The following is a 109,852-nucleotide window of genomic DNA, read 5'->3' as shown; positions in this document are numbered from 1 at the left end:
AATGAACAAATGGAGCTGAGAGTTTGCTGCAGTCGCTACCACTAAATATTTTGGCTGCTTAGTGCTATTACAGCACTACCCCTTTGCCACATAAGAGGCAAAGTCTTACGATAGTCCGCCCCCGATCTACTTTTGTTAGAGCAGCACGTTTAAATGAAGAGCTCTTGAATGCTTGGGGAAACTACAACATCCAGAATCTACTAGCGCAGGGGTGGGCAAAACATGTGGCTCCTTGGGCCCTGTGCTGTGGCTCCCTGTCCCATCACTAGTTGGCCCCGTCCCTCACTGCTTTTAATACATTTTTGGGGTGTCATGTGACTGGGTGGAAGTGAGTGACATTGAGTTGGCCCTGCCCACCCAGCTTTTGTGGCTCCAGGTGTTTTATTTTCTCTGGGAAACTGGCCCAAATGGGTCTTTGACCATTTAGGCTTGCTGACCCTTGCACTAGGGCTTACCCAATGATAGAACTAACTTGCTCCTTCCATTTCCTAACAAATCTTTCTCATTACTTATAAAGATTATACAGTGGTACCTCTACTTAAGACCTTTTCTAGATAAGAACCAGGTGTTCAAGATTTTTTTTGCCTCTTCTTAAGAACTATTTTCTACTTAAGAACCTGAGCCCGGAAAAATTTCCCAGAAAATTTGAGAGCGGCTCAAAGGCCCGGCCAGTTTCCTGCCATTGCCCCTTTAATCCCGGCCATCTCAGGCTTTTCTGGGCTGCCAGAAGAGCCTTTTGGTGGTCTTAAGGAGGCTTTCGCAGTCCAGAGCAAACAAAGCATTTTCCTTTCTCTGGGCGCTTGGAGAGGGAATAAATCTCTGCCAGTGCCCAGAGAAAAGAAACACTCCCTCCACTCTCGGCAGTGAATGTCTTCCTCCTCTTCTTCCTCTCACCCAAATTCCAAGCTTTTATTTCTTTCCTAATCGGTTGGCATGCATTATTTCCTTTTACATTGATTCCTATGGGAAAAAATGCTTCTACAGTGATCCCTCGATTATCGCGAGGGTTCCGTTCCAAGACCCCTCGCGATAATCGATTTTTCACGATGTAGGATTGCGGAAGTAAAAACACCATCTGCGCATGCGCGCCCTTTTTCCATGGCCGCGCATGCGCAGATGGTGGAGTTTGCATGGGCGGCGGGGAAACCCGGATCTTCGTCTGCTCGCTGCTGCTGCGGCCGCCCAGCAGCTGATCTGCTCGGCGGCAGCAGCGAGGAGCCGAATCGGGCTTTCCCCTTTGCGTGGGCGGCGGGGAAACCCGGATCTTCGTCTGCTCGCTGCTGCTGCGGCCGCCCAGCAGCTGATCTGCTCGGCGGCAGCAGCGAGGAGCCGAATCGGGCTTTCCCCTTTTGCGTGGGCGGCGGGGAAACCCCGATGTTCGTCTGCTCGCTGCTGCTGCAGCAGCAGCAAGCAGACGAAGATCCGGGTTTCCCCGCCGCCCACGCAAAGGGGAAACCCTAGCTCCTCGCTGATGCCCCCGCTCGCCCGCCCGCCCGCCGCCCGCCAGCAAGAGGGGGAGAGATAGAGAAAGAGAGAGAAGGAAAGAAAGAGATGAGAGAGGGAGGAAGAGAGTGTGAGAGAGGAAGAAGCAAGATAGAGAAAGAGAGAGAAAGAAAGATGAGGAAGGAAGGGAGTGACGTCATCGGGTTGGAAAAATCACGATATAGCGTTTCGCGAAGATCGAGATCGCGAAAATCGAGGGATCACTGTACTTACAAACATTCGTACTTAAGAACCTGGTCACAGAACGAATTAAGTTCTTAAGTAGAGGTACCACTCTATTTATTTTAAGGGAACTATAAAGAGGGTGGTTATTATAGATAGATGAGCCATTGCACTGACTGAGCGTAGCAGAGGCTTGACTTTTTAAACAGGGATCTTTTATTCTGGCATTTTCAGCACCACTCCAGCTCAGCTTAAATAGAACAGCGAACAGACTTCTGAAAGCTCCTTTTATAGTGTGGCTGTCAGACAGCCAACCAATCACAATGCTTTAACTTCCTGCTATTGAAACCTTAGCTTTATTTTCCCAAGGCATAACCCCCCCCCCCAAAAAAAAATATGTCTTTTTTAAAAAAAGACAAGTGAATAGTGTTGTCAAGCCGGTGCAGAAGTTGGTGATAAATCAATAGCTTGCCACACTATCTGTAGAAGGCTTGAAGTTTATGGGAACTTGGGAGGGGTGATTTCATGAGGGAGCAGAAGTTCAAGGCCATCATATGTTCACCACCTGGGGGGAAGCAGAAGAAGGAGTTACCACGCTGGGCCAACCAGAGTGGGCAACGTAACAAGTTTGTGAGTGGGGGGCAAAGCACGTGAACTTTCAACTGGGTGGGAATTAGTGAGATCCGTGTTTTTCGGTGTGGGTGCCAGGATGGCTCCGGCAATAATTTGGAACTTTGAGGAAAGCCTTGACTTGGACTCTGATTTAAATTTGGATGTTACCTGGAGCCTTGACAATTAACCCAAATCTCTAAGCTGAAAATCTCATCCAGCTACCCCGGCTCGGGGCACTGGTTAGACTCCTGAGCTCCAATATCTGACCCGCAGGCGGGGGTTCCAACTTACCGCCGCTATCGGTGCTGATGCGTGCACAACTCTGGGTGACTGGCGGGCGTCAGAGTGAGATTTGGCTTCTGCACATTGCGCAGGAAGCAAATCTTATGAGAATAACGCATGCACAGAAGCAAAAAATCGCCAAAATCTCTTGCACGCGCATCTTTTCACAAGATTTGCCTCCTGCACATGCCAGATCTCGCTCCGACATGCGTGCCCGTCGATCACCCAAGGCTGCACGCACAGATCCATTTTCGCTACCAGTGTGGCATCCCCTACCTTTCCGGTAGCAACTGGCACCGGGCAGTGTGAAAACTCAGGAAAAAGAAAGGGGAAGGAGATGGAAGGTGGTTAGGAGCTAGCATAGGATGACAATGCTAGCTACATTTTTATTTATTTTTGTCAAGTACGCTAGTATATAAAGATATAACAATGTTTGTATTGGCATCCTTCAGCCTCGAAAGACCATGGTATCATGCTCTGGATTTCCCAGACATTGAAGCCTGGGTAGGTTAGCACGGAAGATAGACTGTTTTTCAAGCAGCAAATCCCCCCTTTCCACAGCTCTGAAATATTCCAATGGCATGGCAAAGGCCAACACGATTGATTCCAGGTACGTCGCAGGAGTTATCAAAGCGTGGCTGTACAGTCACAAACTGCTTCCAGAACTCTGGCTCCAGATTTGGCCTCAAGGTTTACTCCTGAAGCCTTTTCCAATGGTGGATATAACCACAAGACAGTGGAAGTTTGCGGTCAGGAATTTTCCTTCTAGTGGGTGACCAGGGCATCTTTCGTGTCTTGCCATACTCTTAGCGTACCGCATTGCTTGCAGAGTCCGCCTTCATGACCGTTGACCTATTCTTGTAAGTTTCATCCGCTCAGTCCGCCGGAATCTGTCTTCAGATGTTGGGGATAGACAAGTCCCTATTGCACCGAAGGTCAGTGACCCATCGGCTACTCTCAGCCTGGTTTGGCCAGCCTGGTGAAGCTGTTACTTGGGGTCTGGCTGCTGTGCATGCTACAGCCACCATAAGCTATAGGTGAGAGGTGAATGATAGGTTGGGACCAAAGGTGAACAAGCTGCCCTAAATGAGCTGCTGTAAAAGGACATGGCATGGTCTACACCAGAGGTGCTACCCCTCTCTCAGCAGCCCATAACAATGTTTATATAAAGATATTGGTACTAAGAATTAGAATTAGAATTCTTTATTGGCCAAGTTTGGTTGGACACATGGAATTTGTCTTTGGTGCATATGCTTTCAGTGTACATAAAAGAAAAGATACATTTGTTAAGAATCATGTGGTACTACACTTAATTATTGCCATACGAGTTAAATAAGCAATGAGGAAACAATATTAATAAAAATCTTAAGGATACAACAACAACAATAATAATAATAATAATTTATTAGATTTGTATGCACCCCTCTCCAAGGACTCGGAGTGGCTCACAACAATACACAATGTACAAATCTAATGTTAAAAGAACAATTTAAAAACCCTTATACTGTAATAAAAAACAATCACACAACCTAACAAACCATACATTAAAAAACCATAGTAGCTAAGGGGTATATTAGTTTCCCCATGCCTGGCAACAGGTGGGTTTTCAGGAGCTTTTGAAAGCAACAAGTTACAGTCATACTGTAGGGGGAGGAAATGGATGATAGGAATGAGAAAAAACTAGTAGTAACAGTAGTGCAGACTTAGTAAATAGATTGACAATGTTGAGGGGATTATTTATTTAGCAGAGTGATGGCGTTCGGGGGGAAACTGTTCTTGTGTCTGGTTGTCTTGGTGTGCAGTGCTCTGTACCGGCATTTTGAGGGTAGGAGTTGAAACAGTTTGTGTCCAGGATGCGAAGGGTCAGTAAATATTTTCCCCGCCCTCTTTTTGACTCGTGCAGTTTACAGGTCCCTCAATGGAAGGCAGGTTGGCAGCAATTGTTTTTTCTGCAGTTCTGATTATCCTCTGCAGTCTGTGTCGGTCTTGTTGAGCTGCAGAACCATAATAATAGACAAACATTAGGACAGGGACGGTAGGCACTTGCCTTTAGATTTAGCAAACCGAATTCCTGTCAGATCCACCTTCGGGTAACAACACGAAAGTCTCCCTCTTTCCAACCCCAGTGTGACTCCCATCAAAGAATGTACAGTACTTCCTCCCCGGCGTACAGGACCCGCAACCACGCCCTCCGCCGGCGAAGGTAAATGAAGCAATGCACGCTGGGAAATGTAGGGCTTTAAGGAAGCACGTGGCAGAAGAGGTGTATAAGGGCAAAAAGATGAAAGAAAAGATCTCTCGAGGGAATGGAGCATGCTGGGAAGTAGAGTTTTGTCACACACAAAAACCCGAGAAAGGAAGCGAAAGGCCGTGAGACGCTGAAAGACGGCCACGTGTTCTTGGTAGTTGCCTCGGAGCATGCTGGGTGTTGTAGTCATTGGGGGGGCGGCGATCCGTGACACAATGCACAAAACTCTTGAAAAGCCGCTAACTGGGAACCACGACATGCGTGGGGCTAGGCGGCGCTATAAATAGCTGCCAAGGCCACGGCTCCTCCTCTTTTCTTTTCTCCCTCTCTCTCTCTCTCCCCGTGTGATGCCGTCACTTCCTTCCCGGCCGGACCTGGCCCCGCTCATTCTCTTTAGTGTTTGCCCTGTGTCTGCTGCCGCTGCGACTCGCTCGCTTTCCCTCCCCTTCCCCGGACCCCCCTTTCCTGGGAGCTACCAATGGACTGAGCCGCCCGATAGCCCGCCGTCAACACGAGCCGGCCCGGGAGCCGCAGTCCAAACCAACATCAGGTGAGGGGGGGAAGAGAGAGAGAAAGAAGGAGAGGGAGGGAAGGAGGGGGCGCGCGGCTGGGGGATGTGGAAGGGAGAGGCCTCGGCCGGGCCTGCGCCCAGGTTGGGGCCTAGCCGGACGGACGGCCAGCCTCGTGCCACCGGTGGGGGAAAAGCTTGGGCTTCTCATGAGGGGGGCGGCAAGTGGTGGCGGCGGCGGCGTTCCTTCACCGCCGGCAGGTGGAAGGCGCGGGGTTGACTGACAGGCGTTCCTTTTTCCCCCCTCCCCTCCCCTCGCTGGAATAGGAGCTCAAAGGGAGAATCCGCGGGAGATGCCTTCGGTATAGCGGCTCGTAGCTTACCGCTTCGGGCTTTTTACCCTGCCTTTTCCTCCGCTCCGCTCCTCTCCACCCCACCCTAGCTGTGGAAACCCGGCCACTGTGGAAAAAACAGAGGCCGTGTGGACGGCGGGAGGGTCCTGAGGTAGCGCAGCTCTCTCCTCGGCATCCTATTTGGGTTTCGCCATCCTGGGCGAAGTAAAAAATGAGGCCTTGTAACTTGAATCAAACATTTGAACTTTTCAATGTTTGTGGAGTTGAGAAGCACAGTAACTCGTCTCTCTCTCTCTCTCTTGCACTCTGTATACACACCTGCGGCCGACGTGTAAGGTGACTTTTCCTAGAGCTGTGCAGCATTTTTTATCTTTTATGTGAAGGGCAAATATATGTAGGCTGGGGTTTGCTTTGGTTTTTTTTTTTGTGATTATCAGATTTCTTGACCTTTTCATATTCGACGCAGGATACTAGAGGCTTTCTCTGCAGGAGAGCTGCTGGGATTCCTTTCTTCACTTGGCACTGCAGCAATTGGGAGTTGGGTGGTGTATAAGTTGGATTAATAAATATAATAAATTGCAAAGTAGAAACTATGTATTGCTTAATCTTAAACAAATGGAAGAAGTCCTTCCTGTCAACAACTACTTCAGCTTCAACCACAACAATACATGGGCACACAGCAGATACAAACTTAAAATAAACCGCTCCAAACTCGACCATAAGAAATAAGACTTTAGTAACTGAGTAGTTGATGCATGGAACTTATTACCTGACTCTAGTATCATCGCCTATCCCCCAAAACTTTAATTTAATTTATTACACTTGTATGCCGCTCCTCTCCACAGACTCTGTGCGGCTCACATCAAAATAGTGACAGTGTAACAAATCTAATATTAAAAACATTCTAAAACCAACATTAGAACCATACAACACAATCATACCATGCATAAACTGAATAAGCCTGGGGGGTATCCCAGTTCCCCCATGCCTGGTGACATAGGTGGGTTTTACCCTTAGACTATCCACTGTTGACCTCACCCGATTCCTAAGAGTAAGAGGTCTGTAAAGGGCGTGCATAAGCGCACCAGCATGCCTTCCGTTCCCTGTCCTAAGGTTTCTCTCTTACTAGTATCATGTATATAAACATTGTTATATCTTTGTATACTACCAATACATATTTGACAAAATAAATAGGTAGGTAGGTAGGTTCCGGTGGAGAGTTAAATTTCTTTCTACTCAAATCACCTTGGGTTCATATCCTGGAGTATATTCTGCAGCATAGAGTCTGAAGTCTGGCAAATTTTATTCCTTTTTTTAAAAAAGTCTTTGTGTGCTTTCATTTGGTATGCTGTGAGGTATTCAAGCTCTTAATGGAAATTTAAACTGCTTAAGGGTTTTTAGATGCTGAAGTTTTCCCCTCACAAAAACTCTTCTGTTGTTTCACTTTACCAGAACTAAACATTTGTTAAATCAGAACCACTTTTAAAAATGAAGTGGGCTTTTTTTTAAAGTGCATCTTTTGCTGTGGTTTTAACAGGGTGGGTTGAGATTTGGCCACAACTTGGAGAAGAATAACAAATGGGCAAGCTTTAGTTAGTTTCAATTCATTGATTTCTGTAGGCTTAGTAAGTATTCCAAATGGTAATTTTCCAAGAGAGTAAGGCCTTCCGAGAGTAAAAATTCTTTTGCAATTTGAAGATAGAAACCAGAAATATTTTAGTTGTTCTAGGGCAGGGATAGGCAAAGTTGGCTCATCTGTGACATGTGGACTTCAATTCCCAGAATTCCTGATCCAGCATGATTGGCTCAGGAATTCTGGGAGTTGAAGTCTGCAAGTCATAGAAGAGCCAACTTTGCCTGTCCCTGTTCTAGGGGAATAATCAATCTATTCAACTAATATCTGCATAATTTGAAGTTTGGTAGGCTAGGGCAGTGTTTCCCAACCTTGCAAACTTGAGCATATCTGGACTTCAACTCCCAGAATTCCCCAGCCAGCATCTGGTTGGGGAATTCTGGGAGTTGAAGTCCAAATACCTTCAAGTTGCCAAGGTTGGGAAACACTGGGCTAGGGAATTAGGGGAGAAAATCTTCAAAACAGCAGAGGCAAGCCTTTTTCACATCACATCAAGAGAACTACACGTGTCTTTGGAAGTCAGGCCCAATTCAAAATATGATTTTACTCTCAGTACTATTTTTAACTTACTGCTTTGCCCTGACATGACAAACTCTCTTCTAATGAAGTGTGTATAACTAAGACAGCACAAATTTGACCAAAACGTAGTGGTCTAAAGACCATAATCCGAGTGTCTTGAATGGCATTGTATTTTGAAAAATTCAGATTTTGAACATCATTAACAATATTTCAATCTTCTGCTAACCTTCCAGATTCCACATTTTTGTGACTGTTAGTTAAATAAAGCAATGCTTTGTCTTTTGCTGCAGTTATTTAATAATTACAATAATTTATTGGTCTAGTTGCTGTTTTGTTATTGTAAGCTGTCCAGAATCCTTGGTTTGGGGTAGCGAATAGAATAGAGAACTGAATTGAATTATTTATTGGCCAAGTGTGATTGGACACACAAGGAATTTGTCTTTTGTGCATATGCTCTCAGTGTACATAAAAGAAAAGATACATTTGTCAAGAATCAGGTACAACACAATGATTGTCATAGGGTACAAATAAGCAATCAGGAAATACATGGAAATATTTCAGTTTTGGATAGGTTTTAACTACATTTGACCTCATGACATCAAATTAACGCATTAATTTAATAACCTGGGAAAATACAAAATTTTAGGCAATTTATAGGGAATAAGTTATATTGAACTTCATTTGTGTAAATTAGGTTGTGCAAATTAATATTAATGAACTTCCCTGAATAAATGTACCTATATTCTGGAATTAAGAAGGCATATTGTTTAGATTTAGCAAAAGCTGACTAAGTGTAGCCTAGATATCTCTTATTTTATTTATTAATTGTATTTGTATGCCACCCCTTGATTAAACCAGATGAATAATTGCTTACACTAGGAAATGTGTTTTTTGGAGAGTGCTGTAATTGATGATAAAAGCTTATCTTAATGCATCCATTATGTTGCTACTTTTGTATTGGCCAGTCAAATTGCTTCGATTTCTAAGTATGTATATGTAATTTCTGTCTAGGCTAGAGAGGATAAAATAAGACAGTTGAAGTTACTTATTACAACCATAGAATGTCATTCATCAACAAATATTTGACCGCACATATCTGCTGCAATGAATGGGAATAGACCAAGCATATGTTTTCATTCATTTCACTTCTTTAAAATGCACCATATTTATTTATGTGCTTCCAACAAAGAAGACTCCCGGAGTATCTTAAAGTATGCTCTTACTTGCAACAAGAACATGGGAAAACCACATGTAATGAAATGGCTGTAGCTCCTATCTGCAGAGGGGAAATGGCCACAGGATCAATTAAAAATAATAGTTGCCTATGAAGAAATAGCTAGTACACCAATCAGGTATTTGGTTGAGCTATGATGATAGCATTGGTGCAGCCAGGAGATGCGCAGCATCATGCCTTTTGGTGTAGTGGCAGATTTATTTATTTATTTAATTGGATTTGTATGCCGCCCCTCTCCGAGGACTCGGAGCAGCTCACAACATATATAAAAAACATAGTAATACATCTGATTCAATTAGATCTTTTCTAAGTTCAACAATCTTTTCTAACGATATTTTGTGGTGGTGAACTTGAGTTTTTAAAAACCACCAATCGGCTGTGTGTTGTTCAGGCTTACTTTAGACAGGTTATTGTTTAAAGAGTTGTTAAATGTTGCAGAACTTCCTAATAGTTTATGTCTTTGTGAAGAAAGTACAGGTTGGGTTCAGAGGTCTACCTGAAAAATAGAGTAGGTGGAAGCTAATTTTCCTGCATTTCTTTTCTCTGCTATTCCCCCAATGCTTGAATCTTTTATGGCATTGGGAACTTCTATGGCATTGGGAAAAGAATAGTAAAAGAAAGCATTGGATATAGGATGGAATCATTTTATGTACAGTCAGGAATTGATTGAAGAAGATAAAATGATATTTTTGTCAAATGATATATGTGTAAATTGAAACAGGGTGTGTTCATCCAATCCCTTTTTTAATGGATTTACTAATTATTTTAGTCCTTTATATCTTTGTTCTATTTTCTAATTATATTTCAATGCAATTCCTCAAGTACAGTATTTTAATTACTCTCTCACTGTCATTATATTTATGTTTTATTGTGACTTGTTGCTGCCACTTCATAAATCTTTTATCAGTTTCAGTCTTATTTTATTTTAGTCAGTAGATCTGAATCCACTTCTTACATCTTACAGAACAATAAATATATCACAGTGAAAGAGTAGTTGTTTAATGTGAGGATATTCATATTTCTGTGATAATCTATTCATGAGCTATATAATGAATATAATATTTTAAATTTAACCCATCATTAGTTTAGAAAACCTAAGACAGTTTACTAAGTCAGACAAATATGAAATTTGTGTGTTGAGAAATTAGCAACATTTGAGCACACTACCATACTCACTAGATAAAATAGTTTAACCTATGCATGGTTAAATATTACAAAAACAAGTTTACTGTGTATTAACTATTAATATATACACTATTAATGTGTTCATGAATTTAAAAAGCAGGGATCTTTATAGAATTTGTATAGAACCGCTGTAAAATAAATTCAGTTTTCATTTAAGTGACAATAAAATGCAAGATTTTTCATAGTTATATATGTACGTGTAACTCATGTTATAAGTCGTGTTATGTATTAATTTTGACACAAAAGGAATCCATACCAGAGATGCATTGGCTAGTCATATGCCTATTCCTACACATGTTGCTGATTACTTACCCTCCTAACATATTTTACCCAGCCTTAGTTAAATAAAAATTAAAACATAAGAAATTAGAACACAATTTTTACATTAGCTAGGAAGCTGTGGAACTTAGAATAAAAATTTTCTACCCTAATTTCAGAAGAAATAAAATCTCTGTATTTTAAAGAATAATATGAACTTTAGAGACCATTGTGTGTCTAAATGCTGACTTATGCAGGATTAGAATGAATTTTATAGTTAATACTAAGAAGATACAATTGATAAGGCAAAGCTGCCAAAAGCAAATCAAATCAAATATATTTGCATGGAATATTTTTGCAGTATAAAAACAAAATACTGTGTTCTATTTTTTAAATTCCTTCCTGATCCTCCAGAATAGGCATCAGATATTGTTAAAGAACTATCTCAAAAAATATGGTATAATGGAATATGTTTTTGGAAGTATAATGGTTTGTTTCAGATAATAATCCTGAAAGAAAATAATATTTTATTAAATTGTACATTTTTCCATGGTTTCAGGTAATGTTGATGGTTAAGGTAATGTAAATACTGTGCAATGTAATTATAAAGTAAAATAATATGAAAATCATATAGAGCATATTTGTAATTGTCTTTTTCCTTTTGATATAGGCAATTTCCATCATATAAATATTTTCCTTGGAACTAACATCAAAAGTAAACTGTCCCAGGAACACCAAAAGGTATGGGAAACTTGTACTTGGCGTATAATCCACTAACCCTGCATATTAAATCCTTGCAAGTTCTAATAATTAAATACTGGTCAAAAGATAGTGTCACAATTTGGTTTGCTTGCTCAGTTGTGAAATTGATTCCCTGCCTGCATAGCCTCCAGTGACACATGAGTCCTTATTTTTCATCTATCATTTTTTTGAAACACCAAGGCATATCTTGTTCTTAGATTTCTTTACAAGCTGCTCTGGTTTGTTATATTTACAGTGGTGCTTAAAAGTTTGTGAACTATTTTTGCATGTTCAGTGTTTCTGTATAAATATGACATAAACTGTAATCTGTTCTCTACATACTGTGAGTCCTAAATATAGATACAGATAGTCCTTTAATTATGACCACAGCTGAGCCTTGAATTTTGGACATAAGTCGTTACACTTGTAAGATAAATCACCATGTCACTGGACTCAATTTTATGATTATTTTTATGGTGGTTATTAATTGAGTACTATGTTTGTTAAGCAAATCATGTGTTTGTTAAGCAAATCGCATAGTCATCAGTTTGAATCCAGTTTAATGATCTGGAAAGGAGCAAAAATATCACAAAACATGACATTGCAGCAGTCATAATTTTAATGGTGAATTTTAAGTAACTTTTTTTAGTCCATTGTAAGTTTAGACGGTTGTGAAGTGGTCAGTTGTAAATTGATGTTAGAAGAGCTTAGTTAAACAATTACTAGTCAAAAACATACAGTACTTGCTTGTTGTATGTTTTTCCCTTCCAACTCTCTGAGTTGCTTTGTTGATGATATGGGCAGTAAATAAATGTACTGCCAAGTATATCACTGCCGTTCATTATGTTCTTGATGGTGCTGTCATGAACACTTGACATTCAGAGACACAAGAGTTTAATTCTTTACATGGGGTTGTTTGGGACTTCCATGAGTATTACATGCCTTGCTCTTGGTGTGATCATGGTTGGTTGGTTGGTTTTACTCTCCTAAGGAGAATAAAATGGCATTAAATTGCCTTCATTTGTACATGATCTGCTTGACCTTTGCTTGATTTGAACTTTTAGAAGCCCAAATTCTTTGGAAATAGTTTTGTAATACTTTCTAGCTTGGTGAGAATCTTTTCCCCCCCCAGAAACCGCCTTTGTCCAAGTCATACATATCTGAGTGGTGAATAATAAACTTTGATGGTGAATACCAGAGTACTGTTCTTTAAATAAGATGGGACACACACACACACAATCTGATTGTCATCCCATTGATTTATTGAAACAACTGGCACTAATTTCCAAATGAACTGGTAATCCTAGAGGTTCACATTCATCTGCTGTTTAAAATACGTAGCTTTGGATCATTTTCCTCAATAAATCAATGAACAAGTGTAACATTTTATTTTATTTAACTGAGTTCTCTATCTAGTTTTAGTACTTGTCTAAAGTAGAGAGTACTTGTCTGTAGAGAATGTTTTAAGTAACGTTTATGCAGATACATTGACAATTCAAAACAATTCACAAATTTCTAAGCACTGTATTTATGTACTCCCTTTTCACATGCTTAACAGCTTAGTTGCATTTTGAATCTTGGACTTTCTGCTTTTTATGGAAATACTGCTTGGGAATAGTTATGGAGAAGGAAGAACACAATTCTATTATATTTTTTGAAATCTAAGCATTACTTTTGATTGCTAGTCACAGTACTTTCATTTAGGAGCTCTATAACTCTCATTCATAGAACATTGAAGTGCCAAACAAAATCTGTATTGTATGTATGTATGTATCTATGTATCTATGTACGTACGTAAGTATGTATGTACAGTGGTCCCCCGAGTTTTGCGATCTCGATCATTGCGAAACGCTATATCGCGATTTTTCAACCCGGAAGTAAAAACACCATCTGCGCATGCGTGCCCTTTTTTCTATGGCCACGCATGCGTAGATGGCGCCGGGCAGATCAGCCGCTGGGCGGCTTCCCTGGGTCTTCCCCCTCTTGCTGGCGGGAGGGCGAGAAGCCCCCCCCAGCACCCGCTCGCCCGCCCTTCGCCGCTCACCCGCCCTTCGCCCGGCCACCCGCCCTTCGCTTGCTGCTCGCCCGGCCACCCGGGTTCGGGGGGTGCTGGCAAGCCCCCCATGCCGGCGGCGACATTTTAAAACAGCCGTGCGGCTTCCCAACTGAGTCCCGAAGCCAAACGTCAAAGGCGAACTTCCGCGTTTGGCTTCGGGACTCAGTTGGGAAACCGCGCGGCTGTTTTAAACCGTCGCCGCCGGCATGGGGGGCTTGCCAGCACCCCCCGGACCCCCAACCCGGGTTTGGGGGGCTGCTAGGAAGCCCCCCATGCCGACGGCGACGTTTTAAAACAGCCGCGCGGCTTCCCAACTGAGTCCCGAAGCCAAACATCAAAGGTGAACTTCCGCATTTGGCTTCGGGACTCAGTTGGGAAGCCGCGCGGCTGTTTTAAAACGTCGCCGCCGGCATGGGGGGCTTGCCAGCACCCCCCGGACCCCCAACCCGGGTTTGGGGGGCTGCTAGGAAGCCCCCCATGCCGGCGGCGACGTTTTAAAACAGCCGCGCGGCTTCCCAACTGAGTCCCGAAGCCAAATGTCAAAGGCGAACTTCCGGAAGTTCGCTTCAGGACTCAGCTGGGAAGCGGCGCGAGCGAACGGCGTGGGCGGGCGAAGGGCGGGCGCGCGGGCAGGCAGGCGGCGGACAAGCGGCGGGCGCGGCAGCAGCGAGGAGTTTGCGTGGGCGGCGGGGAAACCCCAATCTTCGGCTCCTCGCTGCTGCGGTGGAAGTAAAAACACCATCTGCGCATGCGCAGATGGTGTTTTTACTTCCGCACCGCTACTTCGCGAAAAACCGATAATTGCGAGGGGTCCTGGAACGGAACCCTCGCGATAATCGGGGGACCACTGTATGTAGTATTTATATGGGAAGGCCAAATATAGAGGCAATAATACATTGTAAGAATATATTGTTGACAATGATCTCGGAATAGTGAAATTGTTGTGAGCTTTCAGCAGAGAATCTTTTTTTATCTTTTGGTATATCCAGGAGAATCAGTGCTTTTAATGTGCCAGTGAGTCATTCTAAACAGATCGTTTGATAGAAAACACCGACTGTGCATCAAGATAATGGAATGCATATACATTTTATGAAAAGGACGTTATAGGGTATTGTGCTTCCATACTCATTTTATAGAAGATTCAATTAGTGTAATTCTTTCAGTTTAAAAAAAACCTACCATGATTTCCTGAAAATAAGACTCGGAGCGGCTCACAACAAACAATACAATATACAAATCCAATATTAAAAACAATATTTAAAACCCTTATTAAGAACAATCATGCAATTCAAACAAATCATACATAAAGCAGAACAGCCGAGGGGTATATCAATTTCCCCATGCCTGGTGACATAGGTGGGTTTTCAGGAGTTTACGAAAGGCAAGGGGGGTGGGGGCAGTCCTAATCTCCAGGGGGAGTTGATTCCAGAGGGTCGGGGCCACCACAGAGAAGGCCCTTCCCCTGGTCCTGCTAGACGACATTGGTTTGTCAACAGAACCTGGAGAAGACCAACTGTGTGGTACCTAATCGGTCGCTGGATTTCGTGCAGCAGAAGGTGGTCCCGAAGGTATTCTGGTCCGATGCCATGTATAGTGTGTAAATGGTGATTGTACAAATGCAAGATGCTGCAGCAGCGGTAAACCCATGCCAGTTGTAAAGCACCCAAATCTCAATTGCATTGCCTTGGGAAATGCTGCAGTGGTCTTAAGTGTGGGGACTGGTTGTAAAATTATTTGTTCAGTTTTGAACATTAACTTTGAACAATCACTAAAAAAGAAGTCATTAAGCAAAGATGCCTGTATTTTTTAAAGGAAGATTTTAAACCATTCCATATAGCAACTCATTATCCTGTTTGCAACAAATGCAGCAAACAATCATACCAATAATTTGTTCCATTATTATATTTTTGCAATATCGTTCCCCCCCCTCCCTCTCTGTCTCTCTCCTAATATAGAAAAATTGACTAGTCCAATCATTACAAAATAATTTTCCTGTTGTGGAAAAAAATACTAAATACTTTAACCAGTTTTGCACCTAGGACAGTAAGAAAATATATGTTGTGCTTGTCATTGTAATTTTCTTTAACTCAGCATACTTGCTGTTATTTGTCTTATTTTTACTACTGTATAACTTTAATTTGTTACAGCAAAAATGATGCATAAAACAAGAAAATGAAATGAGAAATACAGATAGCTTGCAAATTACTTTGACACATCCATTCTAAATTTGGCATCAGTTGTGAAAACCTGCAGAATACTTGAAAATAAATAAATGTTTTTAGCACTCAATTTCTGAACAGCATTTATATTTCCTAAAGCTGAAAATAGGTTAGCTTTATAATTTTGAAGAAATATAAAATCTTTTCTAGTAAAACGTTTTTAAAAAGTAAATAAACCCAACTATAAATAGACATTAGAAATGTTTAATTGTGACACTGTAAATAGGAACAGCTTATCAAATACCATTATGCATTTCATATTCTAGTGTGTTAAACCTGAGTCACTTGAAATGAGCACTATCTGGTGTTTTTGGAGTAAACTGTATTGGCTATAAAGATTGCCTACTGAAAATTTTTAGCTATTACTTTCAAAAACTCATTAATATATTTTTATGATGACTTTTTAATGTGTTTTTGATCCCTAGCTGTAAATGCATTTAATGATTTATCCAGCAAGAATGGTTAACTTAAAACTATAGGTTTGTTGCAGCTTGCAACCAAAACTTTTATTGTGTTGGCAGAAAAACCACCTGAGTGACATAAAATTTCATTTTTTTTCTTTATTCTTTAAAGGTACAAATTCAAGCACTTATACAGAAGAAAAAAAAACCTTCATTCTAGGCCAACTTTACCTGCACTGATTAGTTTTGAATGGAAATAAACATGTCTCAAGTTCAAATTCAGAATCCAACTGCTACTCTTTCTAGCAGCCAAATACTAAGCAAGAACCAATCTCTCGCACAGCCTTTGAGTATTCCTTCTCCCACTAGTTCTTTGCCCTCTGAAAATGCGGGTAGACCTCTTCAAAATTCTGCTTTACCCTCTGCATCTGTTACATCTACTAGTGTTGCTGCAGGTAAGCTTTAAAATACCTTAGATATATTTCCATATTTTTTGCTATTAATCTTTCGTTTAAAACAGGAGTCGCCACTCCTCAGCCTATGTACTGGGATCAGTCCGCAGCATGCCAGCAACTGGTCCACGCATACAGGCAAAGCCGATTGAGTATGATTGAAATGTGTGAAAGTAACAATTGTTTGCAAAAGAAAAGTAGTTAAATATTTTTCTAATTTCACTTTATAATTTTTTTCTATCTTTCACTATTTATCACTAAGTCTGAGCTTTGTTTTAATGCAGTGTTTTTGGCTCCTCTATATAAAATGTGCAAGAATACTTGTTTAATGACAACTTAATAATAATAATAATAATAATAATAATAATAATAATAATAATAATAATAATAATGTTTTCTTTACTGTAATGTTTTTTAAGCATTTAAACCTAAGCAAAGCTTCTAAGGACAGATTAGTATCTAGAAGTCTGAATTATTTCCTTCTACCCCAACCTGTTCTACTGCTCAGACTTCAACTGCTTGATTTTAGGAGAAAGGAAAGGACCTAATGTATTACTAACTTATTCCTGCAGCTATCTTTAATCACTGTCACAATAAAGGCTGTACCTTCTAAATCATGATTTAGATTGAAAATATTAAGATCCATACTTGTGCTTTATTAATTATTTTCAATTTTTAATCAAAAGTTCAGCTACACTAAGCAGGAATGTAGTTGTTTTCATTTCAATTTGGTACAAACCTGGCCAACATGGTTTGTATAGCATAGTTTTAATCCCTTGTACAAATCCAGCCAATTGTGTTTAACAAGCAAAGGTTTAACCACTTATGATTTAGACAGATGTAAATGATCATGTGCCACTATGAAGAATCCGTCCATATTAAGATTGAAAGTCATGCTTCGGAAGAGCTGAATGCATCCATTGTATGCTAATTTTTGAATTTAATAAAGTTTAATACAATTTAAAACCCCTAGTATTGTTTCCAACTCTGATAATTTTAAAAAGCAAGAAATAAAACCTTGATAAAATCCAGTCCTGCTGTACATTTCCAGCTTTGTTGCAATTAGAGCTGCAAATCAGGAAGCCTGTAACTGTTTCCTGTTATATGATTCTAATCTCAAAATACTGTGGACCGTAGGACAAAAACATGAAGCATTTGTGACTTGGATCACCTTGTTATTATCTGAAATTTATGCTTTGGTTTAAATTCTAATTGGGATGAAATTAAGTGACATAATAATAACGTTCTACATGGAGCCTGGCACTAAGAAGTTGTCTTTTTAAAGGAAGTATTGGGATAGATTGAAAGATGAGAACTGAAATTTTGCTTTTAAAAAAAAAAAAAGTATAAAAAATAATGCAGATAACAGTAGAGACAAATGAATTTTTTGGATGAGAGCAGCTCCAAGGGCAGGTTTTACTATTATGAATATGCCATTGTAATAGTGTTTCAATCAAATATAGACTACACAGCCCCTAATCATCAAAGCAAATGTAAGTCTGTAGATGCATAGCTTATTTTCTTGCCAAACAAATTAGTTGTTATTTCTGTTGCCAGAATTTGTAATAGTAATACTCATTGAGATAGAATAGAATTGAATTGAATTCTTTAATGGCCAAGTGTGACGCAAGGAATTTGTCATTGGTGCATATTCTGTCAGTGCACATAAAGAAAAAATGGAATACATTCATTAATAATCAAAAGAACAACAATTAGTGATAGTCATATAAGCAATCAAATCATACTAAGAAACAAATAAAACAATATAAATTTTAAAGATAAAAGCAACATGTTTATAGTCGTAAGTAGAAAGATAGGTACTAGGAAGGATGAGAAGAATAATACTAATACAGTCTTAGTAAATTATTTGACAGTACTGTATTGTGGAAATAGTTGTTTAGCAGAGTGATGGCATTCGGAAAAAGCTGTCCTTGTGTATAGTTATTCTGATTTGCAGTGCCCCATAGCGTCATTTTGAGGGTAGAAGTTGAAACGATTTATGTCCACAAAATAAGGGATCTATAGATACTTTCACAATCCTCTTTTTGACTCGTGCACTATACGGATCCTCAATGGAAGGCAGATTGGTAGCAGTTGTTTTTCTGCAGTTCTAATTATCTGTTGAAGTCTGTGTCTGTCTTGTTTGGTTGCAGAGCCAAACCAGATACTTATAGAGATGCAGATGACAGACTTAATAATTCCTCTGTAGAACTGAACTAGCAGTCTCCTTGGGCAGTTTGAGCTTTCCGAGTTGGTGCAGAAAGAACATTCTTTGTTGTGCTTTTTTAATTATTGCTTATTCATAATTTAACTTTTTAAATAATTTTTTTGTTATTGCTTTCAAGCTTAATTCTATGTTGACATCGAATTTGTCTAGATTGAATCATCAATTAACTTTTCAGTAGTTAAAGAAATCAAATGCAAATTGGCATGTTGTATAAAATATGTTTTAATCATTGAAGACTCATGCAATATTTGACACATTTCATTTCCTTAAGTTTACATAATATCACTAAGAGGCTAGGCAGTGGTCGGTTTTTTGCTTTGTTTTGTTTTATTGGAGGGATTATTAAGAACTGTAGTAACCCTTTATCTTACTTTTCAGTTTCTTCTAACATGGCAAACCCCAAAGAGAAAACACCCATGTGTCTTGTGAATGAGTTAGCCCGTTTCAACAAGATTCAGCCTGAATATAAGCTTTTGAGTGAACAGGGTCCAGCTCACTCAAAGGTAAAATTGTTTGTATGATGGTCATATATTTAGCAAAAGGGCAAAGAGGCTTTAGGTGTTTATGTGAAAGAGACATACAAAAAGTTTACATATAAACTGTGGTGTAACTATATTAGTTTGAAATCTTAGGGCAGTGATAGCGAACCTATGACACAGGTGGCACACAGAGCCATATTTAAGGGCATGTGGGTCATTGCCCTATGTCAGCTCCAGCCTTCTTTCAGTCTTCTTTTTGGCCGTTTTTGCTCTCCCCAGGCTTCAGGAACCATGGGGAGAAGCAAAAAAATGGCCAACTGGGCCAACCAGAAGTTCGGAAACAAACTTTTGGTTGGTCTGTTAGGCTGTTTTCCAATGTCCCCAGGCTTCAGGAGGCTTCCCTGAACCCTGGGGACAGCGTGAAACAGGCCAACGGGCCAAGTGGAAGTTAATTTCTGAACTTCCGTTTGGCTGTTTATCGCGGTCCCTAGGCTTCAGGAGTCTGAAGGCTTTAGTTAGGCCTGTGTGAATGCACCTGGGGGGGATTGTGTACCTGCACAAGGGGGCAGGGTGGGGATTGTGCGCAGCCATGAGGGAGGGCATGGGTGTGGGCATCCGCGCGCTAGCACTCATGTGCACACCCTCTTGGCACCCAAGCCAAAAAAGGTTTGCCATCACTGTCCTAGGGTTTGTTTTTTTAAAGTGATGGAAAATAGCAACAGTAATTAATTCTACTACAAGCCCAGTTTAGTTTTAAAACACATCTCATTGCAATATATTAAGGAAGATATTCAGAAAAATGGATCCTCTTGGCAACAGTGAAACCTAATTTGAAATTTTGAGCTCCTAGTTAAAAATAGCACTTAGCAATAGCACTTGGACTTATATAGGGCTTCACAGCCCTCTCTTTACAGCAGTTTATAGAGTGAGCATATTGCCCCCCAAAATTTAGGTTCTCATTTTACCCACCTCGGAAAAATAGAAGGCTGAGTCAACCTTCAGCCTGATGAGATTTGAACTCTCAAATTGCAGGTAGCCGGCAGGCAGCAGAAGTAGCCTGCAATACTGCACAGTAACCACTGTACTACCCTGGGTCAAAAATAGAAGGATACTATATACCTTCTGTTTATTTTGTGCTTTTGAGTCATTTTTTAACTCCTGGTAACTAGATATCCCTGCAGGTTTCTTGGCAAAGTTTTTGGAAGTGGTTTGCAATTGCCTGTTTTTTAGAGTGACAGAAACAGACCTAAGGTCTCCAGGTTTCTAGCCTGATACCTTAATCACTATGCTAGACTACCTTTAATGTTCCTTGTGTAGTTACTGATTTATAGTGTTTTACATTTTAATTGTAACTTTATACAGCTTATCAACATAAAAACATTTATAATACAATTCACTGTAAATTTGTTATATGTTTTAGCCAATCTTTATGTTGCTTTCCATTGGTTTATTTTGGTTATGCACAGTAGTAGGAAATTATATACAGGTAAAACTAAAAAAATTAGAATGTTGTGCAAAAATTCATTTATTTCAGTAATGCAACTTGAACGGTAAAGTGTAATATATGAGAGAGACTCATTACATGCAAGGCAAGATAGTTCAAGCCGTGATTTGTCATAATTGTGATGATTATGGGGTACAGCTCATGAAAACCCCAATCCACCATCTCAGAAAATTAGAATATTACATGTGATCAATAAAACAAGGATTGTACACAGAACAATATCAGACCTCTGAAAAGTATAAGCATGATGGATTTGGGGTTTTCATGAGCTGTATGCCATAATGATCACAATTATGACAAATCATTGCTTGAATTATCTTGCTTTGCATTTAATGATTCTCTCATGTATTAGTTTCAAATTTTAAGTTGTATTATTGAAATAAATGAACTTTTGCACGATATTCTAATTTTTTGAGTTTCGCTTGTAAACAAAATACCTACTGAATTATTGTAGCATACCAAATGAGGTTAAATTAAAGATGCAACCCTAGCATACTTTGAAATGTTAGTTACAAAATAGGTACCAGATGATGTGTGTATTTAATTTTTTTTTGCCTTTCAAAAATAAACACATTCTTAGAAAGATATATGTAAAAAGAGTTGGAGAGATGAAACCCATGGAAAGACCCATAAGGCCTTTCTTTATTAAAAAGTAGATGGAAATTGAAGCAGTTCAGTTTTGCTAAGTAACGTGTATATATATTCTATAGAGCAATCCTAAGCTTTAGAGATAAATTATCAGTATGTTATACTAATGATATATGAATTTTACAACTTTTTATATTTGAACACTGTATACATATACAGTGATCCCCCGATCATTGTGAGGGTTCCGTTCCAGGACCCCTAGCAATGATCGGGTTTTCGCAAAGTAGCGCTGCGGAAGTAAAAACACCATCTGCGCATGCGCAGATGGTGTTTTTACTTCCGCCGCAGCAGCGAGGAGCCGAAGATTGGGGTTTCCCCGCCGCCCACGCAAACTCCTCGCTGCTGCCGCGGCCGCCGCTTGTCCGCCGCCTGCCTGCCCGCGCGCCCGCCCTTCGCCCGGCCACCCGCCGTTCGCTCGCTGCTCGCCCGGCCACCCGGGTTCGTTTGGCTTCGGGACATGCCGGCGGCGACATTTTAAAACAGCCGCGCGGCTTCCCAACTGAGTCCCGAAGTCAAAGGCGAACTTCCGCGTTTGGCTTCGGGACTCAGTTGGGAAGCCGCGCGGCTGTTTTAAAACGTCGCCGCCGGCATGTCCCGAAGCCAAATGAACCCGGGTGGCCGGGCGAGCGGCGAGCGAACGGCGGGTGGCCGGGCAAAGGGTGGGCGAGCGGCGAACGGTGGGCGAGCAGCGAGCGAACGGCGGGTGGCCGGGCAAAGGGTGGGCGAGCGGCGAACGGCGGGCGAGCAGCGAGCGAACGGCGGGTGGCCGGGCGAAGGGCGGGCGAAGGGCGGGCGAGCAGCGAGCGAACGGCGGGTGGCCGGGTGAAGGGCGGGCGAGTAGCGAGCGAACGGCGGGTGGCCGGGCGAAGGGTGGGCGAGCGGCGAACGGCGGGCGAGCAGCGAGCGAATGGCGGGTGGCCGGGCAAAGGGCGGGCGAGCGGCGAACGGCGGGCGAGCAGCGAGCGAATGGCGGGTGGCCGGGCGAAGGGCGGGCGAAGGGCGGGCGAGCAGCGAGCGAACAGCGGGTGGCCGGGTGAAGGGCGGGCGAGTAGCGAGCGAACGGCGGGTGGCCGGGCGAAGGGCGGGCGAGCCGGGCGAACGGCGGGCGAGCGGGTGCTGGGGGGGCTTCTCGCTCTCCCGCCAGCAAGAGGAGACCCAGGGAAGCCGCCCAGCAGCTGATCTGCCCGGCGCCATCTACGCATGCGTGCCCATAGAAAAAAAGGGCGCGCATGCGCAGATGGTGTTTGTACTTCCGGGTTTAAAAATTGCCATATAGCCGTTTCGCAATGATCGGGAACGCAATACCCGGGGGATCACTGTATATATATTATGATCAGGTAGCGAAAGTTAAAGTAAGTTAAAGCTCACTTTTCATTTCCAGGTGTTTACAGTGCAGCTGACTCTTGGGGACCAGCATTGGGAAGCTGAAGGAACTAGTATTAAGAAAGCTCAACATGCAGCTGCTGCCAAAGCTTTGGAAGGGACAAGATTTCCTAAACCTACAGCTCGCCCATCTCGCAATGAAGGAAAGAATCCAGGTACAGTATGAGCTGTTGCCATAAGAAAGGTAGACATTTCAGTGACGTATAGATTATTGCCAGTACTTGAGAATTTTGCCCTTTTGCTTTTAATTTAAAGCATAATATTGTGCTATATTAACATCTTTTAAGAAAATAGACAGTATTCTTGCCATTTTTTCTTTTTTCTTGGCATTTTAGGGTGACTTGACTTAAAAGAAGTGAGAGAAATATTTATATGATAAACTAAAGTGTGGTAATTACTAGATAGAACTGAACTCATATTATGTGAAAATGAATTGCCCATTTGACAGATTTAGGTACTCAATTTTGAAATGATCACATTGATTCTTCACTTACAAATGTGAAATTCGATTAACAAGAATTCCTCTATCCATTGATTTATTTAGCATTTAACTCCAGAAATAGATCATACATATTAATATTATCCAATTTATTTTTTAAAAGAAAGACTTTTTTAAAAAACTGATTATGAAAGACTATATTAAAACTGAACATATGGAGTGGTATAAATAGTTATGAAATTGTGAAGTATTCAAATGTATGACTTTCCATTACTGAATGATTCAGTGTCTTATTTGATCCTATTTTGAAACGTAATCAAGGCAATATCTTTTTACAACAAAACAAAACAAGTAGCAAATTCATTCATGACCTTTTAAGATTCACTGATAATTTTCAAGTTTGTTTAAATAGATAGAAACTCTTTCATAGGAAAAAATAATGGCCAGACTTCTATTTAATTTGACTCAGTTCAGGTTTAGAATTGCAAACCATTTCAGTTTTACATGTCACTATATGTGACACTGCATATTTGAATCACAAGCGGCAAATATCAGAAACATAAGAGCAGGGGTGTCAAACATGCTGGCCTCACCTCCGCCCAGTTTAGCAAAGGGGGGGGGGGTCCTGATATGTCCCGTGATGATGACATGAGGATATGAGTTTGACACTCCTGCATGAGAACTTTAAGGGGAACATTTTGCTTGATTGAACAACCTGATATTTTTTTTAAATCTAGCCCACTGCTGCCAGAGTCATTGACATATACTATATAGTGTGATGCGTTCTTTTACGAACTTGAAAATTAGATCATTTATAGTGTGCTTTTGCCTGTTAATGTTGTCATAATGCCAAGTCTGGAAGATGGCTGCAGAATTTGTTTTTCATAAAACAAATTTGTCTTTGCTTTCCTGGAAATCACAAAGCAGTATTTAAGAACATGAAATAGCTGATCTTGAATCCTTATGTTAAGAAACAAAGAGCTCTTTTTGGAATATTGTGGGCTTTTTAGTTTCATGTTAAAGGAATTAAATTGTTATTTTATCCTGTCTTTTTATGTAAGTCATACATATTTAATTCCCTTGTCTCCTATTTTTCCCATAACAACCATATACAAATAGACTTCACTAAATTATTGCACTGTTTAGCAATTGTTCAATTACAGCAGAACTGGAAAAAAAAACTTTATGAACACTTATAGCCATTTTAGCATCCCATGGTCATATGATTATCATTTGTGTACTCCACAGCTCATTTTCCAACAAGCAGAGTAAATGTGACATGACATTGTAAACACATTAAACTCAAGTATGTTTTGTTTAATGAGTGTGTTACTTAACAACAGAGATGCTGGTCTCAACTGTGTAAGCGGGGATCATCTTTATATTCCTTTAACAATTGATTTTCGAAAGCCTCCTTAGATTCATAGGGCTGATTGTATAATTTTTGGATGCTGACCTTAGGATAGCATTGTTTTTTTCCTCTCTGTTTTTCCTCTTTCCCTACACTGCAATTAAATGCCCATTAAGGCCAATCTATCTTCAACTAACCCTGCAGTTGTCCCTTTCCATATCTGGCTCCTTTTCTCTTTTCCTGTTTTGCTTTAAACAGTTTTGGGGCTATAAAGTAAGAAAAAATACTGATTGACATGCCCAGGAGAATGTATTCTGGGTGCACTGAAAGTTTTGTATGTAAACCTACCTCCTGTTCATCCTTACTCTTAATTCTTTATCCTAAAATATTTCATATTGCTTGGTAACTATAGTCTAATGTTTTGCTGTAAAACTATTGAATAGATGGGCTTTTTAATGATCTGTTGGTTTTATCTGTGAATGAGAACTTCAGCTTTGAACTCTTGCTCTTTTTTTGGTAATTCTATAATTCTTTCACAATAAAACATATTTTGTCAGGGGGAAATAATCCAATGAGACTCTTAATGTGAGTTAATTGGCAACCAGAAAACTTCACTTATATGCTCTGTTCTTGCTGCAGTCTCATTCATTCCCAGGTATCACTTTGAGTTTTCAGAGATATGTACCAGGTTGCAGCAAAAGTACATGCCTCGGAAACACTAGTGTCTTGGAAGAAGCCTACTTATTACTCTTTAGGTTTATGTGGAATTCTGATTTGCAAACGTTGTCATAATATGCATACAAGAAATGGTTGGCTATTATGCCAAAGCTAAGTACAAGCTAAAGAACCTATGTGTTTATACTCAGTGAAATGAAAAAAAGCATTTGTGTTTAATCAAGCATATATAATGCAAACCTTGGTAATATATAACTTTCAACAACTGCTGTACTTTCCCCCCCTGCCCATGCAGTTCAAGACTTTCTAATTTAACTCTTGTATTTGAATACTGTTTGCAAATATTAGACAACCTATACGCTATATAGGAAGAATGTCTTCAGATATCACTTCCATTAACACTTTTTGATTAAAACAAGTACCGTATATACTCGAGTATAAGCCGACCCGAGTATAAGCCGAGGCACCAATTTTTGCCACAAAAACTGGGAAAACGTATTGACCCGAGTATAAGCCGAGGTTAGAAAATGCAGTGGCTACTGGTAACTTATAAAAATGGAAAACAATAAAATTACATTAATTGAGACATGTTTTAGAATATTTATTTTAAAGAAAACCAGTAAACTAGCTCTGTAAATTTAAAAGAGGGTAAACAAATTAACAATATTAACAATAAATTAAAAAGTAAAAAAAGTAGCTCGATCAGGAACAAAGCTAAAACCTAAGAGTTAAAATCCTTCAAAACTGGATTCCTTCTCATCATTAATTGGATTTACATTATTGTTCTGTTTTTATATATGCTGTGAGCCACCCTGAGTCCTTGGAGAGGGATTGCATACAAATCCAATTAAATAAATAAATAAACAAACAAACAAATAAGTGTATCCAAAGAAGAGCTTCAGCATTAGCTGCTGTGAGGTTATCAGCATAGAAAACCAGATAGATAGATAGATAGATAGATAGATAGATAGATAGATAGATAGATAGATAGATAGATAGATAGATAGATAGATAGATAGATAGATGATAGATAGATAGATAGATATAGATAGAAAGATAGACAGACAGAAAGATAGATAGATAGATAGATAGATAGATAGATAGATAGATAGATAGATAGATAGAAATAGATAGATAGATATAGATAGAAAGATAGATAGACAGACAGACAGAAAAATAGATAGATAGATAGATAGATATAGATAGATAGATAGATAGAGATAGAAAGATAGATAGACAGACAGACAGACAGATAGAAAAATAGATAGATAGATAGATAGATATAGATAGAAAGATAGATAGACAGACAGACAGACAGACAGATAGAAAAATAGATAGATAGATAGATAGATAGATAGATAGATAGAAATAGATACAGATAGATAGATAGATAGATAGAAAGAAAGAAAAATAGTTAGATAGAAAAATAGATAGATAGAAATAGATACAGATAGATAGATGATAGATAGATAGATAGATAGACAGATAGATATAAAGATAGACATACAGATAGAAAAATAGATAGATAGATAGATAGATAGAAAGAAATAGATACAGATAGATAGATAGATAGAAAAATAGATAGATAGAAAAATAGATAGATAGATAGAAAGATAGACAGATAGAAAAAGAATTCCTGTCTAGCTCTGCCTCATAACACATTATTAGATCCTATCCAAGCAAGGACAGCAACTACCACAAAATACCATTTTTTAAACAGTTTAAATCCTTTCAAAGGAGGGGGAGGAGAATCTGACAGCAGGGGGCCTTTTTAATCCGACTCACCATTGCAAATGGCTGCCTTCTTTGCTTGAGCCAGGGAGAGGAACTACGGCGTGCCAGAGGGGACAAAAGCTGGTGCCTCCTCGCTCTGGCTCAAGCAATGGCGCCCTCGTGTGGTGACTTTGTCAATGACCCGAATATAAGCCGAGGCTGTGTTTTTCAGCCCATTTTTGGGGCTAAAAAACTCGGCTTATACTCGAGTATATACGGTACCTTCCCTTAGCAATTTTACATTAAGACTTGCAATATACTGTCCATCATTTTACATAGAAGTCTTGTTTTTCTATCCCCAAAAGCCCCTCGGGTTAAGTGTTCTCATCATTGAATGAAAGTAAAGAGTTTCACTTTTAACACTTACTCTGTCTTTGTTTTAGATAGTGTAACCCCCACAGTAGAGCTGAATGCGCTTTGTATGAAATTGGGAAAGAAACCTATGTATAAGCCTATAGATGCTTACACAGAGATGAGGTCCACCTACAACTACAATATGAGAGGCGGTGCTTATCCCCCACGGTAGGTTATATCTCAGTACTTTTATATAATGAAATCCCCAAAACAGTTTTGCTTCTGAAGAATATTTTGTTTTTATTTTTCCATTATGAAATTTATTTGCCATCCATCTTGTGCGTATGTTCCAATGGTCTCCCCAGAAACAAGCAAGTTTTATGCATGAATTAACTAAATACTTAATGGAAAGCTATTGAAATGCACTCTGATTCATACAATGAAGTCACTGCTAGAGCCCTGAAATTTACCTTCGTAAATTAATGGTGCAGCATTTCCAAGCATAAATATTATAATAGATGGATGATTGAGTTGACATTACTTTTTTTCCTCATTTTTGGATAGGAAATACAAAAAATAATTTTTTTAAAAAAAAAATCTGAGAGCCAAACTATATTAAGATAGTAAAACATGGGTGGGAAAAACCTGTACTCTTTGTTATTTGTGAACAGTGCTTAGTGGGCAAAGCATGGGTTATATTGTTGAACAGAGCCTCCTGCTTTGCAGTGTTCTGAAAAGAATAATACTGTATACCCTCTTTCCCCAGTATTGAAGCCTGTCTCCTGTTGTCCTGGGTCAATAGACTTGCTCTTTCCAGTGAGAACTGCTTAACACATTTAAAATCCTAAGATTTTTTTAAAAAAATGACCTGACCATCTGTTTACCAATCCAGAATATTGTCTCTTGTCCCTGTTTATTCAGAGAAAGTGGTATTTTCCACCTTGTACCAGCAAAAATGCTAGGATTAAAAATGAATATTAAATAATTCAAATTAACAAGAGTGTGCTGGGCATTTATTAATAAATTTAATGTTAGTAAGTTTACATTAGTAAGTTTGATGTTTATGAAACCACCCAGAGTTGCCTTGAGGCAAGGTAAACAAATCAAACAAAGAAACAAGTAAACAAAGAAAGTGGATGCCCAGGCACTTTAACAGAATCAGGTCTTCAATGCCTTTCAGAAGGCCAGCAGGGTTGAAGCCAATCTAGATTTTGGTGGTGATGATGTTCCAAAGAGTGGTGGTTGTGGTAGAAAAAGATCTACTCCTGGGTCCTATCAGATAGCGCTCTTTGATAGATGGGACCTGTAACCGGGAAAAGGTGATCCCTCAGATCACCCAATCCCATTCCAAGCTTTATATGTTATTATAAAAAACAAATTGTCAACCAGTGAATTGAATCCCAAAACAATCTGGCAACTAATGCAATTTATTTATTTATTTATTGGATTTGTATGCCGCCCCTCTCCGAAGACTCGGGGCGGCTAACAGCAATAATAAGACAGCATATAATAATAATCCAATACTAAAAACAATTAAAAACCCATTATAATAAAAACCATACAGACATACCATGCATAAAATTGTAACAGCCTAGGGGGAAAGAGTATCTCAGTTCCCCCATGCCTGGCAGCAGAGGTGGGTTTTAAGTAGCTTACAAAAGGCAAGTAGGGTGGGGGCAATTCTAATCTCTGGGGGGAGCTGGTTCCAGAGGGCCGGGGCCGCCACAGAGAAGGCTCTTCCCCTGGGTCCCGCCAAGCGGCATTGTTTAGTTGACGGGACCCGGAGAAGACCCACTCTGTGGGACCTAACTGCTCGCTGGGATTCATGCAGCAGAAGGCGGTCCCGGAGATAATCTGGTCCGGTGCCATGAAGGGCTTTATAGGTCATAACCAACACTTTTAATTGTGACCGGAAACTGATCGGCAACCAATGCAGACTGCGGAGTGTTGGTGTAACATGGGCATATTTTAAATTTACAAAGCAAGTTACACTAAATTGGGACTGAGTCATGGGCAAGCCAATAGTTGCCCACTTTTGTGGATGAAACAAGTTTTGAGCAAATGTATTCCCACACGTCTTACTCCTAGATTGGCCTTTCTCTAGCTTTCTTACCTACCGTACATTAAATGTTAGGTGGAATTTCCATGAGTTTTGTAAGTGCTTCTTTTTTATCACATTATGAGCTCTGGAGCCAGGCAGTGCAGATTTTTTTTCAGATTATAATTTTAGATGTATATTTTTCATTCATTTTGAGGATGGCTTGAAGGAGAATGTGAGGACAACAAGTCTTTGAACTCATCCTCTCTTTATGATAGAAAACAAACCTACACACTAAATTCAATATTGCATTCAAGTTTTGAAAGAATTACATGAATGTCATCCATGTTTTTGGGAAATCACTGGTTCTAGTACAAAATCAGATGCGGAATGTTTTAAAGACATGAAAAAATACATTTGGGATGGATTCATGATGCTTTTGCTTGTAACTGGCTTTATATGGAGACAATTCTGTAATAATACAGTATTGAATCAAGAATCCTCTAAAGCAGTGTTTCCCAACCTTGGCAACTTGAAGATATTTGGACTTCAACTCCCAGAATACCCCAGACAGTGAATGCTGGCTGGGGAATTCTGGGAGTTGAAGTCCAGATATCTTCAAGTTGCCAAGGTTGGGAAACACTGCTCAAAAGGGGCAACTCTTAAGAGTTGACTGGAAATTCTATGAGCTACCATTCTTTTATGTTTCTGAAGTGGACCAGTTTGACTAATCTGATAAACAGTGTGTGCTTTATTTTGTCATTCAAACATGGGAGGGCCAACCATTGTGCATTTGGTTCTGTATTGGCTTTTATTGTAAGCTCTTAAACTTTGTTTTCCGGCAGAGTAACTTCACGTGGACTGGAAATTTGAAATGTGAAATCTTTCTGTTTTTAGGTACTTCTATCCATTTCCTGTAGCACCATGGCTCTATCAAGTAGAGCTTTCTATAGGGGGACAGCAGTTTCATGGGAAAGGTAGAACACGACAGGCTGCTAAGCATGATGCAGCTGCTAAAGCACTGAAAATCCTGCAAAACGAGCCCCTGCCTGAGAAACCAGAGGTAGTATGTCTGGAGCATTATCCAAATCCATTCAACGCTTTTGATTATGCTTTGAAGTTCATTGAAAATAACTTGTTCTGTTTAAGTTTGTGCAAATGCTGTAGCATTGATATTTGAAGACTTATATGCACTTTATTTTGGGGACATTTATCCTGTCCTATGGTGGCTTTACCGGTTAAGCTATAAGTGAACCCATCATGTACTTCTAACTAATCAAATATGTTATTTGCTGTCACAGCATCTGAGAGACATGTAAGCTGATTGCAGGATAATCAACATGTTAACAAGTAGAAATTGTTTTTTTATAGGCACAATAAACAAAACTAATATTTTTTGCTTAAAATATCTTTAGGCTGCCTGTTAGGGCTTGGTAATCTTCCAAGGCAGCTTAAAAGGTAAAAGTAGTACATTCAGTACATTCTAATGTGTGGCTAGTTGGGGCGAGTAATCTGGAGAATTGATTATAAATTGGCAGGATAGGAAACACTGCTGGCTTAGCATGAATCTGTTTTTCAGTATTCATAGGCCACTGCCCAGTGTTGAAACATTCTCTCTCTTGTAGCTTTTCTTTCACACTAAGTTTCTTATAGCTTAGTGCCTGGATTTATATACTGTGTTAAGTTGCATTTGTTAATTGTGTATTCAAAAAATTGCAATTTGTTTTGTTTATGAACTACTGTGACTAACATATGATGCATTTTAACAAAACTGAACAACATTGAAGCCAGTGCCTTACCAATTATCCTAATCAGTGGGTAGCTAAATTATTGATGGCAAAAAGATGCATAGTAAACCCATTCAAATACAGTATGTTGGTAAGTCATTAAGCATTGCAGAAATAGAATACTTTCTCCCAGGGAATATATTTAAGTAATACTGCATAGCAGCCAAGAATTCTGTGATTCTATTTCATGCAATGCTGGTCAAAAGTTATTAATAAAGTTGTCGCATGTTTAATTGTCTGGTGTGAATCCTTCTGTAATTATCAATATTTAAGCTGTACCACAAAATTCCATTATTTATTTAAGCTCTATATTTTAGTTTACAGGAAAAAAATGTAATGTTTGCAGCAGAACTGAATTATTGGTACTATCCACATGCATTTGTGAAAGGCAATTGATGTTTAATTGTTTAATTTGGTGTACTTTTAGAAGCTGCCTGTTTAGCCTAGTATTAGTTGTTAGAGAGATATTAGTCTTTTTGCAGCATATTAAAATGTGTTGTGGCACCTTGAAGTTTAACAACATTCATTATTACATTAATTTTGTGCATAACAGTACACTTCATCAGATGCATGAGTACTGTCCTATATGAAAAGTATTGTGCACTTCATGGCCTTCGATCTCTAGAAATTTGCTTTTGTTAAGCTAAAGTACCACAGGACTTCTTACTATAGCTAGTAATGTTGATAGCAGTTCTACAGGTTCTTTGGTAGGGTGCTTGTCTAACATTGCTATCAAACTTCTCTAAACTCAAAAGATCAAAATCTGCGAACACATTTGTCACTTCTGTATTTAAAGCATCCTCTGTATGAAAAGCTATGTGTATACAGACACTTTCTAAATAGCATTAATCCTACCTTTTTTTTTGTCTACCCACTTCATTATTGCCTTGTAGCAGTATAATTCTAAAGAATTGTTGTTTGCTTTGGCTTTCTTGATGATCCCCTTCATCCTGTACGAAGCTATTTTGCATGAAACTAATTTGAAAGAGAAGGGGTTGTGCTTGTGATGTGTACCATTGCATGGCATAGCAATATTGTTTTGCTGCTGGAAGTGGAAGAGCATGTGTAGCATATAGCTGCTTGCTATGAGTAGCCTGAACAATGTGTTCAGGCTTCTGTGTTAGTATGATTTTAATTAGGCTTAAAGTTAAAGTCCTTTTATGTATGAGCAGAAGCTTGCTTGATTTGATTTTAAGTGGACACCATAAAAATAGCTGATATAAAACGTCTATTACCTTTGTCTCATAACTCGACTTTCTCTCATGATCTCCCTTACTCAGAATTGCTTGAGCAAATAATTATTCTCCCAAGCATCTTATTTGCCACCATTACTGAAATATGCATGGATTTGCTTAAATATCAGGTGAATAACCTGCAGTGGAAAATTTGTTCAGGAATTGAGGATAAAGAGAGTCCAAAATTCCTGGCTTTTAAAATGAAATATAAGAGGCTTTGTCTTTCTTGCCTATATATTTCTAATGCTTTCAGATGGCAAAACTATTCTAATATAAAAGCTAGAACAAGAAGGAAAACACATTTCCATCAAAACTGGCCCAACAAGTTTCTATATATAAACAAAAATAAATCCCCATGCTCATGTACATACTCATGTACCATAGTTGGGTAATGAAACATCTGCAAACATATAATCGAGCTCATAAAGCATCAAGAATTCCACAGTTCAACCTTAAGGTAGTAATACAAATTGATCATTTTAAATCCGCATTGGAAAATTAGGTATTGATTTGAACTATCCATTTTTTAGAATTAATTTTGTAATTATATTTTCAAATATAATGTAATATATTGGACTATATTAATGAGATTTAATGTTGCCATCTTGGACAGTAGCAAAGCTTGTACAAATTAGGATGACATATACAGTAAGTTTTTTACTTACATACAAAAATCATTTAATTCTCTTTGAAACTTGGAAAAGGAGTAAAAAAAAATGGAAGCCATATCCTAAATAAGATAGCTTAGCTTTATGCTGATGAAAGAAATCTGTTAAGGTACTAATAAGGAAAGTCTACAGATTTCTACATTAATTTGTTCACTGCCCAATAACTTGTACTATTTAAAACTCTTATGCAAACATTCCCTTTTGGAATTTTGAAACTCTTGGTTTCAAGTTCTTTCCTCTGCTAGAAACACATAATTCCATTTTGTGTAATACTTAAAAATTATTTTTTAATTATTTTTGAATTTTATAAATATTTTAATTATACAAATATTTTTTTAAAAAAATCTAGTACAAAAATACTTTATTTATTTATTGTATTTATTGTATTTATTTATTTATTTATTTTATTTATTTATTTTATTTATATGCTGCTTAATCCAAAGCAGACTCAGATAACCATTTGAAGATGGTTATCAGTTTAAATTCTTGAGATGTATGCAGAATCATTATTTTCCTTTAATTCTGCCAGATTTTCAACATGTTTAATTGTAAATTGTTGTCAAATATAGAAACTTGGAAACTTTATATTGGGCTCAAATTTCAGCATTCTACAAATTGGGGTTTTCCCCCCTGATATTTTTAAAATAAGAGTGAGTGTGTGTTGAGTATGACTCAGCCTTCCATCTTTTTAAAATGGGTGAAATGAAGACCCAGATTGTTGGGGACAATATGCTGACTGCTCAGAGAGTGTTGCAAAGCACTATGAAGCAGTATATAAGCCCAAAGACTATTGCTATAGCATAATTCCAAAAATGAAGTATACATTAAACAGGATATGCAGAATAATTGAACTTTTTGCATATAAACTCAGCTAAAATTGGGAAGGGAAAAAAAACTTGGCATTTTTCCAGATTTCAGAAATTGTATTAATTTCCCCCCAAAATAGGGTTAGTTTTAATATTTTAAGTATAGAATAAACAATTGGAAAAGTCACAATGGCAGTAAAGGAAAGGAGTAGTGTGTTCCTTTCTACATGCTTTAAATGCCCATGCTGCTCTTAGTTTATAATATAATGGTAGGTTAAGGGCAGAGGATTAATGTTAGAACAATCCAGGTTCAGCGCTCCCCTTGGACACACAGCAATAATTGCATGGTTCCTCAGAAAGTAGCTGAGAAAGGGTAAAATTATAGAAAAAATCTTATTCAAAAATGTATAGAAAAATATTATTCAGGCTGAATTGTATTGTGCAACAATACAAATACAAGCAATACCTCTGAAACTTTAAAGTTTCTTGCTGTTTTTTTACATGCTTACCGCAAGCTGTTGCATGTATACATCAAATATCCTTTCCTTGTATGTATTCCTACATCTTTCAGAATATTCACAGATTTTTTCAGACAATAACTTTTGGGCACTTCACTTGCATGTTAGGTAGTCATAGTGAGACATCCCTGAGCCTTCAATTTAATCTGCCTTTAAAAACATGCTTAACATTCCTATACTAACCCTCTACTGTGTGTAGTAGTCTTGTTGTTAGTGAGCTAGTATGACAGCTGTGCCTCTTCAATGTAATTGTTCTTCTCTTAGATAAATGGGAGAGAACCAGATGATGAAAATCTCAATAAATCTGAAATAAGCCAAGTGTTTGAGATTGCACTTAAAAGGAACTTGCCTGTGAATTTTGAGGTAGGTTTAGTTAATTGCTCTAAAAGCGGTTTTATTTTAGCATATTGAAGGCAGTAAAACATTTGACAGGGATAATACATTTGGGTCAGATCTGACTGACCTTTAAAACTGTATTAGGGTATGTTTCTTTCCTGGGTCAAATAGTTAAATTGTTTTCCCTCTTAATAGATTACAGGTATGAAAATTAAAAGAAATAATATGCTGGCAGCAGCTAAATTATTCCATACAGAATAGAATATAATAGAATGAAAGATGCCACAAATATCCTGCTCTAATACTTCACTGTGTTTTAATAAAGCTCATTCAGTTATAGGATATACAAATATATTAGCTTGAATTTAAAATTTAAAGATGAGCCGGAGATAATTTTCACTTGCATGTGGAATTCCTGATTTTTGCTGCAATTCTTAGACCAGGGGTGTCAAACTCACGGTGGTGTCACGTTAGGTATTGGGACTTTTTCCCCCATTTGCTAAACCAGGCGTGGGCGTGGCCAGCACATGACACAATCAGCCCGTGGATTGGGAGTTTGACAGCCCTGCCTTAGAGTGTGTCCCATGTTATTCCAGAAGGGTCTCCAAGTCCTTAGGAATAGCTGAGGAGGGACTGCAGTGTGAATGGGAGGGGGTGTCTAAGTGTGAAAGGGAAAAGTCAGAAATCTCTTGGCAAAGGGATGTCTATGAGTGATTGCTGAATCTATTGGCTGTGTTGACACATAATACCCAAAAGTAGTTTACTGTACTGTGGATCAACCACAACTGGCATTAAAGAAACCACAGTTTGAATGTCTATTTCTGGCAGTGGAGATAGTAGAGGAAAGAAGATGGGAAGTTTTGACTCATTTTGATTTCAGGCACATCAGTAAACTATGTTTTAGTGTGATGTCCAAATGCTGCCATTGGGTTCGATACTTCTTGAACATTAGAATTTAAATATCACAAGTGTTGGATGATATTGGCACGACAGTTTTTAAAAGGTCACATATATTCATGTTTAAGAATGCACAGCACTACGGTATATTTCTGATATTGTTTGCATGAAATATAAAAGTATAAAGGAAAGTCAAATGTATCTCTTAGCAATAGCATATGATTCTTCATTGAGAATTAATATATTGGTTCAATGGTAGTATGAATGCATGCCCAAGTGTAGTTTTATTTTTTAAACCCTTAAAATTTTGTGCTGGTCAAAATATTTACACCATAAGCAACTAAATTTATTACAATGACAATAAGATAGCAAAATCCATGCAATTAAATGTGTAGATATGTTTCAGTGTTTAGACTTTTAATCTGCAGGGATGCTATAATAAACAGGGAGGTTTTGAAAATACAGTTACGTCCTAGTCCTGTTTACCAAGAATGTCGATTGATACTTTAATACTTCCCTCACAAATTTCAGTTTAGTTCATGTGAATGAAATTTGTTACAACCATTGTACTTTACCATTTTTAATAAGTGTTTATCACGCTTTCACTCAGTTTTTACCTCTGAAACAGGTGACCCGGGAGAGCGGTCCCCCGCATATGAAGAGCTTTGTAACAAAAGTATCTGTGGGCGAATTCATGGGTGAAGGTGAAGGCAAGAGCAAGAAGATTTCAAAAAAGAATGCAGCTATTGCAGTCCTAGAGGAGTTGAAGAAACTGCCTCCTCTTCCTACGGTTGAGAAAATGAAGCCACGAATCAAAAAGAAAACGAAAACAATAGTCAAGGTAAGAGAAAAACTACAACTATCCAAAGAAGCAAAGGGACCTCAGCTTGCATTATTGCATATTATAACTCTCAATTGTTGTCGTCATTGTGCCACTCCAATAACACTTGTATTGCCATAAGTGTTTAGTGCCCTCTGTAAGCCCAGGTTCTATAACTCTGTTTCACTGAAGATTTGCTAAGTAGGCATTTCTTGTTTTTGTTTGGCCTGCACGTTTAGCCTTATGCAAAAGTTGGTCATAAATGTGATGTGCTAAGTACATTTGCTTGGCGCTTTCAAATTATCCAGGCCTTTAGAAAATCATGAATTAAAAAGTGCACCCATGATCCTTAAGAGTGTGTAATGAGACTGCGCTGTGTTACAATTTTTCTTGACAGCTGTTAGCTGATGTCAGCTTTTTCTGTCCAAATTGCAGACGAGTCCTGAATACGGCCAAGGTATGAATCCTATTAGCCGACTGGCTCAAATACAACAAGCAAAGAAAGAGAAAGAGCCAGAGTATATGCTCATCACAGAGCGTGGGTTGCCAAGGCGTCGGGAGTTCGTTATGCAGGTTTGAACAGTTTGGCACTCTTCTTTTGTGTATGTGCATAAATTAATTCTAACAGATTCATTTACTGAATTCATAAATGCTGTTAAATATTAATATTTTAGTTCATTTCTCCAGCTGACCTTGTATAGGCTCAGAATTAGGGAAGGTCAGGTCTGGTTAATATTCCAGTAGGAATATCTGTACTTATAGATATAGTATAGAACAGTTGTTTCCCAACCTTGGCAACTTGGAGATATCTGGACTTCAACTCACAGAATTCCCCAACCAGCATTCACTGGCTGGAGAATTCTGGGAGTTGAAGTCCAAATATCTTCAAGTTGCCAAGGTTGGGAAACACTGGTATAGAAACAGTATAGAGCCGTTACCCTAGCTCAGCTCCAATGTATGTGCAGCTGGCTAGCTGATTTTTGGCTCGCTCGGAGGTCTGAGAGGACATTTTCGGCTTCCAGAGATTCTCCAGGGAATGAGGGAGGGCATTTTTGCCTCTGGAGTGTGGGGAGGGCGAAAAACGGGCCTGCTGGGCCCACCAGAGTTTGGAAAATGGGTTGTTTTGGGCCTCCATAGGACCTCTGGGGGGGCAAGGGAGGCCATTTTCACTGTCCCTAGGCATTGAATTATAGGTGTGGGCACTCATGCATGCCCGGTAGCACATACACACGCTTTCAGCACCGAGGAAAAAAAGGTTCGCCATCACTGGTATAGAGATTTTAAGAATCTAGACATGCAGCATTGCAAGAAATTTCTAAGGGAGATCATAAGCTGGATTTATAAGTGTTACTTATCCTGCAGCAGATATAATACATGAGACAAAAGGCAGTGCGTGGACTAATTTATCTTTCCATTTGATATGGCTCTTCTGTCAGATTATATTTACATGAATATGTTGCTAACGATCACCTATGCTTCTGTTTTTTATAAAAAGATACAAGAGCCGGTTGGCATGGTGATTAAGGTGAACTGGGATTGAAGCAACTTGAGTTCTAGTTCTGCCTTAAGCACTGAACCCAACTGGGGAACTTTGGGCCAATCTCTTTTAGACCTAGAAAGAAACCCCTTCTGTTTTGCCAGGAGTCAAGACTAATTCAAAAGTGCAAAAACAAAATGAGAATGAGAAAAATCACTTTTTCCCCTGGAATTCTAGGTGAAAGTTGGCATGCACACAGCTGAAGGAATGGGAACTAACAAGAAAGTAGCCAAACGCAATGCAGCTGAAAACATGCTGGAGCTCTTAGGATTTAAAGTCCCCCAACCACAGCCCCCAAAACCAGCACTAAAGACAGAAGAAAAGGTAAGACAAGATTGATTGATATTGTTATTTATGAAGTACCGTATATACTCGAGTATAAGCCGAGTTTTTTAGCCCCAAAAATGGGCTGAAAAACACAGCCTCGGCTTATATTCGGGTCATTGACAAAGTCACCACACGAGGGCGCCATTGCTTGAGCCAGAGCGAGGAGGCACCAGCTTTTGTCCCCTCTGGCACGCCGTAGTTCCTCTCCCTAGCTCAAGCAAAGAAGGCAGCCATTTGCAATGGTGAGTCGGATTAAAAAGGCCCCCTGCTGTCAGATTCTCCTCCCCCTCCTTTGAAAGGATTTAAACTGTTTAAAAAATGGTATTTTGTGGTAGTTGCTGTCCTTGCTTGGATAGGATCTAATAATGTGTTATGAGGCAGAGCTAGACAGGAATTCTTTTTCTATCTGTCTATCTTTCTATCTATCTATTTTTCTATCTATCTATTTTTCTATCTATCTATCTATCTATCTATCTGTATCTATTTCTATCTATCTATCTATCTATCTATTTTTCTATCTGTCTGTCTGTCTGTCTGTCTATCTATCTTTCTATCTATATCTATCTATCTATCTATCTATTTTTCTATCTGTCTGTCTGTCTGTCTATCTTTCTATCTATATCTATCTATCTATCTATCTATTTCTATCTATCTATCTATCTATTTTTCTGTCTGTCTGTCTATCTATCTTTCTATCTATATCTATCTATCTATCTATTTCTATCTATCTATCTATCTATCTATTTTTCTGTCTGTCTGTCTATCTTTCTATCTATATCTATCTATCTATCTATCTATCTATCTATCTATTTTTCTATCTGTCTGTCTGTCTATCTATCTTTCTATCTATATCTATCTATCTATCTATCTATCTATTTTTCTATCTGTCTGTCTGTCTGTCTATCTATCTTTCTATCTATATCTATCTATCTATCTATTTCTATCTATCTATCTATCTATTTTTCTGTCTGTCTGTCTATCTATCTTTCTATCTATATCTATCTATCTATCTATCTATCTATTTCTATCTATCTATCTATCTATCTATTTTTCTGTCTGTCTGTCTATCTTTCTATCTATATCTATCTATCTATCTATCTATCTATCTATCTATCTATCTATCTATCTATTTGGTTTTCTATGCTGATAACCTCACAGCAGCTAATGCTGAAGCTCTTCTTTGGATACACTTATTTGTTTGTTTGTTTATTTATTTATTTATTTAATTGGATTTGTATGCAATCCCTCTCCAAGGACTCAGGGTGGCTCACAGCATATATAAAAACAGAACAATAATGTAAATCCAATTAATGATGAGAAGGAATCCAGTTTTGAAGGATTTTAACTCTTAGGTTTTAGCTTTGTTCCTGATCGAGCTACTTTTTTTACTTTTTAATTTATTGTTAATATTGTTAACTTGTTTACCCTCTTTTAAATTTACAGAGCTAGTTTACTGGTTTTCTTTAAAATAAATATTCTAAAACATGTCTCAATTAATGTAATTTTATTGTTTTCCATTTTTATAAGTTACCAGTAGCCACTGCATTTTCTAACCTCGGCTTATACTCGGGTCAATACGTTTTCCCAGTTTTTGTGGCAAAAATTGGTGCCTCGGCTTATACTCGGGTCGGCTTATACTCGAGTATATACGGTAATACTTAGATTTAATGAACACTCAGCTCCAGCTAACTATGGGTGCTTTGCTTAAAAAAATCAGACCAATAATACATATCTCCAAACTATGTTTTTGCAGAAAAAGATTGAAATGATAGCTTTCAATTGGTATTCACAGTAGAAGGAAAACATATGCGAAATGACCAGGCTGAGTTGTAAAGGCATATTAAAACAAGACAGGAAGTTCATTGTTTTGACTTAGAGTCTCATCTTTCATTCAGATTACAGTGTAATACAATAATAAATCTAAATATGTTTTCTCTTAGACGCCAGTAAAAAAGCCAGGTGATGGAAGAAAAGTAACATTTTTTGAACCTGGGTCTGAAGAAACATCTAATAGTAAGTGAACTTCAATTTGTTTTACTTCTATAATAATTATTTTAAGTGGATTAATTTAAATGATTAAAATAAAGATATAAAGATGTACAGTATAGTCAGTTGTTGATATAAAACAATTTAAAGCCAAATATAAATACATTATATACTGTAAATACTATAAATTTGAAAACATGAATCTAAGAGGATAAATATGAATGTTATTGTTTTGAAAAATAAGAGATAGTACATTGCCTGTTAAGTAGATGCTTAAGATTAGATGAATATACATTAGGATTACTTGTATGTGTGTTTATACAGTTTGTCATACTATTTGCTCTGCAATAATTAATAAAAAGGTAATCAAATAGAAACAGATTATTGGCAGCAGTGGAAGATAAATGTTCTCAATGAAATAAATGCAGAAATCAGTTTAATCACAAATAGACGGTCTCTCAAATCAACATTTTTTATGGTTTTCCAGTTAATGATTCAGTCTTAAACTACTACAATACATATGCACAAGCTATAAAGGTACATCTCTCCCCCTCCACCCCCAAGTAGGTCAGAAAGCATGATACGTTGCATTCAGGTTCATTTTAAATCAGGTTGGTTTTTTAAGAATATACTGAATTAATAGAGAATCCATTATAAATTTAAAAATTTAATTCTGCCATTCTGATTGAAAAATGGGGGATTGATAGAACACTTGCATTGTATGCTGAAAATACATTCTCCGTAATGGGTGGAGCTAACCTCCAAGCATGGGTTGAAACTGTCCTCTAGCCAATCAGGACTCAATCTGAAATAATAAAAGCCGTCCTTGTGCCTCGATACCCCCTCTTTGTTGGTGTCCAAGCAGGCCAGCCTTGCACCCTTTTATTCGTGTTCTCTAGTCCACTTCCATTACACAAAGCAGCTGTCACACCCATCCTGGCTCCGGCTCTCTCAGAACTGAGCCATTCAGTTCAGGACTCCTCCGTCCTGTAGGTACTGAAGCTTATTCCGCAGGGAGAAGGTGTCTGCATCTCAGGTGTATGCATAGGTCATCATGCACCACTGGGTTGCCCCAGGACCGAGGTCCGACATGATTTCATTCTGCCTTCGTGACAGCTAATGTTCAACTGACCTTTCTGCATTGTTGACCCGCAGTGCCAAAGCCACGGAAGCATGGTCTACCCTGCTGTCATTTGGGGAGGTCTCTTGTGTGACCACCGGGTCCGGTCCGGCACCATTTGTCCGACACTGAATGGATTTGGTGCCATGGTGAACATGGCAGTTTGCCAACGGGTATTGCAATAGGTGGTGTGAAATACTGGGGTCGCCAGCCTGATTTGGTTGCCCGCCCAACGGATAGACTTCTTGGTATGTCCCATCCTTGGAGGTTAGCTCCACTCACTATGGAGAAGAGGTGTTGGTAAATTTACCTGATACGTCCTTTCTTGTAGAATGCAGCTAACCTCCCAAGTCCCTTTCTGGATCATGTGGTGTGGGCTGGTTTGAGGGGCTGTTAGTCATGTATATCTATTGATTGGTTTGGGAGTGGCACATGGATTCTGGCCTTCTTCCTTCATCAAAGAGGGGGTATCGAGGCACAGGAACAGCTTTTATTATTTCAGATTCAGTCCTGATTGGCTAGAGGGCAGTGTCAACCCATCCTTGGAGGTTAGCTCCACCCTATGAGAAAGGACATATCAGGTAAGTTTACCAATGCCCCTTTTCCTTAATTTTATAAGCTTCTTCTAGTCTTTTGAGAAGACCAGCATTGAAAATAATGCAGAATATTAGCCCTGAACTATTCACTCTTGTTTTGAGAGAAATTGATTTGATTTGCAACATCTTTTCAGACTTTATATTCAATGATCTATCAATTTGCAGGTAAGCAAATTTGCCTGTTAAATCTCCACTCTTGTATTCTGTCTCTTCATTAGGTAATAAAGAGGATGAGTTTAGGATGCCTTATCTCAGCCATCAGCAGCTTCCTGCTGGCATTCTTCCCATGGTCCCTGAGGTTGCACAGGCTGTAGGAGTCAATCAAGGACATCACACCAAAGAGTTCAGTAGAGCAGCCCCCAATCCTGCCAAGGCTACAGTAACAGCCATGATTGCAAGAGAGCTGTTATATGGTGGCACGTCTCCTACTGCTGAAACCATTATAAAAAACAGTTCCTTGGGCTATGTTCCGCATGGGCCTCTCACGAGACCCTCTGAACAGTTGGATTACCTTTCTGGTGTTCAGGGAATCCAGGTAAACTAAAAGTTGATTATTTCAATATGTGTCTGTAGGGGTGAGCTTTGTGGTTGAACAACTCACTGTGCAACAAAGTTTTGGAAGAGGGTAAGAGGGTTTGTGAAGGTTATTCTGAGTAATCTCAGGCCTATAGAATAGATGACTGTGGAGGCTCTTCCTGTGCTATTTTATATTTCATTTTGCTTATTTTGTTCTATCTCTACTTTTTTAGCATTGCAGTTGATCAGCCTCCATCTCTATTAGGAGTATTGTAGCTTGGTCTTTCATAAAGGTTTTCCAAGGTGACTTACTAGTTGAGAGATTCTTTTTTCTATTAATATATTGAATTAGTTTTGATTTATATCTAATTACCCAATCAGCTCTTAGTAATATCTAATTACCCAATCAGCTCTTAGTAATCTTGAGAACATTGCAGGGAAAGATTTCACTCTTAGGATGCTCCTAATGTGGTACAAACATTTAGCAGAAAGTTAGAATTATAAAACTCTTATTTTTACCGACATCAAAACAGCTTGTGGACTGGATCCTTATTAATATCACTACCAGTTATTTGAGATTCCCAGCTGTAAGAGAGGCTGGCAATCTAGTACCATGGATGCTATGAAACTCATACAACTTCCATATTAAGGTTTTATTAATGTTTTAAAAAATTTAAACACACTTTTTGCATGGATCAAATTTGTTGAGGTAGCTCACTTTTGACTGGGCTTTTGCATGAGAAGTCACCAGATTTCTTAATGTTTAACATTTTGTGCAGCACTTCTTGTTTCTATGAGTACTGATTATTTTGCTACCACAACACACTCCTACAATATCTTACTAGTTATTATTAATTAAATGTCTCCCCTCCCACTTCTGTATTTGGATAGGAGTTTTTGTTTAAAAGAAAATCCTGCAGTTATTTTTCAGTATGATAGTACAGTGATGCCTCGTCTTATGGACCCCTCGTCATACGAACTTTACGAGATACGAACCTGGGGTTTAAGATTTCTTTGCCTCGTCTTAACCCTTTCCATCTTACGAACCTGAGCACGGGTCTGTGGGCTTTCTTACTGCGCCTGCGCTCTCGTACTGCGCCTGCTCTCTCTGACTGCTGAAGGGATTCCCCTGCCTTGTGACTGTCACTGCTGGGATTTCCCATTTGCTTGCATGGGAATTCCCCGCCCCCTTTTGCTTGCACCTGAGGCGGGGAACACCAGAGCTGCCCCATTTCCCTGCCACTTTCCCCTCTAGTCCTCTGCTTCCTCTGCTCCCCGCAGCCGCCCCATCCTGCTGCCAAAATCCCCCCTAGCCTGCCGCTTCCTTCGCCCCATCTCGCTGCTAAAATCACCCCTCCAAAAGCTTCCTACACCGCTCCAAATTGCCCCCAAAATCGCTCCCCCAAAAGCTTCTTATCTTGCCCCAAATTTCCCCAAAAATCACACCTTCAAAACTTTCCTACGTTGCTCCAAATTCCCCCCAAAATCGCCACTCGAAAACCTTCCTATGTTGCCCCAAATTCCCCCAAAATTGCCCCTTCAAAACTTTCCTACGTTGCCCCAAATTCCCCCAAGAATTGACACTCCAAAACCTTCCTACTTTGCCCCAAATTGCTTCTAAAATCGCCCCTCCAGCCACTTCCTATGCCACCCAAATAGAGGTCTTAACGAAGGCAAATGGAGTGAAGAAAGGCAGCAAGGAAAAACGAGGCATTTTGAAAGGAGAGGTGAGTTTGGAAGACTTTGGAAGGGATTTGGGGTGGCTTAGGAAGCTTTTGGAGTGGGGATTTTTGGGGGAATTTGGGGCAACATAGGAAGGTTTTGGAGGGGCAATTTTTGAGGGAATTTGGGACAACATAGGAAGGTTTTGAAGGGGTGGTTTTGGGGGGAATGTGAGGCAACGTGGGAAGGTTTTGAAGGGGCGATTTTTGGGGGAATTTGGGGCAACGTAGGAACGTTTTGGAGTGGCGATTTTGGGGGGAATTTGGGGCAACATAGGAAGGTTTTGAAGGAGTGATTGGGGAGAGATTTGGGGTGGTGCTAGCCTTCATTAGGACCTCCATTCCTCGCTTCTCCTTGCTGTCCGTCTCCACTCCGTTAGCCTTCACTTTGTCCGCCTGTCGCTTTTTCCTTAAGGCTTAAAGTTTGGATTTTCCTAATGGGTTTGCAAGCATTATTTGCTTTTACATTGATTCCTATGGGAAACAATGTTTTGTCTTACAAACTTTTCACCTTACAAACCTTGTCCAGTAACCAATTAAGTTCCTAAGACAAGGTATCACTGTACTTAATATGCCTGAATTTCTTGAGTTCATTTTTTTTTTCATTTTATTGGATTTGTATGCCGCCCCTCTCCGCAGACTCTAGTTTCTGCTGGTTAAATCGCCGAAAAAAGATCATGGACACAATTGAAAATAATCATTTTTCCTTTGTAGGTGGAGTACAAAGATTTCCCCAAAAACAACAAGAATGAATTTGTCTCTCTTATAAATTGTTCCTCTCAGCCACCACTGATCAGCCATGGAATTGGAAAAGATGTTGACTCTTGCCATGATATGGTAAGAATACCAAGTATTTCCTGTACAATACACCCAGAGTCCATAAGGAGTTGGGTGGCCTACAATTAAGGCCCACCTTAATAAATAAATAAATAAATAAATAATAAATACCTCCCTTTTTCACACTGTGTTAGAAAAGAACAGTTGTCACTTGCATTTATTTATCCTGCTTCTAAGAAAGGAGTCTCCAGAGAAAAATAGTATTGGACAGTTTCAAGTAGAATAGATTTGTCCACAAAAATGTACTTAGTGGGAAAATGTAAGGATGTTCTAATCCTATATCATCAGAGGAACTATTTTTATTTGCATTCCTAGCAAATCTAGTATTATTGTCTAATAAAATTCTAATCAACTATATTGATTAGTTGCTCCCAACTAATGGTTGCTCCTCTTATATAACTTATTTTAATGGGCCATTTTCCCTATTCCAGGCTGCATTAAACATCTTAAAGTTGCTGTCTGAGTTGGACCAACAAAGTACAGAGATGCCAAGAACAGGAAATGGACCAATGTCTGTGTGAGTGAAAATATTTCCCATAATCCTGCAAAACCTAGGCTGTTGGTTTTTATTTACTATTTTAAGAATGTTTTATAGGGATATTTTCCTTAGTATGTTTATGTGAAAAGTCACAAGTAATGGAGGTTGGATATGAGAAATGTGTATCTGTTTAATTTTATAGTTTTAATATAGTTTTACATATTTTTTAATTTTGATTGGAAGCTGCCCTGAGTTAATTGGCAGCTGGGCGGCTATGTAAATATTTTAAATAGATAAATCTAGGTCACAAATTGTACATCAGCATTATTTATTTACTTAAGCAATTGGCATGGCCACCCATCTCATTGAACACAGCGTACAACCCTCCAGTTAAAACAATGTCACTGCTGTTGTCATTTTTCTTTGGATTACAGTGTTCCCTCGATTTTCACGGGTTCGAACTTCGCGAAAAGTCTATACCACGGTTTTTCAAAAATATTAATTAAAAAATACTTCACGGGTTTTTCCCCTATACCACGGTTTTTCCCGCCCAATGATGTCATATGTCATCACCAAACTTTTGTCTGCTTTTAATAAATATTTTTTAATAAACTTTAATAAGTAAACATGGTGAGTAATAATCTAAATGGTTGCTAAGGGAATGGAAAATTGCAATTTAGGGGTTTAAAGTGTTAAGAGAAGGTTTGTGATACTGTTCATAGCCAAAAATGGTGTATTTATTTCTGCATCTCTACTTCGCGGAAATTCGACTTTCGCGGGCGGTCTCGGAACGCATCCCCCGCGAAAAGTGAGGGAACACTGTACAGCAAAATATTCTGCCATTCATTTTTCTCTGAAGGTTTTGCTCATGTCATTTAGCTACCCTCTTTGGATAAAGTAGATTATATTGCTTCATTGGAGTAAGTTTTGCTTATCGAATGTTACTTAATTGTATTGTTGGCAGTGCACTTAAAGCAAATGGACAAACATATAGCAGTAATTTGCTGTCTGAGAGAAAAGGTGGGTCTTACCATGAACTTTTGAAGAAATGAATATTTCATAATTCAAAGTATGGCTCTCTTCTAAAAAAAAAATGTTTTCCCCCTTCCAGATGCGTGAAGCAAGAAATGGAAAGTGACTCTCTCCTCAAACCGGCTAGCTCAAACACTTTGGGACAAACGCTGGACACCACTGCCTAAACAGGCTTGACTGGACCCAAACCTGAAAGCACCAGAGAAAATCAAATGCTTCCTAATAATGTAACCTAACTGTTTTAGAGTGCTACAGTTGTTACAACCCACTGTAGTGTCTAAATCATAACCGTTGCTTTTCAAACAGTGATAAAATTTTTAGTTTCATTGCATTGTTTTGAATGACACTATAAATTTTTCATCTAAAAGTTTCTTAATTGTACCTAGAACTATAGCACAGTTTAGAAACTTGATTATCTGACACACTTATCTATGAACTAACTTGGGAAGATCATATCCACGTATGTGTTAAGGTTTCTTTTTTTTTTAAATGAAATTGTAAAAAAAAATTCACTGGAAAAGGTGTGCCTACCATTTGATTATCAAAAAAGTCAGTAAGGTGAACCTCACCTAACTCTCAGACAGTTGAAGAAATAATTATACATTTTTGAATTTTAAACTTTATTTGATCATTTTGATTTCTAGAATATTTTTGATGGGTAGGGAAGAGGGAGGGAAACTGAATGCAACAGAAGCTTCAATGGTCTCTAATCTTTGTTTTAAAAAATGTGTGTGTGTGCCTGTATATAAAGGCATACCAACTCATTACAGTACAGGATATGATCTCAATGTAGTGCATATAAAGCTGCAGATTGATTTTCCTGAGTGCTTTATACTGTTTAATTACATCTCCATGTAGGGCTGAAAAAAATTACCTATGTTTATATATAAACTGTGTTGCTTTTGATGTTGTGTTTATTGCCCACAGCAATGTGGGCAATAAAGTTTTTGCATATGGTCCAGGTAAAGCACGATAGCATTGCAAGTTAAGTACTGCTTCAGTTCATTGTTTACGCTGGAATTTTTTCTCCCCATGGAATGTAAGTAAAACGTAGTGTTTGTCCAATAAATGGTAAATACTAAAAAAGAGGAGAAAATGTTTTTTTTAATTAAATGTCGATTTCGTAGAACTTTCTTTTTTAACTGCAGCAGGTTTTGAATAATGTAATATAATGAATGAAAATTTAAGACTAATACATTCATAACTGGTTGTGAAGTTATTAAACAATTTATTCAAAATTATATATACCTTTGTAAATACTCAGCATCGCTTATATACGCGCACGTATGCACACACACAAAAGAAATGCATGCATGCATGCATACATATTTTCCTAAATCTAAATTTTAACTCTTAAAGGGGTAAACAGGAATCTCCTTCCAAAATATGAACTGAGTGGAAGCCCAGAGATTATTCCTTACTTGAGGTCATCTAGATTAACACTTTGACTTGGGTACATATCTCCTGAGGATGGACAAGAAGCAGCAGGCCAAACAGTGGCTGAAGCCAGGACAAAAACTAAACTGACATGTTTTTGTTAAAATCAAATATAATTAATAAGATGACTACATTCTGCCTTTTGAAACTGGAATTGTGCAATGTTCCCTTAAGAAAACAACAATCCCTTGAGCCTTTATCTAGACAAGTCCTTCCTGTTCAGACCACCTGCCCCTTCCAAATGAAGTCCGCCGTCTTTAGTCAAATTTTAGCAACAACTGGTCCAGCTGGAAACTGACTAACTGCAATGACCATGTAATCTGTTAATGTAGACTTACTGTAGAGTAAGAGTAGCCCTACCATAAACTATGCTAACAGCACATATTCTCCTTGGAGTATTAAATAGTTCAGATAGAGATCAGTGGGAGCAATACAAGTGAAGTGATAAATTGGTGTACCCTTGTTCAATGTTATCTTTTTATTTACAGAGATAGATGAAAGACTAGATACCACATTTGGGATTACTTTGCTTTTCTCAAAGCAAAATGGATGCAATGGTTGAATTAGGTGATCTGAATCCAGTTTTCTTTCCTCCCACTCTACCATCATTATTTATTTATTTGTTTGTTTGTTTGTTTGTTTATTACATTAATATATAACAATGGAAGAAATCAAAATTAAATAAAACAAAACTATAAAACATCACTATATCTTTTTTAAAAAACCACTTAACTTAAAATATATCACAGACAGCCCACCTCATACAACTCTGTCATATCTCCAATAGTCAGACAATAATAGGGGCTGGCACAAAGCAACCAAATTCAACAGCCCCACGCCTGCCAGCATAGATGTGTTTTTAAGCTCTTCCGGAAGGCCGGGAGAGTGGGAATAGTACAGATCTCCGGGGGGAGTTGATTCCACAGGCACGGGCAACCACAGAGAAGGCCCTTCCCTGTGGGCCCTAACCAGTCAATGGATACATGAGGCAAGAGACAGTCCCGTAGGTAATCAGGTCCTAGGCCATATAGGACTTTAAAAGTCAACACCAACACTTTGAATTGCATTCAGAGACTAGTTGGCAACCAATGCAGCTCGCTTCACAATTGTCCATGTTCCAAATGTTCACAAAAAATAATCCTGGGAAAATAATAAAGGCTCCAAGTCATCCAGTACCTCGTGGAGGGTAGGCATGAATTTGGGTCTCCTTTGAGTTTATCCAATTACATTACAGTAGTCCCTCACCTATTGCTGGTGTTATGTTCCAGACCTGGCCGCGATAGGTGAAATCCGCGATGGGGAATTTATCGACTGATAGTACTTATTTAAGTATTTATATTGTAATTGTTTGGTAGTTTTCATTGTTTTAAGTGTTTATAAACCCTTCCCACACAGTATTTATTTTAGATACAGTATTTAAATACAGTATTTACAATTTTAGATTTTATTTTATTTTTTGAAAAACCTGCTGATCGAGTTCGGCGGGCTGTTTAAATCTGCCGATCGGCTTCCTCAGAAACCTGCGATGAAGTGAAGCACGGTATAGCGAGGGACTACTGTAATGCTTTGGATCTTTGCTACGGATGAGATCTTCAGCTACACCTCCACGTCATTAGTTAACTAAGATACACTTAATCCAGCACATCTGGAAGATGCCCCTATTGCAGGGGTGTCAAACGGGTGGCCACCAGGCCACGCCCAGCCTAGCTCTGAGAAGGGGAAAACCGTAAAACGTCACGTGACTGCAATGTGACACAGAGAATTTGACATCCATGCCCTGTTGGGAGGACAGTACAATCTATTTTGGTTGGGATCTACAAATATGAAAGTGTAGAGTTATTATCTGCTTCTACAACCATGACCCATTCTGCATTTAATGAAACAAAGACATAGTAGGAGAGTCCCAGCAGCACCAATTTTTCTTTCTTTCAGTTCATGATAAAGACTTTCATGAAATTCAATCACAGATGCGCTAACACAATAACCCTAAGGAGCCCAAAACTTTACCTGTCCACTGTTGACCTCACCCAATTCCTAAGAGGTCAGTTAAGGGCGTGCATAAGTGCACCAGTGTACCTACCGTCTCTGTCCTAATGTGTCCTCTTATCAGTACCCATCTTATAGATATAAACAATGTTATATCTATGTATATCTGGAACCCACATCACATTTCGGGCATAAATACTCTAGAAAATGTCAAAGAGATACTTTATTAGAAGAGTCCTCCCCTCACAACACAATATTCTACGCAACTAGACTTACAATCCTAGGTTTAGAAAGCTTAGAACTACGTCACCTTAAACACGACCTAAGCATAGCCCATAAAATCATCTGCTACAATGTCCTTGCTGTCAATGACTACTTCAGCTTCAACCACAACAACGCATGAGCACACAGCAGACACAAAGTAAACCGCTCCAAACTCGACTGTAGGAAATACGACTTTAGTAACCGAGTAGTTGATGCATGGAACTCACTACCTGACTCTGTAGTATCACCTAACTTCGAAAACTTTACCCTTAGACTATCCACTGTTGACTTCACCCGATTCCTAAGAGGTCAATAAGGGGTGTGCATAGGTGCACCAGCATGCTTTCCATCCCGTTCCAATGTTTCTCTCTTACTAGTATGTTTATAAACATTGCTATATCTTTGTATACTTGACAAAACAAACAAAATCTCTCTCTCTCATCTATCTGCCTGCCTGCCTACCTACCTACCTACCTACCTACTATGCCGCCCAATCCTGTGGGACTCAAGGCGGTGTCAAAATAAATAAATACATTTGTCACGCTTTCTCTAAGCGGGTTTACAGGTTTGCCATAGGAAGGAAGGATCCTATAGCCCAGGGATCCTCAAACTTGGCAACTTTAAGACTTGTGGACTTCAACTCCCAGAATTCTCCAGCCAGCTACAGCCCGTCCCCATTCTAACGCTTCACACCACTGCTGTATTCCAGCCTGATTAAACCATCGCGTATTTATTGCGTTCACCGCCTAACAACCCAAAGTTGCAACGCTAAAAGCGGCGCTTCTAAAATTTAAATCCTCAAGGGCGATTCGTCTCCTCCCATAAACACCAGCTACCTCCCCTCTCGAAAGAAAAAACCGCGAAAGTATTAGCATACACCGGGGCCTACATTTCCCAAGATACCTTGGACGGGCATGCGCACCAAGCTGCTGTGGCGTCTATATAAGGACGCGACGCGGACGCACGCGTTCTTTTTGGAGGCTTCCTCGAAGGTGAGTAGATGACCGCGTTTGGCAATCTGCCGCCATCCGCCACGTTCTTGGTCGTTAACGAGCGTTGAGACAAACGATTCCTTATTCTTTTTTTAACCCCCTTAAATTATCCCGGTTTACTTCCTCTTTAAGATGATGCCAAATATATTTAGTCCTCTGCGTTGTTTCTTTCACGGTACTATTTTTTGGTGCTGATGATGACTTAAGACTTTTTTCCCCATCAGAGCGGAAGTGTTGAACTCTTTTGCTGTTAAGCCAGAATTTGTCTGACTGCACCATTGTACCATATTTGGGGGGGGGGGGGGATTGATTGATAACCGCGTGCTTTAGTTAGGATGTGGAATAACGTTTCTATCTTAAGATCTTTTTTGTGTGTTTTCAGGCAATTCAGGAAGAATCCAGTGAAGGATGTATGGTGGAAGCTCTTGCCAAAGTCTCCAAGTTGAAAGACGTGGAATCACCTAAAAGTACCATGATCAGTTCTGGGGCCAACCTTTCGTTTACAAAAAAAAGGGACAGGTAAGTTTCTGGTTATTATTTTTAGTTGGGCATTCATTCAGTGGGTGGATGCCCTGCCAAGCTTTATGCTTTTAAAGCAGCACGACAAAGCATTTTCTATTGAGAACGCACAATGCTGTCTCTGTTATTATTATCTCATTTTGTAAATCCTGATTAAAGCTTGTATATTAGCTTATTTATTCTTGTAACAGTTTTTTTTTAAGTATATAGATGCTATTTTTTACATTTTGGGTTGCTGAAATTTTCATAGGAATTCTTTTCAAAAGCAATCTGGAAAATATAATGCATTGGTGGATAACCATTTTAATTAAATAATTCTACCTATAAATTGTTGCTTACGTGACATTTTTTAGAATAGAATGAGTTGGAAGGGACCTTGGAGAGGTCCTAGTCCAGCCCAAGCAGGGGAACAGATACCATTTCAAATAGATGACTTGATTCTTCTTAAAAACCTCCTGTGATACGAGGTTTTGGAGGCCCACAATTTCTGGAAGCAAGTTATTCCACTGGTTAATTATCCTCAGTGTAAAGAAGTTTCTCCTTTGCTCTGATTAGTTTCCAACCATTGTTACTTGTCCTGACCTCTAGTGCTTTAGAGAATAATTTTGTGAACTAATAGGGGAAAGAAGGAAATTACAATTATGGTTGCAAATACCTTGGGAATACTCCCTTCTCTAATGTACCTTTAGAGCTGATGTATATGATGACTAAAGCTTTTTTCCCCATCAGAGCGATACTGTTGATCTTACTGTATTAGCCAGTCTTTGTCTGATACATCAGCTGAGCTACCTGCTTATTCTTCTCCAGGCAGACCAGCCTATAATGTAACTGATGTAAATGTCTTTGTGCCATTTTAGGATTCAAATGAATCAATGGAGAAATAGCAGAATTCTTGCACCACATTGAAAGAGGAGTCATGTAAACCTCAGAAAATTTGAGCTGGTTGTTTCAAGCACATCTGGCCCAGAATGCAGCTGCACATCCAGATACATCAATTCTTTGCGAGCTGACTGACTTCTTATCAGTCTCCGATCACAATTCAAGGTATTGGTTATTACCTTTAAAGCCCTGGCTCAGGGCCAGAGTATCTTTGAAATGGTCTTCTTCGCATGCCGTCAATTAAACTGTCGGCTGCTGGGTCTGCAGGGGAGAGCCTCCTCTGTGGCTGCCCCAATTCTACCTGGGTTTTCTGACAGGCTTGCGGTCATTGACCTGGGGTGGGGGGAAATGACTAGTCGCTAGGGAATTGGGTGGTATAGAACTATATAAATAAATAAAAAGGGACATGTGAGTTTCTGGTTCTTATTTTTAGTTGGGCTTTACAACAGTGAAGAATGATCCACTTTGGACTTTTGGGTACTTCCATGTCCCTGCAGTTTTCTTTGTGAAGCTGGCTGAGGAATTTGGAGGAATTGAAGTTGCCAGAGTTGTCAAAACACTGGTGTGAAGAGTAGCTGTAAACCAGATGTCTTCCAACTTGGCAACTTCAAAGACTCCTGGACTTCAACTCCCAGAATTCTCCAGCCAACATGGCTGGAGTTGGAGTCCACAAGTCTTAAAGTTGCTGAGTTTGAGGATCCCCTGCTCTAATAAACCATTCATTCAGTGGGTGGATGCCCTGCCAAGCTTTATGCTTTCAAAGCATTTTCTATTGAGGACGCACAATGCTGTCTCTGTTTTTATTATCTCCTTTTGTAAATCCTGATTAAAGCTTGTATATTACCTCATTTATTCTTGTAAGAGTTTTTTTTTAAAGTATATAGATGTCATTTTTTACATTTTTGGTGGCTGAAATTTTCATAGGAATTCTTTTCAAAAGCAATCTGGAAAATATAATGCATTGGTGGATAACCATTTTAATTAAATAATTCGATCTACCTATAAATTGTTGCTTATGTGACATTTTTTAGAATAGAATGAGTTGGAAGGGACCTTGGAGAGGTCCTAGTCCAGCCCAAGCAGGGGAACCAATACCATTTCAAATAGATGACTTGATTCTTCTTAAAAACCTCCTGTGATAGAGTGCCCACAATTTCTGGAAGCAAGTTATTCCACTGGTTAATTATCCTCAGTGTAAAGAAGTTTCTCCTTTGCTCTGATTAGTTTCCAACCATTGTTACTTGTCCTGACCCCTAGTGCTTTAGAGCAGTGATTTTCAACCTTTTTTGAGCCGCGGCACATTTACATTTACGAAACCATGGGGCACATTGAGCGGGGGGAGGGTGGGGGCTAAAAAAAGTTTGGACAAAAAAATTCTCTCTCTCTCTTCCTCCCTTTCGCTCTATTTCTCTTTCTCTCCCTTCTTTCTCTCTCCATCCTTTCTCTCTTCCGTCCTTCCTCTCTTTTTTGCTCTCTTTCTCTCTTCCTCCCTCCCTCTATGTCTTTCTCTCTCCTTCCCTCCCTTTCTTTCTCTCTCTATTGCTCTCTTTCTCTCTTGCTTTCTTTCTCTTGTTCTCTTTCTCTCTCTTGCTTTCTCTCTCTCTCTCTTGCTTTCTTTCTCTTTTGCTTTCTTTCTCTCTGAGCTTCGCGGCACACCTGACCATGTCTCACGGCACACTGGTTGAAAAACACTGCTTTAGAGAATAATTTTGTGAAGGCTAGATTAACTAATAGGGGAAAGAAGGAAATTACAGTTATGGTTGCAAATACCTTGGGAATACAGTGTTCCCTTGCTTTTCGCGAGGGATGCGTTCCGAGACCGCCCGCGAAAGTTGAATTTCCGCAAAGTAGAGATGCGGAAGTAAACACACTATTTTTGGCTATGAACAGTATCACAAGCCTTCCCTTAACACTTTAAACCCCTGAATTGCAATTTTCCATTCCCTTAACAACCATTCAGATTATTACTCACCATGTTTATTTATTAAAGTTTATTAAGAAAAATATTCATTAAAGGCAGATGCAAGTTTGGCAATGACATATGACGTCATCGGATGGGAAAAACTGGTGTAGGGAAAAAACCCTCAAAGTATTTTTTTAATTAATATTTTTGAAAAACCGTGGTATAGACTTTCCGCGAAGTTCGAACCCGCGAAAATCGAGGGAACACTACTCCCTTCTCTAATGTACCTTTAGAGCTGATGTATATGATGACTAAAGCTTTTTTCCCCATCAGAGCGATACTGTTGATCTTACTGTATTAGCCAGTCTTTGTCTGATACATCAGCTGAGCTACCTGCTAATTCTTCTCCAGGCAGACCAGCCTATAATGTAACTGATGTAAATGTCTTTGTGCCATTTTAGGATTCAAATGAATCAATGGAGAAATAGCAGAATTCTTGCACCACATTGAAAGAGGAGTCATGTAAACCTCAGAAAATTTGAGCTGGTTGTTTCAAGCACATCTGGCCCAGAATGCAGCTGCACATCCAGATACATCAATTCTTTGCGAGCTGACTGACTTCTTATCAGTCTCCGATCACAATTCAAGGTATTGGTTATTACCTTTAAAGCCCTACATGGCTCAGGGCCAGAGTATCTTCGAGATGGTCTTCTTCGCGTGCCGTCAATTAAACTGTCGGCTGGTGGGTCTGCAGGGGAGAGCCTTCTCTATGGCTGCCCCAATTCTACCTGGGTTTTCTGACAGGCCTGCGGTCATTGACCTGGGGTGGGGGGAAATGACTAGTCGCTAGGGAATTGGGTGGTATAGAACTATATAAATAAATAAAAAGGGACATGTGAGTTTGGTTCTTGTTTTTAGTTGGGCGCAGAAACATGTTACCAACTTTACAACAGTGGAGGGTGAATGATCTGTATAGGAGTTTTGGACTTCTGGGTACGTCTATGTCCCTGTAGTTTTCTTTGAAGCTGGCTGAGGAATTTTGGGGAGTTGAAGTTGCCAATGTTGTGAAAACACTGATATGAAGAGTGGCTCTAAACCAGATGTCTTCCAACTTGATATAGAACTGATATAGAACTATATAAATAAATGTAGTGGTAATAATGTTTTTATGTTATTAAATTTACTTATTAAAAGTAATCTCGGTATCCTGTTCTCTAAATAGAACATTCAGAAGGACTCCAAAATGTTACATTTCCCTCCTGGGCACTGCCGGTGGTTTTCAAGACAATTTACCGTATTTTTCGCTCTATAAGACGCACCTGCTGATAAGACGCACCTAGATTTTAGAGGAGGAAAATAGAAAAAAAAAAATTTGAGCCAAAAAGGGGAGAGGAAGAGAGGAAGGAGTGAAAGAAGGGAGTGAGGGAGGGAAGAAGGGAGGAAGGGAGGAAGGAAAAGGAAAGCAAGAAATGGAGGGAGGAAAGGAAGGAAGGAAGGAAAGAAAGAAAGAAAGAAAGGGGGAAGGGACAGGAACAGAGGAAGGAAGCAAGGAAACTTATGAAAGGGGAGAGTAAGAGAGGAAGGACTGAAGGGAGGGAGGGAAGAAGGTAGGAAGGAGAAAGAAAAGAAGAAATAGAGGAAGGGAAGGTAAAAGAGAGAAAGAAAAAGAGCAAGAAAGAAAGCAAGAAAGAGAGAAAGAAAGAAAATGAAAGAGAAATAAAAATAGAGAGGGGGAATGAAAGAAATGGAATGAGGGAAGGAAGGAGAGAAAGAAAGCAAGAGAAAGAAAAAAGAATGAAAGAGCAAGAGAGCAAGAGAGAAAAAGAAAGAAGGAAAGAAAGAAAGAAAGAAAGGCAACTTCAAAGAAAGGCTCACTGAGCATCTCTCACTCTCTCTCTCTTTCTATCCCTCTTTCTTTCTTTCTCTTCCTTTCTCTCTCTCCTCTTTCTTTATCTCCTCTCTCTCCCTCCCTCTCTCTTTCTCTCCCCCCTCTCTCCCCCTTTCCCTCTCTCTTTCTCTCTCTCTCTTGCTATCTCTCCCCCCTCTCCCTCTCTCTCCCCCCTCTCCCTCTCTCTTTCTCTCTCTCCCTCTCTTGCTATCTCTCCCCCCTCTCCCACTCTCTTTCTCCCTCTCCCTCTCTTTCTCTCTCTCCCCCTCTCTCTTTCTCTCTCTCCCCCTCTTTCTCTCTCTTCTTCTCACTTTCTCTCTCTTGTTTCCTTTCTGTCTGGGCAGATGGCTGCCTTCTGCCTTGGGGCGCGATTCGCCCCCTCTCCTCCGCCGCCGCCGCCTTCTGCCTTGGGGCGCGATCCGCCCCCTCTCCTCCTCTGCCGCTTCCTGCCTTGGGCGAGCAATCCCGGAGTCCGGGACTGTGTGGCTTTGCGCCACGAAGAGGAAACGGCTCCGGCAGCAGGGAAAAGTCGGCCGTTTTCTCTTCATGGCGTAAAGCCACCCTGTCCCGGACTGCCGGATTGCTCACCCAAGGCAGAAGGCGGCGGCGGAGGAGGAGAGGAGGGGGCGAATCGCGCCCCAAGGCAGAAGGCGGCGGCGGAGGAGGAGAGGGGGCGAATCGCGCCCCAAGGCAGAAGGCAGCGACGTTGGAGAGGGGGCAGATTGCGCCCCAAGGCAGGAGGAGGCAGCAGAGGAGAGGAGGCAGATCGCGCCCAAACGCAGGAGGTGGCAGAGGAGGCGGTTCGGGCGGGCAATAGGGCAGCGTGGAGAAGCCAGGGGCGCATTTGGCCGGAGGCACCGTGGGGAGGCAGGGGCGGCCGCGGCTCCCTTTACTCCTATTGCCACACCTCCCCGCCCCCGCCCACCTCCCCGCGGGCTGGCAGGGGGATGGGGAGCACGCGCCCGTGGAAAAGGGCGCTCGGGTGTATTTGGGGGTGCACGCCTGCTCACGGGCGTAGCTTACGGGGAACGGTGGGCCAGGCAGCAGCTAGCCAGCCAGCCGGCGGGATGGCGCTTCCGAATTCGCAGCCTCCCCCCCCCCTCCCTGCCTGCATCTTCGCTCCATAAGACGAGGCTGATTTTTCATCCTACTTTGGGAGGAAAAAAACTGCGTCTTATGGAGCGAAAAATACGGTAGTTATAGAATAGCTTTCAAACCAGAATGGTTACATTTTGGAGTTCTTGAATGCTTTTCATCTCCCTATATCAGTGATTTTCAACCTTTTTTGAGCCGCGGCACATTTTTTACATGTACAAAACCATGGGGCACATTGAAGGGGGGGGGGGGCTAAAAAAGTTTGGACAAAAAGATTCTCTCTTCCTTTCGCTCTATTTCTCCCTCCCTCTTTTTTTCTCTCTCTCCATCCCTCTTTCTTTCTTCCTTCTTTCCTCTTTTTTGCTCTATTTCTCTCTCCCTCCCTACCTTCCTCTATGTCTTTCTCTCTCCCACCTTCCCTCTCTCTTGCTTTCTTTCTTGCTCTCTCTTTCTTTCTCTCTTCTCTTTCTTTCTCTGTCTCTCTTTTGTTTTCTTTCTCTCTCTGAGCTTCGCGGCACACCTGACCATGTCTCAAAGCATACTGGTTGAGAAACACTGCCCTATATAATGACTTGGTTGGAGACTGTACCATAGAATATCCTGGAGCGATTTCTGCTTCTACCAGGACCTCATGAGAGAACACAACTTGACACGGATAAAAAGTGTAAAATGTGCAGTATATGAATTTTTCTGGTAAACCTTGTTTTAAAGATTTTAGAAAGGGTTTTTTGTGTGTGTGGTTAAAGAATGAGAAGTATTAAAAGCTTCAAATTGAAGCCAAATTCTTAAAACTCAATGGATCAATGCACTTTGAGAAAATATGGATTGAAAGAACTTGGATATTTATTTATTTGACTTCTAAGCCTCCCAATCCCAATGGAACTCAAGTTGAGATTGATAAAATCAGTTCAGAAAAGTGGCTCAGGTGCATGTATTGGTACCAGATATTGGTTGCAAATTGACTGAAAAGCCAATTTATAGAAAACATTCATTAATTCTCTGCTGAGAATTGTATCAGCGAATACAGAAAGGCTACAAGCCACAGTTGGCTGCTTTGAACTGGTCATTGTTTTGATAATGTGATGTGTTCCAGATGCTTGGGCTTTTATACTCCTTAGCTCCGGTCAGTCTGGGCAGTACCTGGGAAGTTTTCCACTCCTGATTTAAACTACTTAGAATTTGTGTAAGCTTGCACCTGGTAGGAAAGGTTGGGCATTCATTGAAAACAAAGTTTTCATTTACTTGTAAGAAAAAGAGTAAGAAATTAATGAGCCTGGGGCTGATATTGTGCTAAATTGGTGCAGGGTTGCATGTAAAATAACCTTAATTATAAAATGAATTATAGAAACATAGAAGACTGACCGCAGAAAAAGACCTCATGGTCCATCTAGTCTGCCCTTATACTATTTCCTGTATTTTATCTTACAATTGATATATGTTTATCCCAGGCATGTTTAAATTCGGTTACCACATCTGCTGGAAGTTTGTTCCAAGGATCTACTACTCTTTCAGTAAAATAATATTTTCTCATGTTGCCTTTGATCTTTCCCCCAACTAACTTCAGATTGTGTCCCCTTGTTCTTGTGTTCACTTTCCTATTAAAAACACTTCCCTCCTGAACCCTATTTAACCCTTTAACATATTTAAATGTTTCAATCATGTCCCCCCTTTTCCTTCTGTCCTCCAGACTATACAGATTGAGTTCATTAAGTCTTTCCTGATACGTTTTATGCTTAAGACCTTCCACCATTCTTGTAGCCCGTCTTGGACCCGTTCAATTTTGTCAATATCGTTTTGTAGGTGAGGTCTCCAGAACTGAACACAGTATTCCAAATGTGGTCTCACCAGCGCTCTATATAAGGGGATCACAATCTCCCTCTTCCTGCTTGTTATACCTCTAGCTATGCAGCCAAGCATCCTACTTGCTTTTCCTACCGCCCGACCACACTGCTCACCCATTTTGAGACTGTCAGAAATCACTACCCCTAAATCCTTCTCTTCTGAAGTTTTTGCTAACACAGGACTGCCAATACAATACTCAGATTGAGGATTCCTTTTCCCCAAGTGCATTATTTTACATTTGGAAACATTAAACTGCAGTTTCCGTTGCTTTGACCATTTATCTAGTAAAGCTAATTGTGCTACTTTGACTAAGAGCTTTACTGCAGTTGCCAGGATTTTTTAATAGTATTCTAAACTGCCACAGAACTTAATCAAACTAATTGAAAAAAAATCAAAAGAATAATAGCTATTCTAAGCAGTTGTTGGAAGTCAAATACTCTTCAAGAAGACTGCAAAACATGTGGCTCAGTGGTACATGATGACTATTTCTTTTTTCCCCATCATATCGACTATGCTGATCAAGCATGTGTTCTAGCCAAATAGCCTGATTCCACTGATGTCCAAGTCTTAATATTGCACTTTTACATTTGATGCCAGAAGCAAATTGTAATTCATGTTGCTTATTTTTCAGGAGATGGTGGTTGGTCAGGAGCACTGGTGATGAAAGAAGCTGCATCACATTTTTCTGAGATTGCTGGTGCAGAAAGGTTTGTAATACTTATCATATAAATGTGTGCATCCATACCTTTTTTGGTAGAAGTACTTTGGAACAGTATATATATTATATCTTTAAAGTATCCACTGTATGTATGATGAGCTACCATATCTCATTTGATACAGATAATGGTGCCTTTTCTCTTAATGGTCCATAAAAAATGAACTCTAGTTCTGAACATAATCGATGTATTGACGTATTTTGCAAAGACATCTTTCTTTTAAAAGAAATATTTATTTATTAATACAAAAAGCGGGGGAAGGGAAGTATAAACAAAGAGAAAAAGGGTAAGGGGAAAGGATACAAAATCAAGGAGTTGGGGAAAGTGGTAGTATTTTACATAGTAATACATAAAATTCTTTGTATCCTTATTGTTACCATTTATGTCGTATATTATATTTGTAAATCTTACATTTAATTTCCAGTTAAATTCCAATTTCTAATATATATATATATATATATATATATATATATATATATATATATATATATTAGTTGATAAAAGATAAAGATGATTTATGAAAGAGGAAAGTGAAAGCAAAGACATCTTATACTATCCTTAGTTTATCTTGATCTGTGAATAAACTAGTAGAACAATAGCAATAGCATTTAGACTTAGTGCTTTTACAGCCCTCTCTAAGCGGTTTACAGAATCAGCATATATTGCCCCCAATAATCTGGGTCCTCATGTTACCGACCTTGGAGGGAAGGAAGGCTGAGTCAACCTTGAGCCCGTGGTGAAATTTGAACTGCTGAACTACAGCTAGCAGTTAGCTGAAGTAGCCTGCAGTGCTGTACTCTAACCACTGCACCACCCTGGCTCTTGCCGTGCATATGGGAATTGAGCACTTAAGTTGTTGGTGGAAAGTGAGGTTTAGGGTTTTTATTCATTACTACTACCTTAAACTCATTCTGAACATTTTCTCCCCCTTTTTTAACAGATTTTCGACTTGCCATGTGATGATAACAGGAGGAACATGTTGACCGGAAATTAATTTGAATTCAGTAGTGTTGATGCTCAATAAAAATATTATTTGCACTATATTCAATGCAATTTATTAGATTTGTATGCCGCCCCTCTCCGAAGACTCGGGGCAGCTCACAACAATAATAAAAACAATATAACAGTAAACAAATCTAATATTAAAAGAAAAGATATATAAAACCCCAACAATTAAAACCATACAGCACATACATATAAAATATAAAAGCCTGGGGGAGGTGTCTCAGTTCCCCCATGCCTGGCGATATAGGTGGGTCTTGAGTAATTTGCGAAAGACAAGGAGGGTGGGGACTGTTCTAATCTCCGGGGGGAGTTGATTCCAGAGGGCCGGGGCTGCCACAGAGAAGGCTCTTCCCCTGGGGGCCCGCCAAACAACATTGTTTAGTCTACGGTACCCGGAGAAGGCCAACTCTGGGACCTTATCGGTCGCTGGGATTCGTGCGGTACCAGGCGGTTCTATAGCAACATTAAATGGTGTAAGTCTTCAATGGAGAACAAACTGCAGTTTTTTCTCTGCTGAGGCAGGCTCTCTGTTCAATCATTCAGAACTGTCTATGACAGGGGCTGTAGTTGTTTATTGGGATAGTCTTGATAGGACAGTTTGTACTGTAGTATGCCCACAGTATGACATGAACTATAAAGCCCTACATGGCTTAGGGCCAAGTTACCTACAGGACCATCTTCTGCCTCATGTATCCCAGCAGCCGGTTAGGTCCCACAGAGTTGGCCTCCTCCAAACCCTGTCAACTAACCAAGTGTTTCCCAACCTTGGCAACTTGAAGATATTTGGACTTCAACTCCCAGAATTCCCCAGCTAGCGAATGCTGGGAGTTGAAGTCAAGTTGCCAAGGTTGGGAAACATTGAACTAAGCAATACCCAGTTGTCTTCTGACTATTGGCTCCCTTATGCTTTGCAAATCCAGGGATCTTTTTTCGGAGGAAATTACTGTAGTATTTCTGGTGGGTTTTTATTTCTTTTATTTCTGGAGTTCAGAAGAATGAAACTTTTCTTGCCCAGAAAGTTTCTTTTACCCCACATTTCCATCCCATTTCGTATGCCCTTGGAAAAGAGTTTTCACATCAGGTTAGACCAGAGATCTTCAAACTTGACAACTTTAAGACTTATGGATTTCAACTCCTAAAATTCTCCAGGAGCATAGCTGGAGTTGAAGTCCACAAGACTTACATTTGCCAAGTTTGGGGACATCTGCGTTAAAACAGCTGAAAATATTCCTTTCTGTGTGATGCTGAGATCACAGTTAACTATTGCTTTCAAAATTACCATCTTGCTTATAAGTAGGTGCTATTTTAAATATATTCTCTCCACCATAAGATTTCATCCCTCTTAAGATAGGTCAATATTCATTTATTTATTTATTAGATTTGTATGCTGCCCCTCTCGGTAGACTCGGGGCGGCTAACAACAGTGGTAAACAGCATATAACAAATCTAATGTTTAAAATAATTAAAAACCAAACATACATACCATGCATAAATTGTATAAATGGTTATAGTTCACCTAAGGTACTATTTCTCCTTAGCAATTTTTAAAATGTGTACATCAAGTCTCAGAATTCCAGGATACTGGCTGGAATTTGAAGTTTTAAAAAGACATTCTTCCCCAGAAAAGGCAGGATTTAGAGATAGTTTGACTTTTGAAAATATCTGAAAAAGTTTTGAGCTTGCCTTTGCCCAAATTTGCTTAATTGCTGTATGATTCACTTTTAACAGCCACGGCCAAAAAAAAGGTAAAATTGGGTGTGGCTCACTTAATTGCCTTGCTTAGCCACATAAATTCTTTACCTATAAAAACACCTCTACTCTTACAGGTGTACTTGGGGCATGTGATGTTGCTGTTTGTTTAGATGTGGGAACAAAGTAAATGATTCATGCATGTAGGTATTTTGTAGGGAAAATTTTAAATAACTACTCACAAGAATATATATAGATTTAATTAATGTAAGTATATACAGTACCTCTTGCATCAGACAAAGTTCAGTGGGTTACTTTTCTACGGCTTCATCTTAAAGAGCTGCTGAAATCAAAAGCAGACTTACATCTTAGCTTGATACTGCTCCAGTATGAATACTGTAATGCAATTAAGACAAATCCCAAAGACCTGCCTGGTTTCTAGCTTTTTTGTAGAATGTAGAATTCTTTACTGGCCAAATGTGGTTAGACAGACAAGGAATTTGTCCGGTGCATATCTTGGTATATAAAAGGAAAGATACATTTGTCAAGAATCATGAGGTACAACACTTAATGATCGTCATAGGGTACAAATAAGCAATCAGGAAACACTAATTTGTAAGGATACAAGCAACAAGTTGGTCGTACAGACATAAGTGCCTTCACATTTTGTGTTAAGACTTCAGAGGGTGCTGTTTGCCCGTTTTTTGCTCTGATGCCAAGAGCATTTACATCAAACAGTTCACAATTTTGCTTTTCATTTGAACGGGAGACAATTGGTTTATTGATAAAAATTTTATGTTTTTACTTCCTGTTAATGGGAGTGACATAACCATTTCCTTTAAATTGCGGAGTAAAAGCTCTTTTAGGTTTCAATGGATAATTTAAAGCTATTCCATCTCTCTGAAAAACCTTTTACACAATCATTGAACAGCACTTTTAAGGAGGCGTCACTGACAAACTTGATGTTGCAGTGATATGATGCAGGTGTGTTATGTATTGTGACATTTTTGACAATGGTAGAGTCTGGATCTTGTCCCTCTTTCCAAAATAAGCCTGTTTAGAAAGCTACCAAAAGATGCTCCTTGGGTTGAAAGCTAAGGCAAACATAACCTTAATGAGTTTGTAACAGGCCTTGTCTGTTACTCCAGTGCAGAAAACTAAATATGAAAAAAAAAAGTCTGAAGTAAAGGGTGGGGTTAATGTTGACTATTTTCCAAAGAATCCCAATACCTTCGCATTGTTTCTTTTGCTGATTTCTCTATTGACATCCATAGAAATACATGGGTTCACTTAATGACACAGCATTCAGTAAATGATGATATAAGACAGTGATGGCGGACCATTTTTTCCTTGGGTGCCAAAAGAGCATGTGCGCTCGCTATCGCGCATGCGTGAGTGCCCACACTCATAGTTCAATGCCTAGGGAGGGTGAAAACACTTTCTCCCTCCACCCGGAGGTCTTCTGGATGATGGAAATGGCCAGTTTCCCAACTTGTGGTGGGCCCAGTAGGCTAGTGTTTCACCCTCCCCAGGCTCCAAAGGCTTCTCCCCATCCCCCCCAGAGGCTCTCTGGAAGCCAAAACACCCTCCCAGAGTCTGTGCAAGCAAAAAATCGGCTGTTCTGCACACGCATGTTGGAGCTGACCTAGGGCAATGGCTTTCTCTGCCACCTGTGGCATCTGTGCCATAGGTGTGCCATCACTGATATAGGAACCTTGCGCTGAGATAGTTCCAGTCTTTGGACCCACCAATCTTCCATCCAACTTCACCAGGAATAACTTCCCATTATACTTGAATTTTGTTTTCCTTGGGTCTCTTCATCATCTCTCCAAAGTCTCCACTTTTACACTTTTAATTTAATTGAGTTGACTTATATTCTTAGAGTCTTCGGAGAGGGGCGGCATACAAATCTAAATAATAAATAAAATAATAAATAAATTCTGCCCAATCCCATGGGAATCAGGGCAGTTTACAACAAATAATACAATGTTACAATAAAAGTCAAATAGTAAATAGTAAAAACAATAAAAAAAACCTTAAACTAACAATAAACCCCCTAGCTAAACTCAAATCAGACACACATACATGCCAAATCAATTTAAAGCTTAATGAGAAAAGTCATGAGAACACATAAACATCCTCTGCTGGCACAGGGATTCTGGGAGTTGAAGTCCACAAGTCATAAAGGGGCTTAGTTCCCCATCTATTCTAGGGAGTCAGGCCATTCAGCAAATTGCAACCTTCTTCTCCACCTCATGGTAACCTTCGTATCTTCTTGCTTAGAAATTATTATTACTGAAATCTAAAGTGGACAGATTCCCCCTGAGTGGATTTGCTTTGCTATGTTCACCGTAGTTAAAATAACTATAAGCCATTCAAATTTCTTGGCAGTAGAACATTTATAAAGAGCTAAATAAAGCAGGGAGGAAGGAGATTTCTGAGTATGTGACGAAAAGCATATTTCTCAAGTGTTTTTAATTGTGGGGCTTCCTGCATTTGTTAGCATTTTTGAAAATGTCCTGCCCATTTCCGTTCTTGTGGCTGTTTTTTTGAATCTCTCCTTAGGGCACCTTTCCTACAAAGGGTGGTGGCAATAGAATTAAAATAAGAAAAGAGACTGAAAGGAAAAACAAGAGGCCCGATAGTCCAATGGCAGTTTGATAGCAGCTCCTTCAATCATTTGCTTTTCTGCTGGGTCAGTGAAGTGAACACCTAATTAGAAGAATGAAAGGGATGTTTAATAAAGAGCAAGGCTGGGCCATTTTGTCTTCTTTTGCCACTGTGTCCCCTAATGCTGGCTGGGGAATTCTGGGAGTTAAAGTCCAAATAACTTCAAGTGGCCAAGGTTGGGAAACACTGCCCTAGAAACATAGAAGTCTGACGGCAGAAAAAGACCTCATGGTCCATCTAGTCTGCCCTTATACTATTTTCTGTATTTTATCTTAGGATGGATATATGTTTATCCCAGGCATGTTTAAATTCAGTTACTGTGGATTTATCTACCATGTCTGCTGGAAGTTTGTTCCAAGGATCTACTACTCTTTCAGTAAAATAATATTTTCTCATGTTGCTTTTGGTCTTTCCCCCAACTAACTTCAGATTGTGTCCCCTTGTTCTTGTGTTCACTTTCCTATTAAAAACACTTCCCTCCTGGACCTTATTTAACCCTTTAATATATTTAAATGTTTCGATCATGTCCCCCCTTTTCCTTCTGTCCTCCAGACTATACAGATTGAGTTCATTAAGTCTTTCCTGATACGTTTTATGCTTAAGACCTTCCACCATTCTTGTAGCCCGTCTTTGGACCCGTTCAATTTTGTCAATATCTTTTTGTAGGTGAGGTCTCCAGAACTGAACACAGTATTCCAAATGTGGTCTCACCAGCATTCTATATAGTGGGATCATAATCTCCCTCTTCCTGCTTGTTATACCTCTAGCTATGCAGCCAAGCATCCTACTTGCTTTCCCTACCGCCTGACTGCACTGTTCACCCATTTTGAGACTGTCAGAAATCACTACCCCTAAATCCTTTTCTTTTGAAGTATTTGCCAACACAGAACTGCCAATACAATACTCAGATTGAGGATTCCTTTTCCCCAAGTGCATTATTTTACATTTGGAAACATTAAACTGCAGTTTCCATTGCTTAGACCATTTATCTAGTAAAGCTAAATCATTTACCATATTACAGACGCCTCCAGGAATATCAACCCTATTGCACACTTTAGAGTCATCAGCAAATAGGCCAACCTTCCCTACCAAACCTTTCTCTATGTCACTCACAAATATATTAAAAAGAATAGGACCCAGAACAGACCCTTGTGGCACACCGCTTGTAACCTGACTCTGCTCAGAATACTCGCCATTAACAATAACTCTCTGATGTCTACGCTTCAGCCAGCTGCAAATCCATTGAACTATCCAGGGATTAAGTCCAATCTTCACTAATTTATCTATCACTATTTACCTAATCTAATAAAAGGGCAATATTATTGCACGGAATATGAAACCAAATTATTGTGCTCAGATAAGATTGCCTGAATGTAGGTGTTCCTTGACCTACTAATGACTAGAATTTTCCCCTACTATAACCAAAGATTATACCCCGAGACTTTTAAAGTAATAGGTTTCATGGGCAGCATGAAAGGTTTTTGGGAGCAAAGGAATATTTATGCCATGGTTGAAGCGCTGTGACAAGGGAAGTTGTTAAAATGCCAGCGAAGGAGAAATGCTCTGGAGCCAAGTTATTCCAGGGTTTGAACAAGTATTTATTATACCCTCTCCGTATATTTAGGCTTCTTTCCAGCTGAATGTCAAAGAACTCTAATTCTGTTTATGTGTGTGATTTAATATTTGTACTACTTGCCACTTTCTGTTGCAAAGCATTTTGCAAAATTAAAAAAGGACGATAGAACCATTAACATTTAAATAATTAAATAGAAAAGCAAAATACTAAGATGATGGGTTGCTGAGGGGTGGGATCTTCTCTAACCAATCACCCATCCATAATATAGAAGGTCAGACCCATCCTTGAATACAGTTCATCTGTCTGGAACCCATACCACATCTCGGACATCAACACCCTTGAAAATGTCCAAAGATATTTCACCAGAAGAGCCATTCACTCCTCCACTCGAAACAGAATACCTTAGGAAAGCAGACTATCAATCGTAGGTCTTGAAAGCTTAGAACTATGACGCCTAAAGCACAATCTAAGTATTGCCCACAAGATCATATGCTGCAATGTTCTACCTGTCAATGACTACTTCAGCTTCAACAGCAACAACACAAGAGCACGCAAGATTCAAACTTAATATTAACCGCTCCAAACTTGACTGTAAAAAAATATGACTTCAGCAACCGAGTTGTTGAAGCGTGGAACTCATTACCTGACTCAGTAGTGTCATCCCCTAACCCCCAACATTTTCCCTTAGACTATCCACGATTGACCTCTCCAGGTTCCTTAGAGGTCAGTAAGGGGCATGCACCAGTGTGCCTTCCATCCCCTGTCCAATTGTCTCCTTATCTCATTTATCTTTTCTTCCTTTCAAATATGTTCACCTATACTTTTATATCTTTTCTTCTATTCTTTTCTTTACTTATGTTCACCTATACTTTTATATCTTTTCTTCTATTCTTTTCTTTACTTATATTACTAGATGTCTATTCTCTTCAATGTGTATTATGTATTGGATTAAATAAAATAAATAAATAAAATAAAATAAAATATTTATTAGACTTGTATGCTGCCCCTCTCTGAGGACCCGGAGAGGCTCACAACATGCAATACAAAACAATATGTATACAAATCTAATAGTTAAAACAGTAAGCTAAAATCCCATTATGTTAAAAAACAGTCAGTCTACTCATTCACATCCACACATAACATGTAATGGTCAGATAAGTAGGGGGCATGATCTAGTTGCCCCATGCCTGGTGACATAGATGGGTCTTAAGGGTCTGCGAAAGGCGAGGAGGATGGGGGCAGTGCGAATCTCTGGAGGGAGCTGATTCCAGAGGGCCGGGGCCATCACAGAGAAGGCTCTTCCCCTTGTCTGGTTGACAGGACCTGGAGAAGGCCAACTCTGTGGGACCTTATCAGCCGCTGGGATTTGTGTCCCATAAGTACTCTGGTCATTACGGTCTTCTTCATGTTATGGGAGGATTTTTCCTAAAGTCTACCACCATTTTTACGGTTTTAAGTGCATTCAATTCTAGATTATTGTTGTTCAACCTCCCATCTGTATGCGGGTTCATCGTTGTCTCGTGAAATATTTTATTTCCATTTTCATCTTCTGCATCAGACCATAAATTCCCTCATAATGTAAAACCACAGGCATTCTATATTCCAGCTCATCAGTGTGAAGTTGCAGCAATTTGAAATAAACGAGAATTAAAAATCCATATGCTATGTTCCCCAAGGTAGTGTACTGGGACCAACGCTCTTCATTCTCTACATCAATGACCTTTGCGATTACATCACAAGCAACTGTGTCCTCTTTGCCGATGATGTAAAACTCTTCAACACCACCGATAACACAACTACTCTCCAAAAAGACCTTGACGCTGTTTCTCAGTGGTCTAACACATGGCAACTCCAAATCTCAACTAGCAAATGCTCTGTCCTACACATTGGGAAGAAGAATCTGAACTCCAAATACGAACTGAATAATCAAATTATCACAGATAATCCCCACTCGGTTAAAGACCTTGGTATACTAACAACAAAAGATTTAAGTGCCAAAGCCCACTGCAACAATATAGCCAAGAAGGCTTCAAGAGTTGTAAACCTAATCCTACGTAGCTTCTGCTCTGGCAATCTCACACTACTTACCAGAGCTTACAAAACTTTTGCCAGACCCATCCTCGAATACAGCTCATCTGTTTGGAACCCATATCGCATCTCAGACATTAACACCCTTGAAAATGTCCAAAGATACTTCACCAGAAGAGCCCTTCACTCCTCCACTCGAAATAGAATACCCTATGAGACTAGACTTTCAATCCTGGGCCTAGAAAGTTTAGAACTAAGACGCCTTAAACAAGATCTAAGTATTGCCCACAAGATCATATGCTGCAACGTCCTGCCTGTCGGCGACTACTTCAGCTTCAACCACAACAACACACAACAGATTTAAACTTAATATTAACCGCTCCAAACTTGACAGTAAAAAATATGACTTCAGTAACCGAGTTGTCGAAGCGTGGAACTCATTACCGGACTCCATAGTGTCATCCCCAAACCCCCAACACTTTACCCTTAGATTATCTACGGTTGACCTATCCAGATTCCCAAGAGGTCAGTAAGGGGCGAGTACAAGTGCACTAGAGTGCCTTCCGTCCCCTGTCCTATTGCTCTCCTATATCTCCTATATACCTTTCCTCTATTCCTATATCTCTTCTTCTATTCTTTCATTGATATATTCTATTCCTTTATCTTCTTTTCTATTATTTCTTAGATATATTTTGCTATGAGTATCTCCTCTATTACCTTCATCATGTATTTTACTATGTGTATATTGATATATACCCACTAAAACCCTCATTGTGTATTGGACTTTTATATCCTTTCTTTATATATAATAACTCATGTCTATCCTCTTCAATATGTATTGTGCATTGGACAAAATAAATAAATAAATAAATAAATAAATAAATAAATAAATAAATAAATAAATAAATAAATAAATAAATAAATAAATAAATAAATAAATAAATAAATAAATAAACCGTTCCTTATTTGTATAACCTAGTGTCCTTTGGACAAGCTCAAACATTTGCAGACATTCAAGCATCATGCGTGTGTTTCCGGGTAGGTTTTTTCTGTTCCTGCTGACATGAATTCAGGATTTTGCATGAACATCTTTGCCTGAAGCAAATTCTGCTGGTGCAGCCAGCGAAGAACAATTAACAATCGCAAATTCCAGCGGCAACGAAAGTGAGAATACAGTAATTGTTCCTTTCTATCAATCCGCAGTTGCCAGGATCTTCTGGCCAAATTATTTAACAAAAGACACTAGAGTGAGAAGAACTATTGGGAACTGGGTCAAAAGCAATTGCACCACAAAGCAGCATTCTTAATTAAGACAGAAAAAGACTGTGCACTAAAGTTTCCCATCCCAAATGATCAGATAAAGTGCTTAGAATGGTAAGGTCTCAGCAAATAAGCATCTTTAAAAAAAAAAAAAAGTTAACGCCACTATTGAAGCTTGCTTGTACCGCTCTCTGTAAACTGGGCTGATCTCCTTTCCTGTAACAAAATAAGATCTCTAATGTATTGGTGGACAAAAATTGGGAGATACGGCCAAATTAAATCACGGCTGCTAGAAAGTTTAGTTGCCTCTTGAAAAAGCACATTTGGGACAGTCATAACATGGATGACTAAGAATCTCCATAGACTTATGGCTGCCTCAGTTTTGTTATCGGGACATGAAGGTAGCAAAATTTCAGTGTCCAATTCTTTTGCAACTGATTTTTAAAAAAAGGAAGTTTCATCTGCTTAAGCTTGAAAGGTGGGTTTTTTTCCCCCATTAAAAGGTAAAGATTCCCTTGCACATATGTGCTAGTCGTTCCCGACTCTTGGGGGCAGTGCTCATCTCTGTTTCAAAGCTGAAGAGCCAGCACTGTCTCTGTGGTCATGTGGCCGGTATGACGAAACACCAAAGGGGCATGGAACTCGGTTACTTTCCCACCAAAGTGGTCCCTATTTTTCTACATGTATTTTTTACATGCTTTTGAACTGCTTGGTTGTCAGAAGCTGGGACAAGTAACGGGAGCTCACCCCGTTATGTGGCACTAGGGATTCAAACCGCTGAACTGCCAAACATTCGATCGATAAGCTCAGCATCTTATCTACTGAGCCACTGTGTCCCTCTTGTTTTCAGTAAATGAGTTAATTGCCTTAAGTGTTAATTGCACAGTTAAGGAACCACTACTACCCTGTTTCCCCGATAGTAAGACACCCCCGATTGTAAGACGTATCGGGGGTTTCAGGGGGGTCGGCTAATATAAGCCGTACCCCGAAAGTAAGACATATGTCTTACTTTTGGGAAAACACGGGGGTATTGCCGGGGGAGGGAGCCCGATGACGTTGCTTCCAAGCTTCCCGCGCGCCCCTTGCCTTCGCCTCACCGCGGCGCCACCGCCTCTTCCCCGGCTTGGCAAAGCGAAGGACGGCGCTGGTCCGAAGCGAGCCGAGCGGGCGGTGGCTTGCAGCGAAGGCGCTCGTCCCAGCAACCGAGTCCTGCTGAGGCTCGGCTGCAAGCGGCCAGCGAGGCCGAGCGGCTCTGAGGCGAGCGGCCGGAGCTGCGCCTTCCTTCGCCCGCCTCCTTTCCGGCAGGCAGGTGGGGCTGCCCAACTGCGCAGAGCGGCTCCTCCCCTCCAGACACACGCTTCCCCGACACGCGTCTGCGGCTCCACGCGTGCACGCCGCTTGGAGCCCTGAGGTTGAACTTGGAAAAGGGCTCACGAGGCTCCTGTCCCGCGGCTGCCCTTCTGGACTCTGGGGAGATGCCTTCGGGAACGCGACCCTTTCAATTTTTTTCCAATGTAAGACATACCCCGAAAGTAAGACGTAGTGGGGCTTTTGGGGGTAAAAAGAAAGTAAGACACTGTCTTACTTTCGGGGAAACACGGTATTTAACCCCAACTGTTACAAAGGTGCTTTTTCCAAAAAGCAACTGGACTTTGTTTTTTGTTTTTTTCCTTTGAAAACATTTCACTTCTCCTCCAAGAAACTTCCTCAGTTCAAGCTTCTTGGCTTTTCTTCTTTGTTTTCAAAGAAGAAAAAAAATAACCTAAGAAAGTCCAGTTGCCTTCTGGAAAAAACATCATTTGGACAATCATGATCTGAATGATTGAGAATATCCATAAACATCTAACTTATGCTTTTTATACCTATATAAAAAAATGTACTAGTTTTACTTAATATGTGTAACCTACACGTATATTAAATGTGAAAATTGAGGAATCCTCTCCACACACGTTATAAAACACTCTAATCATAAACATTTATGTTCTAATAAATATTTTTCTATTAAGCTAAGCAAGGCTCATTTTCCATGACATGCCTCTCTGACCTTCAAACTAATATAATTGAGGACAATTACAGGAAAGTGGCTATTCAGCTGGACTTAATTAAGAAATCTCATCTTTTTTTTGTTTCCAAATGGGTTTGTAAAAGGTCTATGGATAATTCCCTTACCACCCACACTTACCGAAAAGGAAATATTATTGAGTGTTCAAGCTCCTTCATTTTTATTTCTTGCTTCTTTATGTCCAAATTCCTGCCTGTTATACTTAAGTTGCCTGAAGAATTATTTTGCTTTCCTCCCTTTTCTCTAGATCTGTATGTTATATTAGTAAAGGTACATAGTTTTGGACTGTGATTCTCTTGAATTCTCATGCATGTTTTGAACCATGAGTTATCCAACAACTTTCAGTTACTGCTTTGTTATATGTCATCTGTATTCCAGTTGAAGATGGCCCATACACTTTTTTTAAAAAAAGAAAATAAATAAGTACAATAAACAATTTTTAGATTGAATAATTTTATTTATTGAGTTGAGTCATACATGTATAGGATCATTCATCTCATTCCATTTTACAACAACACAAAGATTGGAACTTCAGCCTGATGATGGTGAATGTGATTTCGCCGAAACGTCGCATAGACATGCAAAATATTACACAGGGCAAAACCCCAACTCAGAACAATCTACATATATATATATACTGTATATATATATATATATATATATATATATATATATATATATATATATATATATATATATATGGGCGACTGTAAGTTCAAAGAAAATAAAACACAATCCATAATTAAAAACACGAGTAACATAAAATACTGAGAATAATCACAACATCCCACAATTAATACCACCATAAAATAAATTATGGATTACATCAAATGTTAGATACTAATAATCATAATAATTGAAGCACTCTTTCAAAATTTCAGGCAGCCCAATAACACTGAATGCATTCAAAATATTCACATTGGCAGCATGGAGAATCCTGACAGCTGCTCCAACTCATCAACTTAGCCAAAGTCTTTATGATTGATATAAAATGACAGCTGCGCAGCTCTGCCTTTGTATATATGAAAATAATTAAGTGAGCACTAAAATTCTTTTGGAGCACTGTCATAGGGTCTACAAAAGGTTAAAATTAAAATTGAGGAAAAGGTTTTGATTTGTACGGGTCAGTGGGAAAAAACAATGCCTAGAATTTCAAACTCAATATACTCTCAACATAGTAAAATAATTTTTCCTCTTCTCAAATATGGACTGACACAAGCTTCAGATCAACAACAGAGGTAGATGATTTAATTAATCAGTATGTTTTAAAATTAAAATTTGCTGTTTTAATATCTGTTACAGTGAATGATCAATAGTTCAAACTACAAGTCTTGCATAGACTATCAGAAAAACTTTGAACTGTGAGTAAAAAAAACAATAAGATACCATCAGGTTCCATACAGAAATTAAGACAGTGGTGAACAGTCTTGCTGAGAAAATTATACTGTGTACTAATTACATGATTTTGAAAGAGTATGTAAGGACAAATTGTTTGATGGATAATATGATTAAGTATCTTTCTTCTCTTAGCTTCCTTCAGGACTCAAACATAATATCATTGGAAAGTCAATGAGAAAGTTGTTGTTACCATTAGTGACTTTCTCTACAATTTTCGCTAAAAAAAATCTCTTGGTGATCAACATGTCTTGGGGCAGTGTGTCATTAACATGGTGAATTTTCTGCCAGTTAGTTCATGACTGAATGAACCTGCCTTGGCCTGAAGATCACATGATGATTTGTGATATGTCCTCTGAGCATTGCGTGGGTAAGGAGAGGTGAAAATGGATGCAATCAAAGCAGAAGGTTGGCACCTACAGACTAGGTAGACATTAGGCATCATTTTGGAATACCATCCACTTTTCTCATAAAATGACCCTCAGTTCCTCTAACATGAAGTTTAATTATGCGGGCTCCTTTTGCATATGGGCTTATAGAATAGATTAGAAATCTTTATTGGCCAAGTGTGATTGGACACGCAAGGAATTTGTCTTGGTGCATATGCTCTCAGTGTACATAAAAGAAAATATAGATTTGTCAAGAATCATGTGGTACAACACTTAATGATTGTCACAGGGGTCGAATAAGCAATGAAGAAACAATATTAATAAAAATCTTAGGATACAATTACAGTCATACAGTTATACAGTCATAAATTACTATCATACAGTCCTAAGTGGGAGAAAATGGGTGATAGGAATGATGAGAAAAAAACTAGTAGAGATAGAAGTGCAGACTTAGTAAAAAGTTTGATAGTATTGAGGGAATTATTTGTTTAGTAGAGTGATGGTGTTTGGGGAAAAAACTGTTCTTGTGTCTAGTTGTCTTGGTGTGCAGTGCTCTGTAGTGATATTTTGGGGGTAGGAGTTGAAACAGTTTATGTCCAGGATGCGAGGGGTCAGTAAATATTTTCACAGCCCTCTTTTTGACTCGTGAAGTACATAGATCCTCAATGGAAGTCAGGTTGGCAGCAACTGTTTTTTCTGCAGTTCTGATTCTCCTCTGAAGTCTGTGTCTGAAGTCTATGAGCTCTCAATCCCTTGTTCCCTGGTCAGTTCTTGTTTGGATTACTGCTATACGCTCTACGTTGGGCTACCCTTGAAGCATATTAAGAAGCTACCATTGATACAGCAATAAGGATAACCTGGATAATTCTGGATAACCTTAGGGTGGCACATGTAACATCTCCTTCACCATGTGCCCTCCTCCGCTCCTGTAACCAGTCAATCAGGCTAGCTCATTGTGTGTGTGTAAACTCTCTCTCTCTCTCTGTGTATAAACAGTCAAGCTAACAATCATAAATCAAAAGTTCAGAAAACCTTCCCCTCCCCCCTTGCATGGGAAGGAAATAAAAAAGAAGTCAAGAGTTTTCATCATGCAGTTGTGGCTGACTCTTTTTTTACTTGTTTCACACACACAAGGATGTCCCTGCAGGCTGATTTTGACACACAGGATTAGCACTCCTCAGGGAAACAGCCCCCTATGCCATACCCTTCAGTACACCTGCCCCCAGACACCCAGTGCCCCCAGAAGAGCTGTTGAAGCCTCTCCCAGTTGGAAGGGAAACCAAGCCTGGCAAAAAAAAACCTGTGCATTCCTTAACTTCTCCAGCATGAAAATTGTAAAGAGGGCACTTACTCATCAGCCTCATTCCTGATCAGGGGTCTCAGCAACCAGGGCCTGCAATTTTACACCAGCTGGCTTCTCTGCCAACCTCCCCAAGGAGAGGAAAGGAAAGCCCTTTAATGTGGATCCCCTGGCAGTGTCCCAAGTCCAAAGAAAATCCCTGCAAAGTCTGCTGCCTCCCTTGGCAAACATGCCTTCCTTTGAAGCAGTGGTTCTCAACCTTCCTAATGCCGCTTTAATGCAGTTCCTCATGTTGTGGTGATCCCCAACCATAAAATGATTCTCGCTGCTACTTCATAACTGTAATTTGGCTGCTGTTATGAATCGTAATGTAAATATCTGATATGCAGGATGCATTTTCATTGTTGCAAACTGAACATAATTAAAGCATAGTGATTAACCACAAAAACAATATGTAATTATATATTGTGAAATATTTATTTCTAATTACAAGTAAATGAAATTTTGTCTTGAAGCGTGGTGTAGCATGGGCAACAGCCTTAATATAACAACAGTAAACTACATTGCTACATTCTGTGACCGTATGCATAAAAAGCCAACAGTCAGTGTGAAGGTTGAGATTGTGTTTTCCCCGATGGTCTGAGGTGACCCCTGTGAAAGGGTTGTTCAACTCCCAAAGGCCCTGTGAGTAGTGAAGGACTGCTCATCTTTGGCGCTACTGGTGTGCCCTCTGAGGTCGTCGCGGGCATGCGCGCATCCGGTGGGCGTGCCTGTTGGTGAGATTCAGCTTCTGCGCATACACAGAAAGTGAATTATTGTGTGAGGACACATGTGCAAGTGAGATTTTGGTGATTTTCGCCAATGTTTTTGCTTCCACTCCTGCGCAGAAGCAAAAAATCACCGAAATCTTGCTCACGAGTGTCCTCACGCAAGATTTTGCTTGCTGTGCATGCGCAGAAGTAAAATCTCACGTGGGGGCACATGTGCATCCATCGGGGACATACAGCTGCATGCGCAGCTCCAATTTTTTCAACTTAAACTGGGCACCAGTCCCTGTAACCAGCAGCCCATTATAGCCTGCAACCAGTGAAGGGCTGTAAAAATTGGGTGTGGCTTATTGTGGAGGTGTGGCTTGCCAGCCATGTGACTGGGTAGGAGTGGCTTGTCGGCCATGTGACCAGGTGGGAGTGGCTTGACAATATTGTGACTTGGGGTGGCTTAAAGATTATGTGACTGGGTGGGAGTGGACCAAGGTAAGTTTTCAAATAGGTGCTTTGGCTCTTTTTCAGTTGATTAAGTCACATTATTTGAATAGCCACAAAAAGGACAAATGATAGACAGCATTATGTGTTGAGGAGAACAGTAACATTTTAAGGTTTCGTACTAGATAACAGGTTAGAATAGAATATAATTCTTTATTGGCCAAGTGTGATTGCACACACAAGGAATTTGTCTTGGTGCAGATGCTCTCAGTGTACATAAAAGAAAATATAGATTTGTCAAGAATCATGTGGTGCAACACTTAATGATTGTCATAAGCAATAAAGAAACAATATTAATAATAAAAATCTTAGGATACAAGCAACAAGTTACAGTTATACAGTCCTAAGTGGGAGGAAATGGGTGACAGGAATAATGAGAAGAAACTAGTAGTAATAGTAGTGAAGACTTAGTAAAAAGTTTGACAGCAGTGAGGGAATTATTTGTTTAGTAGAATTATGGTGTTCGGGGGAAAAAAACCTGTTCTTGTGTCTAGTTGTCTTGGTGTGCAGTGCTCTGTAGTGATATTTTGAGGGTAGGAGTTGAAACAGTTTATGTCCAGGATGCAAGGGGTCATCAAGGCAGTAGATTAACAGATTAGGCAAGTAGCTCAATTTTCTTTAATTGCTATAAAAGTTCAGGTCTAGATAATGATTAAAGCGCTTATGGGTAAAAACACGCTATTTAATTATTTCCTATTTTAAAAGTAATTAAGGATCATACTAAAATAGTAGAGAAGGAAGGACAATAAAAAAACTATTAGGTATTCAATAAATAGTACATAAACTTACTACCCCCACTTCGTCCACCCCCTCCTTGGGGGCAGCAGCCCATCACTGCCTACGACCCACAGGTTGGGAAGCGCTACTTTGGAGCACAGAAACATAGAAGATTGACGGCAGAAAAAGACCTCATGGTCCATCTAGTCTGCCCTTATACTATTTCCTATATTTTGGATATATGTTTATCCCAGACGTGTTTAAATTCAGTTACTGTGGATTTACTAACCACGTCTGCTGGAAGTTTGTTCCAAGCATCTACTACTCTTTCAGTAAAATAATATTTCCTCATGTTGCTTCTGATCTTTCCAACTAACCTCAGATTGTGCCCCCTTGTTCTTGTGTCCACTTTCCTATTAAAACAACTTCCTTCCACTCTAGCCACTCCAGGCGACTTGAAGGCGTCGACCGACTTGATTCCTTTAATAATTCACAAGAATTCACAGAAAAGGCCAAGGTTGGATAGAACGTAGGCGGGGAGTTCTCTCCCGCCGCGCCTCGGGCAGGGCCCGTAGGCAAGGAACCGCAGCCCAGCCCAGTCCAAAGGTCAACTTTCTGCCCCCCCAACATTTTTTTTTTGTTGCGTGGACCCTCAGAGGTGGGCGCAGGCCGCTCCGCCAAGTTTGCACAGGGAAATTGAAGCGGGCGGCTCGGAGGCGCATCTCCCGCCGCCACCTAAACGGAACCTTTTGCTTTTTTAGGTTTTTTTTTTATTATTATTTATTAGATTTGTATGCCCCCCTCCTCCGAAGACTCAGGCCGACTCACAAGATTGGCCGGCCCGGGAGGCGCGGAAAACCCGCTTCAAATTTGAAAACGGGGTTCGCAATTCCTCCCTCAGTTTGCCTCAGCGCGCCGGGTTGGAAGCCCTCGCGCCCCGGGGCGCTGCGTTTTTGGCGGGGCCGGCGCGCCCTCTCTCTTACGTCACCTCAGACTTAAGGCGGGTTGCCCGCCAGCGGGAGGGAGGCCCTTGGCGCTGTTACGGCAACCCGCGCCTGGTTATTTTCTCTCTTGGCTTTTCTCTCCGACCGGCCATGCCGGTGACTCGCGGCTGTGGGCGCCTGGCGGGCGCGCTGCTCTTTGCCGCCTTGTTAGTCGCGGCGGCGGGAGCGTCGGGCGGCTGCGCCGAGCTGGGACGCTGCTGCTCGGGCAGGAGCCTGGAGTGCGTGAGCGCCGGTTGGAGACCCGACGGGTCCTACGGCGCCTGCTATTGCGACCAGGCTTGCCTGTCCGCCTTGGATTGCTGCAGCGACTACCGGCGTTTTTGCCCAGGTGCGTCTCTCTTTCTCTCTTTCCGCGCGCGGCCCCGGGGTGGTTGACGCGGGCGGGCGGGCAGGGAGCGCGCCAGGTGAAGCGGGCCTTGGAGGGAGGGAGGGGCGGTTCCCGCCTGCTTTCTCCCCACCCTCTTTTTCTTCTCCGCGGCTTCTTTCGCCCGCGTCTACGGTAGCAACTGCTGCGCCTTGGAGGCTCCACTGCTGCGCCTTGCGGGTAAACGGCCGGGCAACTCTGCGAGTTAGATACAGATACGGATGTTAGAAACATAGAAGATTGACGGCAGAAAAAAAGACCTCATGGTCCATCTAGTCTGCCCTTATACTAATTCCTGTATTTTATCTTAGGATGGATCTATGTTTATCCCAGGCATGTTTAAATGCACTTACTGTGGATTTACCAACCACGTCTGCTGGAAGTTTGATTCAAGCATCTACTTTTGATCTTTTCCCCAACTAACTTCAGATTGTGTCCCCTTGTTCTGGTGTTCACTTTCCTATTACAAACACTTCTCTCTGAACCTTATTTAACCCTTTAACATATTTAAATGTTTCGATCATGCCCCCCCCCCCTTTCCTTCTGTCCTCCATGAAGTCTTTCCTCATATGTTTTATGCTTAAGACATTCCACCATTTTTGTAGCTCTTCTTTGGACCGGTTCAATTTTATCAATATCTTTTTGTAGGTGAGGTTTCCAGAACTGAACACAGTGTTCCAAATGTGGTCTCACAATCACAATACACCGGCCAATGAATTCATTGATTTCATTGCCTTAATTCATTAGCTAGTGTATTATAATTTTGGTTTGTTTGGGGGTTGAATTAAAAATACTAGAATTTTAGCTGCTTCACAGTTTAGTGTACAGTGGCATACCTTTTTCCTTCCTGCATATTTCTGTATAAACAGTACAGTCATTTTTGGTGGCCTTCCTATCTTTGTTCCTAACATTTCTTGATTGACTTTGTTTTATATTTCTTAGTACCAAAACAACTTATTTACATGGCCTTTTAATTTTTTTCCTACCTAAAGTTAGGGTTGCAGTTGTATATTTCTGTTGGTTTATCTGTACTTTTAAGTAACGTAAAGGTTGTAAACTGCCCTGAGTCCTCGGAGTAGCTTAAAAGTTGTAAGCCTCCCTGAGTCCAATCCATCCCACCCCATCCATCCATCCATCCATCCATCCATCCATCCATCCATCCATCCATCAATCAATCAGTTGCGGCCCTATCTGGACCGGGACTCATTGCTCATTGCTCACAGTCACTCATGCCCTCATCACCTCGAGGTTTGACTACTGTAATGCTCTCTACATGGGGCTACCTTTGAAAAGTGTTTGGAAACTTCAGATCGTGCAAAATGCAGCTGCGAGAGCAGTCATGGGCCTACCTAGGTATGCCCATGTTTCACCATCACTCCGCAGTCTGCATTGGCTGCCGATCAATTTCCGGTCACAATTCAAAGTGTTGGTTATGACCTTTAAAGCCCTTCATGGCATCGGACCAGAATATCTCCGAGACCGCCTCCTGCCGCACGAATCCCAGCGACCGATTAGGTCCCACAGAGTTGGCCTTCTCCGGGTCCCGTCAACTAAACAATGTCGGTTGGCGGGCCCCAGGGGAAGAGCCTTCTCTGTGGCGGCACCGGCCCTCTGGAACCAACTCCCCCCGGAGATTAGAACTGCCCCTACTCTTCCTGCCTTCCGTAAACTCCTTAAAACCCACCTTTGCCGTCAGGCATGGGGGAACTGAAATATCTCCCCCTGGGCACGTTTAATTTATGCATGGTATGTCTGTGTGTGTGTCTGTTAGCATATGGGGTTTTTAAATATTTAAATATTTTAAATTTGTCTGATTGCTTATGATTTGTTTCTACATGTTGTGAGCCGCCCCGAGTCTTCGGAAAGGGGCGGCATACAAATCTAAGTAATAAATAAATAATAAATCAATCAATCAATCAATCAATTAATTAATTAATTTTGCAAGGGATCAACACCCTTCCCCCCAAGCAAGAGATCCAGCCTACACCTTTTCTGTTCCATTGATTGATTGCTTCCTCTATCAGAAAATTTCTTAAGTTTGCCCAGCCCATTGCTCCAATAACTCCCAGAATCCCTGAGCAGTGAGAAATTTTTATTTTATTATTTTATTTTATTTTATTATTGATTTTATTTTATTTTATTTGGTTTGATTTCTATGCCGCCCTTCTCAACCAACTCAGGGCGGCTTACAACATAATAAATACAAATACAAAACGTGCAAGAAATATAATACGTATTAGAAATCTAAAAAATTCTAAAACGTCAGTATCTTATTTTTATTTTTATTTATTTATTATTCATTCATTCATTCATAACATATACAAAATAGCAGCTATTGGTATAAATATAAACAAAGTAAATACAAATAAATGAGGGCAATAGGACAGGGTCGGTAGTCATGATGGTGCGCTTATGCACGTCCTTACAAACCTTTTAGAAATGGGGTGAGGTCAACAGTAGGCTGTCTAAGGTTAAAATTTTTGGGGTTTGGGGAAGAAATCACAGAGTCAGGTAATGCATTCTAGGCATTGATCACTCTGTTGTTTGAAGTCATATTTTCTGCAGTCGAGTTTTGAGCAGTTTACAAAATCTAGGAAATCCGGATATTTCTAATATCTGAAAGGACAAGGTCAGGGGAGAATGCCCTTGGAAAGTGATTTTTTCCCCCAGTATTAAACTCTTACAGTCTCCATACAAATGGAGCAGCTGAATGAAGATTGAGGCTGGCTGGACTAGACGACAGATTATGTTTACAGAGATATTGCTTATTTTGTCATGCCATGCCATTGATCCCTTGGCTAGAAATGAGAGATTGTGTCTTCTTCCGAGAGTGTTTAATACTCACCATGGCCATGGAGATACTACTGTGGTCATAAGTGCCAGGACCAGTTTTTTTCAGTTGCATTGTAACTTTGAATGGTCACTAAAAAATAGTTGTAAGTTGCGGATTACCTGTACGTTGCCCAAAAAGTGAATGTAAGTTGCCAGGAGCTAACATTTACTGGAAGGTACTATATAGACATTCAAGCTTTTACTGGAATCTTCGCATGTGATGGCCACATTAGAATGCATTTAGCTTTCAAGCAACTTTGGCTTGACAGCAGCTGTGACATAAAAGGTAGTAAAATTGGGACAAGTCTCACTTAACAACTGTCCTGTTTAGCAGTGGAAATTTTGGGTTCAATTGTGGTCATAAGTCGACTAGACTATTTTTTTGCCTGCCTTTACTCTATACCAGGGGTCTCCAACCTTGGCAACTTTAAGCCTGGCGGACTACAACTCCCAGAATTCCCCAGCCATCTTGTAATTTACATTGAGATGCTTGACAATTGACTCACGTTTCTGACGGCTGCAGTGTCCCCTTTTATGACCTTCTAACAAACAAAGTCAATGGGGCAACCAGATTCACTTAACAACCATGTTACTAATTTAAATAACTGCAACGATTCATTTAACTAATGAGATAAGGAACGTCATAAAATAGGGCAAAACTCATTTAACCAATTTCTCACTTAGCAACATAAATTCTGGGTATCCATCATAAGTTAAGGACTACAATGTTTTATTTTCCCCATTGATATTAATGTCTCCAGCTTCAAAGTATTTCTCTCATTTTCTGGTGCGCTCCAAAAAAGTTTTGCAAGTTCCAATATCCCCAGCCCAGAGGGAAATTGCTTAGCCTGAAAATAATGGTTGAAGCTGCTCTTTCAATTAGATGCCTTGAAGATATTGAAGCTGCTCTTTCAATTACCGGTAGATGCCTTGAAGATATACTGGATATTCTGGAAGTCATCGGTCTGATCTATGTCTACACTTGGGAAGACCATGAGGGCTAGAATCTTGGTGTAAGATATCAAATCAAAGAAGCCTCTATGCTTAATGCAGAATTCTGCTGTGTAATTCTCATACTGTAACTGTAATCATTCATTCATCACAAATTTGAAACTTTTTATGATAAAATGGTTTAAGTACCAACAGACCTATAAATGAATTAATTTCCCTGGTTCCTCCTCCCCAAACTAGTTGTTTAGTTTTTATTAAAACCATTGAACTCTATTGTTTGATAATCAATCAAGGGTTGATTTAAGTACTGTATTGCATCCTCTAATGCTGCCATCTTCTGGTGTTCTGCTGGTATATTAGCACAATCATTGGAGTAGAATAAGGTCAGTGACCTCAATGTTTCTTGTAAAGGTCAGTGGAATGCTTGTTTGCAAAGTAGTCTATGATCTTTACATTTGATTTCTCTGTGTGTGTGTGTCTTTGAAATTCTCTAAGCAAACTCACTTAAATTCCATGTCATCTTGCTTTGCTAAAGATCAAAGTGATTTAGCCCAGTTTCCTCAATTGTCTCTACTTAGATCTGCAATTTATAGACTTCTCGGCTGGCGCTGCCAAATGCTTTACTTTGGGTTCAGCAGGGAAACTCAGAAGACGCTTCCTTTATACAACACAGGAACCGAATACAGTAGATGCAAGCACAGCCGTGGTTTATTGCACTGCAAGATTTATTGACAGCCACAGTTGGCTGGGTTATCAGAGCTAGTGAAATGGAGTCTAAGATGTCAGGGAAGGAACCAGGAGATTGAAGTTCTAGTTTAATTCCTAACCACAAAAGCCAGCTGATGACTCTAGTCCAGTTACTTTCCTCTTTGCTGTAATTAGTATTGGGCTCTGAAACAAGCTAGCTGAAAATCAAAACCCTTTTAGCATCATGTACTGATACGCTTTGCTGAATTAGGTGAGCACAAAACAGGCTGACCCTGCAGCAAAGGGAGATACGCACTAACAACAACAACAACTCTGTCAGCCTCACACAAAGTTGATGTAGCGTAGAAGATAGGAGGAAGGGCTGTGTGTGAAGCTTTGAGCTTCTGCGTGGAAGGTGGGATAAACTTTTTGCAGGCCACTGAAGCTGACTGTAGATCTGAAGGTCAGCGGTTCAAATCTCATCACCGGCTCAAGGTTGACTCAGCCTTCCATCCTTCCGAGGTGGGTAAAATGAGGACCCAGATTGTGGGGGCAATAGCCTGGCTCTGTTAAAAAGTGCTATTGCTAACATGTTGTAAGCCGCCCTGAGTCTAAGGAGAAGGGCGGCATAAAAATCGAAGAGAGAGAGAGAGAGAGAGAGAAATTAATAAATAAAACCACTTTGTGTCTTGGAGAGTTTCAATAAGCGAATCCATTTTTGAATGTTGAATTTGAAAATGCAGAATTAAAAAAAAACTTGCAGCTGGCTAGATGGCATTGGGCCTATTGTTATGCTTCAGCTTCACCTATTCACATGAAGGTTGCAGGGGTAAATCGGAGGGAGGTGCATTGTTTTGAACTCAGAAAAGATGGGATATAAATGTAATCAGTATGTAGGTAAACATAGACTGCAGTTCTTCATCTTGTAGCTAGAAAATCACATTGATGAATATTCCCCCTGTAAATGAAACTACTTACATTCAGTTAGAAAATTAGCAGAAGAAAGACATTTAGAAAGTCTTTATAACTTGTGGATGTTTTGATTGCAGTTCAGTGTATCATCTCAATATGTAAACTAAATCTTGCTTTTAAAATATTATCTATATAACAGGCAGTCCTTGATGTAGAAGAGTGATGGCGAACCTTTTTTTCCTCAAGTGCCAAAACAGCGTGGGTGCGCACTATCGCACGTGCATGAGTGCCCACACCCATAATTTAATGCCTGTGGAGGGCGAAAACAGCTTCCCCTGCCCTTCAGAGGCTCCCTGGAGGCTGGAAACAGCCTGTTTCCCAACTTCTGGTGGGCCCAGTAGGCTTGTGTTTCGTCCAACTCAGGGTCCAAAGGCTTCCCTAGAGCTGGGGGAGGGTAAAAACGTCCTCCCCCATCCCCCTGGAGGTTCTCTGGAAGCCAAAAACGGCCTCCTACAGCCTCTGTGGAGCCAAAAATCAGCTGGCTGGCACATGCATGCGCGTTGGAGCTGAGCTAGGGCAAGGGCACATGTGCCAGCAGATATGGTTTCACATGCCACTGATATAGAATATAAAATGTAGAATAATAAGAGTTGGAAGGGACCTCGGAGGTCTTATATTCCAACCCTCTGCTTAGGCAGGAAACCCTAGAGTTGTGATGGCGAACCTATGGCACGCGTGCCGGAAGTGGCACACAGACCCATCTCTCCTGGCATGCCACCATCGTCCATTGCTCTTTTGGGCTTGCATTGGCCAGCTGGTCTTCATACACGCAGGAGCACCAGAAACTGGAAGAGCAGCTCCCTGGCGCACATGTGCGTGCTGATAAGTTGAGTGTGTGTGCACGTTCCTGTTTTGGCACTCTGTGTTGAAAAGTTTTGCCAGCACTGCTCTATAGGCTTTTCAGACAAATGGTTATCCAGTCTCTTCTTAAAAACTTCCAGTGTTGGAGCATTTACAACTTCTGGAGGCAACTTGTTCCACTCAGTAATTGTTCTAACTGTCTAATAATTGTGATCATCTGTGGTCATGACCAGAATCATTGTGGCAAAACAAGGCAGTTGTTAAATGAGTTGTACTCCATTCTAATTCTGGGACAGATGTGTCAAACTCGATTTCATTGACGGACACATCAGGGCTGCGTTTTGGCTTGGGGAGCCAAGTAGGCATGGCCAGCTCAACATCACTTGGGTCGGGAGCGCCTGTGGTAGCCCAAGTGGAGCTTGGGAGTCTACAATGGCCTCCTGCAACCCTCTGTCAGTGAAAACAGAACTCTGAACCTCCCGAGCTCCGTTTTCACTGGCAGAAGGTTGCAGGAGGCTGTCGCAGCCTCCCAAGCTCCGTTTTGCTGGCAGAGGCATTGCGGGCCAGTCCTTTGCGGTTTCCAGGGCACCTCGTGGGCTGGATTCAGCCTAAATGCCTTGAGTTTGACACACCTGTTCTGGGATGTTCACCTGATACCGCATAGAATGGATTTCAGCTTTTAGGAGTAACATCTTATTCTTTCTGCAGAGGCTTCCTGCCTGGTCTCTGACTGGAGTGAATGGACTGGGTGTGCCGAACGCTGCAAAGCGGCCTACCGCCTCCGAAGGAGACATGTGATCCAGGAGCCCAGAAACGGTGGACAAGCCTGCCCTGCTCTTGAAGAGAAGGCTGGCTGTTTGGAGTATTGGACTCAGCAAGGAACATTGTGCAAGGACTCCATTCGTAAGTGGGAGAAAGGCATTTCAAATCCTCCTTTAAGCGCCTTTAACAATAGTGGAAATCTGTTTGGGATATTTATTAAGGTCATCATTTTTATATTGCATAATATTAAAAGTCCGTTTGAGAGATGGATCTGATTCCGCTAAGCACAGAGACTGTTTCAAATAACAGCTGGATGTTACATGAGCCATTTCTGTGAAAGAATAAGGAAGAGGGGATAGGTAGATTTGGGTTCTTACGTGACATGAACTCAGTCAGTGCTATGATTTCCCACTCTATAATTGTCGTATTTTTCAGAGTATAAGACACACCTTTTCTGCCTTAAAGTGGCTGAAAATTTGGGTGTGTTTTATACTCCAAATTTAGCTTTTTCAAAGTTTTTCCCCCTAGCCCTAAGAAGGTGCTAACAATCTTCCCAGCTTGCAGGATTTTTTTTTTTCATTCCTAATTCCTCCAAAATATTTTTTTCCCCCAAGCATAAGTCTTTGCAGGCTTGTTTTCATTGCTACTCCTCTGCAAAAGGTTTTGTCAGCCCTAACCAGGAAGTAAAATAATGTGCTGAAACTGACCAGACTGAAGACACTAGCCAGATGAATACCTGATAGGTAGATTTCCCCCATATTTTCCTCCCCAAAACTAAGGTGTGTCTTATACTCCAGTGCATCTTATACTCCGAAAAATACGGTACTTTAGTTTGAACTTACCTCCCATGATGTTATTGCAGGACTTTCCCAAGTACATAAAAAACCAATATTAAATATAATTTTTCTCTCATTTTAGCCTTTAGTTTCCAGTAAAGAGCAACTGCCTTTGGGATTAGCCCTGCAAAAATCAACATCTGGAGTATATAACATAATTATTGTGAAAGGCCCCTATGACCAGGTACAAAAGAATCTCCAGGAAAATGGATCCGTTCCTACCAAGCTTAGGAACAAATCTGGCAGAATCTAATCAAGAGCATAGTTCCCTCTAAGCTGCGCAGTGCGCTATAGCGCAGAGGTTTTTAACCCCCAGCCCGGGAATTTCAAATTCCAGCGCACAGGACCGATCGCTGCGCCGGAATTTGAAATTAAAGGAACTGCCGCTGCGCTGTAAACAACAGTTTGCAGCAACAGTTCCTTCAAGTAAAGGCGGGAAAGAAAGGGGCCAATTATAGGCCCGCTTTCTTCCCCGCCCCTTAAATCCCAGACGTTCTCCGCGTACACCCCCCCCCCCGCAGCCAAATGGTTGTTTAGCTGCTGGCCCGGTAAGGTAAGAAAAGCGTTGGGGGTCCCTGGGTCTGCTGCCAAGCCTTCTAAGCATCCATGGGGTGGGGGTGAGAACGAGGGTGGGGGGTGATTACCGGGGGCCCTGGGCCAGGCTGCCGGCCTACCGCGGCTTCCCCGGCTTGCCCCGGCCCGCCCGCCGCCGCCCAGACCCGGCCGCCAGCCTACTGCGGCTTCCCACGCCGCCGCGGCTTCCCCGGCTTCCCTGGCTTGCCGCGGCCCGCCGGCCGCTGCCGAGACCCGGCCGCCGGCCTACCGCGGCTTCCCCGGCTTGCCATGGCCCACCCGCCGCCGCCCAGACCCGGCCACCAGCCTACCGCGGCTTCCCACGCCGCCGCGGCTTGCCCGGCTTCCCGCGGCTTTCCTGGCTTCCTGCGGCCCGCCGGCCGCTGCCGAGACCCGGCTGCCAGCTTCCCGCGGCTTCCCTGGCTTGCCGCGGCCCGCCCGCGGCCGCCCAGACCCGGCCAGCAGCCTACCGCGGCTTGCCGTGGCTTCCCTGGCTTGCCGCAGCCCGCCGGCCGCTGCCGAGACCCGGCTGCCAGCTTACCGTGGCTTCCCCGGCTTGCCACGGCCCGCCCGCCGCCACCCAGACCCAGCCACCAGCCTACCGCGGCTTCCCGCGCCGCCGCGGTTTGCTCGGCTTCCCGCGGCTTTCCTGGCTTCCCGCGGCCCGCCCGCCGCTGCCGAGACCCGGCTGCCGGCTTACCGCGGCTTCCCTGACTTGCCGCGGCCCGCCCAGACCCAGCCGGCAGCCTACCGCGGCTTCCCATGCCGCCGCGGCTTTCCTGGCTTGCCGCGGCCCGCCTGCCGCTACTGAGACCTGGCTGCCAGCCTACTGCGGCTTCCCGCGCCGCCGCGGCTTCTCCAGCTTGCCGCGGCCCGCTCGCCGCCATCCAGAACCAGTCACCAGCCTACCACGGTTCCCCCACCGCCCAAGCCCGGCCGCCGCCCTGTCGCAATTCCCCCAACCTTCCCATGGGTACTGCCCGGTGCCTCAGCAGTCTACTTCGTTACGCGAATTGCTCGGGGTGATGGCAGGGCTCTTGCCTCCGAGCCTTTTCACCCCAAATCCGACGGCCGCCTTCTCCGGGTCCCAGGGAAAAAGGAAAGTTTCCCAGGAAGCCCCTGTGCTTCTGGCCCCAAAAAACATATTTGTGCGAGTGAGTGGTGTTGCAGGGCAGGAAAAATAAGAAGAGAGTAAGACGGAGAGAAAAAAGAGAGGAAGGAAGAGAGAAAGAAGGAAAGAGAGGGATGGAGAAATAGGAAAGAAGGATGAGAAAGAGGGAAAGAGTGAGAGGGATGGAGGGGGGAGGGAGAGAGAAAGAAGAAAAGGGGGAAAGAGAGGGAGGGAGGAAGAGAGGAAAAGAGACAGAAACAGATAGAAAAGAATGGGAGCAAGAAAATCAAAATCTAGTTTGAAACTAGCTCAACTATTTAAGTGGATTTTAAAGCATAGATTTATTAATAGTTTTGTTTTTGTTTTTGCTGGTTGTTTTAGTTTTAATAGTAATAGATTTTGGTTTTGTTTTATTATTAATTTCAATAAAATAGAAGGGAGATATATATATATATTTCAGCTAAAAACATATATATATATATATATATATATATATATATATATATATATATATATATATATTATATATGTGTGTGTGTGTGTGTGTGTGTGTGTATGTATGTATGTATGTATGTATGTATGTATGTATGTATGTATATATATATATATATATATATATATATATATATATATATATATATATATATATATGTGAATGATGAGGCAGCAGCCATCTCGATCACCGGAACATAGAAACTTTAATAAAACCACTTAGCTTTCGTTAGCGTGCTGCTAACTTCGTCAGAGTATTAAAAATGCCATGGGAGACAATCACCTTTATAAAGCATTATTCAGTCTGCTCATTGCCCGCGTCATAGGGCCACACCCTTCCCTCCCCTCTGCGGCAAGCCTAATTGTGGGCTTGCTCATGCTGGCTAAAGGGGGATCTACCGCTTTTACTCGTGTCTGTTGCCTCTTTCCCTCCCCAAGGGAGGAGGTGGAGTTATGAGGCAATACTTCGGAGGTGTTCGGTATTACTTTTTCCCCCCCATTATCCCCCATGGCATTTTAATACTCTGACGAAGTTAGCAGCACGCTAACGAAAGCTAAGTGGTTTTATTAAAGTTTCTATGTTCCGGTGATCGAGATGGCTGCTGCCAAAAATTAGAGGGAACACTGATCAAGAGTTGCTGGGAATAGTGAAATTGTTGCTCTGCACTAAGTATCTTAAAAGGTTATTCATGCAAGAGTGAGCAGACCTCCACAGAAACCAAGAATAGGACAAGGACAAAAAAAATGAATTGAAAGGAGATACTGGCTGACTATCAGAAATAATTTATTAATGGTGAGAGCTGTTAAGCAGTGGAATGATTTATCTAGAGCAGCCCTGGTTTTTCCCCATTGTAAGTTTTCAAGGAGGTGAAATGATTACCTGCCAAAGTTGATTCATTGCATTCTAGTGTGAAGAGGAGGGTTGGACTAGATGATTGATAGAACATTCCAACTCATACATATTTTTATGATCTGTTCTAGCATTTTAGAAGGTATGCTGAGAAAGCTATGGCTGTTATATTGACATGAATTAATTAACCAAAGTAGGAATGGTATTGCACCCTTATGCCTATTTGGTTGTAATGATCATAATGAAGCATTTGTCAATGTTCCAATAAACACCCACAACAAAATATAACTCCAAGGCTAGAAATTCCTCAAAGTTCCAATTTGTTAGAGATGCCATGTTGGCAACATTTGGGAAAACCAGAATCTGAAAGCTTCCGGGTTTTCTCCACCCAAACGAAAGGTCAAGTCCCTGCCCAGCACTCACATGTCCATCACACGATCCAATCAGGCACCATCCAAAACTGAAGATGCCTCCCGGTCACTTCATTGCAGTTACAGGGCACAACAGCCTTGACTTTCTGGAAAGAATGTTATTTAGACTACTACACACAGGGTGTCCAGCAAACATGGAAAACAGGGAAATCAGGGAATTATCAGGGAAATTGGCGGTTCGGGAAATATCAGAATTATCAGGAAACTCGTGAAAAAAACGGAATAAATCAGTGGAAAAAAACCAAACTGTATTAAAATGTTTAAAAGTCAGGGACAAATCATGTTTAAAAGAAATGGATTGCGCTGCCTGGCAGAGTCAAGCAAAAATGAGCATAAGTGTGGCAACAACTTGCTTCTTCAGCTACCGATATTTCTCCACGGCTTAGCCATTTGGTATGATGTCATCTACGACCGCGCCTTAACTAGATCGCAAGTTACAGAGAAACATCAGGTAATTTCAAAATGCTTTCCCCCTGGACACCCTGGACATATCACCTACTCCATATAATCCCCTATCCCATTTTCCCACAATAGAAAATGTGGCAGGCCTGAATACAAAAAGGTAAAAGATGGCTTCCAGGCCTGACAACATCATTTCCATCTGTGTTTGAACTTCATCCTATTTATTTTATCACTTCCAGTTCTTTGATGGACCAAATAATAGGCTAGACTTTAGAGTTCTCAATTTTTGTGGAGTCAATTGGGACCCATAAAACTCTACAGGGATAAACCAGTTTAACAGATCCACAATTCTTGCGGCGGGAGAAGGTTACTGCCTATCTGATTTACGACATTGATAGTATTTTATGCAAGATATGTTGGGTTAATGGCATAGGCTCAGGAGAAGGAAGCCTCTTCAGATATGGCAGTGGTTCTCAACCTGGAGGTCGGGATCCCCTTGGGGGTGGAATGACTGTTTCACAGGGGTCGCCTAAGACTATGGGAAAAGACAAATTTCCCATGGTGTTAGGAATTAAAGTTTCTGTTCTGGCGCCTTGGAACATATTTTTACAATCCGACCAATCAGGCGTCTACAGTGGGGGTGTCCCTCTAACCTTCCTGCCAATCAGCTTAAAGCTCTGTTGGGAGAATTGGTGCTAGACCTATGGTTGGGGGGGGGGGTCACCACAACACGAGGAACTGTATTAAAGGGGTTGTGGCATTAGAAAGATTGAGAACCACTGAGATATGGTTACATGAACCACAGATTTGTCTTTGCAGCTCAAGGCTGTTGGGAATTATAGTTCTGCAACAACTGGAGAGGAGAACAGGTTCCTCATCTCAGGCATATGGAAATACTTGTGTCAAGGCAGCTATGAAACCTTGCATGGGCATCTAAAGTGTCAGTGAATACGGAGATCCCCTAGGACAGTAATGGCAAACCTTTTTTTGGCTCCGGTGCTGAAAAGGTGTGTGCACTTTAGCATTTGCATGCATGCCCATACCCATGCCCTCCCCTGTGCATGCACACAATCCCTCCCACTTCCTCCACGTGTACACCCTCCCCCCCCATACATGTCATTGACCTCACTGAAGCCTCTGGACCCCTGAAGCCTGAGGATGGTGAAAATGGCTGAAAAGAAGGCCGAAAACCAGCTGGAGCTAGCATAGGGCAATGCCTCACATGCCCTCAGATATGACTCCGCGTGCCACCTGTGACTTGTGTGCCATAGGTCAGTGATTTTCAACCTTTTTTGAGCCGCGGCACATTTTTTACATTTACGAAACCCTGGGGCACATTGAGCGGGGGGGTGGGGGCTAAAAAAAGTTTGGACAAAAAATTATCTCTCTCTCTCTCCCTCCCCTTTGCTCTATTTCTTTCTCCCTCCCTCTTTCTCTCCTTTCCTTCCTCTTTCTTTCTCTCTCCATCCCCCTTTCTTTCTCTTCCTTCCTTCCTCTCTTTTTTGCTCTCTTTCTCTCCCTCTCTACGTCCCTCTATGTCTTTCTCTCTCTCTCCTTCCCTCCCTTTCTTTCTCTCGCTCTTTCTCTCTCTCTCTTGTTCTCTCTTTCTTTCTCTTGTTCTCTTTCTCTCTCTCTTGGTTTCTTTCTCTCTGAGCTTCGCGGCACACCTGACCATGTCTCGCGGCACACTAGTGTGCCACGGCACACTGGTTGAAAAACACTGCCATAGGTTCACCATCACTGCAACAAATAGATAGGCAGTTGTACCTCTATATCGGCAGTATCCATTCCTTTCTAGCTCAGGAAGAACAAATGAGTTTCTTACTGAAGAATTTGGTCCAAGTGAAAGCAGTGCTGTCCCTTAGCTGGTCCAAATAGGCATGGCTAAATGAGAAACAATAAAAATTGTTTTTTTTTACATCTGTGTTAAAAAAAGGTTAATTAGTTATTAAGGTGAGCTATTTTTTCCTTAAAAAAACCCAAAACCAAAAAACAGAATTTTTTAAAAATTTAAAAATTGTATTAATTGGATTTATTGTATTGTTATGTCTACTGTATATGCTGTGAGCCGCCCCGAGTCCTCAGAGAGGGGCAGCATACAAATCCAATTAAATATAAATAAATAATTTTTAAAACCCCCAAATAAAATTTATGGTGATTTATTTATTTATTTATTTATTTATTTATTTATTTATTTACTTACTTACTTACTTACTTACTTACTTACTTACTTACTTACTTACTTACTTACTTACTTATTTAATTCCATTTCTGTGCTGCCCAACTCCCTAGGGACTCAGGGCAGATCACAGCATAATAAATATGGAACAATCTAAAAAACAGGACAATTTAAAATAATTGCAGCAGATCAATTCAAAATAATTGCAGCAGATCAATTCAAAATAATTGCAGCAGATCAATTCAAAATAATTGCAGCAGATCAATTCAAAATAATTGCAGCAGATCAATTCAAAATAATTGCAGCAGATCAATTCAAATGGGTTATATGTCTTACTGAACTAGGGTGGATTATTAAAATCCCTCCCTTCCTTCTAACTAAAATGAGAATAAGTAGGCCAGTTCCAACAAGAAAGAAAACAAGATGAAGATTTCCCAATTCTGCAGTTGATGAATTTGTGATCTGGAATTGTGGGAGGAAATGTCTCTTTGGTTTCCCACTTGCAAACAACAAGAAGTCATTAAACTCTTATGAGACTTCCAGCCTTCATTATTCTGCTGATGTTAAATGAGTTTGAGGGTGCAGTTTTCACTGACTGTGGTCGTTGTGGGTTTTTCCCCCTTTTCCTCTTTATGTAATCAGTCCCAGCATTAATAACCACCGGAGGCTATGGGAAAGCAAGGAGAAAGCGTGCTGTGCTCAGCGGGAGAGAAAGAGTCGGGTAAGTTCTATACTGTGGTGTTAAAAATATATTTGTTTTGCTTCCTTTACTTGCATTGAACTGCATGGTGAATAATAGTACAGTGTTCCCTCGATTTTCGCGGGTTTGAACTTCGCAAATAGCCAACACCACGGTTTTTCAAAAAATGTTAATTAAAAAATACTTCGCGGTTTTTTCCTATACCACGGTTTTTCCCACCCAATGACGTCCTATGTCATCGCCAAACTAATAATTTTTGCAAATAAATAACAAAAAAAATAATTATTGTTAATAAATAATTATGTTTATAATTATCAGGATCACTAAGTGTCTTATTCAATGGCGAGTACCAGTAATAATGGTGAGTAAATGGTTGTTAAGGGAATGGGAAATGGTAATTTAGGGGTTTAAAGTGTTAAGGGAAGGCTTGTGATACTGTCCATAGCCAAAAATGGTGTATTTACTTCCGCATCTCTACTTCGCGGAAATTCGACTTTCGCGGGCGGTCTCGGAACGCATCCCCCGCGGAAATCGAGGGAACACTGTACTGTAGTTGACAATCGTCATACTGAGAGAGACTTTGCAGAGGTCTTCAAACTTGGCAGCTTTAAGACTTGTGGACTTCAACTCCCAAAATTCTCCAGCCAGCGGTGCTTGTTTCTCCTAACATGTTCATCAGTAACTGGAAGAGGACAAAGCTAAATATATTCTGGGTAATCTCATGAACATGTCCACGTAGGGGGTTTTTTGGACAACACCACAAATCTGTTCTGCTGATCTCTTTTGGGGGAATATCCACCCACCCCCAATTCCTAGTCTACTCTTCAATCCTACAATTCCCTGGTTTTATCTCCTCAAACGGTTAACAACCTAGATCGTGCAGAATGCAGCTGTGAGAGCTATCATGGGCTTTTCCAAATATGCCCGTGTTACACCAACACCGCAGTCTGCATTGGTTGCCGATCAGTTTCCGGTCGCAATTCAAAGTGTTGGCTATGACCTATAAAGCCCTTCATGGCACCGGACCAGATTATCTCAGGGACCGCCTTCTGCTGCACGAATCCCAGCGACCAGTTAGGTCCCACAGAGTGGGTCTTCTCCGAGTCCCGTCAACTAAATAATGTCGCTTGGCAGAACCCAGGGGAAGAGCCTTCTCTGTGGTGGCCCTGGCCCTCTGGAACCAACTCCCCCCAGAGATTAGAATTGCCCCCACCCTCCTTGCCTTTCGTAAGCTGCTTAAAACCCACCTCTGCCGCCAGGCATGGGGGAATTGAGATACTCTTTCCCCCTAGGCCTTTACAATTTTATGCATGGTATGTCTGTACGTATGTTTGGTTTTATAATAAGGTTTTTTTTAACTGTTTTAGTATTGGATTATTATTATATGCTGTTTTATTCCTGTTGTTAGCTGCCCCGAGTCTGTGGAGAGGGGCGGCATACAAATCCAATAAATAAATAAAATAAACCTAATCTTGCTTAACTTCAGAGCCCCGGCAAAGTTAGCTGGGTGAGAGGAAGAAGCATTCTAGCTTCCAAATTGCCACTTCTTTGATCTTTACCACAACAGGTATTGCGTTGAGTTCCAGCTCATGGCCATCACAAAAGGCTGCCTTCATGGGAACAGTTCCTACACTCATTGGATGAAGTATCTCAGTGAAGGACACACAGTGTGTGTGGAGTGTCAACATCCAGCCCTCGATCAGAAGAGTCTACACTGCTCTGGGGATGGGAGCGGAGCTAAGAAGTAAGAATCAATTACGTCTTTTGCTTAGTGGTGAAATTTATTTATTCGTTTGTTCGTTCGTTCATTCATTCATTTGATTTCTATGCCGCTCTTCTCCTGAGACTCAGAGCGGCTTAGAACATATTAGAAATCTACATAAAATAACGTTCTAAAAAACACACAGTTAGAACTAAACTAACAGATTCATACATCCTACAATCATATATTGGGTGGGGCAAGTTTCAATTCCCCCCAGCCTGCTGGCAGAGGTGAGTCTTCAAAGCTTTACGGAAGACAGGGAGAGAGGGGGCAGTATGAATCTCTGCAGGGAGCTCATTCCAAAGGGCTGGGGCAGCCACAGAGAAGGCTCTTCCCCAGGCCTCGCCATGCGACATTGACTGATGGGACCTGGAGAAAGTCGACTCTGTGTAACCTAACCGGCCGCTGGGAAGTATGCGGCAGAAGACAGTCCCGTAAGTAATCTGGTCCCATGCCATGTAGGCCTTTATAGGTCATAACCAACACTTTTAATTGTGTCAAGAGACCAATCGGCAACCAGTGCAGCATGCAGAGTGTAGTATGTACAGATTAGAACTTTGTGCCAGTTTATGGAGGACATGTTTTCACAACGGACTCTCCATCTTCATCTGGCATGAAAGTACCTGTAAGAAGACCTCCTAGGCAGACATTCTACGTTGCATGGAGAAGGGAAGTGTGTGTTTGTCCAAGAACTGCTAGATTTCGATTGGCCCACTGCAGGGCTTCCATCTCCCATCTGGCATCTGAGCCACTTGTCCTATGATAAGTGTCCTAGTTTTCCTTCTCCTTTATTTTTTCCTGTCTGATTTTGTCAGAGGTAAATTAATGTTGTAGAATGTAGAAGACCAAACGGCTCTCAGAAGCTCACAATTTCTACTAGTAAGCCCTGGGCAGCCTTACCATGCAGCTACCATTCCCTTCCACCATGCTAACCATAACCTCCCTCACCTTCCCTGATCCATTCTTTTGCCCACCACTAAGCACCTAGACCAACCATGGATCCTTCATATATGTTTCTGTACATTCCTGCTTATTATATTCGTGCAGCTCCATACCTAGAGATCTTCCCTAATAGAATTATGTGGGGGAAGAAAAACCAAACGGGACAGTCTTCTGCCTCACAAGTCCCAGCAACGGATCAGATCCCACAGGGTTGGCCTCAGATCGTGCAGAATGCGGCCGCGAGAGCCATCGTGGGGCTTTCTAGATTCGCCCACGTTTCTGCAACACTCCGTGGCCTGCATTGGCTGCCGATCAGTTTCCGGTCACAATTCAAAGTGTTGGTTATGACCTTTAAAGTCATGCATGGCATTGGACCAGAGTACCTCCGGAACCGCCTGCTACCGCACGAATCCCAGCGACCTATAAGGTCCCACAGAGTTGGTCTTCTCCGGGTCCCGTCGACTAAACAATGTCGTTTGGCAGGCAAAGCCTTCTCTGTGGCAGCCCCGGCCCTCTGGAATCAACTCCCCCCAGAGATTAGAACTGCCCCCACACTTCTTGTCTTTCGTAAATTACTCAAGAGCCATCTATACTGCCAGGCATGGGGGAATTGAGACACCTTTCCCCCAGGCTTTTTTATATTTATGTTTGGGTATGTATATGTTGTTTGCTTTTTTAAATATGATAGGGTTTTATGTGCTTTTTAATATTAGATTTGTTTTCGCTGGAATATTGTTTTTATTATTGTTGTGAGCTGCCCCGAGTCTTTGGAGAGGGGCAGCATACAAATCTAATAAATTGAATTGAATTGAATTTTGAGTCTTGTAGACCAAACAATGTTGGCTAGCGGGACCATGGAGGAGAGCCTTCTCTGTGGGAGCTCCGGTCCTCTGGAACCAACTTCCCCCTGAGATCTGCACCGCCCCCAACTTCCGAAAGGCCTTAAAAACATGGCTTTGCCACCAGGCCTAGGGTCATTGAGCAACAACACACTGTTCTGAACTGAACTGATGTATGGCTGATATTATGGTGTAGCTTTCATGACGAATGATTGAAGGGTGAATGTTTTAATCTATGAGGTTTTATACATTGTATTATGCTTTTATCTTTGTGCGCTGGCCTGAGCCCACTGGAGAAGGGCGACTTATAAATTTAATAAATACTAAATACTAAACATTGGTTGTAGTCGCTGAGCCCTCTAAGTAGCAGATGCCTTTAGAAATGTAAATGCCTAAATGCTTAAAACAAGGAAATGTAAATGCCTAAATGCTTAAAACAAAGAAATGTAAATGCCTAAATGCTTAGAACAAAGACGGGGGGGGGGGGGGGGAACATGATCGAAACATTTAAATATGTTAAAGGGTTAAATAAGGTCCAGGAGGGAAGTGTTTTTAATAGGAAAGTGAACACAAGAACAAGGGGACACAATCTGAAGTTAGTTGGGGGAAAGATCAAAAGCAACATGAGAAAATATTATTTTACTGAAAGAGTAGTAGATCCTTGGAACAAACGTCCAGCAGATGTGGTTGATAAATCCACAGTAACTGAATTTAAACTTGGCTGGGATAAACATATATCCATCCTAAGATAAAATACAGAAAATAGTATAAGGGCAGACTAGATGGATCATGAGGTCTTTTTCTGCCGTCAGTCTTCTATGTTTCTATGTTGTAAGTGCCTAAATGCTTAGAGCAATGATGACAAATCTTTTTTCCCTCGTGTGTCGAAAGAGTTTCTGCGCATGCTATTGCGCATGCATGAGTGCCCACACCCATAATCCAATACTTGGGGAAGGCAAAAGCAGCTTCCCCCATCCCCAGAGGCCCTCTGGAGACTGGAAATGGCCTGTTTCCCAACTTCTGATGGGCCCAATAGGCTCATTTTTTGCCCTCCCCAGGGTCCAAAGGCTTCACTGGAGCTGGGGGAGGTAAAAACGCCCTCCCCCATCCCTCTGGAAGCTCTCTGGAAGCCAAAAACGCCCTCCCAGAGCCACTGCATGAGCCAAAAATCAACTAACCAGCACACACATGCATGATGGAGCTGACCTAGGGCAATGGTTCACGTGCCAGCAGATATGGCCCCGCGTGCCACCTGTAGAACCCATGCCATAGGTTCGCCGTCACTGGCTTAGAACAATTCTGCTTCTGTCTCCTCTTCTGCTCTTGTCTTTTTATAGTTTGGGATACTTTATGGCAGCAACACTACTGGCCTAAATGTTGATCTTAAAACAGTTTTGGATCATTTAAGAGTTCATGTGAGAATAAGTCTTTCTAAATTAAATGCCTATCTGTTTTTTAATTAAGTTCTCCCACCTCGTTCAACTTCTAATTATCTGAAGAGAAGCCTTAGATTTCTGAATTTAGAAATCGAATGCCATGTAGGGCTTTAGATTTCTAAAGCCCTACATGGCATTGGACCAGAATACCTCCGGAACCGCCTACTACTGCACGAATCCCAGCGGCCGATAAGGTCCCACAGAGTCGGCCTTCTCCGGGTCCCGTCGACCAAACAATGTCGTCTGGCGGGCCCCAGGGGAAGAGCCTTCTCTGTGGCGGCCCCGGCCCTCTGGAATCAACTCCCCCCGGAGATTAGAACTGCTCCCACCCTCCTTGTCTTCCGTAAACTACTTAAGACCCATCTATACCGCCAGGCATGGGGGATTTGAGACACCTTTCCCCCAGGCTTATTATAATTTATGTTTGGTATGTATGTGTTGTTTGTTTTTTTAAATTGATAGGGTTTTTAGTTTTTTTCTTAATATTAGATTTGTGCCTGTACAATATTGTTTTATCGCTTGTTGTGAGCCGCCCCGAGTCTTCGGAGAGGGGCGGCATACAAATCTAATAAATTATTATTATTATTATTATTATTATTATTATTATTATTATTATTAATTACTTCATTCCATTTAATGGTTTAATGTTCTTTGTTGTTTGTACTTTTGTTTGCAGCTGGAATCTCTGAAGAGTGCGGACTAATATTTCTTACTCTAGGTATCTCCCAGTGTGTGAATTTCAACTCCCTGAATTCTCAGTAATGGCTGTGCAGGTTGGGAATTCTAGGAATTGGAAACCACCTATATCTGGAATGTGCCGTGATTGAGGAAGATTGGAATATCCTCTTTCTTCTCACACATAGAAACATAGAAACATAGAAACATAGAAGACTGATGGCAGAAAAAGACCTCATGGTCCATCTAGTCTGCCCTTATACTATTTCCTGTATTTTATCTTACAATGGATATACGTTTATCCCAGGCATGTTTAAATTCAGTTACTGTGGATTTACCAACCACGTCTGCTGGAATTTTGTTCCAAGGATCTACTACTCTTTCAGTAAAATAATATTTTCTCATGTTGCTTTTGATCTTTCCCCCAACTAACTTCAGATTGTGTCCCCTTGTTCTTGTGTTCACTTTCCTATTAAAAACACTTCCCTCCTGAACCTTATTTAACCCTTTAACATATTTCAATGTTTCGATCATGTCCCCCCTTTCCCTTCTGTCCTCCAGACTATACAGATTGAGTTCATTAAGTCTTTCCTGATACGTTTTATGCTTAAGACCTTCCACCATTCTTGTAGCCCGTCTTTGGACCCGTTCAATTTTATCAATATCTTTTTGTAGGTGAGGTCTCCAGAACTGAACACAGTACTGTATTCCAAATGTGGTCTCACCAGCGCTCTATATAAGGGGATCACAATCTTCCTCTTCCTGCTTGAACACTTCCTTTGTTCCTTGAAATCAAAACCTTTGTATCAGGAATATGCTATTTTGAAGTTCATAGATTACCCTATTGGGGACCATGTTTCAAATAAGTCAGGACAAAAAAAAAATTAAATGCGATTAATGAAAGTTAGACTGAATGCTTTTATAACTATCCAGTTAACTTCAGTACAGTTTTTGGAGTGTCTAAAAGCCACACATGTTTTTGAGTCACCCAGATGCAGACATTGAGGCACAGATTATGCATGTCTCAATTATTCCCATAAGCTTTTATTTCTTTTTTCTACGAGATAAAGTAACATTCAGGGTTCATTAATTTTTTGCTGTTTGGGTATGTTAATCTTCTTTTGCTTGCTGAAAACAGACAAACAAACAAACATAGAAACATAGAAGACTGACGGCAGAAAAAGACTTCATGGTCCATCTAGTCTGCCCTTATATTATTTCCTGTGTTTTATCTTAGGATGGATATATGTTTATCCCAGGCATGTATAAATTCAGTTACTGTGGATTTACCAACCACGTCTGCTGGAAGTTTGTTCCAAGGATCTACTACTCTTTCAGTGAAATAATATTTTCTCACGTTGCTTTTGATCTTTCTCCCAACTAACTTCAGATTGTGTCCCCTTGTTCTTGTGTCCACTTTCCTATTAAAAACACTTCCCCCCTGAACCTTATTTAACCCTTTAACATATTTAAATGTTTCGATCATGTCCCCCCTTTTCCTTCTGTCCTCCAGAACTATACAGATTGAGATCATTAAGTCTTTCCTGATACGTTTTATGCTTAAGACCTTCCACCATTCTTGTAGCCCGTCTTTGGACCTGTTCAATTTTGTCAATATCTTTTTGTAGGCGAGGTCTCCAGAACTGAACACAGTATTCCAAATGTGGTCTCACCAGCGCTCTATATAAGGGGATCACAATCTCCCTCTTCCTGCTTGTTATACCTCTAGCTATGCAGCCAAGCATCCTACTTGCTTTTCCTACTGCCCGACCACACTGCTCACCCATTTTGAGACTGTCAGAAATCACTACCCCTAAATCCTTCTCTTCTGAAGTTTTTGCTAACACAGAACTGCCAATGCAATACTCAGATTGAGGATTCCTTTTCCCCAAGTGCATTATTTTACATTTGGAAACATTAAACTGCAGTTTCCATTGCTTTGACCATTTATCTAGTAAAGCTAAATCATTTACCATATTACAGACCCCTCCAGGAATATCAACCCTATTGCACACTTTAGAGTCATCGGCAAATAGGCAAACCTTCCCTACCAAACCTTCCCCTATGTCACTCACAAACATATAAAAAAGAATAGGACCCAGAACAGACTCTTGTGGCACACCGCTTATAACCTGTCTCTGCTCAGAATACTCGCCATTAACAATAACTCTCTGATGTCTATGCTTCAGCCAGCTTGTAATCCACTGAACTATCCAGGGATTAAGTCCAATCAAGTGTAATACTGTTGAAGTCCTACAGTTTCACCCCAGGGAAGTAGATTCTCAATTATGAAGGCGACTTCATGGCTTCGGGATGTCAACTAATTCACTTCGCATGAGAGTATGGCTGCAATGTTTTGTTGAATCAGCTGAGCCATGTCTGGAATGTCTCGTGAGGCTTCGTTGGGTGCAACTGGAGACATCTGTCAATATTCCTGTTCTCCTTGCTCCCGCCTGAAATAGACTTAGAGGCATTGATCAAATCTACTAGGGGATCTGGTGACAGGAAGATCCGTCTGCCATGATCACTTGAGAAGATGGAACAGTTGAGAAAAATCTTTAGAATGGAGGGCGAGAGGTGAACGCACTCTGAAGATCATTCATCCATTCAAAGAATTCTGTGAAAGGATCGAATGGCTGTGAGATTTCCTCTTCCTTTTTAATGACAAACGTAGGTGATGAATGTGAATAGGACTGGAGCCAAAAAAGCTCCAGTTTGGAGAAACCCATGCTTTACAGAAATAAATACCTATTCAGCATCACACAGATACTTCACATTTTTAGTGCCTTGGACAAATTAACTCGAAGTTCATTTTGTGCCTTATCGATTTATTCAATACATAATGGGCTTTAAGAAATAGATTCTAAAAGCTGCAATCAATTTGTATACTATGCATCTTGGGGGTAGTTAAACAGGCAGCCTTTAAAAATGAGGGAGTAAACTTTATAAGTTTTTAAAAAAATGAAATATTACTGGAAGCTTCAGGCCTGATTAAGCACTACTGACATTTGCAAAAAAGCATTATTAGAAAAGCCAGTGCCTCTTGCTTGCAAAAATTAGCTGCTCCTTAGGATTTGCAGGAAGACATGGGAGTTATGGAATGCAGGTTTGCAACAGATGGTCATGTGCATATAGCTGGGGAAAGAAGGAAGGAAGGAAATGCCTAGGAATAACCTGCCAGTATTGCTGTCCAGATTTGCAATAGATTAAAAGCTAGTCTGCACATACTATCTTGATAAAGTAGGGTCAGAGAAAAATTAATTGTACATCCAAGATTTCTTCATCATATATTTCTGCAATTGGATCGTAAAAGGTTCTGTCGTTAGGAATACAAATTGAGAATCCTTAACTCAAGAAAAGACAGTCATGTACACCGGGGTGGTATTCACTTACTTTCCCTACTGGTTCCCAAATCTGAGCGTGTGCTCTCACACACTTTGTTCATGTGCGTGCCTTCCGTGCATGCACATGGCCTTCCACGCATGCGCTTTGCTCGCATGTGTGGTTTGCACGTATCGCGCGGCTTTAAAACACTCCGCAGTCTGCATTGGTTGCCGATCAATTTCCGGTCACAATTCAAAGTGTTGGTTATGACCTATAAAGCCCTTCATGGCATCAGACCAGATTATCTCCGGGACCGCCTTCTGCCGCATGAATCCCAGCGACCGGTTAGGTCCCACAGAGTTGGTCTTCTCCGGGTCCCATCGACGAAGCAATGTCGTTTGGCGGGACCCAGGAGAAGAGCCTTCTCTGTGGCGGCCCCGACCCTCTGGAACCAGCTCCCCCCAGATATTTATTTATTTATTGGATTTCAGAGTTGCCCCCACCCTCTTTGCCTTTCGCAAGCTCCTTAAAACCCACCTCTGTCGTCAGGCATGGGGGCATTGAAATTTCCCTTCCCCCTAGGCTTATAGAATTTATACATGGTATGTTTGTATGTATGAGTGTTTTTTTAAAATTGGGGTTTTTTTTAGATTGTTTTTAATATTAGATTTGTTTACATTGTCTTTTTATATTGTTGTTAGCCGCCCCGAGTCTTCGGAGGGGGCAGCATACAAATCTAATTAATTAATTAATTAATTAATTAATTAATTAATTACTTACTTACTTACTTACTTACCTAAATAGGACAGCATAGTGCTGGGGCGGGTGGCTGGGAGTCGGGACTGACCCACCTGCAGGTCGTTACTATCAGTCCGCCTGAACCAGTCCAAACTGAATACCACCTCTGATGTCCACCAGTGTTTTCTCATCCTTGGCAGCTCTAAGAAGGGTGGACTTCAACTCCCAGCATTCCCCAGCTAGCTCTGCTGGTGGGGGAATTCTGGAAGTTGAAGTCCACCCATCTTAAAGTTGCCAAGGTTGACAAACATCAAGCCTACTAAATATCTATGGAGATTCTCATTCAACTAGGTCACTGTTATCCCAAAGGTGCTTTTTCAAGAGGCAACTGGACTTTATGGTTTTTCTTTAAAGACATTTAGCTTCTCATCCAAGAAGCTTCCTCAGTTCTTGAAGAGAAATGAATGGGTGAGAATTGAAATGTCTTCAAAGAAAAGCCAGAAAGTCCAATTGCCTCTTGAAAAAGCACCTTTGTGATAAACCCTATTAATTTCTTTCTGTCCTTGAAGAAATGGAAATACCACTTCATGGCATCCTGTCAAGCCGGTAGAGAAGCTGGGGGAAATCAGCGGCTTGTCACACTATCTGTAGAAGGCCTGTTGGTTATGGGAACTTGGGAGGGGGGGTGAATTCATGAGGGATGCAGACACAAAGCATTCTTTTGAGAAATACAAGGCCATCATATGTCTACTACTGGAGCGGAAGAAGGAATTGCCACGCTGCCATGCTAGCACAACCTGAATGGGCAATGTGACAAGTTTGTGGGTGGGGGACAAGGGATGTGAACTTTCCACTGGATGGGAAGCTCAGATTCGGGTTCCCCTGTTGAGGTGCCAGGATGGATCCAGAATTAAATTGGAATTTTAAGCAATGCCTTGACTTGGACTTTGATGTAAGTTTGGATGTTACCTGGAACCCTAACCTATGCTTTGTTTTGTTTTACAGGAACCAGTTACTGTACTGGCAGGCTGTGGGGAATCCGAGATGTCGAGGGACCTGGAAGAGGGTTCGTCAGCGGGATATTTGCACTTGTCCTTCAGTTCACAGCTTCTTGTTCATCTGACTTTCATGTCATCCCGCCAACATTGAATTTATCACTACTGCAGTCCTCATTTACAGAAATTCAGGGAATAAGATGGAACCTGCTACCTGGACCTTTCAACATTCTTCCAATGTCTAAAGCCCTTACCTCTCAATCCCAAAATTTTACATTTCAAAGTATATTGAACAGCAAGGTTTAAAGAAGAACCACTCTTAAGACAGAACCAGGATTATAAGGTTTTGATCTAAAGGCAGACTCTGATGAATACGGATGGATAACCTTGCCAGGGCTCAATTTGGATCACCCTCAAGGTGCATAAAGCACTTCCCTCTGAAAATTAAAATATTTCAAGCTGAGCTAACGTTCGCATATGGCTCACCAAGTTCTCTTTCTGACTTTATCACTTCTTCCATTTCAACAAGGCTTATCTGCCTAAGGCAGCTGCAGGAAAGCTGGAGACAGTCAAAGAGGAGCAAAAGTGACCTAATCTTTCTGCTCTATGTCCACCTTCAGACTTTTATAATCTACTAAATCTTGTGTCAAAGGCTGAGCTTAGAGAATTTGGGTAACATTTCTCATAATTAGTACAGGATGGTTTCTGTATGTGCAGAGATAAAGCACTGATGTGATACTGATCATAGAACTCCGCTTCCTAAGAACCTCCTTCCCTTACACAGTGGTACCTCTACCTAAGAACGCCTCTACTTGTGAACTTTTCTAGATAAGAACTGGGTGTTCAAGATTTTTTTTGCCTCTCCTCAACAACCATTTTCCACTTACAAACCCGAGCCTCCAAAACTGTAACTGGAAAAGGCAGGGAGAAGCCTCCGTGGGGCCTCTTTAGGAATCTCCTGGGAGGAAACAGGGCTGAAAAAGGCAGGGAGAAGCCTCTGTGGGGCCTCTAGGAATCTCTTGGGAGGAAACAGGGGCGGAAAAGGTGGGGAGAAGCCTCCGTTGGGGCCTTTTTAGGAATCTCCTGGCAGGAAACAGGGCTGGAAAAGGCGGGGAGAAGCCTCTGTGGGGCCTCTAGGAATCTCCTGGGAGGAAACAGGGCCTGAAAAGGTGGGGAGAAGCCTCCGTGGGGCCTCTAGGAATCTCCTGGGAGGAAACAGGGCTGGAAAAGGCGGGGAGAAGCCTCTGTGGGGCCTCTAGGAATCTCCTGGGAGGAAACAGGGCCAGAAAAGGTAGGGAGAAGCCTCCGTGGCGCTTCTCTAGGAATCTGGGAGGAAAAGGCCTCCACTCTCCCTGTAGTTTCCCCAATCGCACGCATTATTTGCTTTTACATTGATTCCTATGGGAAAAATTGCTTCTTACAAACTTTTCTGCTTAAGAACCTGGTCACGGAATGAATTAAGTTCATAAGCAGAGGTATCACTGTATTTCCAAAAGCAAGTTTTTAGATTTCATGTCTGCTGCCAAGCTATGCTTGGAATTTTTAACGCCTTTTGTAAATATGGAAGCTGTAGATTGCATGTATTTTAACTGAGCTGACAATCTGAGCTATTCCTGTATTTTTTAAGTTATATGCTTCATTTTTTGTGAAACTGGAAAAATATGCTGGTTGGTTTTTCATTCTTTGCCATACCAGTTCTCCTTCCTTAAGTTTCTGCACAAAACAAAAGCCCAAAGAAATATTGGTATTTGGACAGTAATGATTGATGTGGCCCCTAGAAGTTTAATGGCAGCTTTAGGGAGACAATTTATACTGGGAAAATTGCCTACAAGAAATGACTAATCTGTAGATGCATTTCCTTGTCACAGTTTCTTTCACTGGGAAGCCCAGTCGTGGACATTCTTGCTTAATGGATCCTTGTGTTTTGTATTTCCATGCCTCCCTGTGTCTTCCTTTGATTTTGAGGAATAAGAAAATAAGGCATCTTCCGATTTGTCTGATCAAGGTAGAATTTAGATATCTCTGGACTAGCTTGGCTTTTCACTCATTGGCATAAGGGGATGCTCTACGGTAGAGATGAGGCATTTAGCTGCAAATAAGTTGGACAATATATTGAGATCTTTTTGGTTCTTTGTAAGAGGGGCTTAAAATTAATGAAAATTAGTTCCTTGTTGTTGTCATCACCCATAGCTGCAGTATCTCTTGAAGAGCTCCAAAACAGAGAAACGTCCCTGAATGAAGTTTCCATTCATGTTCAAAATTATGACAGTATTAGACTAAAGAGTTTAAGAAACTTCAAACCTGATTTCTTTTTTAAAATTATTAAATGCTTTATATAGACAACTGTATGTGCTCTGTTAGTAATATTTGAGTAGCATTGACTCAGCCTTCCATCCCTCCAAGATCAGTAAAATGAAGACCCAGATTATTGGGGGCAATATGCTGACTTTGTAAATTGCTTAGACAGTGCTATAAATCACTACGAAGAAGTTTATAAATGTAAGTGCTGTTGCTGTACTCTATATTGTGCCCTCCAAATTCAACCAGATAATCGTTCAGAAGGACACTGTGGTTGATTAGATTGAAATTGCCTGAGAAGTGCAGGAAATGTAGTGGAGCGGCGTGATTTATTCTACATAAATAATTTTTCAGAGTGACCAGAGCTGATTCCATCTGCCAAACGCAAACCAGATACAAACAGAGCTAAAGGATCAGAATCTTCAATACTGCTTAAAAGTGGAAGCCACTATATGTTTCAGTAATTTACTCCTCAATGGAAAATTAGAATCCAAACAGGGATTGCTAAAATAGTTGAATATAAATTTGGTTTCCTTATTAAATTATGATCACTGACTGGTCCTTGCACCTGTCTTCTAAGAGGAACTATATTTTCAAACCCAGCATTGGCAGATTTGAGAAGCCAGACTGGACGAGGAGAAAAGATGAAATGAATCTCCAAAGTTTTTCTGTGATTTGGCTGTAGAAGCTGACGGGTAACCATAGCAACACGAGCAAGATTAAAAGTGTCGTTCCTTTCATTTTAGATTCTATCCAAACTTAATAGTTCTAAGTTGGAAAAAGTAGGTGATTATTGGAAAACAAACTTCACATTCCCAACTATCATGCCTTCATTCCAATCAGAACCTAAGGTTTGTTAAAGCTGTGAGGAAACCTTCTCAGGAGACTGCAGAGAAGTATTAGATCAGAAGTGTCAAACTCAAGGCCCAGGAGCCAGATTTGGCCCATGGGGTACTTAGATCTGGCCCACAGGGCCGCCTTGGAAACAGCAATGGACCAGCCCACGGTACTTCTGCCAGTGAAAACGGAGCTCAGGAAGGCCATACGCAGCCCTCCCGAGCTCTGTTTTTGCTGTCAGAGGGTTGCAGGATGCTGTGGCAGCCGAAAACTGAGCTCGGGAGCCTGTTTTTGCTGGCAGAGCACTTGGCCCACCACAGGGATCTCCAACATGAATGACACTGAGCTGGCTATTCCCTTCTTGGCCACACCTACCCTGGCGCAACAGAGGTCAAATACAACCCTGATGCGGCTCTCAATGAAATCGACTATTGCTGTTGCTATTAAATTGGAGTCGTTTGATAACTGTGGCATCTGAAAAATATCCAGCATCTGAAGAAGTTATCTAGTTGGGGTAATGAAACATTTGCAAGAAAATAACTAAGTTCGGAAAGCTCCAAGAATCCCACAGTTCAACCCAGAACTATTATGTTAGAACTTTAAACATCAGCTATTGGATAGTCGATATGGAAACAAATCCCAGCGACCAGTGGGGTCCCACAGCATTGGTCACCTTAGGGTCCCATTGACCAAACAATGTCAGCTGGCGGGACCTAGGGGAAGAGCCTTCTTTGTGGGGGGCCCGGCCCTCTGGAATCAGCTCCCCCTGGAGATTCGTACTGCCCCCACCCTCCTTGTCTTCCAAAAGAGTTTAAAAACTCACCTTTGCCGCCAGGCCTGGAGTTCCTTAGATCTTCCCCCAGACCAATGAATGCTTTAGTTTGACTGTTGAATGAATGATATTGATAGTTTTTTAATTAGAATTTTAAGATTGTTTTTTAATGTATTAAGTGGATTGTTATTGTTTCTGTACATGCTGTGAGCTGCCCCAAGTCCTCGGAGAGGGGCGGCATATAAATCCAATTAAATCAAATCAAGTCAAATCAAAAGGCTGTTTGTTACGACGGTATATTTTTATGGATATGGAGTTCTTTTATGTGAGACCCTTCTGTTTATTTATATGTGTGTCAAAGTGGTTAATGTATAATGAAGCAGATTGGCAAAATAAGTTCTACCAAATACAATGTTGATTTTATAATTTATCTTCTGTGTGGATATATTAGTCAAGAAGCCAGCAGAGCACAGTCCAGAATCATGCAATTGCAAATATTCTTGCTCAATATTACCCTCCCTGTGAAAGTATTGTTTTGTGCTTGAAACAATAAATGCATACAACTAGGACTTCAAGGAACACAGCTGGGAAGAAATTTAATGCTTGAAATTGACACTGCAGGGGGGAAAACGTCTAGAGAAGCGATGGAGGAAGAGTAGGTCCGAATCTGATCGAACACTTGTAAGAGCTTTTATTAAGACTTACAAAGTGGCGCTCAAGGCGGCAAGATGCGCGTACCATGCCGCCTTGATTGCATCAGCGGAATCCCGCCCGGCCGCTCTGTTTAGGGTGACCCGCTCCCTTCTTAACCAGGGGGGAGCTGGGGAGCCCTTGCAGAGCAGTGCCGAGGATTTTAACACGTTTTTCGCTGATAATGTCGCTCGGATCCGGGCTGATCTCGACTCCAATTGTAATACAGAGTCGACTGACAACGAGTCAGTCGAGGTGACTGGGGCACGTACTTGTCCACCTGTCTGGGAAGAGTTTGATCTGGTGACACCTGATGAAGTGGACAAGGCCATTGGAGCTGTGAGTTCCGCCACCTGTTTACTGGATCCGTGTCCCTCCTGGTTGGTCTCGGCCAGCAGGGAGGTGACACGGAGCTGGGCCCAGGAGATTACCAACGCTTCCTTGGGGAGGGGAGTCTTTCCATCTCTCTATAAAGAAGCGCTTGTGCGCCCCCTCCTCAAGAAGCCCTCCCTGGACCCAGCCGTACTCAATAACTATCGTCCAGTCTCCAACCTTCCCTTTATGGGGAAGGTTGTCGAGAAGGTGGTGGCACTCCAGCTCCAGCGGTCCTCGGAAGAAGCCGATTATCTAGGTCCCCAGCAGTCAGGCTTCAGGCCCGGTTACAGCACTGAAACAGCTTTGGTTGCGTTGATGGATGATCTCTGGCGGGCCCGGGACAGGGGTTTATCCTCTGTCCTGGTGCTTCTTGACCTCTCAGTGGCTTTCAATACCATCGACCATGGTATCCTTCTGCACCGGCTGGAGGGGTTGGGAGTGGGAGGCACTGTTCTTCAGTGGTTCTCCTCCTACCTCTCTGGCCGGTCGCAGTCGGTGTTAGTAGGGGGTCAGAGGTCGGCTCCGAGGTCGCTCCCTTGTGGGGTACCTCAGGGGTCGGTCCTCTCCCCCCTGCTATTCAACATCTACATGAAACCGCTGGGTGAGATCATCCAAGGACATGGGGTGAGGTATCAATATGCCGATGATACCCAGCTTTACATCTCCACCCCATGCCCAGTCAACGAAGCGGTGGAAGTGATGTGCCGGTGCCTGGAGGCTGTTGGGGCCTGGATGGGTGTCAACAGACTCAAACTCAACCCGGATAAGACGGAGTGGCTCTGGGTTCTGCCTCCCAAGGACAATCCCATCTGTCCGTCCATCACCCTGCGGGGGGGGAATCATTGCCCCCCTCAGAGAGGGTCCGCAACTGGGGCGTCCTCCTCGATCCACAGCTCACATTAGAAAACCATCTCTCAGCTGTGGCGAGGGGGGCGTTTGCCCAGGTTCACCTGG

General features: G+C 41.0%; 2 protein-coding genes, 1 long non-coding RNA gene and 4 other non-coding genes across 16 annotated transcripts; all 7 read left to right on the top strand.

Annotated features, from left to right (window-relative positions):
- Positions 1 to 4,993: 4,993 nt before the first annotated feature.
- STAU1 (staufen double-stranded RNA binding protein 1) lies at positions 4,994 to 47,635 on the top strand. 10 transcript variants are annotated; one of them, XM_070744649.1, is made up of 17 exons: positions 4,999 to 5,357; positions 11,168 to 11,238; positions 16,087 to 16,369; positions 18,972 to 19,096; positions 22,606 to 22,762; positions 27,229 to 27,367; positions 30,075 to 30,240; positions 34,456 to 34,554; positions 36,053 to 36,265; positions 36,680 to 36,817; positions 37,959 to 38,105; positions 40,049 to 40,121; positions 42,029 to 42,345; positions 44,762 to 44,884; positions 45,316 to 45,401; positions 46,327 to 46,382; positions 46,474 to 47,635. In XM_070744649.1, the coding sequence occupies exons 3-17, from the start codon at positions 16,165 to 16,167 to the stop codon at positions 46,479 to 46,481; spliced, it is 2,052 nt and encodes a 683-aa protein (XP_070600750.1). In that variant the 5' UTR covers positions 4,999 to 5,357; positions 11,168 to 11,238; positions 16,087 to 16,164; the 3' UTR covers positions 46,482 to 47,635. The 10 variants fall into 10 exon arrangements, with proteins under 10 accessions (XP_070600752.1, XP_070600750.1, XP_070600747.1 ...); XM_070744648.1 differs by having other exon boundaries at positions 5,084 to 5,357; positions 36,035 to 36,265; XM_070744646.1 differs by lacking the exon at positions 46,327 to 46,382.
- Positions 47,636 to 51,257: 3,622 nt separating this feature from the next.
- LOC139166107 (small nucleolar SNORD12/SNORD106) lies at positions 51,258 to 51,353 on the top strand. Its single transcript, XR_011558907.1, has one exon. It is a non-coding gene; the product is annotated as a small nucleolar SNORD12/SNORD106 (small nucleolar RNA).
- A 100-nt stretch (positions 51,354 to 51,453) lies between these two features.
- Positions 51,454 to 60,958, top strand: LOC139165599 (uncharacterized). Its single transcript, XR_011558776.1, has 5 exons — positions 51,454 to 51,592; positions 52,450 to 52,636; positions 54,836 to 55,022; positions 59,831 to 59,906; positions 60,856 to 60,958. It is a non-coding gene; the product is annotated as an uncharacterized lncRNA (long non-coding RNA).
- LOC139166104 (small nucleolar SNORD12/SNORD106) lies at positions 52,283 to 52,373 on the top strand. Its single transcript, XR_011558905.1, has one exon. It is a non-coding gene; the product is annotated as a small nucleolar SNORD12/SNORD106 (small nucleolar RNA).
- Positions 54,669 to 54,759, top strand: LOC139166103 (small nucleolar SNORD12/SNORD106). Its single transcript, XR_011558904.1, has one exon. It is a non-coding gene; the product is annotated as a small nucleolar SNORD12/SNORD106 (small nucleolar RNA).
- LOC139166106 (small nucleolar SNORD12/SNORD106) lies at positions 59,665 to 59,756 on the top strand. Its single transcript, XR_011558906.1, has one exon. It is a non-coding gene; the product is annotated as a small nucleolar SNORD12/SNORD106 (small nucleolar RNA).
- A 16,939-nt stretch (positions 60,959 to 77,897) lies between the features above and the next one.
- On the top strand, positions 77,898 to 106,269 carry LOC139163687 (somatomedin-B and thrombospondin type-1 domain-containing protein-like). The gene is made up of 5 exons (XM_070744642.1): positions 77,898 to 78,600; positions 85,588 to 85,782; positions 93,158 to 93,236; positions 94,783 to 94,959; positions 103,937 to 106,269. Exons 1-5 carry the CDS (start codon positions 78,363 to 78,365, stop codon positions 104,052 to 104,054), a joined length of 807 nt encoding a protein of 268 aa, XP_070600743.1. The 5' UTR covers positions 77,898 to 78,362; the 3' UTR covers positions 104,055 to 106,269.
- Positions 106,270 to 109,852: the final 3,583 nt, after the last annotated feature.

Source organism: Erythrolamprus reginae, chromosome 3, assembly GCF_031021105.1.
Source record: "Erythrolamprus reginae isolate rEryReg1 chromosome 3, rEryReg1.hap1, whole genome shotgun sequence".
In the NCBI taxonomy this organism is placed as follows: Eukaryota; Metazoa; Chordata; class Lepidosauria; order Squamata; family Dipsadidae; genus Erythrolamprus; species Erythrolamprus reginae.
This window is presented reverse-complemented; position numbering and strand designations above follow the sequence as displayed.

What these genes read in the sequence shown, in the direction of transcription:
- STAU1 (XM_070744644.1), top strand. Translation starts at nt 16,165, where the DNA reads ATGGAAATAAACATGTCTCAAGTTCAAATTCAGAATCCAACTGCTACT. An exon ending in AGGGTCCAGCTCACTCAAAG is followed by an intron (nt 19,097 to 22,605) that starts GTAAAATTGTTT and finishes TTTCATTTCCAG; the next exon opens with GTGTTTACAGTGCAGCTGAC. An exon ending in CAATGAAGGAAAGAATCCAG is followed by an intron (nt 22,763 to 27,228) that starts GTACAGTATGAG and finishes TCTTTGTTTTAG; the next exon opens with ATAGTGTAACCCCCACAGTA.
- LOC139163687 (XM_070744642.1), top strand. Translation starts at nt 78,363, where the DNA reads ATGCCGGTGACTCGCGGCTGTGGGCGCCTGGCGGGCGCGCTGCTCTTT. An exon ending in ATTGTGCAAGGACTCCATTC is followed by an intron (nt 85,783 to 93,157) that starts GTAAGTGGGAGA and finishes TTATGTAATCAG; the next exon opens with TCCCAGCATTAATAACCACC. An exon ending in AGCGGGAGAGAAAGAGTCGG is followed by an intron (nt 93,237 to 94,782) that starts GTAAGTTCTATA and finishes TTACCACAACAG; the next exon opens with GTATTGCGTTGAGTTCCAGC.